Source organism: Sarcophilus harrisii, chromosome 5 (assembly GCF_902635505.1).
Source record: "Sarcophilus harrisii chromosome 5, mSarHar1.11, whole genome shotgun sequence".
Classification (NCBI taxonomy): domain Eukaryota; kingdom Metazoa; phylum Chordata; class Mammalia; order Dasyuromorphia; family Dasyuridae; genus Sarcophilus; species Sarcophilus harrisii.
In genome coordinates, this window is record NC_045430.1 from 24892143 (window position 1) to 25014038 (window position 121896).

The 121896-nt window shown below is 37.3% G+C and overlaps 1 protein-coding gene across 5 annotated transcripts; it reads right to left on the minus strand.

Annotated features, from left to right (window-relative positions):
• Positions 1–83319: 83319 nt before the first annotated feature.
• On the minus strand, positions 83320–121514 carry GAS2L3 (growth arrest specific 2 like 3). Of its 5 annotated transcripts, XM_031940912.1 has the most exons (11): positions 121404–121514; positions 114463–114547; positions 107058–107159; positions 103900–103947; positions 96509–96677; positions 95876–95994; positions 94109–94250; positions 91774–91837; positions 90653–90791; positions 88843–88950; positions 83320–87626 (listed from the first exon to the last, which is right to left on the minus strand). In XM_031940912.1, the coding sequence occupies exons 4-11, from the start codon at positions 103921–103923 to the stop codon at positions 86307–86309; spliced, it is 2085 nt and encodes a 694-aa protein (XP_031796772.1). In that variant the 5' UTR covers positions 103924–103947; positions 107058–107159; positions 114463–114547; positions 121404–121514; the 3' UTR covers positions 83320–86306. The 5 variants fall into 5 exon arrangements, with proteins under 5 accessions (XP_031796772.1, XP_031796774.1, XP_031796773.1 ...); XM_031940914.1 differs by lacking the exon at positions 114463–114547; XM_031940913.1 differs by lacking the exon at positions 107058–107159.
• Between the last annotated feature and the right edge of the window lie 382 nt (positions 121515–121896).

Consider the following 121896-nt stretch of genomic DNA (forward strand, 5'->3'; position numbering starts at 1 on the left):
TGCTTCTTGTAGATGAGATTTTTGGTCCTTGTTCTGGGCAGAAAAACTCCTAGTTATGATGGACAGTAGTGCCCTGCTGTTGTTTAAGCCATCCATGTATACCAAAGGCTTCTTTTTTGCTTTCCAGATGCTTTTCTTCCTCTTCCATTTTTATTTTGGGATAGAACCTATTGAGTATGATGTAATTCCCCTTCCTCTCCACCATTATCTTATATTCTTTTTGTATATATTTTCTAGCTATTCCTCTCATAGAATGTAAGCTCCCTGAGAAAAGGGAGTTCATTTTGTTAGCAGATTTACTAGCAGATATAGTAGATATTTAATAAATGCTTGTTGATTATCTGGTTGATCGTTATAAAAAACCATGATAAGTCCTGGGAGAGACTGAAGTCTAGGTAAAGCAGAGATCCTCCTCTCACTGATCTAGCAGGGACATAAGAAGAAATAACCATATGAAAGCATCATTTTTGCTCTTATCCTTTTCTTGTTAGGGAGAAATGGAAGCAGGGAAAAACAGAATACGAAGAATTCCTTGAGATGGAAAAATACAAAACTTCCCCACATGAAATGCCTTTATCAAGGAAAGGAAACAAAGTTAAATGAATAATGCAGATAGCTATCGGTTCAAATAATTATTTACATTTCAGATGGACTGTATTTGTATGTTTCCACAGGGTAGACGATATTAAAGAACTGAAAGATAATAAGATTCAAGAACACTACAGAAAAAAGTGTTGAATTGTGTAGGTTTCCATTTGTTTTCTTTTTTTTTTTTTCTTTAAATAAAAATATAACCCTTTAAGGAAATACTTTGAAGCACCTCACAGGAATATGAAAATGACATGCTATGTTGGAGGAAAATGCTAAGTACAGCTAATGATATATCAAATCTACTTTCCTTTTGTGATGGTGGGTGTTTTCCTTTTCAGCTCAGATGAAAAAATAACTCAAGATATTGTCCTATGGTTCTTGTACACAAAAGGTGGTAAAGTCGTGTGTGTGCGTGTGTGCGTGCAGATCATAAGCTGAGATTTTCTTTTTTAAAATTTAAATTGAGACTTTCAAAGGGGATTCTAGTTACAGCTTCCATTCTATCTGGCATTCTTAATGAGTCCCTTCCCTTGTTGAAGAAAAGAAGGGAATTTGGCTGCTACTGAGAACAGAGATGTGGCCCCAATGGACACAGCCTTAACACACCATGAATTCTCTCCACTGAACTCTATAATCAAGCAGCCAGCTGGTTCAGTGGGTAGGGTGCAAAGCTTGGAATAAGGAAGACTGAAGTTCAAATTTACCAACTGTGTGTCCCTGCGCAAACCAAGTCATTTTTGTGTAAATTTATAAAACCATGGGGTTAGACTTAACAGATTTTAAGACATCTTACGGCTCTAAATCTATAATCCTGTGAATTTAGGGCTGTTTCTCAAAGCAGAAAAGGCACAGGGTGGTCTAAATGGAACAAAAGTCTCCATAAACAAGGGGTAGAAGAGGCAAAAGTTGCAGAACACCTTGAGGATATTGGTTTATATGTAAGGCATGGAGAAGGATGAGTCAGTCTGAGGAAGACTGGGTTCAAATCCCACTTTGGACACTTATTATCTGTGCGACTCTGGAAAAGTCATTTTTTTTTGGAGCTTAAACTTTTTTCAACTATAAAATGAGGGGCTTGCATTCAGGGGCCTCTAAGAACCCTCCCAGCCCTTAATGATCCTCTTGAGAGCTCATCTGGATGAGAAACACGGCAGGTATCTTTTTTGGAATATATTTGTTCATGTTTTTTCTGTTTTTTTTTTTCTTTCACCAATATTTCTCTCTCTTTATATATGTAGCTAGATAGGTAGATAGACAGACAGATATATAGAAATTTTTTTGTTGTTTTTTGAGGCAATTGGGGTTGCTCACATAGCTAATAAGTGCTAAATGTCTGAGGCTGGATTTGAACTCAGGTCTTCTAAATCCAGGGTTATTTAGCTTGCTCTCCCATTATATTTTTAACAAAGGATAGAATAAAGAGGAAAAAACAATTCAGCAAAATTGAATCTCTAATATTATATACATTGTTCAACACCTGTAGTCCCCAATTTTTGCAAAGAAGGAAATGTGGTTAACTTTTTAACTCTTATTCTGTGACAAGCTTGGTCATTTTACTTTATTTTTCCCCCCTTTTTTAGAATTTTACTTCTCCCTAGTTACATGTAAAAATAATTTTTAACATTTGTTTTTTTAAAATTTTTAAATTTTTAAAAAATTAGTTTTTTAAAACTTTGAATTCCAGATTCTCTTTCTTCTCCCTCTCTACCCGCCTCATTCAATTGCAAGCAATTCAATATGAACTATACATGTGTAGTCATGCAAAATGGTCATTATACTTTCATAGTATTTGTTTTCACTTGTTTTGTTGTTATGGAGGCTGTTTCCATGTAGATTGTTTAGATATTCCATGAATTGTTTTCCTGATTCCGTTAAATTCATCCTACATCAGTATGGGTAAGCCTCTTGGGGCTTTTCTGTATTCATCCCACTTATCATTACTTATAATGCAATAATAATCTATTACATTCATGTAGAACAAACTATTTAGGCAGCTTCTGCTTTACGACAACATTCTTGCTAAGGAGATACTAAAACTGATGAAGGATTGGCAGATAGGTCCCTCTAAATTTTCTTTGCTCTAGGGCAAAGTGCTGATCATACCACCCTAGTTAAAGTTGTTGGGGGCTGGAGAGAGAAAGAAGAAAATTGTTCTAAAATCATTTTCATGGGCTTCCAAGTGGAAATTGGAAGATTTCCATGGAGGAAATTCGGCACTGACTTGACAAGTTCACAGTGATCTCATTTCCATTTTCATGTTCAGTTCATTTTATACTGATCACATAAATTGTTCAGTTTTCACAAAGCAAAAAATTTAGGCTATATCAAGAAATTGGAAGAATAATTTCTATCAAATAAACATACTTGATCATATAGAAGAAAAGGGAACTTTTAATACTTTGTTATATTCTCTGACTTGGGAGTGAAATACTAATTTTTTTTTTTTTTATTTAATAGCCTTTTATTTACAGGATATATGCATGGGTAACTTTACAGCATTAACAATTGCCAAACCTCTTGTTCCAATTTTTCACCTCTTACCCCCACCCCCTCCCCCAGATGACAGGATGATCAGTAGATGTTAAATACATTAAAATATAAATTAGATACACAATAAGTATACTTGACCAAAACGTTATTTTGCTGTACAAAAAGAATCAGACTCTGAAATATTGTACAATTAGCTTGTGAAGGAAATCAAAAATGCAGGTGGGCATAAATATAGGGATTGGGAATTCAATGTAATGGTTTTTAGTCATCTCCCAGAGTTCTTTCTCTGGGTGCAGCTGGTTCAGTTCATTACTGCTCCATTGGAAATGATTTGGTTGATCTCGTTGCTGAGGATGGCCAGGTCCATCAGAACTGGTCATCATATAGTATTGTTGTTGAAGTATATAATGATCTCCTGGTCCTGCTCATGAAATACTAATTTTTAAACTAATAAATAGGATACTATTATTTTACAATGTAGAATTTCAATTCAATCCAACAAATGTTTAGTGTAGGTATCAGATCAAGTAGATGCTTAATTGATGCTTAATAACTAAACTTGTGAAGTGGGAGACTTGTATTTTTGTCTCTCTTCTTTTTGCCTAGCATACTGTCTAGAATATACTTGGTCCTTAATGAATACCTGTCAATTGGCTAAGCAATTCCAGAGCTTTGTTTCAGGTACCAGAAGTGATACAAGATGATATAAGAAAGGGAGCTTCTGGACTCAAAGAGAGATAAGAAAACTCAAACAATGCTACTAGGTGATAAAGCATATTAGAAAATTCAAAGTAGTATTATGGAAGGTCAAAGGATGGGGAGGCAGGCATTCAGGAAGATACACTGAGGAGGAAGCATCTGCCTGAAGCCTTGGAAAATAAAGTGCATTCAACAGGCAAAGAGGATGAGAGAGGGTATTCAACCTACAGAGTTTCTTCCCTTCAAGGAAACACCACATTCATTTTACCTCTGACAAGCCTATAAATGATTCAGCAGGGGAAAATGTGATTTAAAAATACAGTGTTGAAATGAAAAATAAGCATCTTTATCATCTTTGACACAAGTGGTCAGACTCTCTTAAAAGAAGACGAATCCCAAGGAAGACATTTCCCAGACACCCATGGCCTTAGAGACTCCTGAACTTGGGTTGTTTCTGCCGAATCAGGGCCCAGAAGTCCCCATGGTGCACACCTTCATTCGAAGCTCCTGAGACATGGCCTATTTTATATTGCACACCTCAGGATTGCAAGAGCTATTTATATTCTAGCTAGGTCACCTGATATAGTTCAAAATCTTTCTCAAAACTTGAAATAAAATTAAATTGAGATTTTAGGGAAGCAGTCAGTTCTGTGAATTAGCAGCATCTCTTAGAATGCTTTCCTTTCCACAAACAGCTCGTGCATGCCTTTGTTCAGCCAAAAGGCAATGTTTAGTACCTACTATGTGCCATTTATTAAGTATCTATTATGTGTCTAGCCCTGTTCTAGATGTCAGGAACATGAAAATTAAATGTAAAGTAATTCCTGTCCTGTGTACACACAAATCCACACACACACCTTTTTAATGAAAAATCAAAAACATTTTCATCCTGACTACAAGTGGCCCCTCATTATGATGATACTATTACAACAAAAAAGTCCACCAGACCCCAATTAACTTGCAGCAACAATTTTTTATAATAAGAAAGAACTGGAAACAAAATGGATGCCCATCAGTTGTTGTTAAGTTGTGTCCAATTCTTCATTATCCCATTTAGGGTTTTCTTGGAAAAGAAAGAGTTTGCCATTTCCTTCCCCAGCTCATTTTACAGATGGAGAAACTGAGGCAAACAGGGTAAAGTGACTTGCCCAGGGTCATACAGCCTGTAAATGCCTGAGGCCAGATTTGAATTCAAGAAGATAAATCTTCCATCAGTTAAGTTGTGGTTACAAATGTAATGAAATCTTATTGTGCTGTAAGAAAGATCAAACATTGAATACAATGTTTGACTGGGAATATTTATGTGAACTGATACAAAGTAAAGTGAGTGAGTCAGGAAAACAACACACACAATCAATGCAATAGTGAAATTGGAAAGAACAATAAAAATCTCCACCAAATGTTGCTGAATTAAAATCAAACTTGGCACTAAAGAACTTCAAGAAGGCGCTTCAAATCTGCAGTTACAATCCTACCTGTAGCACTTAAGAGTCTGTAAGACCCTGCTTCTTCACCTACACAGATGGCCTCTGGGGTCCTAATTCGTGGATCCCTGGATCCTTATTAAGGTTGGGGCCTTTAAGATTTCTCTCTCAAATTAACACTTCTGTTAGACTTTTATTAGTTGTTAGTTGCACTGAAGTGGTCTTTTTTTTTTCTTCTTTTAAAATTCTTTCTTATAAAAGGATGCTCTCTAGAAGGAGGAAGGGGAGGGATATGCCATAAATGTAAGTTATATAAAAGTGAAAGATATAACATATATTTTTAATCTGAGTTTTATAGAAATATGCTCTTTGAGACTTCTTAAGTAACAGATCTATTTGTTTTGAGCACTAGTAGTTGAAAGTTTAATCCAGGAAAAAGCTGAACACATAGTCCCTTTGAGGTCACTTGAAACAGGTTTTTACTATGCTCTATCTCAAAGAAAAGCTAAAGGGTGGCTTAGTTGATAAAGGGGCTGGGACAAGAGGTCAGACACTGGTATTCTTGCTTGCTATTTTTGATATATGATATTTTATTTCCCAACTCAGTTCCTTTTCTCTGATTATCCCTCCTGGTTTCCCTGGGCTCCTTCAAGACTCAGCTTAAATCCCACCTGTTTCAGACCACCTTTTCCACCTCTCTAGGTTGCCCGTGCTAGTGTCTTCCTTCTGAGATTATTTTCCATTTGCATTATATATACATATGTGTATATATGAATATATATAAAAACATATATCATATATATATAGAGAGAGAGAGACACCTCATGCAATTGGATTTTTTTCGCATATTATGTCTACTATAAGAATGTAGATTCCTTGAGGGTAGGAACTGTAATTTTTTTTATCTTTTTTTGTATCTCTAGAATCTGGAATTGCATATATTAAGCCCTTTATCAAGACTTGGTCGCTGACTGAAGTTGTGATCACAGGCCAGTAAATCACTTCCAGGGGTCCTCAAACTACGGCCCGTGGGCCAGATGTGGCAGCTGAGGACATTAATCCCCCTCACCCAGGGCTATGAAGTTACTTTATTTAAAGGCCCACAAAACAAAGTTTTTGTTTTTACTGTAGTCCGGTCTTCCAACAGTCTGACAGACACTGAACTGGACCCCTATTTTAAAAGTTTAAGGACCCCTGAACTCCTCAGTGCCCCAGAGTAATGACTCTCCGAAGCTCTAAGTTACTAACTTGCATTGATGGAGGGTGTTTCCTGTTAGAATTCTTACAAGGTGCTAAATAGGTGGAATTGATAGAGACAATGGTTGTTTAGCAGGGTGCTTAACAGTTCTCTAGATGTACTTAGTACTTACTACAATTCCACAAGATTCACACCTTTAAGAGAGCATATATAAGCTAGGAGCCTCAACCAGGATTGACTCTGGGAGATTCACAAGCCAGGATTCAGTCGAGGAGATTCAGAAACCAGAGATGGCAGTCAGGCAGAACTAAGGAGGATAGAGAAGTGATGGCAGGCTGTCCTGTGGAGAACACTGAAAGCAAGTTCCAGAAGGCCTCTAAGAAAAGTAACTGGGCCCAAGGAAGGAGACAAGACTTGGTAAGAGATAAAGGACTTGGACTTTAACTCCTGGCTGCCTTTGAGGTGATTATTACACTGAACTGAAAGGAAGGCTGCCTCCAGAAGCCCCCCAAGAAACCTACTCCCAGAGAACAATACATTTTAGGGAAGAATGTTAGTTTCCCATGAAATCACAGATGCAAACCAAAAAGGACTCCTTCTGGTGGTGCTGTTTCATTCAGATTGGATTTCCATGACATATCATGACCTAAGGCAAGCACCTTGAATACACTACTTGAGATATGATTCGGAAGGCTTTCTCTATCAACTCACATCAGCCATTCCCTTGGGCAGGACATGGGAATATTTCTGCATGTTATCTCTAGTAAGGGTGGGTTGTTCTTTATATATGCATTCCCAGCTCCTAGCACAGTAATTGATATACATCAGGAGCTTAACTAATGCATCTTCAATCCATTGATGAAGTCTCCAAACATAGTAGGGCTCAAACCAATCAAAACCAAATCTCTAGCAGACATTAGAAACATGGTGATCCTTTGGAAGAAGGGGACAGGGAAAGTCAACAGAAACAAATTCCTGAAGAGAATGCTACTGTCAACACTAGGTCAGGAGATATAGAAGCCTGTTTGTAGACAGAAAGAAAACAGCCAGAAGAAAGGGAATATTGAATAGGTAAGGAAAAAAAGAATGACTAATGATAAAGTTCCTAGGGGACATAAGAGTAGGGAGTCTGAGTGGTAGAGTTAATCTTGGCAAGGAAAGTTTCTTCTTTCTCAGAGAGTTTCTTCTTTCTCAGATCTGGGAAGGAGAAGGCAAACAAAATTAGGTGAATAGTGGGTCTAGTCCTAGGGCTGGTAACTGAAAAGAACCTCAGAGGCTACCAAGTCCAACCTCCTCATTTTACAAATGGGAAAATTTAGGTCTAAAGTGATATATAGCTCTTTGGTTTCTGTCCCATTTTAAACATGGGTCGCATCTTTGTTATGCCAGCTTAACGAATGATTTATCTTGCTCAGATTGTTTTCTTGGTTATTATTAATTAACTACCATATTATGTTCTTAAGAACTTTTATTATTCTAATCTTTAATCTAGGCTAATTAAATAATTATTTAATCCCTTGGAAATTATTGTAAGAAGCTAATGCCAGGGGAAGCTAGGTGGTGCAGTGGATAGAGTACCAGCCCTTAAGTCAGGAGGACCTGAGTTCAAATCTGGCCTCAGATACTTAATACTACCTAGCTGTGTGACCCTGGGCAAGTCACTTAACCCTAATTGCCTCAACCAAAAACAAAAATGCCAATTTTATAAAAATCTCTGGAGTCCTAATATGATATGTGCATGTTTGTGTATCCATGTGTATACACATACAAACATATGTATCCCCATGCTTTCATCAAAAAGCTTTAGGAAGAATGTCAACCAATGACTGATGCTGAATCATTTTCTTTTCTCTTTATTTATTCAGGATGACTAGCATAGTCATCCTCCACTTTGAAAGTCTTATGTGCTTCTTTAAAATAGTTACTAAAGCAAAAAGAAACAAAATCAATGGTCTCTGTAAAAGGTCACATTCTTGGAGAGTCATAACTTCCTAAAAAAACAAGCATCAATGAATGGCTCTTGGGTCAGGCTGACTTTCTGATTTTAAATCCTAATGGGGAAAGAGATCTGAAGGTTCACTTTCCCAGGAGAGTTCTACTTTTGGTTTTCCTTTCTCTCCTTTAATTATCAATAAACAAGGAAACGAATAACCAAATGAATAAAATAAAAATCTCATTGGCCGAGTTTGGGACAAAATATTATCTTTTTCTTAATATCTAGCTTTGTGTTGCCACATCCTCATAATGTTCATGACTATGTTCCATACTGTATACAAAAAATCAAGGGTTTGGGTTTTTTTTTTATATTAAATATTAGATACTACATATATACAGGCTGAAGTTCTGCCTTTAACATATACTGACTTTGTGATCCTGGGTAGTTCATATAACCACCCATCTTCTGGCTTAAGACTATAAGGTGCGGAATAGATGCCAACCTGCAGTGGCAGAGAGAGTTTGCTCAGCTAAAAGTTCATTTTCTATATATGTAAAACCATTAAGTCTGGTTCGGTCCCTATTCAAATCCTAGAAAAATACTGATAACCAATCAGGATATAATAATTTGTATGAAATTTTCTTTTTTTCTTTTTAGAAAAGGAAGCCAGTTCAAAGCAATTCCTAAATTTTGATCCATCCAATTTTTGTCTGGCCAATCTGTCTCTGGAGGTTCATATCATATTCCCTCCCCACCTCCCACCATATTTTCTGTCCTTCAACTGAACTTTCCCCCACTATTTTCCATATATACTTCATGTTTTCTCAGCTCCTTGGCTAATGTTGGCCAATGTTGATTCTTATGAGTGAAGTGAGCACCTCTCTCCATTCCACTAGTTTATACCTTATCCATTTTTCCAGATCCAGTTTAAATGCTGTCCTCCTCATGAAGCCTCCCTTGCATATGTACCAAGGGGACCTTGTATAATATTCTGTATATACGTTTCATAAACTTTAATTCCATTCGGCATGCATTGTTGTTTTTCAGTCATGTCCAACTCTTCCGTGACCCCATTTAGGGTTTTTTTGACAGAAATACTGACATGGTTTGCCATTTTCTCCAGCTCATTTTACACATGAGGAAATGGAAGCAAACAGGATTAAGTGCCTTACTCAAGATTTGAAGCTAGATTTAAACTCAGGAAGATGAGTCTTTGATTCCAGGCTCAGTCCTTTTCCCACAATATCACCTAGCTGACTTTTTGCATATATTACTGGATTGTAAACATCATGAAGTTAGGTACTAGGTTATAACAATCTTTGGTTGTCCTGAAGTGCCTTGCATAGCATTCTGTACCATCTTAGTTTATTTTGTCCTGGATCTGGGATTTTAGTAGTGTAGAGAACTCCTGGTGTTCATATTCCTTTCACTGTTACAGGATAGTAACTCATTGGATTCTCCAAGTTACCTGGAACATTGCAAAGTAAGGGGATTTGCTCAAGGTCACATAGGTGGTATGTGCCAGAGGCAGGACCTGAAGCCTGGTTTTTATGATTCTACTTTTTTAATCCTTCCTATCCACTATACTATACTGTCTCTTAAATATTAAGGATCAGAGGAACACTGGAGCGTAGTTATAATCCTGGAAGTGATTTTAAACTCAAATAGTTCAACTGCTTCATTTTACAGAAGAGGAAACTGAGACTCAGAAAATTTAGTGATTTTTTCCCCCAATGTCACAAGGTTATAAGTGTCTGATACCAGGTTTTTAATCTAAGTTCCCTGGCTCCATATCTACCCTCTTTCAGAAGGGACAGAATTCACTGAATGTGCCTTTATTTTCCCCTCAGCAAACTTTAAGAGCATATGGTTAAGACTAGAAAGGTCTTAGAAATTATCTGAACCAAGCTGATCATTTTACATATAAGGAAACTGAGCTCTAGTGAAGTTAAGTGATTTGTGCAAGGTGGCAAAGATATGAAATGACAGAGAGAAAATTCAAGCCCCAGCCTTTGATCTCATAAATGAATGAAAAAGCTTAAAATAATTGTCAACTATATGCCAAATTGTGTGCTGGGCATGAATGATATCCTCTCCCCACAAAAAGCAACATGTCTCTGTCCTCAAGGAGTTTACATTAAAATGATAGCACATAAAGGGAGGATGTTTCAGTTTGATAAGTCAAAGAAATATTGGATGGAGTCGTAGGGGAATTTCAGCAAAAATGGTGGTTTCAGACCTGGAGACTCACGTGAAAAGCTCAGAGGAGAACACATAGAGTAAATTGTATGGCAAAAGAATTATCAGGTTGGGTTGTAAAGCACTGATAAAATAGGTCACATTGTATATAAACCAACAAGGACAACAAGGTCCCTAGGAGGAAATCCCCAAACAGAAAAGCTTAAGTTTTCCGAAGCACTGGACTCAAATTTCAAGAGTCTGAAGGGCCTCGTAGTAGGACTGGCTGGTAGCAAGAAGCTCCCCATATTCACAACAATCTTGCTCAGTAAAAGCCATTATTACTTTTACAGTTGAAAAAACTGAGGCAGATTGAAACAAGCAACTTGCCCAGGGTCATTCAGCTGGTATCTGAGTTAGAATTTGAACCTTTCTTATCAAGCTCAGTGAAGTTGCCCATTTTTACTAACAAGTTCTCTTACAGAAACTGTGCACATCTGTAATTTTCTGCCTTCTCATCTCAACTCTTAGCTTCTCTGGCTTCCTTCTAGAATCAGCTCAAACATCACTTTCTACAGAAGCACTTTCTTGATGCCTTCTGACTTTCTTCCCTTGGTTCCTTCCTAACTAAGATGCCATTGCCATCTATTCACTCTGTATGTTTTTTATATGTATCTAGATGTTTATATGTTGATTTCTCAATTAGAATACAAACATTTTAGGGGCAGGAACTGTATCTACAATTTGTATCTTTGTATCTTTGTATCTACAATATTTAGTATGAGGTCATATTGAGCCTCACTTCCCTCATCTATAAAATGAGAATAATAACAGCATCTACTTCTCATCTCTGTAAAAAACTTTGCACAAATAAAAATGCAATAAAATATTATATCACAGAAGAATGGGCCTGAGGTCTTGAAAACCTGGAGCTCCCATCCTGGCTCTGCACCTCACTAGTTGTGGGCTCTTGGGCAAGTTATTTCACCTCTGGGTCCAGCCACCTCATCTAAAATGAGGAAGCAGTACTCCATGACTTCGAAAGTCCCATCCATCTTGAAATCTATGACACTATAATCCTCATTAGCATCATTAATAGAGCAGTAACAGGACCTTCTATTCTCAAGACAGGAAACAGATATCATCTATTCCTCAAAGGAAGTAGACAAATATGTCATTTGAGGGAAGAGGAAACAAAGATGGCACCGTAAAACTGTTTCTGGAAAAGTGTCCACTGCTATTGCTACCATTGCAGCAACAGTCAGCAGTAATAATAGCAGCAAGAGCAGCAGTCAGCAGAATAAGTCAGTTGCAGTCAACAACAAGCAGCAAAATCAGTCAGCAACAGTCAAAACAGTCAGCATCAGTCAGCGGTAGAAGTCTCAGTGGTCAGAAGTGGTCTGGAGCAACAATAATAGCAATAGCAAGCAGTTCACAGCAATAACTAACAATAGAAGTCAGTAGCAGCATCAGTAATCTGCAGCAGCCATATTCTCATCAGCAGCATAGGAATAAATAGCAGCAATGAACTGCTTGCTATTACTGCTACTGACTACTGCTGACTGCTGTTGACTGCTGCTGATACTATTACTGCTGCTCCCTTTGGTTGATTGCTTTGGATCACTCCTAACTACTGCTGCTATTGCCACTATTACTATTGACTGCTGTTGACTGCTGCTGACTATTGTTGCTGCTGCTGACTGCTGCTGACTTGCTCTTGCTACTGCTGCTGACTTGCTCTTGCTACTGCTGCTGACTACTACTGCTCTGCTGACTGCTGCTGACTACTACTGCTGCTGTTGACTTGCTGTTGCTGCTGCTGTTGACTGCTGATGTTTGCTTTTGATTGTTGCTGTTGCTGATGGCTTCTGCTTGTTAACTACTACTAGTTGATTGCTGTTTCTGGCTATTGCTACTGCTGCTACTACTATGACTGCTGCTGACTTGCTACTGCTGACTACAGCAGCTTTTGCCTATTGCTGCTGACTACTGCTGCTATTGACTTGCTGTTGCTACTGCTGCTTACTACTGTTGCTGTTGCTACTGCTGCTTACTACTGTTGCTGTTGCTGCTGCTGCTGCTGCTGCTGGCTGTTGCTGCTGCTGCTGGCTGTTGCTGCTGCTGCTGCTGCTGGCTGTTGCTGCTGCTGACTGCTGCTGACTACTACTACTGCTGTTGCTGACTGCTGCTGACTACTACTGCTGCTGCTGCTGGCTGTTGCTACTGTTGCTGCTGACTGTTATTGCTACTGCTTCTGCTGCTGACTGTTGCTGTTGCTACTGCTGCTGACTACTACTGCTGCTGTTGACTTACTGTTGTTTCTGCTGCTGACTACTCTGCTGCTGCTGACTATTGATGCTTCTCTATTTTGTTGCTGCTGATTACTGATGCTACTACTATTACTTCTGCTGACTGTTGCTACTGCTGACTGCTACTGAGTGTTGCTACTACTTCTGACTATACTTGCTTGTATATCTTGACTATACTTACTTGACTGTTGCTGCTGTCGCTGACTATTATAGTTACTGCTGACTTGCTATTGCTGACTACACCTACCCTATTCCTGCTGCTGACTACTACTGAGTGTTGCTACTATTGCTGATTGCAACAGCTTTTGACTGCTGCTGCTACTATTGCTACTGCTGCTGCCTACTACTCCTACTCCTGACTATTGCTGTTGGTTGCTGCTGTTAATTGCTGATAACTGTTGTTGATTCTTATTGCTGTTGCTGTTGTTACTATTACTGTTGTCGACTGTTGTTGTTTCTGCTGACTATACTTGCTGTTGACTGTTGCTCCTGCTGGTGTTGCTGCTGACTGTTGCTGCTGAGCACTGCTGTTGACTTTACCACTATAACTATTGCTGCTGTTCCTGCTACTATTACTGCCATTGACTGCTGGCTACTGACCACTGCTGACTGCTGGGTAGTCCTGTTGCTACTGCTATTGCTTCTGTTCTTCCTCATGATCCTGCTGCTATCATTACTACTGCCACTGCTACTACTACTCCTCTGCCACTACCACCACCCCTCACACACAACTAGTGTTTCTAGAACTGTTGCTGTTGCTATTCCTACTATTTATAAGAATACTATCCAATTTTAGGCCCAGCTGGCTGCCACCAAGCTATCTCATTTATACGTGAGATTTATTATGGATGTAGAGTGGAAAGGAAAGAGGATTCTGTTTATTTCTCCCTATGAGTAGTTGCTTTTGTTTGCCTAATCAATTGATGAGAAATGTAACTAAGGTGTGGGAAGATAGACTGTTGAATTTAAAGGGAGAAGTTTTAAAAGAGAAGTACAGTCCTTCAGCAGCTTAGAAACAAGAGACTTTTGTGCCAAATTGGTAAGAAAAATTAGTTAAAATGGGAAGTAATGAGGTGGGAAGCTAGAGTAAGTTCCTTTCTCCTCTTTGACTATAGTTTCTGTGTGATCCTGGGCAAGTCACTTAACCTTGTTTATCTCAGTATCCTCATCTGTAAAATAAATTGAAGAAAGAAATGACAAACTACTCTAGTAACTCTGCCAAGAAAATCTCAAATGAATTCACAAAGATTGAATGTGGCTAAAATATTTGACTGAATAACAGCATGATCAGAAAATAAAAGAGAAAGTTGGGTTTCCCTCTAGTTCACTGTCTAATTTCATTGAAACCTAATATGTTTTTCTTCTTGGCTCTTTGTTCATGAATTCATGGCTCATGGTATCATTCACAAAGAGCACAAGGGATGTCCTTGTTTGGCTGATTTTTTTCTTCCCTAGATTAAGAAAAAAATATCCCAAGACAGATGTAGATTCAGGGGCTCTCCCAGAGAGTATCTCTGTCATGCAGGTCACCAGTTGTTGAAAGAACAAGGACTTTATCTTGGCCCAAGGCCCAGAGGGGCAAGGGCCAACTAGTGGTCACTTCCTTTAGCAGAATCCCATGAGAAGCAGACTTGTAGGCCTCACCCCCACCCTCACCCCAACTCCCATCCTTTACCCCTTCACAACAGGCTGAATCTGTTTGATCTCTGTAGGATTTACTTGAGATTATGGAGAATAAACTTCTCTAGGCTGCTTTGAAAAATAATTTGAAATCTTCAGAACCAAGACTAGGGTAGAGACCTTTGCCAACTTGGTGTTGCTTTTTGTTTTCCCCAAGTCAGCAGGATCCATTTCAATTTTCAGCTGACCCAATGGTACCTGGGTCCTAAGAACACAGTTGAAAGGCAGTAGACATCCGAACATCAAAAGGAAATTCACCTAGAATTTCTAGTAGCTCAGAAGAGGTAGGACTGAGGGATGGGAAGAGGAAGAAGAGAGAAGGGGACTGAAGTGAAGGTCAGATCATAGGATCATAGATTTCTCTTAAGTTGAAAAGGATGTTAGAGACCATGAAGGACAATCCCCTCATTTTGTAGAGGAAGAAACTGAGGCACAAAGAAGTTAAATGAGTGACAAAATTATAGAGGTAAGTACCAGTACTGAGATTTGAACTTAGACCATGCTGGCTTGAAACCGACCTCTGCTATGTACCCCTTCTCTAACCCTAGGCAATTTCCTTAACTCGATGGGTTTGGGTTTCTGCAAAATGGAGGATCAGCCCAGATAGTCACTAAGGTCATATGCAGTATAGTGATGAATTTGGAATCAGAAGAATGAGACATACTTAACCAAATCTCTTCCCCTCCCTGGATCTTAATTTCCCCACCTCTAAAATAAGGATCAGAAGATCCCTAATCATCTAACTATAAACCTTAGGATCTTACAAATAAAGTACAAAACTAGCTTTTCAATTAGGGGTGGCAGGGAAGAAAAACAAATGATTGTTAATTAGAGAATTAAATGAAATTAATTTTTTAAAAGAGCAAGCTAAAGGAAAAAGGAACCTATATCTATCAAAATATTTATAGCAGCTCATTCTGTGGTGACAAAGAATTGGAAATTGAGAGGATGCCCATGAATTGGGGAATGGCTGAATAAGTTATGGTATATGATTGTGATGGAATACTGTTGTGCTAGAGGAAATGATGAGTGGATTTCAAAAAAAACCTGGAAAGACTCCCATGAACTGATGCAAAGTGAAGTGAGCAGAAACAGGAGAGCATCATAAACAATAACAGCAATATTGTGTAATGACCAACTATGAGAGAGAGATTTAAGTCTTCTCAGCAATACAATGAGCCCAAACAGTTTCAAAAGACCCATCATGGAAAATGTTGGCCACATACAGGGAAAGCTCTACGGAGTCTGAATGCAGACTGAAGTTGATTACTTTCATTTTATTTCTTTTGGTCTGTTTCTTTTTTCATAGCATGACTAATATGAAGTATTTTTTTGCATGACTACATATATAACCCACATTAAGTTGCTTGCCATTTTTTTTGGGGGGGGGGAAGGTTGAGGGGAGGAGGAGAAGGAGAAAATTTAAAACTCAATTTTTTTAAAAGTGAATTTTAAAAAGTCTTTACATGTAATTGGAAAACATAAAATGATATATTTAAAAAAAAAAAAAAAAAAAGAACAATCTTGGCAATGAAATAAAATGCATGGTCCTAGGTTATAGGTTTGATCCTGATCCCTATTACCAGAGAGCACCATCTGCTGGACCTTGGTAAGGACAGGTCAAACATCAAATTAGTATCAATATACAACCAAGACCACATTGGAGCATTTGAGAGTCCTATAGTCAGAGAGGATCTCAAAGACTTCAGTTCATCTCTTTCTCCCTCTTGCCCTCAGATCTATCCCTGCACAATGTTACACTGCTTTGAGTGGAGGGTAGGAATAATAAGCATATTATCTAGTAAACTTCCTATATTAACAAATACTTTTCATTAATATTACTAACAATTACTAACAAAAATTTTGATAGAGTGAGTATAAATTCAATCATTAATTTTGAAAAATTGCATTGATGATTTACTCTACCCAAAAACCAGGCCATATAACTATTCCTCACACATGAAACTCCATCTCCCACCTCCATGTTTTTTTTACAAGATGTATCCCTTCCTACAATACACTTGCCCTCACTTCTTATAAACCCTTCCACTTACCCTCCAGCCTTAACTCAAACAGCATTCCCTTTGAGAAATGTTTCCCAGTCCCTTCAACTGAGACTTCCTTCAAAAAATCACCCAGCATGTGGTAGGTAGAGTCTGATGAATGCTTGTTGATTAATCAATTTGATTAATTGATTTAGGGATATCCCCAAGCTCTCTTCTAGATGGTTTCCTCTGTGTGGAAGTCTAAACTCTATTCCCAAGTTGCTTTGGTCTCAAATGTGTCTTGCTTTGGGCATTAATTTTTTTGTTTATTTAGTTTTACTAATTATTGCTTCAGTTTCCACATTTTTTAAATTGGCTCAAAAATGGCTGAAGAAAAAATTGAAAAAATTGAGAATAAAGCCATTTTAAATTGCATGCTAAAAACTTTCATACTTTAAATGGATCTGTGATCTCATGAAAAAGGGCACAATTGTGGATACTAACTCCATGAAATCCTCCTCTTCATTCCTCTGAACCTACATTGAATGCCTTTTGGTTCTGCTTCTTGCCCATCACTTTTGCAAGAAGACAATTCCCCCTTTCCAAAGTTGATTTACTTGTAATGCTACAACATGATTCACGGAAGAAAATGTGGGGTTGGAGTTAAAGAACTTGGGTTTGAATCACAGAAAAGACCTCAGAGGATATGGAATAATTCCTTTCATTTGGCATGTAAAAGAATGGTCCCTGGCAGATCAGCAACCAATCCTGAGAAAGAGACCAAACTGTACAAAAATTTAGCCAACCCGGTGGTCCATTCAGGGTATTCAAACAAAATCTTTGAGTGAGTTAGAAAGGGAACAAGTATATAGGATAAATACCAATTGACCTTACAAAGTTGGTTCTGACATTTTGGGTGGAAGCCAACTCAAAGGGGGAATTCAACCATGGAGAAGCTAAGCAGAAAATGAATGAGTCAGGGAGGTAAAAAAAAAAAAAAACTAATAGAATAAGGGATGTTTTGGGAGAGTATGAATGTCTTGTAGAGTGGAAGTAAGGAGGATCCAGCTGCAACAAAGAAAGGGAGCCAGGACACCAGGACACAAGAGATGTGGGGACAGGAGAGATGAGAAAGAGGGAGAAATGGAGGGAGAAATGAAGAAACAGAAGGGAGGAAAGGGTAGTAAAGAGAGGAAAGGAGGAAAGAGGAAGGAGAAAAGAGGAGGAAGGGAAAGAGAAAGGGAAGAAGAGAAACGCAAATACTGAGGTACCACTTCACAGCTCTCAGATTGGCTAAGTTGACGTAAAAAGAGACTGATAAATGTTTAAAGGATTGTGGGAAAATTAGGACACTAATACATTGTTGATGGAGCTGTGAACTGATCCCACCATTCTGGAGAACAATTTGAAAGTAGCCCAAAAGGCTATCACACTGTGACTATCTTTTGATCCAGCATTGTATCTACTAGGTCTGTATCTCAAAAAGAGCATTAAAAAAGGGAAAAAGACCCACATGGGCAAAAATGTTTATAGCAGCCCTTGTTGTAGTGGCAAGAAACTAGAAATTGAGTAGATGCCCATCAGTTGGAGAATGGCTGAATAAGTCATGGTATATGGAAGTAATGGAATATTATTGTTCTTTAAGAAATGATCAGCAGGCTAATTTCAGAAAGGCCTGGAAAGACTTATGTGACCTAATGCTGAGTGAAGTGAGCAGAAAACCAAGAGAATATTTGTATAGAGCAACAAGAAGATTATACAATGATCAGCTGTGATGGACTTGGCTCTTTTCAATAATGAGGTTGATTCAGGCCAATTCCAATAGACTTGTGTTGGAGAGAGCCATCTGCATCCAGAGAGAGGACTATGGGGACTGAATGTGGATCACAATATAGTATTTTCATCTTTTTTATTGTTCTTGTTTGCTTGCTTGTTTTTTCTTTCTCATTTTTCCCTTATCTGATTTTTCTTGTGCAGCATGATAAATATGGAAATATGTTTAGAAGAACTGCAAATGTTTAACATATATTGGATTACTTGCTCTCTAGGAGAGGAAGGAAGAAAAATTTGGAACACAAGGTTTTGCAAGGGAAAATGTTGAAAACTATCTTTGCATGTATTTTGAAAAATATAAAGCTATAATATATATATATATATATGTATGTATATATCTTATCAGTGAGTCACCAGAAGGGTTAATGAAGCAAATAGAAATAGTTGAACAACTTTGCTCACTACCTCCTTTGCTCACTACCTCCGCCCTAGCTAAGTATAAATGAGGAAATCAAGGTCCACAGAGATAAGTGATCAGCTATACATCCCACAGTCACTGAACATCAGAGATGGAGCTGATGAAGGTCTAGGGCTCTTCCCACCATGGCATGCTGCCATCTTCTAGGCTTATAGATTCCAAGCTATGAAAAGACCTCATGAGTCTCCTGGTCTATCCTCTCCACCAGGTGATGAAATGCAGCCCAGAAGGTTTAGATGACTTGCCAATGGTCATAGAGAGAGTGAGCAGAAGAGCCAGGACTGAAAATCAGGCTAAGCCCAGAGCCCTTTCCCCTGGACCAGGCTCCTCCCTGTATAATCTTTAAAAAAAATCACAAATTCTCTGGCTCAATTTCTTCAACTGTAAAAACACAGGCTTGGACCAGCTGACCTCTAGGATCCTCTTCAGGTATACATCTGGGATATTCCATAAAAGGCTCCCCTGGGTTCTGGGCTGGGCTGGCTCTCCGGTGGTACTAAATGACAGTAAGTTAAGAGTTTTACCACCACACCATTCCCAGGATTGGGGTCAGGCGCAGAGAAACCTACAAAGGAGTTGAAGTGCATTTTTATCATCTCGCTGTCTCCTTTTTGGCCTCTACCCTCCCAGAAATGCAGTTCTCTCAAATCCCCAGCTCTCCCTTAAGTTGTCGAGGACCTCACACCGTGACTCCATGTCTAGACCTGCCTGCCTAGGAGTGTCCACCTCACACTCTTTTCTATAATTCCCAGGCCCCAAATCATTAACCCATCCCATTTTTCTAATAGGTGGCTGGCACACAAAGGATGACCTAGGATAATGAATTAAGACCTGGAAAGGACCTCAAAGGACCATATAGTCCAATCTCCTAATTGACAGCTGAGGAAATGGAGAGACAAGAGGTTAAATGTCTGGACCAAAGTTACCGAGATAGGATTATATATCTAGAGATAGAAAGAACCTTAGAGATGGCCTGGTCAACTCTCTCCAGTGAAAATTGAGGAAACTATGGCGAATAGAATTTAGATGACTTTCTCAAAGTCACACAGTTTTAAAGGTAGAATTCGAATCCAGGTCCTCCAATCAAGTACAGACCTATTTTCACTGTATTTCACTGTGTCTCTGACCATCCTTCAATGACCACAAAGGTTCCTCTTCTATCTGTCATAGCATAGCCTCTCTTTGCCTTAGTAGACAGTCTTTACAATTTTACCTACTAGCTGTATAACTTTAGACAGCAAGACAATGACCTTCTTTTAACTTCAGTTTCCTTACTGATGCAACTCCTGAATTTTTTTTATGAGTGGACTATTTTCTTGAGTAGGTGATAATTTTTAAAATAAAATTTTATTGATGTCTTCCATTCTTCCCATCATCATAATTATTCCCAGTATTACTTCTTCTTCCCTTCCAAAAGAACCCTCTTCTATAACATATGATATTTTTAAAGACAAAAAAGAGAAAAAAAATCAGAACTGATTAATTTTTAATTTTTAATTCTCCAAGACTCTACTTCCTCAGCTATCCAGCATGGTTTGCCTCTGCTACAAGCTGTGTGGATTCAATCTAGCTTTACTTTTGGTTAAATATAATTTGGAGTATTAATTAGAATAGAATAGAACAGAAATTAGTTAAATAGAAACTTTCTGCAAGGAGGGATTGTTTCATTCTTTGTCTTTGAATCCCAGCACCTAGCAAAGTACCTGACGCATTAATAGGTACATAAATACAAATTAATTGACTAGGAAGGAAAGTTCCCAACTCTATTCTTCCCATACAAACACAATATCCTCAATTAAGTTAAGTACTGACTTTTTTGAGGTTATCTTCAAATATGGAACATGTTAAGCCAGATTCAATTTATTCAATTCAATAAGCATTTTTAAGGGCTTACTATGCACCAGACATTGTCCTGGGCATTGGGAGAAGTAGAAAGAAAAATTGGCCCTTGTCCCCAAGGTATTAACGTTAGCCTGAGGCAGGATGACAAGTGCTTAGACTGATAAATGCACTAGGATTCTGAAGCAGCCAAGGAGAGCAGGGACAATTTGGGGGAGTGGGTGGGGAGAATCCTGTGGGACATGGCACTGAACTGAGCATGAAACAAGCTGGGGATGCCAAGAGGCAATCATGGGGAAAGAGGAGGACATTTAGGGCACATACTTTGGCCCATTCAGAGGTACAGAATGGACAAGGAATGTGTTATGGCAACATCTGCCAGGCCAGTTTGGCTCAAATGTAGAACAGAAGAGGTAGAGTGATGTGGAACCGAGGATAGAACCAGATTATAAGGACTTTGAATGTCAAAGAGTTGAATGAATTTGAAGACACATTTTTATTCAGTCTTATTTATCTACTGGTAGGAGCCTAGTGGATAGAGCCCCAGGGCTCAAGTCAGGAAAACTTTAATCAACCCAGCCCCAGACACTAACTGTGTGAGCCCAGTCAAGTCACTTGACCCTGTTTGCCTCACTTTCCTCATCTGTAAAATGACTTGGAGAAGGAAATAGCAAACCATTGCAGTATCTCTGCCAAGAAAACCCCAAATTAAATCATAAGGAGTCAGTCAGAACTGAACAACAAGAATAATATATGTACTTGCTTGTTTCAAACATGGTTGGACAACATTATCAGCAAAAGCAACAGTATTTATCAAGTACCTAGTAGGTACCAGGCTCTGTGCTAAGCAGTAGAGAAACAAAGACTGGGGGGAATGGCCATTATCTCAAAAAGCTCTCAGAGGTAATGAGGGAGTTAGGGGAAGATGATGTGTAAACAAATATGTAAAAACAAGATATGGACGATACTCTTTGAAGTAAAACCCCTTTGAGAGAGATGCTATTTGGTGAAAAAAATGCCTTTTCAATATGATTGACAAAAGGGAAAGGAAGGAAAGGAAACAAACATATATTAGATGCTTATTATATGGCAGGCACTATACTAAATGCTTTACAAATAATATGTCTTTTGATAAAAGAGTTCCTACTTTAAAATTAACTTTTTTTTTTTTTTACAATGATGGCTATATCCACAAGACTACAATTTTTAAAAAATGGAGGGAAGGAGAAGGAATAGGAGAAAGATGAAGGAGAGGGATGAAGAAAGACAAAAAAGAAAAATGAAGAAGAAAGACAAGATGAAGAACATGAAAAATATAGAAGTAGATATATTTCCTTGTCATAACCAGTCCCAGTTAGCAGACACTATATTACTCAGTTAAAGTCCTATAATTACCTTTTGGGCCATGCTATAATTTTAGATTGTGACCTTTAGGAAGTCAATATCTGGGTCTCTGCTTCTCTATGTGCAAAACTCAGGATAAAACTCTTGCTAGCAGCATCATAATGGAATCACGGAGATGAATGAATTCATGTTTATTAAAAAAAATACCCTCTGAGTAACTATGGATTTATTAAACTATAATAAAACAATTTTCTTCTTTTCCCACTCTCTGACAAGTTCACAACCTGCCCTTGACTAACTCCATACCTCTAACCAACAGCCATTTACTGATATAAAATATATGTGCGTTTTAAATAACAAGGGTTACTACATCCTTTTTTTTTAAATCACAAGATCATTGATTCAGAGCTGCAAGGAAACTTGGAGGCCTTCTAGTCCACCACTCTTGATTTATAGTTTTGACAAATGAGGAAACTGAGTCTCCAATAGGTCCTGGGATAACACAGGAAGACACTGAATCCCAAAGTGGTCATTTGAAATGGATGAGAAAACTGAAGACCAAAGAGTATTAAGAACACAGATGGGAAACTGAGATTAAGAGAAGTTCCATGACTTGCCCAAAGTCATACAGTGATAAAGATAAAATTGGTGTCCAAATCCTCCAGCCCCAAATCTAGCATTCTTCCCACTACATCATGCTGAGCCAGATCATGCTCTCTTACATATTATAGTCATCAAGAATTAAAGGCATAGTAATGTTATCTACTCTACACTTGTTAAAATTTTATTTAAGCATTTCCCCTCTAAACACGCCCGCCTGGTTTTTAAAAATTCATTTTCATAGTGTTATGACCTTGTGCAAGGTCAGATGTAGGAATTGGAACTCGGGTCCTCTGGGACCAAACCCATATTCCTTCCATTGTACCATGTAACCTTGGGCAATCCCACTCACTTTCCCTCTCTGAGCCTCAGTAGTGGACTAGCTAGCTGCTTCTCTCCTCCAGTTCTCACACTGACTACCTGCATCGTCCTGGGCTGTAGAATCTTTCCCTATTAAAAGGAGAGGGTTAGAATGAATGGCCTGAGCAGTCCCTGCTGGAGCCAGATCCATGATCCCAGGTGAAAGGCTTCTCTCCTGTGGGTATTTTCTCAAGTTTACCTAATTAAGAATCTACTGGAGTCCTGCTGCATGCTGATAATGCTGATGCCCAGATCTCTGCCATGATAGAGCTGCCTGGCACAAAACTGCAAATGGAGCCAGAGGGTGTTTACATCATCCTCTTGTCTCTTTTTGGGCATTGTTCCAACAGGAGACCAGTTCCTTTAACCTCTAAGCAGCTCAGGTACACTGAGTGTGGCACCCCATACAGACTTGTTCTCCTAGGGATCTGTCCCCATCTTGTGCTCTCCTCCCTCCTAACAACATCATCATTCCCTCCTAACGGCATCATCATTCCCCCTGAGCACTTGGCAGAAGCAGGCAGGGATGCCCTGGAAAGAGTATTGCTGTCAAGAGCCTAGGACTGTGCAATGAGCTAGATATAGGATTACAGGCTCATGAAGGTGGAGCTGGAAGTGACCCAAGGGCCACTGAGACCGATCCCTCCTTTTACATGAGAAGGGAAGGGAAATTATTTTCCCAGCTCACACAGACAGTAAGTAGGAGAGGCAGGATAGAAAACAGGAATCAAATTCATTTTACCATTGCTACTAGAAAGGACATGACATTCAACTTCTCTATGGGAAGTTTTCTTTTCTCTGGGATTCCCCAGCCCCAAACTCTTTCCTTTTACTCTTCTGCATCTGTTCTATTTGCCCATTAGGGTGTAAGCTCTATGAAGCCATTTTTTTATTTGTGTCCAAGTACTTAGCACATACTGTGTACTAGGCAGACAAGTAGACACTTATGGGCTTTTTTCCCGTTAATTCTTCATTATTCCTTATGTGACCCCCAACTTTGATCTCTTGGGAGTGATAGTGACCTCATTTCACAATTTGCAGCTGTTGGATAGACTATACCTTGTAGCCAATTTGGTCCAGATAGACTGCAGATAGACAATGAACTGGACCCAGTCAATCAATAAGCAATTAAGCACTTACTATGTGCTGATTATAATGGTTAACCCTGGAAATGACAAAGGTGAAAAAAGTGGATCTGCCCTCAAGAAGTTTACATTCCAGTGGGTACAACAACATGGAAATAATCGTGTATATTCCTGATAGTGAACAAACAGAAAGAATAAATTGGGCTGGATTGTATCCAGGGAAATGTTTGATATTTTCAATGATTCCAAGTTTCTCCTTGAAGCACACTCAACTCAATTCAAAAAACATTTTATTAAGTGCCTCTATAATCCAATGGAGGAAACAACATGCAAATAAATACACACAAAGCAGGAAATAATAAGCAAATTAATTACACAAAAGCAGGAAACAACATGCAAATGAATATACAAAGCAAGCTATATATAGGGTAAAGGGGAAATAATTTAAAAAGAGGCACAACTGGAACTAAGAAGGGTTAGCCATGATTCATAAGGAAATATGTAAAAACAAATGAATGTACATGTATAACCAAAAAAAGTTTCTACATGTAACTAGGAAAAATAAAAAATAAAAAAGAAGGGTTAAGGAAGGATGCCTATAGAAGGTAGGCTTTTAGTTGGGACTTTTGGAAATCAGTAGTTGGAACAGAGAAAGGAGAATGCTTGGAACAGTGGACAGCACAGGAAAATACCATCTTTTTAAAAATACTACATTTTCTTCTGGGATATGGGAAGGTTGGAATCATTGAAAATATCATCTGTTCTAGATAAAAGAACTAATTTCCTCAGCAGTTTTTGAAGCTTGGAAAAGAGAAAAATGTGTTTGGTGCAGAATTTACAATCTCTAAATTGGGAACACAGCTGATTAGAGCTAAAACACAATGTGTATAACAAAGAGAAAAGTTCTCTTAATTCTTTGTTTCTCTGCTCACTTGCAGGTGAGTAATCTATTCTTGAAGGCAAACCCAGGGATGGATGGACTATATTGTGCAGCCAATTTATTTTCCCAACTTGGTCCAATTATCAAGTATTTTTATTGCTTTTGACTCCAAAACCCATCTTCAAGAAAACAAAGCAAAGGAAAAATACAGTAAATTCTGCACCAAACACATTTTTCTCTTTTCCAAGCTTCAAAAACTGCTGAGGAAATTAGTTCTTTTATCTAGAACAGATGGTGGCTTAAACCTGGATGTGACTGTAATTCAATAAGATACAATTCAACAAATAATTAGTTAAAAGTCTAGGATATGGAGGCAATGTGGTAGGGTAGAAAGTGATGGATGTGAAATTAGAGACCATGGGTTCTTTGCCCTAAGGCAGTTTTGGAGAAGTCATACAACATCCTTAGACCTCAATTATAGCATCTACTAATAAAGTAGTTGTGAGAATTAACCGAGAAAAAACATGGAAAGCACTTTGTAAATCGTAAAGCATAGCATAAAAGCTACCTATTTTTTTTCTTACAAAAGGACTAAACTAGACAATTTCAAAAGTCATCTTCTTTCAGGTCTGCTGCTGGGATCTCCAGGATTTTCCAGTCTGACACCCTGTGATTCTATATCTATGCATTTCTAACCTCTGATCTCAGTTACTCTAAAGATCATAGAGCTGAGTCTGTCGTGACCTCAGAAGTCACGTAGTTCAGGACTATCAATGAGGAAACTAAGACCCAGAAAGATCGTGACTTTTCCAAGTTTATAGCTGGTAAGTGGCACAAACTGGTTCCAAGCCTAGGCCATTTGATGCCATATCTAGCTCTCTTTCCATGTCACCATCTTGTCTTTATGCGTTAACTAAGTGCTGACTTACCCATCTTCCAGTATATTTTGTGTGTGTGTGTGTGTGTGTGTGTGTGTGTGTGTGTGTGAATGTGTGTGTTTGTATTTTTGCATGATTTTAAAAAAATTTTTCTGGCCTGGGTCTAAGTTTAATGGAGATTAAACTTGCTGTTCCTTTCTGTGAACAAGGGTGGTTTGTGGGCTAGGAGTGTACTCTCAGCACCCTTGGTGTTTCTAGAAGGTTATTTCAGATCAATGGGGAAGCTGAGGATGTTTTTTTTAGACTCCATTTCAGTTTGATGTAGGCAGCTTCACTTCAGGAAGACACCCCGCCTACCTTCCTTTTGCTTCAACAAATGACCCTGACAAATGGCCCAGATGATTCACTCTCGGATCTGTTAATAATCTCTATGGCCCAATATCTCTAGGTCACCATCTTGCAGGGCTGACTCTGGGACTTGGGCCAAAGAAATGTTTATTTTTGAAAGGAATCACATCATATTCATGTGAAGGGTCTTATAAGGGAGTTCTTAGCAACAACAACAAAAAAAGCCTAATTTTTTTTCAACTTTTATGGGATTGAAGGAAGTTCACAATACTTTGAGGATGGACTGGGAATTGTCAGTGGTTTTGGCCAAGATGTCAACCAACCCTTGTGAAATGAGTCACAAGTGCTGTTTCTCTGTCTACCCTTGACAGTGCTCTATTTTATAGATTCTGTAACTGTTGATTTCTATGGCATTTCTCATCCCCAACTGCATAATCATAAAGTTTCTGAAATGCCCTTAGACCATGTTTACATTCCTCCTCAAGAAACAGCATGCTATTCCCACATGTGATCAGCTAGAGTTTTTTCAATTTTTTTCAAGTTTGGATTTTTTTTAAGTCCAGTCCTGTGATTTTATCTAGGGATGGAATTTTCAGTGTGTAAACATCCTCTATCAATACAGATCTGGAACTCATTGGCAACTCAGAGTTAACTAGAGAGGTTAAGTCGCATAAGAAGACTATGGTTGCATTTGGATTCAAAACTCCCCCAATTTCTTTATTCTTCTACAATCACTCAGTGTCTCATATTCTCATACTTAAGAAGTTCTGTGATTTCACAGATTCTGATGCTCACTCCATCATAAGCACATAACAGAATTTCAACCATAATAACTTAGTTCCTCTTCTGATATATGCAACTCTAGGACTTTTGAGTCCAAGCCCCTCATTTTTATAGATATAGAACGTGAGGTTGGATAAAGGGACTTGTTTAGAGTCACATGGCCAATATTTGTCAGAGGCAACATTTGAACCCCAGGTCTCCCTGACTCCAGAACAGCTCTCTGTTCATTGGTCACACAGCCGGTCTAGAGTAATGAAAAGTAAAGATGCATCTCTTATTAGAGAGACAGAATAGTGGTTAACCTATCTGGGATGTGTTGAATGGATAGAATGACTTCTAAGAGTCCTTTGTCCTAGGATTCATCTGTAGGTAAATGATACCTAAAATACAGGCTGCTGAATTTTATTTTCTCACCCCCCTGCTTCCCATTGTGCATTAATTTTCAGTCTTAGCATTTTGAGATGCCATTCTTAATAATCACTTTCACACCTTTTCATCGGTATCTCAACATTTTTTATATGCAGTCTCCTTTTGTCCACATTGCAAGTACTGACTTTCCTTAAATCTTTTCTGGGAAAAAATATCTATTAATCTTTTTCATCAATTTTTCTCTAAAGTTTTGTCTCAGAGGACACCACATGCAATGTTGACTTTAAAAAATAAAAACAAAAGTATGAGTGGTGGGAAGATGATATAAACACAATGTGGGAAGAAATCAAGTTAGATTGATCTGTAATATGACTTACACTGGATGGATCAATGATGCACACAGGGAGGACACAAATGAGATTCTGGGGCTAGTCCAGCCAGAGTTCTGTATGATAAAATCAGGCAATGATCATCAGATGACAACGATAACTCTGGGTTGGGTGGGCCTTGGAAACATGAAGAGTATTACTAAATGTCAGGGTTGGAAGGTCCCCCAGTGACCCTTTAGTCCAACACAACCCGCCCCTGCATGAAGCCCTCCAAGCTGAGAGAGTCCACTGCCCCAAGAAGCAGCCCCTTCCATGAGGCAGCTTTCATTGGTTTCCTGACATCAAGATTAAACTTGCCTTTCTACAATTTCCAAGCATAATTCTTGATTCTACACACAGAGGGCTAAATGGACCAGGATAATTATTTTTCCAACTGACAACCCGTCTGATAATTGAAGACAGCTAATGTCTCCCCCCAAATCATCACTTCCCAAATCAAAACATATCCAGTTCATTCAAACAATCCCAATACAATATGTATTCAAGTTCCTTGATCATTGATTAGCCTCCTCTGCACATTCTCAATTTTATTAATGTTCTTAACTATGGTACCCAGAATTGAATCCAATATCCAGATATCTTGCAAGTTACCCCACTCTTAATGTAAGTTGGGTTGTTCCATCTCTTAATTTATTTAACATGAACAGTGTCCCTTGTCCCAAATTATCTCCTCTGGGAGTCAATTTTATTCCAAATTCTACTATTAAGGATTCATTCCTTAATCTAAAAAGTTCACTACTTTGGATTGAAAAGGATTTAAAAGATCTCCAGGAGTCCCTTGTTAAAATGCAAAATTTACATTTACATTTTAACATTGATAGTCTTTCTAGTTCTTTATAATTTAATTTTTGAAGCTTAATGTTCATTGGTATATCAGATTTTGGAGTGAATGATCTTACATGACAGAGCAAATGTATAACTAAGTTTTGATCCAGTCACAATTTTAAAAATAGATTTATAGTACCAGGTAAAATTTCAGAAAAACCAAGTTTGAATGGAGGTACCATTGGAACAACCTAGAACACCAACTTGTGTGTGCAGAAGGTTGGAGGGTAGTATGAGTATGCCAAAAGCAAATTTGTTATGAATTCACAATCTTTGCTTGAGTTATCTGCATATAATTCTGGGCTGAGAAACTAACCCTTAGAGGTACACCATTTTTATGACCATTATGAAATTTTTTCATAAATTGGTTTTATAATCCATACTAGTCAAATGAAGTGGATGAAAAATTTCTATTGTTGATATCATGACACTCATTTGGATGATCAGTTTATTGAGTACATATATCTGCTGCTAACAAATATAGATTCGATTCAGAATTGAATAGGAAGAAGAAAGAGGACTCGGTGACAAAGGGGAGATTGCATGATACTTTTCAATAATATTAAATTGCATTTTGGATTGAAACCCATCTTTTATAAAAAACCATGTTCTCCCATTCATGTTGTTTCTATGAAAAATCTATGGCATCATAATCTCCAAGAAAATGAACTTATCCATGACCCAAAGGGTTATCGATAAGCTCATAAACACAAAGAGTTGACTAGATGTTTCCAACAAAGACATGTCTAGAAAAAAAAAATAATGGGGGGTAACATCAAGGAAATAAAAGACAATGAAGGAAGATCAGTCACAGAAAATATTGCACTTTTCCCCCTAAGAAAAAAAATTCTAGAACAGGAATTTCTGTTCATGGATCCCTTTGGCAGTCTGAAGAAATATGGAGGGGGGAGGGATCTTCTCAGTATAATATTTTTAAGTGCTTAAAATATGTAAGATAACAAAGGGAATCAATTTTATTCAAATACAGATTTTTTAAAGACAAGTTTACAAATCTTGATTTAAAATAAAGAAGTTCTAACTACAAGAAGACTCCTGGAGTAAATGTGGTGCAACAGAAGGCTGGATAGAGTCAAAGGTCCTAGATTCAAATCCTAGTTCTATGATTTGTCCTCTATGACACTGAACAAATCACTTAATTTCTCCAAACTCAGATTCCTCAACTATATGGTGAAATGGTTGGACCCATTGGTTTCTCAGGTCCCTTTCAGACTTAATGACTCAATGTAGGATTGCTTCTTTGCACCAGATCAAAGGGAGAACAAGGAAAGAATATCCTCAAATGACAAATATAAACAGGATGCCATTTTTACTGATCAATAGAGTGTCCACATCAGGAAGATTTGAGCTACTGATGTCAAAGTACCCTAGACACACAGTGTTTCATATCATTTCAGGCACTTTGAGGAACTTAGAATAACCTTGCACACAAAGCACAAAAGACTCATAAAATATCTGAGCATGAACTTACACTTGACTCAAGCACAGTACACAACAAATATACTGACATTTATATAGCCAGATAAAGTTCACACAGTTCTTTGCATGAATCATTTCAATATCGTCAAACAACCAAATGCAGGGAATGTTTATATCCTTACTCTGGATCAGAGAATTAAAAATAAGAAGAGATCTGAGAGATCAACTCCTCTTTACAGAAGAGGAAACTGAGACCTACAGAGATGGTGATTTTTTTCTTGGTCATTCAGGTACAGAGTGTCAAAGGAAGGATTCAAACCCACATCCAAAAGCATACATTTGTTGATCACAGGTCTTAACAGACCACACTCCACCATGAAGAGTGCTGCAGTGTCAGAGGAGAGAGAGCACCAGAGCTGGAGTCCGGACACCTGAGTTTAGATCTGGCCTCAGACAGTTACCGGCTGTGTGATCCTGGGCAAGTCATTTAACACTACTTGCCTCAGTTTCTTTATCTGTAAAATGAGCTGGAAAAGGAAATAGCAAATCTAGCTCTTAGTATCTAGTATCTTAGTATCTCTGCCAAGAAAACTCCAAATGGAGCCACAAAGTCAGTCACAGCTGAAAAATTACTGAAAACACATTAGTAATAAATTATCCTGTGAAACTCATTCAACTCTCTTGATCTCAGTTTCTTAATATGTAAAAGAAGTTCTATTTTTTTTTTTTTTGGCAATATGGTGAAACTGATGAAGTCCTTCTTAGACTAATAACATGTAAAATAAAATATATCATATTACAAAGGAAACATATTATACTGAAATAGCTATCAAATAAACATTCCAAATACATAGATGCCTTGGGGGGGTCTAAGGATCTCAAGTTAAGAAGCCCTGGACCAGAGAATCTCTAAGATTGCTTCCCTTTTTAAGTCTGTGATTCATATGTTGAAATTTATCCCCTTATTTTCAGGATGGGGAGAGAAAGTCATCAGGAAGAAGAAAAAGCACGTGTAACTCTAAAGCCTCATCCCTAGCCTCAAAATACACACACACACACACACACACACACATACTAAACTCTATCATCTTAATATAGTAGATTGGTTAGAAAGTGAGATCCCTTAAATGTGAATTTCTAATAATTCTGTGAATTGCTGTTTGTATGTCCTTGGGCAAGTTCCAGCATTCCCTAGGTAAAGTGATGGAGCTGGACCCTGTTTCTAGCTGGATCTTTAATGGGTTTAAATTCTCCGTTGCTTTCCGAGCTCATCCTTAGATACCATCTGCCTCGGAGGCAGCTGATTGAAAGGGTATTTCTTACTGCAGAACTCCAGACTTTTTATTCAAAGCCAGGAACCTGTTTTTTTTTTTTTTTTTTTTTTTTTAGCCAAAATCAATATTTTAACTGAAATATTTTTTTCTGCCACAAGCCAGCAAAATTACTTAATTGATCTTTGTTACCCCTGTATTTGTCTTTGAGCCAGAGCGTATACATAATGTACTGTCATGCATTTGAATAGAATCCAGGGTCTGGAAATAAGGGTGAAAAACTGCTGCTTCCATTATTTCGGTTTTAAGAGGTCCAATTTCCTTGCTTATCATTTTGCTGAAGTGAAGAATAAATAATGCATTTTACCTTGGGGGGAAAATCAAAGCACTCTATGTACCACTCTATGAAGGGAATAGAGAAAAACAGAGCATTGATTGAAGTTAATTTTGCATCCTTTGGTAAAGCCATGTCCTCCTTCTGTCATTGTTAAGGATTATATACTACTACCTCCCTCCTCAAATTGCCTTCTTCATACTTATCTGTGTATGAAAAAAAGAGATGTTCTAGTCATTGCCATCAACACCAATCTCCTCAGGAGAGTGTAAGCTCCTTAAGGGCAGGAGATGTTTTCCATGTTTGTTTTTGTAGCCTCAAGATACCTTACACATATTACCATACTTAGTAAATACTTATTAAAGTCATTTGAATTTTAGGAAGTATCCCAATAAGTATAAGTTCAAATTATACTATGATTTGGGGGATACTCTGAGTATACTCATTATAGAACAACCAATTTATAACCAATTTGTAAACATTTATTAAGGTCTCCTTTGCCTACAGCACCAAATTAGTAGCTAGTAAAAAAAATGCAAAATTAGAAAGTTATAGCCTTCATGAAGTTAATATTCTTTCAAGGGAGAGAATAGGTACCCCACAGAATCAGCAATGGGAGAGACCTAAAAAATTATCTAATTTAACCCCCTCATTTTACAGATGAGGAAACTGAGTCCCAGAACTAGGTGACTTTCTCAAAGTCACAAGGCAATGGCACAAGCAAGATTTGAATCCAAGCTCCTTGGTGCACAGGTATTAGCTTAATTCATCCTCACTGCTTGCCCATGATGATACATATAAAGATGAGGGAAATTGAGTAGAAAAGAATCCTGTAAGTTAGGTCTTCCAGAACAGTTTCACTGATGTATAAATCTAATGATATTTGAAGACACAAAAGATCAGTGCTTTCATCAGGAGCACAAGGGTGGAAATCTCCTTTACCAATGTTATCCATTCTCTATCCCTCAGTAGCTAAATCCTAGGAAATTGCCCCAAGCTCAAAGGCTTTCAATGACTTTTTAAGGATCAAATAGGCCAGAGGTCAAATTTGAACCTATGTTTTTTCTGGTTCCAAATCACCAACATTGTCCTTAATATCCCCAGGACAATTTTTTTTTCTTTTCCTCCGTATTATCAAGTCTTCTTGGTACCAGATGTAGCGAGCAACGTGAACAGAGATGGTCTTGGGGGCAGAATGATGACTCAGTCAATTATTAAGAAGCATTTATTTCAGTAGCTATTGTGTGCTAGTAACCCACAATGTGTACTTTATGTGTAACTAACTTACTGCGGGTAGAGACAAAAGTAGCCTTCACAGAATTTCCATTCTACTAGGGGAGACAACAAAGGCATAAATAATTGTTTATGACATATATGCAATAAAATGTTGTTGGGGAAAGTAGAAGCTGTTGGGGAGAATCTAATATAAATAAAACTGGACTTGGAGTCAGAAGACTAGCCATATGTCTCTGGGAAAATCTCCTGCCCGTTTCCTAACCTGTAAAAGTGGGACAATAAGTCTCATACCAGTCATCTTCTTAAGGCACTATGAAGAAAGAACTTTGAATACTATGTCACTGTGAGCTATTACAGGAACACCAGTGAATATTATTGTTACGATTAATATGTAAATAGGAGCCACAGTTTCGGAACAATGTGGTTTTCTCTGGGTGTACGCTGAGGTTAATTAGTTCCTGGTGGCTCTGGCTTTTGAAAGAGTAAGGATTATATAACTCAGTTCTGCCTTTGTCATGTGGCTATTAATGTTAGATACTCCATTTCTAGGCTTGATATTATACAAAGCAATGGTCAGCAAACATTTTTGTCTTATTACTCCTTTTATTCTTTAAAATAAAGAACCCCACCCCAAAGTTTTTATTTATGTAACATGTATATTTACCATATTAGAAGTTATAATACTCTGGCATTATTGTGAAAATAGTTTTGACCTCATACTCTATCAGAGACGGCACTTTGAGACTTGCCTACCTAGAACCTGAAAGCAGATGGGAACCCATATACCTAGAATACATTCAGCTCAATAGAACAAACATTTACTGTGTGTATTCAACCATGTCCAATTTTTTGTGACTCCATTGGGGATTTTCTTGGCAAAGATAATGGAGTGGTTTGCCATTTCCTTCTCCAGCTTATTTAACAGATGAAGAAACTGAGGCACACATTGACTTCCCTAGGGTCACACGGCTAGGAAGCATCTGAGGATAACTTGAACATGATCTGAGAGACTTCAGTCATGAAGACTGTTTCTTGAACCACTGCATCAATGTGAGGAGGGACACAAAGATAAGTAAGACATGTTCCTTGCCCTCAGTGGGCTTATAATATATTAGGGATCTATTCAAAGTCAAGCAACCAATTTTTATTTATTTTTGCCTTTTTATTTTTTATATCCAGAGTTACAGCTGTAAGAGTGGGCAAGGATGTGGTTGGCCATCTAGTTCAGTCCACACACAAAAGGGATCCCTACTGTGACACACACAGCTAGCGGTCCCCAAGCCTCTGTCTGAAGCCCTCCAGGGACTGGGTTAGATAGTAGAGATGCAAAGACAAAATTAAGGAGGTGAGAGCATAGCTGAGTGAGACCATCTGTCCAGAAATAGTGAAAGGTTGCCGGATGGCATAGTCAGGAAGCCCCGGGTGCAAATTTGACCTCAAAGAGTCCTTAGTTGTATCACCCTGTGCATGTCACAGCACCTCTGCTTGTCTCAGTTTCCTCATCTGTAAAATGAAAACAATAAAACCCACTTCCCAGGGTTGTTGTGAGGATTAACTTAAATAATGTTGATAAAATTCTTTGAAAATCTTAAAACAAATACGTGCAAAATAATTTCTAGGTAACTTTGTGAAAGGGCTGCTTAATGGATAAAGTGCCCATCCTGGAATCAGAAGCTTATCTTCTTGAGTTCTGGCCTTAGACACTCACTCAGAGACTAACATGATTCCAGCTAAGTTACTTTACTCTGCCTTGGTTTCTTCCTCTGCAAAATTAGTTGGAGAAGGAATTGGCAAAGTACTCTGGCATCTTTGCCAAGAAAACTCCAAATGGGGTCATGAAGAATCAGACATCACTAAACAACAACAAAATTCTTTGAGGGAGAAGACTGGGAAGTTGGAGGGAGTGAGGAATGGAGAGAGGCTTCATGTAGAAAGAAAACAACACTTGAGATCTAATAGAAACAAACAAGAGATAGATGTGAGAAGATGTGTTCTAGACTCAGGGGACAAAAGCAAAGGGAGGGCAAAGAGTGTCTTCTGTGAGAAAGAGCAAGGATGTCAGTTTGGCTGGATAAAAAAATGTGAAAAGGGAGATAATAGATAATGAAGCGGGAAAAGCACCAGGTTAATAAAAGACCTTTAAAAGACAAATAGAAATCAACATAGCAGAAATAAAATATGAAAACTATAACAGTTTTCACTTATGACTGGGTTATAAGAAAAAGCTGGATGGAAATCATGGAGAAATTCGTGAAACTAGTGGCCTTTCAATGGTCTTTGTAGAAGAATTATAACTGATAGAGAATAGTGTTCCCAGCAGGGGGTACATCCTGGGCAAAGACATGGAGGCAGGAATGTGCAGAATGTTTGGAAGCAATAATCAACGGAGTGATTTGGCTTCTCTTCAGGAAACATGAAAGAAAGAAGCATTAAAAAAAAAGACTTCAAAGTGACACTGTCTCCCTTTGAACAAGACCTAATTTTGTGACTAAAAACAACAAAGGATGATTGGAACACAAGGAAGATAAGAAGCTGTTTTTTGACAAAGGCAGACATTTTTCACACACAGAAGTTCACTTATAAGAGTGATTTACTTCAATCTAATGAGCGTTTATTCATTGCAATTACCATTAAATTGTGAGCCCCTTTAGAGCAGGGAATATCCCCAGAACCTAGGGCAGTGCCTCACATACAGTAGATCCATAATAAATATTTGTTGATTGATCTATTAAGACACTATGACTAATTCTGAGTATATTAAGATAAGAATTAAGTAAGCCTTGCCCCTGAGCGGCTTAAAGTCTTCTGAAACAAGTAAATAGGAATAGAACCATGCTTAAGGCGTGATTTTTTTTTTTTTTAACTTTTCCTCCTCTATGGATATGATTTGTTTTTTTTTTGTTTTGTTTTTTTTGTTTTTTTGTTTTTTTTTTTTTTAGAAATGTGCTATTTTTAAGCACATTTTCCTTGAGGAAAGAATTCATAGTCATTGGGTTTGATGAACCATAAAATGAAATAGTATGTATTTTTAAGAGACTTGTTATTGATATGAAAGTCGTTGCTGTAATAGCTATCTTAATACAGTTAGACCAGAGTTTTAACCAAATTTGCTTTTTTTTAAAAATGAGAAAAATATGTGGCATACAACTGAAATGACTTAATTCTAAACTATTCAAACAAGTAACTGATGATCAGAAATAGGAAATGGATAACAGAAAAGACATCGACACTGTCCATACCATTTTAATCCTGAAGTGTAACCAATGTATACCAAGAACATAAAAAGTGTCAGGAAGGGACTTAAACAGCAGACATCTGACTTAATTGCCAACTGTTGCCAACAAAGGCAATGTTGGGTTGCAATATAAACTCATTTATAAAAATTTATGGAGAAGGATGATGGATGATTATGAGAAGTATTATATAAATTAGAAATCAAGAAGTAAGGCAAAACCAGTTTAAAGGAAGTTTCAAAAAATATCAAACTAAGGAAAGTTACCCCAAAGACATTTAAAAAGGAAAGGATTACAAGAAGAAGAAAATGGGAAAATTGCAAACATCCTTACAATAAATGCTTTCTCCATCAGGGATAGTGAAACAAACATATCTGGACTCTAGCATCACAGTGGGCTTATAGAAAAAGTACAAGTGGCACTTGTATGGAAAATATATGGAAAGCAGACAGATTGGACACCATTTATATGTAAAAGAGATCTGTTTTGTAATCTCCATAATAGTGAGTATATTGAAGGATTGATACACAAAATATCTGAAGAATGGGAAAATGCCAGTGATTTGAAAAAATTTAGACCTTAATAACATCAAAAAGGCATCTAAGAGAACATCGGTAACTGTCAGTTTTTATTCCTACTCTCCTATATATACAAAATCATTATGAAAGTCATATATGTACTAATAAAGAACATCCTCAATGAGGATATTACTGGAGAATGAACAGGCTTTCAAAAACAGTTTGCAGCAATAGACCACATCTTTACCATACTACAATTAACTGAAAGATACAGAGAATATAAGGAAACACCATGTTCATTATACATTCATTATGAAAAAACCTTTTATTCAGTAGAATAAAATCCTGTCTTACAGGCATATTTATAATATAGTATTTTCCTGGCCTGCGCCAAAATTGTTCAAAATTCCTTGAAAGATATAGTTCTTTTCAATTTGGAACTATGCCCAAAGGTCTATCAAACTATGTCTACCCTTTGATCCATCAGTATTTCTACTGGATCTATATCACCAAAAGATGATTAAAAATGGGGGAAAATTCCACATGTGCCAAAATATTTGTAGCAGCTCTTTTTGTAGTGGCAAGGAACTGGAAACTTAATGTATGCTCATCAATTAAGAAATGGCTGAATAAATTATATTAATCAGCAAGATGAATTTAGAAAGGCCTAGAAAGATTTACATGAACTGATGCTCAGCGAACTGAATAGAACAAAAAGAACATTGTAAGCAGTGACAATAAGATTTTGAGAGGACCCATTCTGATGGATGTGACTTTTTTCAACAATGAGGTGATTCAGGCCAATTCCAATAGACTTATGATGGAGAAAACCATCTGCATCCAGAGAGAAGATTATAGGGACTGAATATGTATCATCACTTAGTATTTTTGCCTTTTTTAATGTTGTTTGCCTGTTTTTTTCCTCTTTTCCCCCTTTTATTCTGGTTTTTCTTGTATACTATGATAAATATGGAAATATTCTAGAAAAATTGCGCATATTTAACCAATATCGGATCACTTGCTGTGTAGGGGAGGAATGGAGGGAAGAGAGGGAGAAAAATTTGGAACACAAAGTTTTGCAAGGGTGAATATTGAAAACTATCTTTGCATGTATTTTTAAAATAAAAAACTATTAATTTTTTTAAAAATATATAGCACTTTAAAACAATTCTCTAAACATAAACAACAGATGAAGCATAAACCAGGGAAACATATACTCAATCACCAAAGTTATTCCTCACTGTACAGAAGCCATACAGTGAAGTGTCTAGGACTTTAGGTTGAAGACGGATTCCTTGTAAATAGTAAGGTCTGCTAGATGTTCCTGGTTGTAAATAACACTGTATTGATTGCATGAAGCATCGAGAGACTCCTAAAAGTGAGAACTGTACTTTAGCCTGACTATTTAAGTCCATTTGTACATATATTTGAGAAGGCACAAGTGGATAATGAGTCAGGTTTAGAGTTGAACAGCAAAAAAGCAATCTAGTTAACTTTCAGGAAACTGTAGTTTCTTTACTAATCCCACGCTCCTTTTGAAAGCAGAGGTCCATCTTTTTAATACTAACATCCTCAATGCTAGCAATAATAGCAAGACTTAGAAATAACCATCTCCAAAGAATTAAACATTAACATCACAGAGGTCAATGGAGAGTGATATGGTAGGTGTGAACAGTCTATAATATATAATTCTTGAGGAACTCTGAAGAAGAATAAAAAATGCAATTGAGGAATCATAAGAAGAGAAGATGTGGTGATCTCTTTCATTCCAAAAGAAGGACAGCTGGCTTACTCCCCTGAAAACTTTAAATCTCTGTAGAAAGCAAGACATGTCTTTAACATTAGTTAGTAGATCCCTTACCCTCCCCACCCAATTTTGTTGACAAACACAAAGAAGGACATTAAACAAGAGAATGATGAGACTTTGACAGATTGTGATTTTGACTAGTGAATGGAACTTCCAAATAAATGAGGTCAATAACATTTGAATATTATAGCATTAAAACATGTTGGGATATTTGACTTTGTACAATTATTACTTTTTTAAAATTTTGTTCTTAATTATGGCATCTGAAAGCTTATTTTCTTCATGCACTGCAATATCATATAAGGTCTTTGACTAGTTTTAAAATGCATATAATCATCAGACACCAGATTTCTTACTTACTGACCTTGAACTAAGTATTTCTAAAAGATACAAGGAGAAAAAAATAAGAATTCCAATTCATATAGTGTTCTATTATTATACAAAATATTTCCTTCACAATTGGAGTGAAAGTATTATTATCCTCAGTTCATAGATGAAAAATTATACTCAGAGAGAATAAATAACTTTCTTAAAATCATTCAACCATGTTGAGTCCAGAATTTGAACTTGGATTTCCTACCTACAAGTATAGTCACCTTCTTATTATAACATAGTGACTCTCTCCAGATTGTTTTTTTCTACTTAGTTTGGGCCTTGACCAACAACCAACCTACCCAAAACAAAACAAAACAAAATCCTCCAAAAAACAAACAAAAAAACCTGAACTTAACAAATACAACAAAATATGCTGTGCATTTCTACAAAAAAGCATACATGAAACTGTGAATCTTTATTCAAAAACATAACCTCATTTTATTCTGCTTCACTATGTTGCACTTCTCAGACAATATATCTGTGTGTATATTACAAATTAGGGATTTGTGCCATTTTTCCAACAGTATATATTCCCATTGTGTCTCTGTGTCACATTTTGGTAATTCAAACAATATTGAAAACTTTTTCATCATAGTTATTTTATCTATTTTGGTGATCTGTTATTAGTGATCCTTAATGCTATGCTTGTAATTGTTTGAGGGCATTATGACTCACATCCATATAAGATGGTGAACTTATCACCAAATGCTATGTGAGTTTTTCCTGCCCCACCAACCAGCTGTTCCTGATTCTCTTCCTTTTGGGGGGAATTCCCTATTCTTTGAAACACAACAATATTGAAATTTGGTCAAATAATAACTCTACAACGGCCTTTAACTATTCAAGTGAAAGGAATCGATACAAAAAACTTCATTGTCTTTTTTTTTAAATTGCCACAGCTACCCACAACTTTCAGCAATTACCACCCTAGTCAGCAGCCATCAACATCAAAGTAAGACCCCTAGTCAGCAAAAAGATTATGACTCACGTAAAGGTCAGGTAATGGTTAGCCTTTATTTTTAGCAATAAATTATTTTTAATTAATGCATGTACATTTTAAAAACAGTACTATTGCACACTCGATGGACAGTATAGTGTATGACTCACTTTATTGCAATATTCTCTTTGTTGTGGTGTTATGGAACTGAATCTGCAATATCTCTGAGCTATGTTTGTATACAGTTTAATTAAGGAATTATCATCCCACCTTCACACCCTTTCTGGACACTTTCGATGTATCCTAATATGAGATTAAGTTTATTTGGCTGACAAAACGCATTGAGCTTAGGATCCAATGAAATTTTTTTTTTCAGTCGTTCAATATTTGACATTAGACATGAACTTTCAATCTTCGGCAAGAGTCATTATTCTATTTTTCTTCTGATATGAAATAAAAGACATGTGATACAGGGAATAGGGTGGTTAGTTTCATCTTGTTGAAGCAAAGACTAATGCCAGAGAAACTGAGGCAAGATAGAGATATAGAGTATTTAATAATTTATTTAAAAGGGAGAGATTTACTGGGACCACATGGATCCATGGTTTGGTCCCAGGGCTGAATGAGAATCCAGCCAACAATATGAGTTCTCAATGACATATATACAGGTGGCTCAGACTCAGGGATAGACTGAGGCAGGGGTAGAGTCAGGGTGCTGAGAGCGGGAAAAGGACTCTGACAGGGTGGGGTGAGCCACTGGAGATGGGGATGACATAATGGGGGGGAGTCACCCTAGAGATGGGAGAGGCAATTGATAAGACAGTATCTGATATTCTGATAGCTTGGGATGGGGAGAGGCATTCTGATATTCTAAGATAGAAGATCTTTTATCCTTATCAAATATTCTGATAAAGAAGGAGGTGTGGTTGAGCAGAACAATTATAAATTGAGGCAGAACAATTAGGGAAACTGAGTCAGGATAATAAAAGAGAACTATGGCATAACAGACGGAGTGATCATTTAAGAAGGCACATTCAAATACAGCTAGGGCCTCTATGGCCTCTAGTGATGCTATGAGTCTGTGGCACATTTTATATAGATGCACTTTTAATAACTTGTGTTTCTATCCTCACTCTCACCAAGTCAAAAAGCCTAGCCCAGATCTGAGGTGCTCTCAAGCAGATCTCGAGAATCCTCATCAAGGTATGGAACTCTATCAGTCTACCAAAGGCCAGTTAGAGACAGCATTTAGAGGAATAACATGTTGGAAAAAAGCAGTGGAACATCACCCCCACAGAACTGGGACACAGTCGCCCTTAAATATGCCCATCATCAGCAAGAAGAACACAGACATGTCAGAACCTCATGCAGCCAGGGTACAAGCACAAAAGGCCAACTCACACCTCGGCAGCTCCAGGGTCTCCAGGTGATATTACATGGGATATATAGCAACACAAGCTGCTTCGCTGTGCCCTTGCTGGTGACTTCCAGGCAAGGCTGCTCCATAAGGCACCTGATTGTAGAATTTCTACTTCTAAGCTTCTGGCTTCAACTGAAATCCTGGGCTGGAGTGCTAACTTTTCCTCATGAGAAGAAAGGACTCTGATGTGCTTTTTTTATTTCAAAGCTTAAAGCTTTTTCATGGCCTTTTAGCCAAAGGCTAAACCTTTTTTCCCTTTTTTCCTTGTTCCCACCTCAGTTGATGTTTTTGTCATTGACGGGGCTGTTGTTCCCGAAGAAGCAGTCTTTCTTTTCCCCATACCTTCTTACCTAGAATAGCTTTGGTGTCTAGGCAGTGATGTGTGTTTGTATATGCTTTCGTGGATGTGAGCCCCATGTGCTGCCAATCTCTTTACAATAAACAGCAGAGAAACTCCTAATTATTGCCTTCAGGTTTAAGCTTTCAGTTTCTATCTTGAACCTCTGGGTTTGGGACCTTGATCTCTCTGTCCTTCCAAGAAAGCCCTCACACTAGTTTTGTTTCCTTTTCCGTTGTCTTTCGATCTCCCACGACACAGATTATACCTGATTAGCCTCTGTCGTTTTTAGTTACCCACCTGACACAATTGTCAGAGATTGTCAGGGGTGGGTTAAAGGCAGCTCCAACTGCCTTGTGGGTATCTATTGTTAAATGAGCATTTACACCTTAGAAACCAGCAATTAGGGGCAATGACTTGGTACAATGGATTGACCATTGGTACAATGGTGTGTTACCCTGGGCAAGTTACTTACCCCCAGTGCCTACAGAAGAGAAAAAAATGCAATTGCTACTGATCCGAGCTTGAGATTCACTGTTTAGTAGATTGTCTGGACTTAACAAAGTGTTACTAATACAGATTACACTTACAAGTACATTGCATATATCTTTCCCCATTTGTTAAACATTTACCAACACACCTCTTTCCTGCTCTATAAACATTGCTCAAATTGCATATGAGTGCAGTGGAAGATCAGGAAATGCACCTCATAAGAGTGGAGACCAGGTTGAAGAAGGGACCCCAAAACTCTAAAACTCCTTGAAGGAGAAAATCTCCTTCAACTCTCCCTCAGTGAGGGACTCTGTGGAGGTAGGGGAAACAAGATAAACAGTTTCATTTTGTTATCTTTGTAGGGTTGGTTAGAATTTCAATCCTATTGAATTAAAGAAACTCATTGAATTCTATTCAAATTCCAGCTCAAGCTGAAACCCAGCTTGTAGATGAGCCAACTTGGGACTCCACCCACGAGCCCCCTTCAGCTTGTTAAAGAGCCAATCTAAAATCCTCTTTGCAGAGGTTCTAAACATGCCATGATATGCCAAGGAAGCCTCTGTCCACTGGAATAATATTCTTTTCCAGTGCTACCCTCTCTTTACCCTCATCTATTTCCCTAACGAGACTTTATGCCTCTCTGTCAGGATTTCTAACCTTACTTCCCAATCCCTATAATAAACCTTTTATCAATCTAGGTTTTCAGGTCTGTAAATTCCTTTACAGAGAATCTCTGCACAGCCAGAAGGGAGTTCCCCAAAACTCCCTATCCTTGTGCCGAATTCTAAGAGGGTATAGGGGAGCCAAACCTCTCCATTTGGTTCCCTGAACCCCAAACCTGCCACTAGACTTATCATTTAACTCCCTGACCACCAGAAACCCTAATCTCATCATTTTGGTTCCCTAAATCTAGACCTTATCATTTGGTTCCTTGCAAAAGGGAACCCCCAAACCTAAACTTCATCAAGGTCACTGGAGGCTAATAATAATAATAATGCTGGTGTTTACATAGAATTTTAAAGGTTGCAAAGTGTTTTACATCAATTATTTGTTTGAGTCTCTCAACAGCCCTAGGGCTTTCTGAACCTGGGACCTTTCAGTTTCTCCAGCTCTCCCAGATTAGTTGATGGGAGACCAAGCTAAGGGAGCGAGGTTATTATTCTCCCCACTTTGTAGCCATATTCTTGCCTTTATTATGCTCAGGTAGGCAGCAAAGCCCTTTGAAACTTCCATCACACACTTATATGTCATTTTACATTAAAAACCTAATATTTCTGGATGTGTCTAATCATAGCTATCTCCTCTCTGTAGACATCACAAAAACCAAGTGATAGTGAATGTCATTCCCTACGTCCTTCTAGAAGAACAGACAGAGACCAAGTCCTCTAGGGTAAGAGAGATAGAAAGACAATGAGAGATAGAGAGAGATGAAAAAAAAAACAACACAGAGAAACAGAGATAGACTAAGAGGGACACAGAAAGATTCAGAGAGACAGAAAGGCAAAGAGAGACAGAGAGACGGAGAGGGAAACAGAAAGGCAGAAAGAGACTGAGACAGGGAGATAGAGAGACACTGAAAGGGAGAAAGAGACAGAGAGCGAGACAGAGAGGGAGGCAGATGGAAATAGAAAGGCATAGAGAGATAGAGGGACTGAGTAGGAGATAGAAGGATTCAGAGAAGCAGAAAGTCAGAGACAGAGATACTGAGAGGAAGACAGATAGGAAGGCAGAGAGAGATAGAGAGACAAAGGGAGACCAGAAAAAAAACAAAGATAGAAAGGCAGTGAGAGACAGAGACAGAGAGGGAGACAAACAGAGACAGAGAGAGACAGAGAAAGACAGAAAGAGACAGACAGAAAGAACTGAGAGGGAGACAGACAGAAAAGCAGTGAGAAACAGAGACAAAGACTGAGAGAAAGAAAGGCAGAGAGACAGGAGACAGACTAAGAGGGAGATAGGCAGAGACAGAGAGAGACTAACCAACAGAAAGAGGTGGAGCGAGGGGGAGGATGGGAAGACAAAACAGAGGAGAGCTTGGGGGGAAGGGCAGCCTGGCTGCACCTTTAGGTAGGGAGCTTGCCTCAGTGCCCTGGAGAGGCAGTGAAGCAGGTTAGAGAGCCAAATCAGAAGGAGAGAATGAGAATGGCTTGACTGGCCCTTTGGTTTCTCATTTTAGAAGCTATAGACTCATGGATGGAAGGGACCTTCAAACTCATCTAGGTGGATGGTGGACAGAATGCCAGGCGTATTGGCCTGAAAGAATCAAGTTCAAATGTGACCTCAGATTCTTAACAGCTGCATTTGGGACAAGTCATTTACCCTTCTCTGCCTCGGTTTCTTCATCTGTAAAACAGGGATAATGATAGCATCTGCCTCCCAGGGTTATTATAAGGACCAAATAAAATAATTGTAAAGCACATAGTAGGAGCTATATAAGATATCTGCCCCAATGTTCTCATTTTACCACTAAGGAAACTGAGGCCTAGAAAGGCTAAATTACAAGGCCAAGGTCATATAAAAAGTGCCGGCAGTGGGATCTGCACTCAGGTCTTGACTCCAAATCCTGCATTTTGCCTATGGAATAGTGTTTTTGTTCAGTTGCTTCTGACTCTTGGTGATTCTATTTGGGGTTTTCTTGGCAGAGATACTGGAATGGTTTCCATTTCCTTCTTCACCTCATTCTATAGATGAGAAAACTGAGGTAAACGGGGACTTGTCCAGGGTCACACAGCTAGGAAATGTCTGAGGACAAATTTGAATTCAAATCTTCATGATCCCAGGCCTGGTACTCTGCACACTATGGCAGACCCAGCTGTCTGCCCACAAAGTACTATCACAAAATCACAAAGCCTGGAAATCAGATGAAGCCCAAACAAAGATTGCCAGTTTTTGGCTCCTTAAGTCATCTTTGGGATTGATGTTTCCCTGGGATAAATTAGGTTCACTGGAGTTCACCAGAGGTTTTTACATGGGCATTCCCATTTAGACAGTAATGTATTCTCATCTTTCTCAGCCTCAGGGAGGCTGTGTTGTCAGAAGGTTTGTATATATGGGATTGTCCCTTTTTTCTATGCCTAAAAATGCCCTATATTTAGCTAAAGACTAACAAAGTTAAAATGTGGGGGCAAGATCATTATCTTCCTCCTTTGTTATGACCATGCAGGCAACATTGGGACTGATCAGAAAATAAAATGCTGAAATTTAATCCATGATAAGTGATTCCTCTAATTCCTGGATACTAAATCTTTTCTGGAATTAATTAATTAAAAATTTCTAGACATTTCTCTTAATCTTAAACCCACCCTCTCCCGCCTTCAAAAGCAAGTATTTCTTTTCCCTTCCGTTACCTTCCATTTCTTTGGTAAAAGTTTTACATATACTTATATGTGTATATACATACATATTGTCTCATTGGATAGAATGTAAACTCCTTGAGGACAGGGACTGCTTCATTAGCACCTACTAGAGCAGTGGTTTTCAAAGTCAAGTCCAGAGATTCTCTGGTGGTCTCTGAAACCCTTTCAGAAGGTCTTCAAATTCAAATTAGTTTTTTTCTAATATGATAAATATCTATCAATATAACCACTTAAACAAAAATTCTTTAGACAGATCCTCAATAGTTTTTTAAATAGTATAAAGATAGTGAGAACAAAAGTTTGAGAACCACTGTACTAGAGTATCTGGCATGCAGTAGGTCTTTAAAAATGAATCATTGGTGATTTACTTGACTCAATCTAGTTCTTTTATTTTAAAATTTAAAAAAGAGATGGGACTAGGTGACTCTTCAGATAATACGAATTCATTCAATAACTCATTCAACATACATAGCTTAATGAACCTGTATTAATGAACACAGCAGTCATCTCAAAATTCCCCTCTTTCTCATATGAAAACACAAATGGACCACTCATCACTTCCCTTCTCTGTGGTCAAAAATTATGTCTGTAAGAGAATGTCACTAAGCTTGAGGATTCATGCTATTTATAATTTCTGTCTTGGACCAAAAAATCATTCACATCATTTACTCTAATATTGGTGATAATGAGAAAGAAAATCATTGACCTATACAAAATAAGTTTGGAAAATTCCCATAATGCCAAGGAGATTTTTTGGTTTTTTTGGTGCAAGGAGGGAAGGTGCTAAGCCACTGCTGAGCCTCTCCCTCCCTGCCTAAAATACTCAAGGTTCATTGTAAAGGATGAGGGACTTGGGGTCATAAAGATCTGACAATGAATCCAGTCTTAAACGTGTGACCCTGGACAATCATTTAACTTCAATAAGGGATGTTGGACTTAATGACCTCCAAGCTTTAATGGCCTTCCAGTTTTAAATCTATAAGCCCATGAAATGCTGGCAATGGACTTCACTACTCTGAACCCTAGCATCTTAAGGTCTTAAAAGGGGGATGGGTCACAATATCACACTAATTACATCACAGGGCTGTCATAAGAATCAAAGGGAAAGGTCTATGAAGCTGTTGGTCACTTCTAAAATACTCTATCAATTTCATAGCTCATCTAATCCGTCTTCCTCCAAAATACATAGTCAGTCAGTCTGCTAATAACATTTCTTAGGTGCTTACTTGTGCCAGGCACTGTGCTAAGCCCTGGACTTACAAACAAATGCAAAAACAGAATCTCCATCCTCAAGGAGCTCACATTCTAGAAGGAAGAGGACTGCAAATAACTGCATGCAAATAACTGGACTCATCCAAAATACACAGAGTGAAGGTACTTCCAAGGGGACAGAGAAGAGGGAAACTGGGAAAAGACTCCTGCAGAGAGGGAATTTAAGCTGAATCTTGGAAGGAAGCCTGGGAAATCAAAAGGTAGAGGGAAAGGAGGGTGGAAAATGAAAAGACAGAGAACCAAAACAGAGCATTGTTGTGAGTGAGAAACAGTAAGAAGGTCAATATCAATGGATCATAAAGTCCTTTAAAATAATGGAAATCACCAAGTTACTAAGGTTATAAAAGCCAAAGAAAGGGTTTTCTATTTGTTCCTGGAGAAAATAGGGTCAGGAGGTGACAAAGTCAAACCGTAGGTAAAGAAGATCACTTTGGCAACCCAGTGGATGATAAACAGGAGTGTAAAGAAACCAATGTGAGGAGAGCAACCAGAAGTAACTGCAATAATTCAGGTGTGAAGCATGGAAGGCCTACCCTGGGGTGGGAGCAGGATGAATTGGAAAAAGGGAATTTATACAGAACACTCTGTGAAGGTAGAAATGACAAGACTGGATGACAGACGGGATATGTAAGATGAGTACAAGGGAAGTCTGGAAAAGGGGAAGGTTTGTATAAAAAGACAAGTTCAGTTTGGGGAATGTTGAGTTTGAGATGTCTCAAAGGTAGTAAGAGATGTGAGAATGGAGTTCATCAGAGAAGTTAGGGATGGATAAAGAGATCTGAGAATGATCTGCATAGAGATAATAATTCAACTGATGGAAGTTTATGAGTAAAATAGTAGAGAGGGAAGAGAAAAAGTTCAGGACAGACCCTTGAGAGATAACAAAATGTCATGTATAAGACCTGGAGAAAGGAGACTGAGGAATGACCATCAACATTAAAAACAGCAACAAGTATTCATTAAATACCTACTGTGTACTAGACACTATGCTAATCATTGGGCAAAGAAAGGTAAGAAAGGACAAAAAAAAAAAAAAAAAGAGTAAAAATAGCCCCTGCTCTCAAAGAGCTTACAATTTAATGGGAGAGAAAACATGCAAACAATCATGTATAAAAAAGGTATATGAAGATAAAACTTGAGATAAGCTCAGAAAGAAGGTATTATTAGTATCAAGGGGAATAGGTTAGATAAAAAAAGAAAAGCAGGAGAGAACCATTTCAGGACAACTGAGAAAGGAGAGGATATTCAATATGAGAAGGTGATCAGCAGTGTCAAAAATTAAAGTGAGATCAAGAAGGATGAGGGTTGAGAAGTCATTAGATCTAGTAGTTAAGAAGTTAGTAACTTTGGATAGAGTAATTTTAGCTGAATGATGAAGTTGCAAGCCAGATTACAAAGAGTTCAGAATCAAGACAAAGGAGTGGAAATAGAGGCACCAGTTCTCATATAGAGCAAAGAGCAGAAGGGACATAGATGGAAGATGGTAGGCATGGTCAAATTAAGAGATGATTTTTTTTCTTTATGGAAGGAAGAGTCATGGACATATTTGTAGGCTATAGAGAAGGCACAGATAGGGAGAGATTGGATATTAGTGAAAGAGTGGGTATAACACTCTTCTTCTGGAGAAAACAAGACAGAATGGGACCAAGGGTATGTGTGGGGGAATTTTTTTCAAGGAGAAAGGTCATTTCTTCATGTGAGCCAAGGGTAAAGACACAATAGTGGGGGAAGCTCCCTGAGTGCCTATTTTTTTTTTAAACAAGGCATCCAAGAGCTATTAATATGATTATTAATTAGAACTGAGAAATTTGCAAGTTTTATCATCAGACTACAGCAGTGAAATAACTTGTCCCCAGTGACATCACTAATAATTAGAAGAGACAGAATTCAAGGCTAAATCTTCAGAATCCAGATTCAATGCATTTTATACTGGTTATGCTTGCCACCAACTGCTTATGATCTCAGTGCCTACTTTTTAGGGAATTTAGAGCTAAACAGGACAGCTAGGATCTAGCCCAGACCAGCCTCCATTTTGCTGGGTGCCCTTGGACAAATCACATAACCTCCATCTCCCAATTCATTAAATGGAGTCATAGAAATGGTTACAACATATGAGATACAAAGTAATGCAAAAGTAAAGATATTATATAAATTTAATGATATTTTTGTTGGTATTTTAAAAAGAAGTCTTAAAAAATCATCATCCTCCAAAGACATTTATTTTATACCTGCCCACACATAACACTAGAGTGTTATGTAGAGCAAGTTAAATGGAACACAATGCCTGACAGAGAGTAAGCATGTTCTTCTATTCATTTATTTATTCATTCATTATGTCATATCTATAGACATGAATATAGCCCTTTAGGCATTTACAGTCTGAGACAGACAAACCTATCCAAGAAGACAGTCTACAAACTATATGGCTGTGGGTAAGTCACTTCAATTCAACTGAATAAAAATTTATTTAGTGCTTACTGTATGCAGGGAATATGTGGAGACAGCATGGCATAAGGGATAGAGAGCTGCCTTAAAGCCAGTTAGACCAAAGATCAAGTTCTGCTCTACCACATACTGGCACAGTGTGACACTGGGTGAATCACTTCACAGTGTAATGTCTCCAAGTCTAAACATTTCAGAGACAATACCAACCTAAATGGGTGGAAGCTTTTTGTTCTAGAGACTCCCTGTACCATTGATGGGGAGAAGAAGATAAAGCAGATGTTGCTAGGTGCTGGGATAGTAATAGAAAAGTCCCTGTCCTCAAGAAGATCCCATTCTATGAAGGAAAGCAATGGAGAATATACAATATCTATACAAGTAAATCATTCGAAGAGGAGGCAAGTACCAGGAATTGAGAGGGGAGCAAAGGAAGGAAGGATCCTTGGAGAAAGTGATATCTGACCTTGGCCTTGAAGGGAGATAAGGAGTCTCAGAGATGGAGATGTGACAAGAGTGCCTGGGAGGCATGGAGGCGAACTGGTAAGTGCATGGAGGCAGTAGATTCTGTTTGAGGAGTAGCCAGGAATACGATTTAGCCCAAACAGATGGTGTGTGAAGAGGGGTAATGAGAAATAATTACACAATCACAGAATTGGAGAGTTAGAAGGGATCTTAGTGTCCACCTAGTCAAACCATATGCAAAAGAAATTTTCACTCTAACATCCCAAAAGTGCAGCCCTCCAGACTTTACTGAAAGATTTCCAAGGGTGGGGAGAGAGACAGACAGACAGACAGAGAAAGACAGAGAGAGAAAGTCAGAGAGAGAGAGAGACAGAGACAGAGACAGAGAGACAGAGAGAGACAGAGACACCCAGCCACCCACACAGAGAAGAGGCTAGGAGGGATGGAGAGATGGAGACATTGTCTAGAGACTAATAGAGATTAATAAGGTTTCTCTTTCACATTAGTCCAAAGGCTTCAGACTAGGGCAATTTTTAATTCTTAATATTTCTGAAAAGGGGAAGGAAGGTGTGTCCTATAGCACTTTAAATGTGAAAATCGCTTTATATACGACTGAGCTATACCACAATCCTATCTGTACCATTGGTATTATCATCCCCATTCTGTAGATGAAAACCCTGAAAATCAGAGAACTCAAGTGTCTTGCCCACAGTAACATAGCAATTATCAGAGGCATGATCTGAACTCAGTTCTTCCTGACCCCAGTCCTGACATCATCTCCTAGACCATATTTCCTCAAAGCTGCACCAGATTATGGAGAGGTAGAATGCTAGGCTAAGCAGGCAGAGTATTTTATCTTTGGATGAATCGATTAGTCTCTCTGAGCCTCAGTTTCCTTATCTGTAAAATGAAGGGGCTGGATTAAATGAGGGGTTCTTAACCTGGTGTCCATGAACTTTTCCCTGAACTTTTTCATCTTTTGCTAAATATACAGCATAATCGGTCTTTTGTCTTACATTGTATTTTTATTTTATGAATCATTTTGAGATGTCATTATGAGAAGGGACCCCTTAGTTTCATCAGCCCACCAATGGGAGCCAAAAACAAAGTAAGAGCCCCCAATTCAGTGATCCCAAAGGTCCCTGACAGCTGTGAGTCTGCTTCAGTGCAAGCTCACTGAGGTGTTTGGTAAATCATCAGACGACTCATTCTGGAATTCTTCCAGTTCAACCCATTGCATGTAAAAAGATTACATAAACCTCATGATTTCTTTTCAGCAAACTGTGCCTTTCTGAAAAAAAAAATCGCCTACTTACAGACCCAATCAATGATTACCACAAACACAAAGATGATTTTGTCCTTCCCAAGTGATTTTTCTTCTGGCTACTATTGCAGAAATAGGGCAAATGAAGGGGGTTGGGGGGGGGGGAAACTACAAATGAATGGATAGCAAATAAAACCTCCAATTGGAAGGGTTGTTTCTTCTAGCACTTGAGATTCTGACTTTAGCCTACCTCAATTTCTGCCAGCACCCTAAAATGCTGGTCCAATTGAATCCTGCTTAGCAGAACCTCTGGCTGTTCCATCACTTGGGAACAATTTTAAAAAATAAACTGACAAAGGCTGAATAGCCTCAAGATACTTATAAGGCCCCATTAGTGTTGCTGGTCTTATAGGACAAATGGAAAGACTCTTACCAAGTCTCTGACAGTGAGCAATTAGAACCACCTGACCAGATACTGTTCTCAGCAAAATTTGACTTTGTCCAAGAGGAATGAAAGAAAATTCAAGGTTAAAGAGTAAAATGTAGCTATTGTTCAGCCTCTTGGAATCCAATACAAAATCCTTTCAGGTAATCAATTAAAAGTTTTATTGGACAGAGATCTGCGCTTAAGTCAGGATGATTCAAATTCTACCACTTTTCACTTAGTAGAGATGTAACCATATCAGTTTGATTCATTTGAATTCATTTGATGAAATGTATTAAATTCATCAATGTATTAAGTGAATACTAATATTTGTTAGGCACCAAACTAGTTGCTAGAGATACAAACATAAGGATCTTGTACTCTATTTTGAGGAAACAATGTATATGTAGATAAACTGCAAATCTATATCCCCAAAACTGACATTTGGGGAGGAGAAAAGAGTATCGTTTACAATGAGGAGGATGGAAAAAGAGCTCGAGTAATAAATGACACTTGAGCTGTGGCTTGAATCAAACTAGGGAATAAGGAGATAGGGATAAAGATAGCATGTATAGCAGGCAGGTGGAACATCCTATGTCATATCTTGGAGGCTGGAATGGAACAGCACATATGGGAAATAGCAAAGAGACCAGTTTGTCTGGAGTATAAAGTGCTCAAGAGGGAATAATGTAAAATCAACGTTGAATGGCAAAATGCAGTTAGAATGTAAAGAGTTTTAAATGCCAGAAAGAAGAATTTACTTCAGGGCTAAAATGCTTTTCATTCATTCATTCATTCAATATTGTTGCCTTTAAAGGAAGTTATACTTTTCCAGTACAAGAGAAAATACCCATTTATTCTTGAAATTTGAAATTTGTTCTAGAAAAGCAATAATTAGAAGCAACAAAAAAGCAAATTTAGGCTTAATAAAAGGGGTAAATTTTCTAACATTAGAGTTATTCCAATGTGGAATGTGCTACCTTAGGAAATAAGTGATTCATCCTTGGTGAAGATCAGAGGATCATAGATTTAGACCTGGAATGAACCTCAGGAGACATTAAGTCCTGTGTTTTTCAATTTGGGGAACTGAGTTTAAGAGGGTAAGTGACTTGTCTAAAGTCACAGAGTTTTCAGAAGTGGGATTTGAAACTATGTTTTCCAGATTTGTGTGTCTAGCCTTTTTCCCACTGACCCTTTGGATTATCTAACTTGAGAGCAAATTGTTCTGAATACCAAGACATCGAGTCCAGTGGACTGCTCTTTTATTTTATGCCCTTGAATTTTCTATATTTACATTCCAAGTGCCTCTTGAAGTAAAGATAAGGGAAAGTTTTGTCAGGAGATGGTTAGTTAACTACAAACTGGTGTAGCTGGCTTTGGAAATCTCCCAGCTTTGTGATTCAGTAATCCTGTCCTAAATTACCACAGATAGGCCATTTAAACTCTGTGGACCTCAGGTTCCTCAGCTATAAAATGTAACAATACCTACCACATAGGTTCTTGTGAAACTCAAATGAATTACTATATATAAAGTGCTTTGTGGACTCTGAAGTGCTATTATCTCAGTGCAATAATGATGATGATGATGATAGCCATTACTTCTTTCATAACAAGAAAATGAAATTCATTCTTAGTAGCTCCATCCACAAAAGGTGCTCCCACCAAGCATCTTTATTAGATCTTGATGCCTTATTTTACTGTATTCTACTTTAAGACCAAAGCAACTGACAATTTTTTTTTACTTCCCCTAATGAAAATGTCATTTTTTAAAAGATGAGGGAATCAAAAAGTGGAATTGCTATTCTGGGCATGAACCTGAACCAGGAAGCAGAAACTAGTCGCTGCTGATGTGGAAAGAAGAGGGATCTTGGGGAGAAGTGAAACTGACCATAGTGTGACGTGCCCTCCCACCTAGTTCTAAATCTATGATGCTCTGAACAAAATACCCTCTACAGAATCCCAAGGATACAAATATGGAATGTTGCAAAGGGGGAGATAAAAGAGCCTGTGTCTGCACAGGGGATTGATCAGCCAACTTATATTAAAAAAAAAAAACAGGCTTAGAAGACACCTAATCATCAGGTGTCTGAGGATGGGCCCCCAAGCCCTGTGACAATAATGTGAGCAGAGCTCAAGCCTGGGAGGAACTGAGGCTTGTGATGGTTTCTCAGGGCAAAAAAGAAGTTGGTAGTTAAAGAAGATCAAGAATATTGTAGGACTGTGCTTGGGGCACCAAGATGAACTCAACTCCTGTTTGTTTATTCTCTCATCAAAGAGAATGATCTTCACCCTTGTGCACATAGAACAGAAATAGTTATCAGGAAATTCAAATACCAGCTAAGTGAGATGATTACACCGAGCTGTCCTCCACCACGGAAGCCAACAGATGCAAGGGAATTCCATCCTGAGTTCCTAAAGGAACTGGCAAATATGATTTTCATGAGTGACCTTTGAAACCTCATGTCTAATGTTTAATACAGGAGTAGAGGTAGTCAAGTGCGATCCTGACTTTTTAAAAAGTGGGAGAAGACACATTTTTCAAACCCTGGTGAGTGAACTTCAACCTTTGTTAAATTCTAGAGTGTATCATTCAAAGAAATATTGGGAGATTTTGAAGGGAAACAGATCCAGTGTGGATTCATCAAGAACACATATTAAACCAGACTAACCTCATTTCTTTTCTTGGCAGGGTTGTGGATCAAAAGATTATTATTCACACAATGTATCTGGATTTTATCAAGGTGCCTGACAATGTCTTTTATTATATCCTTCTGGGCAAAAATGAAGAGATAGGGATTGGATCATAGAATAATTCAATGAATTTAAATTGGTTGACTATGTTAAAAAAAACAAGTATCAATTAGAATTTATCTTTTACAAAAGCAATAACTGATTTAATGACTCAATGAAAAGGTTTGTGATTAATAGATTACTTAGTGGAGCACCAGAGGGCTCTCTCCTTGAGGTTTTTTTTTTTTTCTTTCTAAATACAAAATAAGAAAAAAAATATAAAAACAAAGACAGAAAAGAAAATAAAAAACTAAACAAAACATTGTCGTATGGTCAGCAGAACATTAGGGAGAATTCAAAATATGGAACAATAAATTTCTATTTCAAGATAAATTTCTATATCAAGAACATATATATCTTCAAGTTATATATACAATAACAGAAGAGCTTTTATTCATGACAATCCATCTTTGCTTCCTAGTAGGTTATTCTTTTGTTCTCTGCTGTGAACTTTTATTTTATTCTTTTTTGCCTCTTTCACTCTGCCCCCCACCAACTTCTCCCAAGCAGGCTACAGTTAAATATGAATATTTATATTTATATATATATATATATGTGTGTGTGTGTGTGTGTGTGTGTGTGTGTGTGTATTCATACCTATCCACATAGACATATCTTTATATATACATATACACATGCATATATGTGCATTTACACATATGTAAACAGGCATCTAAAACAATGAATATGACTGACATATAATGTAGATTTCTCTCTTGATTGAATTTTAAAGTCTGACTTTGTCTAAGATCAATGATTATTAACCGTACTTTTTTTCCCAATAAATTCTATTCCTGATCCTTGTTGTAGCATTTGTATATATCTCTTATTTCCTATGCCTGCTAACTCTTCTACTTTAATTTTACTCCTCAACTTACCTTCTTGAGGTTTTTATGTTCAACCTTTTTTACTAGTCATATTGATGAAAGCACAGATAATATGCATATTAAATCTTCAGATGGTGTAATTAGATAATGGATAATATACTCTGGGCCAGTTACATTCTTAGATGAACTCATTTCAATGTCATTATGCCCTCCTCTGGTACAGATTACAACCTTCCATGTCTTTTCACCTTGTATTCACATCTGTGTCTTTCCAAAAATCTTTTGTGTAAGATACCAACACCTGGTATACTGGAAGCCTTTCTGTATCTGTCTGCACAAAAAAGACTGAATTGCTCAACTCTTATTTTGCATCTTTTCTCTATTATGGATAATCAAATATACATAATATGTGTCTGTAGATATAGATTCGCAATGAAGTCACTGCTGATATGCTGCAATTCAGTTATTCAAACACTTTCATTCAATAAGAATTCACTAAGTAATTACTGTATTCCAGGCACTGGGGATTCAGAGAGAAAAATAAAACAGTCACTGATCTCAAGGTCTTTATACTTTATCAGGAGAAAACATTTATACACAGAAATAGATAGACAGATAGACAGACAGACAGAGACAGACAGATAGGCAGATAGATAGATAGACAGATATAGAGATAGATAGATGGATGGATGGATATATAGATAGACAGATAGATTGGCAGATGGATGAGCGGATAGATGCATGGATGGATGGATGGATGGATGGATGGATAATTAGATAGATAGATAAACAGACAGACAGACAGACATATACAAAATCTAGAAAAAGTAAATACAAAGTAATTACAGAGGAAGAGTCTTAGAAGTGAGGTCCATAAAGAAACTATTCATGTAAGATATGAGAGGAGTAGAACTTTGAAACAAGTTAGAGATTCTAAGATCTAGAAGCAGAAAAAGGAGTAGTTATAGGCATGGGCAACACCTGGGCAAAGGCACAGTGATGAAAGATAAGATGTCATGTGTGAAAAACAGCAAGTTTGTCTGGAACATAGAAAATGTGTAGGAAAATCCTATCTGATAAACCTGGAAAGGCAGGTTGGAGCCAGGAAGTGAAAGGCTTGCATTTTATCCATATGTTGAAATACATCTTATATAGTCTGCCCTTAGATCAGATTTTTTTCTATGCATATGTGAAAACTACAAAATATGTTGTGAAATATATGACCTCAGATGCAAAAAACACATACTCATCTAAAATGTGCAGCAACATCATGAGAGAAGTATCACAAAAAGTGTAAATATAAGAATTCTCTATCTGTGACAAAAATCTCTAGATCATTACCACAGATGATGCTTTACTTGCTGAAATTAGTCAAAGAAAACTAAAATGGTTCTTCAGTAAAATGTATAGTCTTTGAAAAATATGACTAACCATTCATCATGGAAAACAAAGTAGACAAAAAAACTTCACATTAGGAGATTACAGTTGGAGGGGGAATTCACTTCATGAAGTTCACTCTTATTCAGTTTTGGACAGGGGCTGTAGATGGCAATGAGATGCTTCAAGTTTAGATTTAGAGAGAAGAGAATGATCTGGATTACATTTAGGAAGTACAGAGCTACCCATGATTCCAAAATGCTTGCTGCTAGAAAAGCCAATTTTTTAAAAATTCCAATTGTCTTCCAAGGATATCTTTATAATTATGACTCATGGAAATGCAATTACGTCAGAGGAAATGAAAATAGAATTATATAAACCTTTGGTTTATTTTTCCTTTCAAATTTTTCATCCCTATCAAGGGTAAAAAGTCACATGCATGTCAGTGTTTCTGTTACTCATCAAGAATGTAGCCTTTTGGATGCCTGTCAATTGGGCAATGGTTGAACAATTTATGATATATAATTGTAACGGAATACTATTGTCATATAAAAAAATGATGAGCTAGATGCTCTCAGAAAAATCTGGAGGGATTTACATGAACTGATGCAAAGTGAAATGAGTAGAATCAGGAAAACATTGTACACAGTAACAGCAATGACTAACATTAGGAAATCTTATGATCTAAGATAATTCTGAAGGACTTATCATAAAAATGCTATCCATCCCCAGAGAAACAACTGATGAAATCTGACTACAGATTGAAGCCTGATTTTTTTCCTAAACTTTCTCTATTTTTACTAATTTTTTTCCTTAATTTTTCTTTCCATTTTTTATTTAGGTCTTTTTTATTTTACAACATGGAAATATGTTTTCTAAGATACACATATGTAACCCATATCAAATTACTTGCCTTCTCAATGGGGGAGGGGTGGAAGAAGAGAGAGAACTTGAAACTTAGAATTTTTTGTGATGCAATTGGAGTTAATTGACTTGCCTAGGGCCACACAGCTAGTAAGCATTAAGTGTCTAAAATCAGATTTGAACTCAGGTTCATTTAAAATGAATGCTGAAATTTGTTTTTACCTGTAATTGTGGAAAATAAAATATTATATTAAATAACAATAGTGTGGTCTTTTGAAAAGGGTTTATTTCTGCAAAATGAGTCCCAGATACACTTTGATGTTTCTTTTTTTTCTAAACTGGGAATGATAAGCCTCCTTTTCCTATTTGAAATAGAAGTGTTCTAGCCTCCTCCTCTAACCTGTCTCTTAGAATTCCCAGCTTCAAGAGTTCAAATATTACTTTCTATAAGAGAATTCCCACCTTTCTCCCCTCATCCCCTACTACTAGGGCCTTCTCTACAGAGGTTACTTTCCATCTACTCTTATTTATTTTGTATATAATTACTTTTTTGCATGTTTTCTCCCCCACTAAAATGTAATTTACTTAAAAGACAGGATTATTTTTGCCCTTCTTTGAATCCCCAGTGCTTAGCACAGTGCCTAGCAAAGAGCAAATGCTTTAAAATGCTGTTTGATTGGTTGTTTAGCTTTTAAAGAAAGTATTCATTGCAATTCATTTTAAATTCTCCCCATGTAGATTAAACCTTTTCAGTTAGTAATCAGTGAATGTTCTTGGAGTTCAAATTAATTTTGATATCAAATTAAAGAAAAGCATGTTTAGGAGGCTAAAATATGGTGAATCCCAAATGCCCTCCCTGAACAAATATCAATTATTTTCTTTGGAAAAATGAAGAACTCTGACCAATTCAATGACCAATTATGATTCCAGAGGACTGTTTGCCTTGATTGTGTATATTTGCTACAAGTGTTTTGTTCTTCTTTTATTTTTCCACTAGAGGGGGTTGTGAAGAAAATAAAATAAATATGCTTATTGATTTAAAAATAAAATTAGAAAAATTAATTCCTTTTAGATTTTCTGTGGTTTAGAATTTTTCCAATTTCCCTTATCAATGTAAAGATAATTACTTTACCACAGACCAGATAATTGAAAGTTGAAGTAAAAGTTTTCTACATATCTAGAAAAGATTCCAATTTTTTAATTGACATTCATAATCTATGATAGAATTTTCTCTTTTTTTCATTTTTATTGATGGCTTTATTTTTTACATCACCTGACCCTCATAACCACACTGAATCCTTACTTGTAACAAATACTATTATGAAAAACTAACACAAAAATACTGCATCTGACAGAATATTCCCTCTCACAGACAACTATGTAGCTACTGAAAGAAGGGAAGTATATATTTCATTGCCTATCCTCTAAGACAAAGAAAGGACATGGCATTGATAGGAGGCTGGCTGCAATGTAGTGTTATTTTCATTTACATTGTTGTATTCATTGAGCATATTGTTATCCTGCTTCTGTTCCTTTCTCTCTACATTAGAAATTATGAGTTACCATGTTTCTCTGCATTTCTCTTAGTCATCATTTCTTATATCCCATTAATATTTCAATAAAAATACATTAGGTGGCTGTTGTAAGCACATTAGTACATACCAATGTTGTGGATATTGTAAAAAGAAAGCCTATTTAGAAAGGGATTGGAATCAGTTGCTGCTGGGTCCCTTCCAACAATGAGATTCTATAAATCTGTGATTCTGTGTAACAGCTTATATCTCTAGGCAAGGAAAAAGAGGATCAGAGTATCAGAAATTTAGACCTGGAAGGGACCTTAGCAATCGAATCAAATTCTCAATTTATAGATGACAAAACTGAGCTCCACAAGATTATTAAAAGACTTGTCCAAGTCCAAGTCCAAGGTTTCTTGTTTCCATTGAACCAATGACCAATGACAATCATTTCCCAGAGTATCCACTTCAAGTTTATAAAACAAACAAGCATATATTTATTAAAAACCTACATATATATATGTGTGTGTGTGTGTGTGTGTGATATAGATATATTTGTCACTGGAGATGTAAAGGCAAAAATTAGAATCCTACATTCAAGCATCTTATATTCTGTCTTTGGTTATAACATATATACATAAAGTCTATGCAAGATATATACAAAAGAAGTACAAGGTCACTTTTGGGGGGAGGTGTTAGTCATTAAATGTTGGGGGTGAGGATCAGGAAAAATATCCTACAGAAAGTGGAGCTGGGATTGAGCTTTGGAGGAAACAAGGAATTCTAAGAAGTAATGATGAAGAAAGAATACATTCCTATGGGGGACACTCTGTGTCGGGAAAAAAAGTGTATATATATACTGTACATACATACATACATATTTATATAAACATAATATATATATAGTGTATATATGTATACATTATGTATAAATGTGTGTTTTTAATAAAATTGTGTAAATATACATTATATATACATGTATTATATATATGTATACCTTATGCTTTGTAAAACTAATATTTAGATGTATTTACTATATGTCTGTGTCAGTCTCTTGAATATCAACTCCTAGGGCAGTTAGGTAGAGCAGTGGATAGAGTGCCTGGCCTGAAGTCAGGAAGACTCATCTCTCTCTCTGAGTTCAAAGCTGACCTCAGTTTCTTCATTTGTACAGTGAGTTAGAGAAGGAAAAGGCATGATGGTATCTTCACCAAGAAAACCCTCTATATTATCAGGAAGAGTAGGACACGACTGAAAACAACTGAGTAACAACCACAGGCATCCCACAAAGCCTGTGATAGCCTTAATAAATATAGAAAAAGAATATTGAGGAAATCTTCTGCTATAAAACAGGTGTTAGCATGTGTATTAACACCTGTGCCACAAGGCAGCATATGATGAAAAAGATATAATAGACGTTACCCTGAAGTCTGCCATTTTTCCAAAGGCTTAAAGACTCCCATAAAAGTGAGTTACTCTATTTTTCTAAGACTTGTATATTGTGAACAATCAATCAATAAGTATTTATTAGCCCTACTATGTGTCTGATACTGTGCTGAGTGCTACAAATATAGGGGCAAAAAAAAAAAAATAAAATAGTCCCTCTTCTCAAGGAGTTTGCTTCTATAAGCATACAGATCAATCAAAAAGTATTTATCAACATCTATTTGAAAGGCATCGTGCCAAATGATGGAAATGCAAAAACTGAAACAATCCCTACTCTCAAGGAAATTATATTCTATTGTGGGCTGGACTCCCTAAGACTCTCTTTCACAAAAATCACTTTGGCAGGAGTAGGGCTGGGAGTGGAAAGGTAGAGCTGTCATCCTCATCGCTATGGAACTGCTGTTACCAAAACTTTCCAGGATTATAAACCCAAACCAGGTGAGTCTTTTACACACGAGGTGGGCTCTATTACAAGAGCTGATTTGGAAAGACTGACCATCCTACTCAGGGACATATATTTAAGGGAAGGATAGAAGTTATAGGACCAGAGATCAAGGTATATTCACTACAGTGCAGAGGGCATTCTCTCATAGAAACCATTTGCATCCACTACTCTCCCTATAGCAAACAGTCTAGCATTCTGTTACTCCCCTGGTGCCTGAAATACTCAGTGATAGACTATTAGTGAGTCGACCTAGAAATTCATTAAATTTAGAGGAAGTGTAGTTTAGTGGAAGGAAAACCAGCTTTCGCATCAGGTACCACGACTTTGAAAGGACATTGATAAGGTGAAGAGCATCCTCAGGATGGCGAAGGGAATGTGTGTGTGCATGTGTGTATAGGTATATATTACGTGTATATGTGTGTATATGTATATACACATATGAATGTACCTCTATGTATATAGATTTTTTAATTTATCAATTATTTTATATATATAGTTTATCAAACTTTTTATATATGTTATTTTATACATATTTATATATACATAATATAAATATACATATATATAATTTTATATATATAGTTTATCAAAAGATTAAAGCTGTCCCATAGTGGAATGGGCTGTCTTGTGGTTGGACAGGTGTGTTGTAGTGTTAGTAGGCAGGCTTACTGATTCTAAAAGCATTGTGGATTCTGATTCTAAAACTTGGGGATTCTGCAAAGTCACTTAGCCTCAGTTTCAACCAGGCTATTAGAGAAGATGATCTCTGAGGTCTCCTCTATCTCTGCATCCCCCAATTTCCCATTTGTCATCCACTCCAAAAGGCTTGAGCTGTGGTTAGAGGTTAATTCGGTTTTCTGCTCTATTGATTGCCCTCCAAAGTGAATGCTTTGAATTTTTAAAAAATTCCTGCAACATCAGTGAAATAGTGAAGTTAATATACTTTCCAGCTCTACAAACTAATATGATCATATCTCTCAATACTGCCTCTGAAGTCACTTCCATTAATTTTTGTTTCCAGATCCCAATAAAAGACAAATACTTATCATATTTATAGATCCCCCACCAAAAAAATCCCAAATAATCCCAGTTGAATTAGAAAGTACATTCAAGTGACACGTCTTGGTTTTTTAGCCTTGAGGAGCTGTTTTTAGATTTGCTCCCAAAATCATTTCATTGTTCTATCTTCTGTTTGCTCATTAAACCTCTCGGGGAGCTGGAGACTCTCAGGAGATTTTCCATCCTTTTCTCCGTCTCATACTTATAAAGCTGACTTTTCACACACTGAGTCACTGCTTTTGTTTCCAGCATCCACTAGACCAAGGCAGAATTTTGAGATGCTTTCACCACAGACTCCACAATGCCTTGAATATCTTAATTCTTCTTCCTAATTAATCATTCTAATAAGTAGATACACAAATTGAAGCTCAATGTAGTCAGCAGATTTACACAAGGGACACTTAGGAAGTCAGTGGGAATAGCAAGTTTAGAAACCAGAGCTTTGGGGCAGCCAGATATGACTTGTGCAGAATCACATGACCTCCCAAGTCCTTGTGAATTACTTTCTTTGTTTCTCATACTTCATATGAAAAATTGATACCAAACATGGGTTAATGTGTTTTTTAGAACATCATCCATCCCTACCAGCTTTGTGTCATCCACAAATTAGATAGCCATGTTATCTGTATCTTCCCAGGAGAATGTAAGCTATTTGAGGGCAGAGAATTTTTTTTATCTTTGTAAGGTAAATCCCAAAGACTTGGGAGGTGGTCATGTGTTTCTGCACAAGTCACAGCTCGATGACCCAAAGCTCTGGCATTCCCACCGTGTCTCTTAGTTAAGTCTGCTGATTATACTGGGATTCAGTTTGCACATCTATTGATTAGAAAAATATCACAGAACCTAGCACAAGATTCTTCATAATGTTTATTAACTGAGCTCATCTCTTTATGGTATAATAAAAAGAGCACTGACTCTGGAATCTAAGGATTTAGTTTCAAATTATGCCCTGGATACTTTACTGCATGACCTTAGACAAGTCATTAGACTTCCCTAACCCTCAGAATTTTTATCTGTAGAACACAGGGATTGAATAAAATGGATATCAAGGTCTCTCCCAGTTCCAGCCCTATGATCTTATGATACTGTCACTTAATATTGGGCAGTTTGGAACCATCGGCAGCACTTCACAGCATAACTCTGGGAATCTCTTCCATGTAGATAGTTAGATATATATCTACATGGACAGACAGACAGATAGAGATTCTTTACAGAAAAATTTCTTTGGCTTTCCCTATAGCCAAAACTTAAGAGTAACCCAACAACACAGCTTGCACTAGAGACTCCATAATCATAATGCCTCCAATAAGAGATGAAAAAGAGATTAAAGGAATTAGAGTAGGTAATGAGGAAATCAAATTATCACTCTTTGCAGATGATATGATGGTATACTTAGAGGACCCCAGAGAATCAATTAAAAAAACTATTAGAAATAATCCACAACTTTAGCAAAGTTTCAGGATACAAAATAAATCCACATAAATCATTAGCATTTTTATATATCACTAACAAAATCCAACAGCAAGAGATACAAAGAAAATTAATTCCATTTAAAATAACTGTTGATAGTATAAAATATTTGGGAATCTATCTGGCAAAGGAAAGTCAGGAACTATATGAGCAAAACTACAAAACACTTTCCACACAAATAAAGTCAGATCTAAACAATTGGGAAAATATCAAATGCTCTTGGATAGGTCAAGTGAATATAATAAAGATGATAATACTACCTAAACCAATCTATTTATTTAGTGCTATATCAATTAAACTCCCAAGAAACTATTTTGCTGACCTAGAAAAATTAACAACAAAATTCATCTGGAAGAAAAAAAAGGTCAAGAATTTCAAGGGAACTAATGAAAAATAAATCAAATGAAGGTGGCCTAGTTGTACCAGATCTAAAATTATATTATGAAGCAGTGATAATCAAAACCATTTGGTATTGGCTAAGACAAAGACTAGTTGATCAGTGGAATAGATTAGGTTCACAGGACAAAATAATCAATAACTATAGCAATCTAATGTTTGACAAATCCAAAGACTACAGCTTTGGGGATAAGGATTCACTATTTGACAAAAATTGCTGAGAAAATTGGAAACTAGTATGGCAGAAACTAGGCATTGACCCACACTTAACACCATATACCAAGATTAGGTCAAAATGGGTTCATGATCTAACATAAAGAATGATATCATAAATAAATTAGAAGAACTGGGAAAACATTTTTACATTCAAAGTTTCTGATAAAGACCTCATTTCCAAAATATATAGAGAATTGACTCAAATTTATAAGAAGTCAAGCCATTCTCCAACTAATAAATGATTAAAGGATATGAACACACAATTTTCAGATAAAGAAATTGAAACTATTTCTGTCATATGAAAAGGTGCATCAAATTACCATTGATCAAAGATATTCAAATTAAGACAACTCTGAGATACACTACACCCCTGTCAGATTAGCTAAGATAATAGAAAAAGATAATGACAAATGTTGGAAGGGATGTGGGAAAACTGGGACACTGATACATTGTTGGTGGAACTGCGAATGGATCCAACCATTCTGGAGAGCTGTTTGGAACTATGCTCAAAAACTTATCAAACTGTGCATACCCTTTGATCCAGCAGTGTTTCTATTGGCCTTATATCCCAAAGAGATATTAAAGAAGGGAAAGGGACCCACATGTGCAGAAATGTTTTTGGCAGGTCTCTTTGTAGTGGCCAGAAACTGGAAACTGAGTGGATGCCCATCAATTGGAGAATGGCTGGATAAATTGTGGTATATGAATGTTATGGAATATTATTGTTCTTTAAGAACAATTTCTTAAAGAAATGACCAGCAAGATGATTTCAGAGAGGCCTGGAGAGACTTACCTGAACTGATGCTGAGTGAAACAAGCAGAACCAGGAGATCATTGTACATGGCAACAAGAAGACTATATGATGATTAATTCTGATGGACATGGCTCTCTTCAACAATGAGATGATTCTGGCTAGTTCCAATTGTTCAGTGATGAAGAGACCCATCTGCACCCAGAGAGAGAACTGTGGGAACTGAGTGTGGACCACAACATATCATTTTAACTCTTTCTGTTGTTGTTTGCTTGCATGTTTGTTTTCCTTCTCAGGTTTTTTTTTTCTTTCCAGATCCCATTTTTCTTGTGCAGCAAATGTATGTGTATATGTGTGTGTGTGTATATATATATATATATATATATATATGATTTAACATATATTTTAATATGTATTGCAATACCTGCCATCTAGGGGAGGGGGTGGAGAGAAGGAAGGGAAAAATTGGAACAGAAGGTTTTACAAGGTTAGTGTTGAAAAATTACCCATGCACATATGTTTTGTAAATAAAAAGCTATAATTTTTAAAAAATCATAATGCCTCCATAATGGGGCAATGGGTTAGTAACTGAGTGTTCCTGTCTAAGGATGAACCTTCCTATCTATTCTATTCTGTCATTCTTTGGAACTTCAGTTGATCTTTCATGTGTCTTTCATTGTCCTTCATTCACAAGCCAAATGGATTAACTCTGTCCCTTCATTTGGTATGCCTCCATGCTCTTTCTTCAGACTGTTCCTTAGGCTTAAAATGCTATCCCTTCCTATTTCACCCTATTGTTCCCATCTTTTAAAGCCTTACTCCAATGCTATCTCTCCCAGAAGACTCCCTGATTCCCCAGTCAGAAACAACTTTCCCCTCCAGATGCCATATAGCACTTCATTTTGTACTCTCTCATGAAAGATGTACTCCCAAAAGACCAGATGATATTGTGTAATACAGCTATCTATGTTGGTTTCTTACTCAGTTGTTGTACTGTAAGCTCCTTGAGGGTGGAGATTTTTTTTCACATCTAAATTTTTTTCTTCCCTCAGACACTAGTTCTGCATACAGTAGCAGAGAGATATGGATTAGAGCTGTGATTTCACTGGTATAAGGAATTTCCAGATAAAGAAATTCCCATTATCAATACATATGAGAAGATTTATAATCTTAGAGAGTTATTTAGGGCCTTTAACTATTAAGTGACTTGTCCAAGATCACACAGTCAGTAAGATGTATCATATTTGGAGGGACTAGAATGGAGCTCTAAGACCAGCTCCATATTTAGTTTGCACTATGCAACGTGGACATTATTATATTCAATTTACAGATGAGAAGAGTAAGGCTTTGAAAGACTGAATGAAAATTATTAAGCATAGCAAGTATTTAATTAATGTAATGTAGGTATTGATTAGCAATAAGTTGTTAATTTATTAATTGTACTCATACTTAGCTACTTTCAAGCCTAAATTGTAAGAACTCAATAGGCCCCACTGAGTGAAAGCAAGGACCATCTTTAATGACTAGATTAAGAATGAAATTGTATCATACTACTTCCATGCACAGAATATAGAGGGGCATTAATTACCTGTTGCCCACAGCTGAAAAAATTTCATATATAGACACACAGACAGCTATTAGACCCAGATTAATTTCCCTTTCCTTTACAAAATGGTTTTTTAAATTAAGGCTTTTTATTTTAAAAACATATGCACAGATAATTTTCAGCATTCACTCTTTTTTTTTTAATGTTGAAAACTATCTTTACATTTATTTGGCAAAACAAAATACTATTCAAAAAAATATATATATATAGCTAGTTGAGTTCCAGTAAGTCATCTATTTTAACCCCTACCTGAAAAAATATTTACACTAAGACATACTGACAAATGGTTAATTAGCCTTTCTTTGTTTGAAGATATCCAAAGAACCCAGCCTCTCTTCAAGCAGCCCATTCCACTTTTGGACAGATCTACTTGTTAGGAAATTTTTCCTGACAACTTCAAATTGGCCTACCTAAAATGTTCTCTCTTCAGCATTCACTCTTGCAAAACCTTGTGTTCCAAATTTTTACTCTCCCTTCTTCCCACCCTCTCTTAGATGGCAAGTAATCCAATATATGTTAAACATGTAAACTTCTTCTTTATATATTTTCCCAATTTTCATGCCTCACAAGAAAAATCAGATCAAAAAGGGAAAATATGAGAAAGAAAACAAAATGTAAGCAAACAACAACAAAAAAGGCAAAAATACTATGTTGTGATCCCTAAGAGTTCTCACAGTCTTCTCTCTAGGTATAAGTGGGTCTCTTCATCACAAGATCATTGGAACTGGCATCAATTATCTCATTGTTGAGAAGAGCCACATCCATCACAATCGATCATTTTATAATCTTGTTTTTGCCGTGTATAATGATCTCCTGGTTCTGCTCATTTCACTCAGCATCAGTTCATATAAGTCTCTCCAGGTTTCTCTGAAATCATTCTGCTAGTTGTTTCTTACAGAACAATAATATTCCATAACATTCATATACCACAATTTATTCAGCCATTCTCCAATTAATGGGCATCCACTCAGTTTCCAGTTCCTTGCCACTACAAAAAGGGCTGCCACAAACATTTTGGCATATATGGTGCTCTTTCTCTCCTTTATAATTTCTTTGGGATATAGATCCAGTAGAGATGCTGCTGGGTCAAAGAGTGTGCACAGTTTGATAGCCCTCTGGGCATAATTCCAGTTGCTCTCCAAAATGGTGGGATCAGTTCACAACTCCACCAACAATATATCAGTGTCCCAGTTTTCCCACATCCCCTCCAACATTTATCATTATCTTTTCCTGTCATTTTAGCCATTCTGAAAGTTTGTAGTAGTACCTCAGTTATCTTAATTTGCATTTTTCTGATCCATAGTGATTTAGAGCATTTTTTCATATGACTAGAAATGGTTTCAGACTTAATCTGAAAATTATCTGTTCATATCCTTTGACCATTTATCAATTGGAGAATGGTTTGAATTAAGAAAACATTTTTTTATAGTTGCTGGAAGTGGCCTGTGCCTAAGATCCATTTCTTCTAGCATGGCAGACAGCTCACTAGATTTGGGGAGCCTTTGAAGTCAGATTCTGACTCTCTGACTTACTCCCTTTTGAGGGTAACATAAATTCCCTAGACCTCAGTTTCCTCTTTGGTAAAGTGGACAGAATAATGTTTGCACAGAGACTAAGCTTCATAGATGATAGAAGGCCAGTCTCAGAGGTGAAGGTCTGGGTTCAAGTGTTGCTTCTGGTTCTGATTGTGTGACCTTGATCATGTCATACCCTCTCAGAGCATCAGCCAATGCACTGTCTAATAAGTTTCAGAGCAATTGCATATGTACAATGGTAAAAATAATAAAAAAAAAATCCTTTTGAAAGCTCTTTACCCTGATAAAATCGTAGGTCCAAAGGAGGAGGGGAAGATGTTCTTACTAACTACTTTATAGGGTTGTTGTGAGGATGTTTTCCATGCAAATTAAATATCTTATCAAGAGTTGTTTTATAGTGTTGTATATGGAAGCTGAGGATCTAGGTTCTTATACTAGCTGTGTGCTTGACTTTCAGGGAACTCTGAAGGAAAGTGTTAGGGTATCATGGATCCCTCTGGCAGTCAGCCTGGTGAAACCTATGGATCCCTTCTCAGAACTATGTTTTTAAATACATAAAATTTAATGTGCATGTTTAACCTTGCTGTCTAGGGGAGAGGAGATTTGAGGAAGGAAGAAAAAAATTTGGAACACAAGGTTTTAGAAGAGTGAATGTTAAAAACTATCTTTGAATACATTTTGAAAATAAAAAATTATTTTAAAAAAGAAAAACTATTATTATTTTTAAAAGAGAATAAAAAGTAAAATGTGCATAGGACAAAGAAAACCAATTATATTAAAGTTACCAAAATATTAGTGGAAAAAACTAAATCAATGGACTCCAATTTGAGAATCCCTGCTTAAGACATATTTGTTTAGTTTTATGTGGCTTTCTATCTGTTTTCAAATCTGCCAATGAAATCACAGATGCTTGGTGTGTTACTGTCAATAATTTTTTTGGACTGTGTTTTAATTGGTGTAGGAAGTTCCTAGTGAGGAAACTTCCTCTGGCAATACAGATTGGCATCTACTTTGCAGCTGGCAGTTTTAAAGGGTTTGTGGAAATCATGTAACATAGAGAGCTAAACTTGTATTCAGGAAGACCTGGATTCTAATGTTGCCGCTGCCACATACTGGCTGTGTGATTCCAGACACTCTTCAGTGATCGGAAAACTTGATTAAAAATGATTAACATGAAAAAGTATTTATTAAGAACTTTGCTAAAGAACCAAGAGATCACTGTACATGGCAACATGAAAATTACACGATGATCAACTCTGATGGACGTGGCTCTCTTCAACAGTGAGATGATTCAAGCCAGTTCCAAAGATCTTGTGATGAAGAGAGCCATTTGCATCCAGAGAGAGGACTGTGGGGACTGAGTGTGGATCACAACATAGCATTCTCACTCTTTTTCTTGTAGTTCATTTGCATTTTATTTTCTTTCTCATTTTTTCCTTTTTTGATCTGATTTTTCTTATGCAGCAAGATAATTGTATGAATATGTATGTCTATATTGGATTTAACATATATTTTCACCATGTTTAACATATATTGGATTATTTGCCATCTGGGAAGAGGGTGGAGGGAAGAAGGGGGAAAATGGAACACAAGGTTTTACAAGAGTCAATGTTGAGGTGGCACAGAGGACCTGAGTTCAAATCTGACCTCAGACACTTAACATTTCCTAGCTGTGTGACCCTAGGCAAGTCACTTAATCCCAATTGCCTCAGCAAAACAACAACAACAAACAATCAATGTTGAAAAATTGTCCATGCATATGTTTTGAAAATAAAAAGCTTTAATAAAAAAAGAATTTGTGAAAGAACATTTAGGGGGAAAAAAGAACTTTGCTAAGAATAAAACGACCTCTAAGACCTTTGCTAAGAATAAAAAACTCTCAAAGAACTTACATTCTAATGGGGGAAGACAGCACGTAAGAGAGAGCAGAATCAGGGATGAGGGCATGAACTGGGAATGGCAATTGGGAAGCGAACAAGACCTGATTTTAAGAAAGATAAAAACTCACCTATTGCAGACCAAATTCCAAAGACAGAGTCCAAGTTTCAGGTGGAGGAGATGGGGATGATTCTTGAGCGCCACCATGAATAGGGAATGGAGTCAAAAAAGACCTTTTGGTCTCTGACATATACTTGCTGCATAACCCACTGCATGTCTCATACCCTCTCAATGTCTCAGATAACTTATAAGTTACAGGAAAACTGGCTACTGCATCAGTAGATGAAATCTCAGGTCTATACTTTGCCATTCTCCCAAACAACTACAACAATCAAATGTTTGTAGACAAAGAAGGATTATTTACATATCAGATAAACACTTTGCAGCATATAATTTAATTATATAATTAAAATTCTTTCCTCCTAAATTTTTTGCACTTAAAAATCTCTTTGCTGAAAAATTCCTCTAGGTAAAAATTGTAGGGAACACTTTGCAAGTGAGACAGATGACAAATACTTTTAGAGAAGGTAGGACATTAGCAGGTAGATCAAGAGGTATTTGAGGCTAAAATTTCACATTATGAGAAATAAGTCCACATGACTTTGGTACCCTCAATATAGTCATCAAATCTCTAGAAGTGGCAGCTCTTCCCATTTCCTTAAATTCACCATTGACCACCTTAACCCAGGAAATTCATCTCTTCTCTCGACCTCTAGAAATCAACTGAAAATAAATGATTGCCATTCCAGTGCCCCTAAAGCCCAGAACAGATTCATGTTCAGTTTGGCAAGTTATTCTAAAACTTCTCTTCTCTCCAGAAACTGGAAAAAATAAAAAGTGGATCAGAGGGATGGCCACTGCTTTGTTTCCTGAATGGAGCTAATTCTGGGGCCATTCTGAGGGTTAGGAAGGCGGTCTGACAGCAGGCGGGAACAATCAGTGCTGCTTTTGAAATGGGAGTCATTTCTATAAAAAGGATGGAGCTTCAAATTTTAATTGCCATCAAAGGAAACGTTCTGTTAAGCAGGCCCCGAACAATTTTTTCTTCTTCTATTTCAGTTAAACGAACACTGCACATCTCTGTTGTGAGGATTTTCTAAATTTAACCTATCTGCAGATGGTTAGAGTTTTTTCTTCCTTCTCTCTCACTAAGATTATTTTAATCCCACACAGCAGTCATTTTCAAAGAATTTGCATAAAATTAAAATATGCTAATATTTTATTGTGTCCTGCTTAAATGGTGCAAGAATTTGGAAGTTTAGTTTGTCCACAAGCATCAGTTGAGCACCTGGATACTAGCAGTAAGCCAAAAAAACTGATTTGCTCCAAGTTATCAGAGTAATGACAGAGACACAGTTTGAAGTCAGCACCCCTGCCTTCTAAATCTAATGTTATTTTTCACTGCATTGAGCATTGACCACAACTCTGGGTTGATCATACAGCTTACAACTCACTTATGGAGCTAAAAATAATAGAAAAGAAAAAAAAAACAGGTCAAGAAATAATACAAGACCATGTGTGGGAAGTCTTATGGTTTGACCAGAGCTGTAACTTGAGTTAGAGAAATGACTTTCAGAGTTAGGAGATCTGGGTTTAACTATAGTCTCAGATGTATATTAGCTATATAATCCTTGGCCAGTCACTTAAATTCTTTGGACTCCAGCTTCTTCATCTGTAAAATGGGGTTACTATTTGTACTATCCGCTTTCTAGGATTGTTGTAAAGAAAGCACTTTTTCAGCCTGCAAGCCCACCATTGTAAGCATGACAGATGGGGATGACAATGTTGATGATGATTAGAGAAGGTAGAACATTAGCCTTGTATGGTTACAGTGATGTAAATGTAGTCATGGTGTGCATCATTATGTAAATATGAATGGTGACGATGATGATGATGATAGTGATGGTGATGGTGATGATAGGTCTAGCTATGATATCCAGGATGGGTTGGAGGAGAGAAAGACTGGAGTTAGGGAGACTCCCAGGAAGTGCTCAAGGACATTGGGCCATAATGGAAATGACAATGATATTGGAAAGAACAGCATGATTTAAGCTAGAAAACTTGGCTTTGACTCTTTGGTCTGCTTTTAAAAACCATGAAACCTTGAACCTTCACTTGCCCTCCTCAGACCCTTTCCTCATTTGTAAAAACACAAAGGTCCGACTAGCCCAGAGGTTCTTAATTTGAGATTCATGAAATACAAAAAGACAAAAAAGGGACATTTTCATTTACACACCACAACATAAAAAATATTCAATAGAAAACCATGAATTTCCATTTCATAAAAAAGGAATATTTTCATATACACAACACAAAAAAAACATTCACTAGAAAACCATGAATTTCCATTTCATACAAAAAGACAAAAAAAGGAACATTTTCATATATACAGCACAACATAAAAAACATTCAATAGAATACCATGAATTTTCCATTCAATTACTGTTTTTGGAAAAACTATGTAATAAATACTATACATCATTTTCAAAGCTACCCTGCTTTTCTGTATTCCCTTCTAAGTTTTCTTTTGTTCTCTGCTTCACACTTCATTTTTTTTCTCCCTCTCTCCCCTAACCCTAGAAAAGGCTGTCATCAGACACAAATATGCCTATATGTAAAGCCATACTATACATACTTCTATTTATCACTTCTTTCTCTGGAAGTATATAGCTTCTTCCTTCATAGGTCCTTTGTAGTTGATTTGAGGATTTATAATATTAAAAATAACTTAGTTGTTCAAAATTGTTCTAAGAATATTGCAGTTATTGTGTACAGTGTTCTCTCGGTTCTGTTTATTTCACTTTTCATTATTTCATGCACGTCTTTCCATGGTTTTCTAAAATCAACCAGCTCATCATTTCTTATAGCACAGTAGTTTTCCATTACAATCTTATACCAAAGCTTGTTCAGCCATTCCCCAACTGATGGGCATCCCCTCAATTACCAGGTCTTTGCCACCACAAAGAGAACTGCTATAAATATTTTAGGACACATTAAGTTCTTTTCCTTTTTCCCTAATAACCTTGGGAAACAAATCTAAAATTAGTATTGCTAAACCAAAAGGTATACACAGTTTTAGTCCATGAACTTTTAAAAAATACTTTTGTACCTCCATTTCAATAGAATGGATAATTTCTTCATTATCTGATGTATTTTATTTTGTGCATTTAAAAACATCATTCAGAGAAGGAAGTCCTATGCTTCATCAGTTTGCCAAAAGGTTCCAAGATACAAAAAAGGTGTTAGCTCCCTGTACTAGACAATTGCTAAAGTCCTTTTAAATTTGAGATATTGATCTTACACAGTAAGGCTGAAATAAAGCTGATCAGGTTGCAGTGAGAAGATCAGCACAGATACAAGAGATCTTTGGAAGGAGGCAGGTTTTATCTCTGAAAGTTTTTAGAAGATGTGTTCTATCAGGCATCTGTCCTCTGCAGAGAGAGTGACAGGTGCAATCCCAGAAAACTACTCCTGGGAATGAATAATCCTGTGCCAGTTTCCAGACAGAAATGCTTTGTCTTGGTCCCAATTTCAGTGATTTTTTTTCTCCCAATTGCTGCTCACCTCTCAGGCAACCAGTCCATCATCAAAATCAAGGCTGGAGAAGGAGCTTTTTCTGATGCATCACCCATTCTGCCAGAGAAGCAATGAGAATTGGGCAAAGCGGGTATGGAGACAGGAAATCCCCGAGTTCAAATTCTCCCTTAGAAATTCACTCGCTATTTGACCCTGGACAAGTAACTCTACCTCCTTCAGATTAACTCCCTCATTTATAAAATGACAATAATATTAAAAGTATCTATATTCTAGGATAGCTATAAGGACCAAATGATATAACAACACTTTACAAAGCTAAAACCATTATATACATGCTAGTTATTATAATCGCCTTCCCCCTCCAATATATAGAATCATTAAATTTCAGATTTAGAAGGGACTTTAGAGATCAGTCTTGGTACAATTTGAACTCAAAACATAAACTCTTCCTTTAGTCAGAAGTTAATGAATTCATTTCTTACAAACCAGGCCTTGTGTCAAGCACTGAGAATACAAAGAAAACCAAAAACAGCTTGCTTTTAAGGAATTTATATTCTGAATGGGGTAGATGACATGGAAATGATTGTTATGTACAAAATACATACAGTGTAATTGGAAAGTTATCTCAGATGGAAGGCACTATCTTCCCATTTGAGGGGGCAAGGGGAGCAGACCTTTCACAGAAGGTGAGATTTGAGCTGGAGGCTCCTGCCCTGGAAGGCAGGAGATTGGCTCATTACAAACCACTCTATTACTCTAATTAAAGATATTTCTTATTATACTATACTTAAAAGAAACAGAGAGATGGAAAAGACCTAAGGATTTATTTCATCCAAACTCTGATATTTACAGTTGAGGAAACTGAAGTTCACAGAGTGACTTGCTCAACATCTGGTTGGTATATATAGGATCCTAGATTTAAAGTTAGAAGGGACCTTTAAAATAATCTAGTTCAACCCCCTCATTTTGTAGATGAGGAAACTGAAGTTCAGAGAGGTTTAATTGCTTCCCAAAGGTCATGAATTGACCCTGAGTCTTTCTGATGCTGAATCCAGCATTTTTTTCACCATGATCAGACTGATCACTCCCCTGGTATTTTGTGTTCAAGGTCACTTCCATCAAGAGAAAGTTTTTTTTGGAATATTCAGATGTTTTAAGCTAGAGAAAATTGTGAGAAAATGCAGAGACTGCTCTATACACAGCTGAGTGGTATAGCCTGACAGTCAATAAATTTATTTATTGTCTACCTGCATCATAGTGGTTATTGATGAGGGAAAAAATCCATCTCAATCTGTCACGAGCTATTTTTCTTTCAACTAACAGGAATTTCTTAAGGAAAATAAACTTAAATAACAGCATGGATATACACGGAAAGAAATATGAGGGCATAAATAAAAGTCTTAAGATTATTCAGGTGGTAAAAGTTTTTATACCAATTCACTAGGTTGAAGAATAGAATTTAAAATTTTTATAATTTTGAAATTGAAACTAAACTAGTTTTTGAAGTTAAGCAGTTTTGGTTCTTCAACTAATAACGTTTTTATTTTCTACTGACTGCTTTTGGGGAAAGCACTGGGATAATAGATAGAGGAATGTTCTCTATTCACTCCATGCTTTTTTGAAATCCTCCTGTCATTAGAGGTCTGGGAATAAGAGATATCTACTTTTTATGAAAGCCTCAAGGACCTAGTGACTCATTTGATGGTGCAATCGATTCCTTGATTCTAAAAGGCAAAATGATGGAGTGGGTAACATGACGGTCTCGTATCCCTTTACTTGCATGCATCCACATCTAAATTTCTTAACTTCTATGGCACTGGGCAATTTGTGTGTCATCTACATGTATTCTTAGAGAGGCACATTATGATGTACCAGAGATTTCAAAGTCAGCTGTACTTGAATGTTATAAATCAGCTTCAATAGGAGCTTAAGAACCTTTTTTTGATTTACTTCCATCTAGATTACATCTTTACATTATTTATTCCTATTTAAATTCTAAACCAAGAATCAAAGTATCATTTCCATGGCATTTTAAGATTTACAAAGCATTTTTCTCAGTACAATTAAAATGTAAAGATCCTTGAGAGAAGAAACTGTTTTTGCTTTTTAATTAATTTTTATTATTTATTTTTAATACACATTGCTTTATGAATCATGTTGGGAGAGAAAAATCTGAGCAAAAGGGAAAAACCATGGGACAGGTGAAAAAAAAAAAAAAACAGAAAAAAAGTGAACATAGTATGCGTTGATTTGCATTCAATCTCCATGGTTCTTTTTCTGGATACAGAGGGCATTTTCTGTCCAAAGTCTATTGGGATTGCTTTAAATCACTGAACCACTGAGAAGAATCAAATCTTTCATAGCTGATCATCGCACATTCTTGCTGTTATTGTGTACAATGTATTCCTGGTTCACCTTGTTTGCTCAGCATCAGTTTGTATAAATCTTTCCAGGTCTAAAATCAGCTTGTTCATCATTTTTTATAGAACATTCATCTTGGAAGGGATGTGGGAAAACTGGGGCACTGATACACTGTTTGTGGAGCTGTGAATGGATCCAACCATTCTGGAGAGCAATTTAAAATTATACTCAAAAAGTTATAAAACTGCATATTCTTTGACCCAGCAGTGTTTCTACTCGACTTGTATCCCAAAAGATCTTAAAGAAGGGAAAGGGACCCACATGTGCAAAAATGTTTGTGGTAGCTCTCTTTGTAGTGGCTAGAAAATGGAAACTGAGTGGATGCCCATCAATTGGAGAATGGTTGCATAAATTATGGTATATGAATGTTATGGAATATTATTTTTCTGTAAGAAATGACCAGCAAGATGATTTCAGAAAGGCCTGGAGAGACTTACACGAACTGATGCTGAGTGAAATGAGCAGAACCAGGAGATCATTGTACATGGCAACAAGAAGATTATACAATGATCAATTCTGATGGGTGTGGCTCTTTTCAACAATGATTCAAACTCCTCTTGTGCAGTGATGAAAAGAGCCATCTACACCCAGAGAGAGAACCATGGGTACAGAGTATGGAACAAAACATAGCATTCTCACTCTCTCTGTTGTTATTTGCTTGCATTTTGTTTTCTTTCTCAGTTTTTCTTTTTCTTCCTTCTTGATCTGATTTTTCTTGTGCAACAAGATAACTGTATAAATATGTATATATACATTGGATCTAACATTTATTTCAACAATATTTAACATGTATTGGACTACCTGCCAGCTAAGAGAGGGGATGGGGGGAAGGAGAGGAAAATTTGGAACAAAAGGTTTTGCAAGAGTCAGTGTTGGAAAAATTACCCATGCATATGCTTTGTAAATAAAAAGCTTTAATAAAAAAATTCCATTACCTTCATATGCCACAACTTGTTCAACCATTCCCTCACTGATGGGCATCCACAAAATTCTTTGCTGCCACAAAAAGAGCTGCCACAAACATTTTTGCACATGTGGGTCCTTTTCCTTCCTTTATGATTTCCTTGGGATACAGACCCAGTAATGGCACTGCTGGATCAAAGGGTATACACAATTTTAGAGCCCTTTGGGCATATTTCCAGATTGCTCTCCCAAATGGTTGGATCAGTTCACAACTTCCCAATAATGCATTAAGTGCATTGCAGTGCATTGCAACAATGCAAAGTGGACGATGACTAGTGCTATAATGATGAATAGGAGGATAAAGTGGAATGCGAAGAATCGGGTAAGGGTGGCTTTGTCAACTGAAAATCCTCCTCAGATTCATTCTACCAGGGTAGTGCCAATGTTTCTTTAATCAATAATGATTTAGATTTGCTTTTTAATTGTATCCTGAGTGTATTGTATCAATTGTATCAGTTCTGGGAGAGAGCAACCATTTATTACTTATTTACAGATTGAATGATAAAATTGAATAATAAAAGTACCATGTAAATGTTAGCTCTTATTATCAATGTCTTATTAACATATGGGGGTCAGCAACATGTGCAGAGTACCTCTGATGCCATGCCCTATGTTGGTTAGGCAACTGGAGCTAGTTACAGAATATCTGCTTCTGCTCAAATATCACTTAGTTCTTCTAATGCTCATCCTCACAGCTATCCTGAAAGCAGACCCCTCAGCCTCTTCATATAGGGAGATATTATTAGAAGCTCCCTGTTCACATACCAGATCCTGGAGCTCTGGCTTTAGGGTTTTTAAATTGCTTTGTAAACGAGAGAGAGAGAGAGAGAGAGAGAGAGAGAGAGAGAGAGAGAGAGAGAGAGAGAGAGAGAGAGAGAGAGAGAGAGAGAGAGAGAGAGAGAGAGAGAGAGAGAGAGAGAGAATGAGAAAGAGAATGAGAATGAGAGAGAGAATGAGAATGAGCTAAGTAGTGCACGTATTAGCATCTCTGTTTGAGGAATTTAGTAATTATCTTTGATAAGGAATAGAGACTTGGAGAAGTTAAGAGATTTGGCCAAAGTTAAATTAGTGTGGGGAATAATAATAATAGCTATCTCCCAGTATTATTTTGAAGATCAAATGAGAATATTTGTGAAGTTCTTTGCAAAACTTAAACCACTTTATATTACAGTAGTTGTATCATTATTAATTATCTGTACATTAGGAAAATTTATTTAGCAGAAGATTAGTAGAGAAAGAAACTGGAAGGCTCTAGCAAAAGTCCAGAGGAAAGAGGACAAGAGTCTAAAAAATAAATGGACCTGGAACATAGAATGAATTTGACAGATATATATTGATGGGTGATGAAACTGGGTGGTGGAAAATGAAAGGGAGAACAAAGAAAATTCTTGACTTAAGAGAATAATGGTCCTGTAAACCATTAGGCAATTAGAAATATAGGATTATGAAAGCACAGATTTAGAGTTGGATGGACCTTGGATACCATATGGATTTGGAGCTCTGGAGGAAAATCACCACTGCAGTTTAGATTTGGGAGTCCCTCAAAAGGAGAGGACATTTAAAGGTACAGGTTGGTTAAGATAACTACAGAGGAAAGTAGAAGGGAGAGAAGGAGGCCACTCACAGAATTTTGGAAAAATGCCCATATTTAGAGATGGAAGGAAAAAAAAATGAATCCAAGGAGGACAGCTGCAGAAATAACCAGGACAGTACCAGGGAACCAAGGAGACCATGAAGGACAGGCTGGTTTTATCTACATTGGTGTTATATGGAAGCCAAGGAAGATGAAGGTGAGAAAATGATCACTGACTTAGCAAACCAAGTTCAATCTAGAATAGGAAAGGTATCTGCAAAATAGGGGAATGGAAAAGAAACTGAGAAAAGTTCAAGAGACAAGTATTGATTCATCTCTTGAAGAAACTGGAGAGTGGTCATAATAATTATTTTCTTGGGAAACTGGGAGCTAGATCTATATATTGCTTGTTGATTAACATTACCGGGTCAGGGAACTCTATTAATATAGATCAGCACCTGTTCTACAGAAGTCTGGAACACTGAGGAGCACCAAAGCATATGACTTTTTCAGAATCATAAAAACAGGTCACAGAAAGGATTTACTCCAGAAATGCCCAACTCTAAATACAACACCAGCTTATTCTACCACCTTCCTCTCACTTAGTCTTAAGAGTTATTAGAGATACCGAAAGGCTATGAAAGGTAACTACGGTCACAGTACAATGCCAATAATATCTGAACCTAGATTTTCCTGACTCCCAGGCTCCCACACTGTATAATAATTGTAGGTAGAGAAGCAAAATTGGTGTCTCACTACCAGATTCTGACCACTAGAGGTCTCTATAATACACAATCCTATCAGCCTTTTATTTCTAGGAATTGTCCTTTTCATTCATAGGATCACAGATTCAGAACTTGATAGGATATTAGGAGTTATTTAATACTCCTAATTTTCCTACTGTACAGATGAGGAAACTGAGACCCAGATGGAATTAAGAATTGTGGCAGTCTACCTCCTATACCCAGGTGACACAATATAGTTTTTAAATAATTAAAATGAAATTTAAATAAAGCAAGTCAAAGAGGAAAACATTTTCTAACATAAGAAAAAAAAAAGTCTGAGGTAGGGAAAGTTGAGTTGGATGATCTCCCAGAAGCCTGGAATGCCCAAATTGGAAGGGAATTGCAGAAGTCATTTAGTCCAACCCATACATGAACTTTCATCTCCATCATTAATCCTTCTAAGAATCTAGAGTTCTGTGAAATGGTAAAGATTATTTTTCATTTCAAGCCCCAAGAAAACACAGCAAATCAAATCAAACATGTCTCTGAAGAAGATTCATTTGACTTAAGCTTGCTAAGGTATTTGTTCATATCAAATATGATGCTTCAATACAGTGACAAAGTTTTCCAATTTTTTTCTTAGCTAAATAACTGGATCATGGCCTCTTTGCCCAGAATCATTCCCCCTGCAGCGATGATCAGTATGGTTCATCCCCGTTGACTGGATAGCAATAATCAATCTCACTAATGACACTGGCTGACATAGCCATTCCAGACATCTGTAACCTCTGTTACTGAATCCAGGACATAATGTAAATACACAAAGTATTTTAAGTAGCTCATTAGGAAATCTGATTACTGCTAAAGTTGACTTATCCAGCCTGTTGGGAATACTTGTTGGGCTACCGATTATTCTAAAATCCAGCTTCTTAAACTGGTTTGCGACCCCAGATGGAGTCTCATAGCTTAATGTAATGATTGTGAAATTATGATTTAGTATCAGTAAATGTTTGATTTGTATATCTTTTGTATACTGATATACTCAGGGCCATGTAAAAATTTCTCAGATGAAAGGGGTCCCAAGTGGAAAAAGTTTAAGTCCTGCTCCAACATACTAATATCCACAGAATAAAAGAATTGCAAAGTAAGATAAGACCTCACAAATCATACAGTCCAGACCAAACAAGAAGTTATTTAATCTCTACAGGAAGACCTAAGGTAAATGAGAAAGCAAGGGATTATGGAATAAATTTCATATGTAGAAGGGCTAGAAGGGTCAGATATGAAATAGCATTTAATCTAAAAATATCTATTGCCTTCTAAAGTAGCTCATCTTTTTTAATAAAGTTCTACTAATAGAAATTTTTTTTCCTTATAAGCCTAAATTAGCTTCTTCGCACTTCAGAAAACTCAGATTTTAGATTTGGAAGGAATCTCAACTTTCTGCCTTATTCAGATATAAAGGAATCCTGGCTATAACATATTCAATGTTCAGAGTCTACTAAAAGATTTCCAGAGATGGGGAACTCACCACCTCTCAAGGCAGCTGATTCCACTTTAACTGATAGTCTTTATGATCATGATCATATCAAGTTTGCCTCTTTGGTACTTCCAGTCTTTTTTCTGGGTCCTGCCCCATGAGGTCAAATAAAACAAATGAAACACTTCTTGAAGATGACAGCCCTTCTGTGCTGCCCTCCCTTCCAATCCCCTTAAACCAGTCATCATAGGGAATAAACTCAAGATTCACTGACCCTGATCACTAAAGTCACTAAACTTAGGAAAGACCTCTGGAGACTGCCATGCAAGTCGAGAAGAGTCTTGTGAACTGATTGACATGTTATCCAGAGGTTTCCCCTTGGAGCTGAGATGCTGAGCTTTAATCATGGTCATGGAGATAGAACCCTTTCCTAGCAAATAAAATTAGTAATCGTTTCTGTGTGTGTGTGTGTGTGTGTGTGTGTGTGTGTGTGTTTGCAAATACAGTAAGATGCTAAATAGTGATTTCCTCTTATTGTTCATGTCAACAGGTTAAGATATTTGTTTTATTCTTCACGTAAAGAAAATCTGGGCTTTAGATTTGGCCATTTGACTGATGATCTCTATGGTGGGAATCCCAAGCATTTATCATAAACTAAAATCTATACAGTCACTGGAAGGAATCCAGAATGGGACCAATGCAAAGAATGGAATTGTGTAAATGATACTGGTTCTGAAGATATCACTAGATATATCCATCTTCCTGATATACGCTGTGCTAATAATGGAGCTATCAGTGACAAAGGTATTAAGCTAACTTCAATTAAGCTTCCATTTATTGAGACTCTAGGCAAATCTTTTTTCATCCCTGAGCAAAAAGGACAAGTTAATCTTGAATAAGCATCTCCCAAGATTTTTTCAATTCGTTAGATCCTATGATTTAAATTCCAATTACCAAATGAAGATATAGGAGTAGCTGAATGTTAGTTTACAAAACTTTCTGGGGATTAATATTTTTTCAGTTCCTCCTATGCATAGTCTAAGGGATCCTGACTGACTCAGTTGCTCTCCTCTGGGTAAGTTTCAGTGTCTGAGACCCAGACTGAAGACAACACTCCAGATGTCATCTGCACCAGGGAGAGAACACTTGACACATCACTGGTTTTTATTAATGCTAAGACCAAAGTTAAGTTTTTGGCTATTTAAATGGTGACAAATAAGAGCATGAAGTCATTCCATTAAAGCACCCCTACTCTTTCTAGTAGAGATTCTTATCTAATCATACCAACCCCAATGTGTCTTTAAGGAGCTTTGGTGCATTTTATCATCCTAGTACAACTCTTCCTAGATTTGGTGCATCCCACATGTAGAGGGGCACAGATAGTGGGGGATCTTTGGGTGAGGTATAAGACCCTTCAGCCCAGAGGAACCTGCTGACAATGTCTGGTTCAGCTCCCCATCTCTCCTTGGGGCATCTTAGCCTTTCAAAAAGTCAGGGGGCAAGGGGGGAAAATATGACTGCATGTGTTCTATTTGAAGCAAGGGACACTTAGAGAGGCATTTACATATCAATGGCAGTGTGCTGTGGTGATGTAATGGTTCCACAGTTGGCACATGCTCAGTGTGCTGTAGTGATGTAATCATACTAAGGTATTTAAGGGCTGAGAGAACTTGAAATAAGGACTCCATCTTTGACCGTCCTCGTGGGTCTCCTGCCTCCTTCACTCCCCCACTAAGACCAAGGACTCAGGCTGTCCCGAGATCCTCCAGAGAGCCAGTCCAGACGGTATATTTTGGCGCCCCAGCGTGGGAGATCTAGGAAGCACACTACATCCCCCAAGAGGGAAGAGAGAGCTCAGTATGAACTGAAGTAGTTAAGACTTTGGCGACATGGATCTTGAGATGGATGTTGAAAGGTGGAATTTGGAAAGATGGAGAGGAGGCCGAGAGGATTTATGATTGGAAAAAGCATAACTAAAACATGGAAATGTAGCCTGGCATTTTCAAAGGCCTGTAAAGAAACAAGCCCAGCCAAGTAGAATTGAGGAAGAATTCAATCTTAAGATTAAGTAGGGGGTTCTACTGGCAACCCCCTACTATGGACAGTCCTCCAACTTACTTGATAACTAATAAGCAAGGTCATAAATACAAATGACATTCAGTTGTAGCTTATTTGAAAGGAATTGTTGTTTTGTGTCCTTTGTTCTCAAAGAGAACCAAGACATGGGGGGGGAGGGGGAAGGGGGGGAAAGACACCATAACATGCAAGTGAATTGGATTTAAGTGAGGGAGGGCTAGGCAAGATCACCTGATTCACTTCTCCCTCCAGAGCCATTGGGGTCCAGTGGCCCACATACAGATCAGTATGACTGGAGATGGTCCTGGATGCAATGGGAGGCCTTGGCCTTTTTAAGCTAACACGTCTAGGTTTGACTGGGGCAGCGCCCATTCAATGATTAAGACTAACAATCAAGGCAAAAAATCTCCTCTTTCACCTAATCAAAAAAAAAAAAAAAACTAAATAAATAAGTAAATCTGGGAGGGGAAGACTGTCAAGGTTTCTGGCCAAAGAAAAATGATTTACATTCAAACTGAGTCAGGACCAAAAAATGACCAAATGGGGCTTGGCCTGAGTCAATGAAAATCAGATTAATTTTGATTTAAGGCATGGTCCTTAAGAAAGCTAGCCAGTAAACCCCAAGTTCAGATATCTCAAAAGGAAAAAAAAATGTTTTTAAGAGCATCTGTAGGTGCTCTGTAGAACAGAGAGAGGGAAGGGAAGGAAAGAAAGGCAGCCTCTGGAGTGATCACCATGATAAATAGACATAGTACAAAATGAAGCACAGGACTTATAAAATAAATATTATGTGTAAGGAAGACTCATCCCTAAAATCATTCAATCTAAAATTATCCTCATGTTGTCATGACTTTGGGAATATATGTTAAAGGGAGGGGAAATCTCCATGTGTTTCTGAAACCAGAAAGTGAATCATTTAGCTAAACACACATTTTAAAAAAAGACATTAAAACTTGGCATGAGTTTTTATATTTTAATACTTGAATATTTAATACTTAAAGTAAGTTGTGAATTCAGAATCAAGTATTGAGTCTTCATAAAATTAGATATTAAGAATTTCAGACTTTTTTGGTAATGCAGAATACTTTTTTTAGTCACTAGCACATACATGATTGTATTATAGACAATTAACACTGTCCTTTTTGATCTATGCCCATATTACTTTCAGCAGCTTATTCAAGACCAAATAATCTAAAAAGGATCAGTGTTGTGATTTCTTTAGAAGTTTGCCCTAACACATTCATTACATTAATAAAAGTGTGGCAAAGTAATTAAAAACTTATTGCACTGTTTTTTTTTTTTTTGTAATCAATTGAACATGATTGCTTCCTCTAAGAGCTTTGGTAATTTGATTTGTACACTCAAACTTTGTCAAATAACAAAACACAATTCTGAAAATAATATTCTCTCCTTGGTCTAACATCAAAATGTTACATTTTAAATACTGAAAACTATAACAAAATGGTAGCTATCTGGGACACATTTCAATGGCATTTAGGAAAATTAACTGGCTTAGGTGGTTAAGCTCTTGGGACAGGATAAAACAATGACTAATTGAATAGATGAGTGCCACAAGAATGGCTGAAGAGGGACGTCTCAGGACTAACAGGCCACACTACAGAAATGTTGTTTTTGTTGGGAGCCATGGTTGGAGCCATGGTTTGGTTGGTGTGTGTTTTTGCAGTGACACATATCACAACTCATCTATGTCACACAGCAGATTGTCTCCAAGAGCTTGGCACAGCCAAGTAATTAACGGTACCCAACGGTGAGCCTGGTAAAGTTTGTGACACGTTCTCAGATGATAAACACAAAGACTGTTTGTGTGCCAGGCCCAGCCTGGAGATAGGATCTGACTAAGTTTGTGCTCTGATCCAGCTTTTGAGAGATGCAGGGGATCTCTATATGCTGATGAGGCAGCAGTGGACTCTAGGACAATCCTGTTCCAAATCAGAGAATCACAAATCTAGAGCAGAAAGGAGACCAGAGGTCTTCCAGTCCAACTCCTTCAATTTACAAATGTTAGATGCCAAGAGAAATTTTTAATTCTCTACAGTTTAGTATACAGAACTGTGTATATATTAGATAAGCTTTTAAAAAATAGACTAGCTTCCTCAAATATCAAAAATATAAAAATATTAAAATTCTAGAAGGCCACCAGTTAAGAAAGGTTATCCTTGGTCTTTTTTAAATGCAAGTTGCTCATCTCTTGAAAGTGCATTAATTTTTAATTCACTAATAGGAATGGAGATTAGCCTGTGATTTCATTGGCATGGGGAGGTCCCAGAACTTCCCACTGCAGGCTGGCATTTTCATGGTTAAAGGACTTATCTACGATCATACTGCTAGTATGTTTCAACAGTGAACATTTCTCCATATATTATGTTATGTTAGTTCTTAGTTTGCTAATGAGAGCAATAATTTATGAACCTTTTATTGAGAAAGTGAATTGTTTTTGAAAAGATGGGTGGATTCTTCTCAAACTGCCTGAATACAGTAGGCCAACTATGTGGGGAACATTCCTTTTAAACCAGCAATTTTTTGTACCTTTGTAGTTTCCAGCACTTAACAATGTCTCGTACACAGGAGACATTTAACAAATGTTTTTTGAATTGAATATATGAAACCACATTTGTAGCATTATGGTCATTCCAAAAACTGACCTACATAGCCCTGTATATTAAGAGCATCTAAGAGACAAGGCATTTATATTTTATAGAAGGCTTTCCTATTTTCTAGACTGCAGAATATTAACAATCAATTTAAGCCATTGAAAATAAGATTCTAAAAATGTATGCTGTTTTGTTTTTTTTAAAAAGGAAACTGTGACTTTCTTTATCAAAAGCACAAAAGCCATGATTCACTGTAAAAACCTGCAGGAAAGTATACAACGACATTACAAAATACCCTAAAGGCATAATGTCCTAAATTTTAGAGCTGAAAAATGTAACACTTTAAAATATTTACAAGTTTCACATCCTTCTAGTATATTATCATTACATGACTTAGTTCCACTACCATACTACAGGGCTATGTTTATGAAACCAAATATTTCTCACTGATTATCTAAATTATCTGAATTTTAAAGAAACTTTGTTCCAGGTTTAAAAAAAAAAATGAATAACTTTGAGAAAGTGATTAAAATTGCCAAAGCTACACTCTCAAAGGAAAAGAGAAAAATATTTTCTGAAAGCCAATTTTTATAGCACTACTCAAAATATATTTCTTGTCTTAAAAGATTTTAATCCAAAAGAATTCTGACATTCACCTTTATAAATGTCAACTCTTCTTATGTACAGTGTTAAAAAACAATTGCTAGGAAATGTTTTTCTAAGCGCTACTGAATCCATTTCTGCAGAAACTGTGCACACCATATCCCTTTCTTAGATACAAAATATCTGCATGTTTTCAGATAGCAGACAGAACCAGATTTAGTTTTTATCTATAGTACAGTATTAGTAAATCAATAAATTAGGCCTACGGAGTAAAATGTTATTCATGACAACAACAGGTATTTGTTAAGTCAGTCCAGAATCCATCTGGAGGCACCGATCAAGAAAATTAAAATAGTTTTTAAAAATCTACAGTAATTCAGAGTAATCATTAGCAACCAGTGATAGTTGGCTTTATGCATCAATGGCAGTGCTGAACAGGAAAGGTAGGTGCATGATGACTTTGCCATATACAAATGCCAAAGCTACAATCAAGAGTTTAGTATTGCTTTAAGCAATAAATAAAATAATAAAGGACATATATCACAACCTTAGAGCTGACATTTTCCTAGACTGGCACTGGATGTAGCCATAATATCAGTAGTGTTCTTGAACATTTCAGCTTTTCTTGCACACAAAGACATGAGCATAATGGGAAGCCATTCACACGAGGGACACTGTCACAGTGAGCCCCCAGCTCAAAGCTCCTAGATGCCATCTTTTGATGAATATGTCCAATTATTCAGAGCTGGATATAACCTTTAAGATCCACTCACATGCCCTCATTTTAGAGATGAGGGAACTAAGGCTTACCCAAGGGGATGCCCACAGATAACGGAAAGAATTCAAACCCGGGTCTTCTTACTCAAATCCAGTGTTCTCTGCCGTGTTTGGTGTTTTGTGTTTGATCTCAGTACAGCTAACTGCTGCACATTCAGACACAACAAATTAAAAAGATCTCACTGAAGATCTTGAACACATAAATTAGATCCTTTTCTTCTTACTTCCTGCGCTCACTCCTTTTTATTTACTTTCTAGCTTTCTTATTTCCAGTCATAACAAAATAATGATCATCCTCCTTTTTCTTCAGAGAGGGTATGTCGTTGTCACTGACCGTTTCCTTCCCAGACAAGAGCAATTTCTTGGTTGACAGAGCTACGGTTTTGCCACACTTTGGTGGGGTTTTCACCAAAGGCTGACCCTTTGGGGTAGGCAGAGCAGCCTTTACTAAAGTCTGTGTTTTGGTGGAAGACTGGGAAAGCTTGACAACTGACAATGGGGTACGTGCAGAAGACTCAGAGAGACCAGACCCTACCGGGATGCCTTTACTCTTATTCTGGGACTGTTTTTTTGTCTCAGAAGCTACATTCTTACCATTCGGTCCCAACAAGGTGGCCACACAGGCTGTTTTTGCAGGAAAACCTGAGGCTGCAGAAACTGGCTGCTTTAAATTCTGGACTGATTTGAACTTCTGGGGCTGGGCTCTCGCCGTCTGCGGCCTTCTGCTGGGTGGCTGAGAGTGTGCTGCTGCTGGTCTTTCTGTTGTGCTTTTAGTGCTGGGTTTTGCTAGTTTTGCAGGGGACTGAAGAGACGGAGAAGGATTAGATCCTAGCTGGCCATTTGCTGTGGGAAGCTTGGGGGGCTTTGGTGAGGCTGAGTGAGATGCTGCATTGTGCTTGGAAGAAACTGAATTGTGCTTTAACTGCCCAGAAGACTTCTGGGAAAGATGAGCAGCAGGAGGCCTGCTCCCTGAATTCTGCACTGGTGGACACCTGACTTTGGAGTGGTCAGGGGACAAGACCCGTTTGCGTAGAGACTCAGAGACACTCGATGCAGTCCTCAACGAACCAGGGGAAGAAGTGCTTTTACTGACTGGATGGGCAAGAGCCAGTGGTTTCTTTGGTGCTCCTTTTGAACCCATGAGATGTTGAGGAGAAGCTGTTGTTGATGAATTTGGTGCTTTAGAACGCCCAGAGTTTGAGTGACCAGCTTTTAGTGAGCTGGGCAGAGGCAGTGTAGGTGTGGCACATGCCTGAGCAGGAAACTGAGGGCGTTTGCTAATGGTCTGCTTCTCCCTGGCTCTCAGTACAGAAACTGGTGTGCCAGGTCTCGAATTCTGCTTCTGAATCATGTTGACAGCTGACATTGGATCCATTAAAGGTGGTGGTGGGGTTCTGGCAGGTGAATCGGGAATGCTCTCATTAGAAATGCCTTTTTGAAACGCGAGGATTTTTTGCTCCAGAGTTGCAAATTGCAACACTCGACAGGGGTCATATTTAAGCAGAAAACCTTGAAGGGTATCCCAACCTCCACCAACACGAACCATCACATGTTTGCCATGAAGCATCTGTCCAAGTGAAAAAAGGGGAAAGAAAATCTTGAGGTTTACATCTCATCTTGAATGAGTTCTATGGGACGCAGAGGCATAGGAATAGATAGTGATCTATATTCTGTATTCTATAGAATGGTCGCCTACTGGTAAGCTATGTCAAATCAAACTGTGAATTTTAAAATGCCAGGCATATTCCAGCTATCTGTCGTGAAGCAGCTATGAGAAATTGTACCCTTCACAAAACTCATCTCCACATATGACTAGAGATTTGAAAAGTCATTCAGCTAATAGAGAGCTATTTGTTGGAATAGTGAGTAAGCTGAAGGGAATATTAGTAAGCTAAGGAGAAAGGCTATATAGATAGAATTAACGAAAGGAAAAAAATACAGAAATTAGACAAAAGCTTGACAATAAAGATTAAGCTTGAAATGGAAGAGACCATAGTTTCATCCATAGGAACCTATTCCCACTACCTTCTCAAGTTAGGAACAGAGCAAACAATGATACAAGCAGCTGTTATATTACCTTATAAAAGAGCAAAATCTTGGCTTTTTATCTTCTTATGATGACAAAAATAAGAACCCAAAGCAAAGACAAAGCTGGAGATCAAGCATGTGGTATAGCCACCAGAGTGCTTAGATGTTATTTCATTGATAATTTAAATTAACAGTCTTTTCTTTAGGGTCCACAGGCTTTGATGCTTCCTGTTTCCTTTTTATTTTCACTAATTCCAATTTATTTTTACATATGTTCTTTCCCTTTTCTTCTTGCAAGTTAAGACAAAAATGTCCTATTCTATTCATCTCTATACCTCAGAAAACTATGCATATAATCCACTAGAAATAAAAATCATGGTGACTGCCGCAAAAATTCCATTTTTTAATGCCAAATCCCCCACCCTCCAAAGAAACACTCTTTTTCTTCTAAACATACCTTGCTACTTCAGAAATAATCAAATACAGGTCAAATTCTAAGGCAGGGGTCCTCAAACTTTTTAAATAGGGGGCCAGTTCACTGTCCCTCCGACTGTTGGAGGGCCGGACTATAGTAAAAACAAAAACTTTGTTTTGTGGGCCTTTAAAAATAAAGAAACTTCATAGCACTGGGTGAGGGGGACAAACATCCTCAGCTGCCGCATCTGGCCCGCGGGCCATAGTTTGAGAACCCCTGTTCTAAAGTAAAGTATATACAACAATAGCAACACACACACTCATACACAGAATATACTTACTCTTATGAAAAGTATTTTGTCTCCTAATCTGTAGCGTCCCTCAGACAGATACTCAATGGAAAATCGATGAGAACAACTGCATGGAGGATCTTCGGCGATGTGCTTAACCTAAATTTTCAACCGAAATTTAGGACTCAGTATAACCACTGAATTGAAAGTGAAGTTAACTTATGAAATGTCATGAATAGTTGGTGAAATCAAATTGAAGGATGAAGACTCAAAAACTGTTTTTAAGAACCATTTTACTCCTAAGGAAGCTGGTAAGGATGGATGTCCAGACCAAAATGAAAACACTGGATAGTTATTTTTAAGGGTTCTGGGAACTGGTCCCAAACAACAAACCAAAAGGAAATTCCTAAAGAAATAAGCCATATTTTTTGGATTTGTCCTTTTGGGGCAGACACCTATGTAGATGGTAAACTCATAAAGAAATAATATTGATATCTAGTAGTTACATATGCCTATAAATTCAGATCTACTCTTACATAGCTAAAGAAAAACTTGAGATGTCTACAGATACCATATAAAACTCATTAGAGTAACATTTCCTTTAGTTAACAAAAGGCATCTGTCATTTGTCTGAACTGCAATTTCCTTGGTTTATTTTATTTATTGCCACCTGTCACTATGAGACAAGATGCTTAGATCTCAGAAATTCTATAAAATACAATTGTGTTTCCTGGGGAGAGTGTGGGGGTTCCCAACCTCAAACAATGTTTTATAGAATAGTTCTCAGGAAGGTACAGGATATAACAAGTTATTACATGACACATATAACTTAAGTTTAAAAATACAACTAAAAAAAGGCTGAAAAATGAATTTGCTAATAACAATTCTCTATTCACATCAACATTAGCCTAATTTCTATCTTTAGCTATGACACATAAGATACTACAATGTCTCTAGATAAATGTGTAAATCAAAAACATTTTGAAAAAAAATGTGTTTTGCATTTTTTTTTTTTGTATTCTAAGCAGAATGATTCATTCCCTTCAGGAAGGAAATCGCTTCCATTTCCTGAAAGAATATTAGTTTAGACTGAGTAGATGAATGCTGGGGCAGCAGGTGGTAGGGATGGAGAGCTATCCTACAGGCCAAAAAATTACAGGTTCAAGTCACTTGACTGTGTGACACTGGGAAAAGTCACTTAATCCCTTAGTTCTCCAGGCAGTTCTCCAAGTCTAAAAGTGGCACAGCAAGGGCTGATCTGTGTTGGTACCTGAGAATTTTTGATATTAATGAGATCAATGATCCAATCCCTATCTCTATCTGAATACTTCTCTATCTGAATACTATTAATGTCTAACCATCATAGCTTTAGGCCATAATCTAAAACAAAGTAGAGTGACTCTAAAAGAAGTAATTTTAATTTTTGTCCATGATGATAGTCATTAGCATATCACCATTGCACATTCTAACACTGCTATTATTAGTTTTATTATGTTGATGAACTATATCAGTATAGGTGAATATTTTATATTCTGGTAAGGAATTTTTTAGAGCAGATTTAAAAAAAAAACTGTAGACAACTTAAATGTGTCTATTGCATTTAAAATGACCACTTTCCAAAAATATAGGTAGGACAAGTGAATAAGCAGTCATTCCTCTCATGTTATCTTGTGAATCAAGTACTAAGAGAGAATATAAAAATCCAAGAAATAATGGCCTAAGAACTACTTGATATTTATAACTTATAGTGGCCTTTCTTCATCTGCAATCAAAGCATACCCCTTTACTCACTACTGCAGTGAAGCCAAGGATCAAGGGAAGAAAAAATCATATAAAGTTGGCCAGTATGACTGGTACTTACAGCTTCATCGAGCTCTCCATGATGACAGCAGGTCTTTGGTGGGCTTTCTGGTAGGAGAGACCCAGAAGTATTTAGCAAGGTTTCTTCTAGTTCGATCTCTTTCTCAAGTTTTATTAATACAGGTGGTTCAACCCCATATCTGGTAGAGGAAAAGGAAGATAGTGTTGAGGGAAGAAAAGAACAGAAGGTTGTTAAGGTAAAATCTGGTGCAAGTGATGTAAAGATAATGCTGGTCCCTGCAATAAACACATCTCATCAAATTTACACTAAGGGTGTTAATGGCCCAATAACATGTCATAAAAGCATTTTATTGGGACTGATGAGAGTGTCTTAATTCCTGAGATTATGAGGCTTCCTCCACCTATTAATCCTCACTCTCTACATTTACCAGATGACATCTTAAGAGAACACTTCTTCAAAGTGTTTCACTGGTTATATGTTGTTTGTAACCAACCATAGCCACCTTGTGTCTCTCCATTGTCTTCTGTGTGATATTCATGTTTAATTCTTTAGACACTCTTGTATTCCAAGTCTCATTGTCATCTATTAATCTGCTATCTACTGGGCCACTTGGGGAACACCATGAGAGTATAGGTTGGGAAACAGGAGAGTCCAGGTGGTTTCATTTTAAAGTCACTCTGAATGACCCCCTTTCATATTTAAAGAAGACTTACTTCTCTTTAGACAGCTATAGCTTTTGTCTTTTCTCAATTTGTACATAAACTGTTTTATAAATATAAACATGTCATTCCAAAACACAAAAGTCTGTCATTCCAAAATTAACATCAAAGTTCTTTTGAGAAGAAAAAAATACCTTAGGAGCTGATTAAAGATCAACACAATTATAGAGTATAACCATTTTGGGGGAAAAAGAATGACATACCTCAGGTCATCCATTTAGATAACACCTTTCTACTAACTTATTATGACACAGTGCACTAGATGGAAAGATATTTTTTATTCTATTAAGTGACAAAAGAAAAAGAAATGTGTGAAGTAAGTTCAGTTCCTTTGTTCTAATGATTATATTTGCTGGTAAGGCATTCCTTTGCCCTAAAGTAAAATGGCTAATTATTTTTTAAAAATTAAGGCATCAAAAGTCTGCAATTTTACTGACATACCTTGATACAATTCTCCCAATTTCCAGAAGGCAAAGATAAACCTGTCTTGGATCTTTGTGTAAAACTGGAAAATAAAAAGTTATATTTTATTGTTCAAAATTAAACAAGTAAATTTTTCTTTTGGCATGAAAGAAGCTGTGAAAAAAAGCCAAGGGTTTAAGTGTAAGCCCTCTGACAACATAGTTTCATTTCTGCCGTTGTATAAATTTTTGTTGAACTGTTTCGCTGAATTGTTGAACAAAGTAAGAGACTATCAATCTGACCATTATCTAAGAAAAGTAACAAGAACCTCTGAAAGGCAAGATATTCTAACACCCACATTTTTATACCGAAATTTTTATGTTCTTTAAATATTTCTCTATCACAAATATAAAACATTTCTAATAAGGAAAGGTTGAAGAAGACTGAACTATGTAAACTATGTCCTGCTACTTATAAAATTTCTCACTTACAAAATAAATCAAGATTTGAAACCATAACTTTTTATATTTCCCCAGGGTTAATGCTATCATGGAACAAACCTGAAGAGCTAAGACCTAATCTGGTTTTAGCCAGAACTACATTCTAGTGTTGTGTGCCATCAATTACCTTTCTTTTACTTGGCAAGTTACTGGGTTCCTCTGACTCATTTTCACCTTCTGGAACATCCCTACTATCTACTTCAAAAGGATAGCAACAGAAGGTACAGAAGAACCTCAAAAATAAAGAGCATTCTCCAAATGTGATGTGTGAGAGTAAGAAGACAACCCTTGTTTCTGGCTTAAGTAATAGTGACTATGGGAATTCATGTTAGTTGTACTGATAATGGAAATTGACCAGCCTAAATTTAAAACTCTTCCTTCCCTGTGTTTTAGCTTTTCTCTTCTGTTTATTTTTATCTTTTTCTCACTTTGTACTAAAAAGTAATGGAAAGTTTTAAAATATTAATCCAATAAAGCCATAGTAGCTGGCTTGCTGGCATACTTTCCCATATGAGAGGTAGGATGGTCTGTGACTTGGACTTCTTTATATTTTCCAGACAGAAGTTATTGTTCTAAAGTAGTCAGCATAAGCCTAACTCCTGGAGAATGGAAAGCAATTTTAAATAGCTTAGCCACTGGGGCATTTCTCCTGGAAATATGTTACATGGTCTGCTTCTTCTCTCTGGCTGCAAGAATACCCTGGGGATTACTTCAGAATTCTATTCCTCTACTGCAGCACTGCTTGCAAAATCCTGGCAAAAAGAGGCAGAGGTCCAAACAAAGGCCAAACATCTCAAGAGTTCCTCAGAACACAGGGATAAATAAGTGTTTAACTTAGAAACTGCATTTCATGATTTGGTTCCTCCTGGATAGCTCTGGCATCAAGTACATCCATGGTGAAATACTTTCTCACCAAGAAGGCAAAGTGAAAAGTTCCTTCTTGCTTTCTCCCAGAGAAAGGAAAATAGACAGAACCAGCTCCTACTGAGGACTTCTGGAAACAAGGCCTGTCATAAAGATGACAAAAAGGATCAGCAACCCTGATTTGATAAAAACTCAAAGACTTTTTGTGTTTCATTTATGTCTTTCTCAGAAGGAAACCATATTTGGGCAAAATGTTCTCTAAGAGCCTGTATCAGATTATCATATCACTTTAGCCTTCATATAGATGTTTGTGTTAATTTAAAGTTAATGCAAAGACCAATAATCCTTGAATGGTAATAAATCTCTAGCAACTAGGGCATGTCACAGTACACTGGGTCTGGCTGGAGTCAGGAAGACTCGAGTTCAAATCTTACCTCAGACAATTATTAACTAGGTGACTTGCCCAAGCAAGTAATTTAATGTTTGCCTCAGTTTCCGCATCAATAAAATGTGGATATCAATGGATCTTACCTCCCAGGGTTGCTGTGAGGATCAAATGAAATAGGAGGCATAATGCATTTAATACACTTGGTTCATAGTAAATGGGGTGGCAGTGGTGGTCGAAAAGTATGACCATTTCATCTGGACAATGAGCAGAATATCTGCTGCTTTTTATGTTCAATTTAAAGAGAAATAAGTAGCAATTCATCTTTCTACAGCACCACTTAATGTAAATGTTAACTGCTAACACAGGGTTGCAAGTTCAGTTAAGAACATCTCTGAAATCAGTTCATTTAAGTATATCAACTAAGTTCTGTGTGGGAAGTTTTCCAGGTGAAGATTGTCATCAATGGATACTAGTGACTCAGAATATGTGTGATTTCCCAATTGGGTCAAGTTTTTCAGGAGATTCAAAGTCTGCCATTTGAGTATGTTAGGTAGAGAATTAAAAGGAAAGTAAATGATACAAATATGATTTATCAAACATTTAAAAATAATGAAATAATCACCTAAACCTTCAGATTCAAAGAGGTAAGTCTCATCAACACCAACACGCCTGCACCAGTGAAGGAAGTTGGCAGTATTGTCTCTAGCAAAGAATGAGCCTGATGGGGCATCTTTTTTACAAGGAATTTTTCTCATTGGAAAATCCTAGAAATTAAAAATATAAAGAAATCAAAAAAGGGTAAAACAGAAATATACTTTTATAAGCTAAAAAAGAAACTTCAATGCATTAACCATGGCTATATAATAGTTACAGAATAAAATTGGTTTGGGGAAAAAAACCCAAACAATTGTTATATTTCATTTTCCTTTGATTATAGTCTAGCTTCCTTTCAATTCTATTCATTTCGGTACTGTTTTCTTAGGAAAATAGCCCAGTTAAAATTAGCATGAAAAGACCTGGTTTTCAAGTAGCTCACAATCTATTAAGAGAGTTAAGATCCTAGTACCAAGCAACCTGAAGAACAGGTAGAGAGTACCAAGGAAGAGGCTGCTAAGTTCTCCCATTGACATCTCCAAGATGCTCACATTCACTCCATCTGCCCTGACACCATGTTCGGGTCTCCATTACCTCCTCTCAGGACTTCTGCCACAGCTTCCTCACTGTTCTCTCTGCCTCCAAGGTCTCCCTTCTCTAACTCCCTCTGATCACTTCCACCCCCTGCTCAAAAGTGCTCCACGGCAACTCATCATTTATAGGATGAACACCAGCTCCTAATCCAGGTATTTACAGCCCTCTGTAATTTGGTCCAATGATCATCGACTTCTTATTCTTTGTTTTCATACTCTCATTCCACCTTCCAAGCATTGGCCCTCCAGTCTGACCAGAGTGAGCCTCTCTTTTCCTAGGACGGCCTCATCATGTCACCACATATTAAGCCTTCCTTGAAGGCCTACTTTCTTTCCTACATTCACCATGACATATCTCCCCAAACACACTCCCAAGAGAAACCTCCTACTCCAGATCTCTCATGGCTCCTGACTCCTCTAAAGCACTAGTACATTCTGACCTATCCTAACACTTAATTTAAACACATGTCTAATCTTCCAATAAAATTGTAAATCCTTTGAGGGCAGGGCTTGAACTATTTCTTCACTGAATTTTCAGGGTTTTGCATACTGAAGCTTAATCAATGTTTGTTCAGAGAGAAAGATCACTTCTGGAAGCCTTCATATTAAAAATGGCATTTGAGGGCTGTGTTAAAAAATTAATGAATGAAGACTATAAACTGAGAGGGCAGTTTAAACACAGGGAATGATACGAGCAAATCTGAAGAAATTATACTTTTTTTTTTTTTTGCAATTCAAAAGTGACCTGATTTTTTCATATAAGAAAAAAATACAGGAATGAAGTTTATTTTATTAAAATGGAAGATGCACATATACCATAAATCAAAAGGGATTATGAAAATGAATTATGGAGATGGTGGGGCTGGGCTTTGTTTTCCAGAGAGACACAGCCTACATTTACATGGTGATCATCTTGTAATTATTTTTAACCTGGGAATAAGTTTTAACTTGGGGAATAGGGAATGGTCCAGATTGGCTAGAATAAAGGATATACAATAGAAAAGAAAATGTGAAGAGGTAAGGATGAAAAGAGAAACTAGAGATCAACTGTAGAGAGCTTTAAACATTAGACTAAGGAATTGGTGGAGGATAAACCATCTCTGCTAATGTGAAATCTTAGATAAACATTAAAATAAGTTAATGAAAAGAAGCTAATTTTAGATTATAACACTATTACAAATTTTTTTTTAAAGGTGACTCACTTCTAGTTCCTCAGAATCACAACATGTTTTAATTGTGTTTTGCAATACATTGATCAGCTGGCACAGAAGGACACCATTATCAAGTTCTTCTAATAATCTTTCTGCCTTGACATCAACACCTAAAAAAAGAATTAAAAATGACCATTCTTCCAAAGACACCAAATTCAAGCAAAAAAAAACAAAAAAACCCACCATTATTTTACTAGTAAAATCATTTTGGCAGTTGAGGGGAGGAAGGACTGAAGTAGGGAGAATGGAGGCTAGAAGATAAATTGAAAAATATTACAGTGGTCCAGGCAAGAGATAATGGGGACCTGAACTAAGAGAGTGGCCATGTGAACAGAGAGAATAATAAAAGCATGATATTTAAAAAGTCATACATCTGCCACTGTTTAAGTACTTAAAATTTTTAAATTAGCTTGAGCATGGTGATCAAATCAGTCATAACAATTTTCTCAGTATTCAATCCTAACATTTGTGTGCAAATCTTGCCCAAGTTTGAATATACACATGGGGAGGCACACGCACGTGCATGTGTGCGTACACACACACACACACACACACACACATATAATGGCAATCCAAATCATATTTCTCTTAGAATTCACTCCAGAGTAGATCTCAAAGCCTTACCCAATAAACCATTTAGCCAGATTGTCAAATCTTCCTGCATAGGTACCAAAGTAGCTTCATGGCGTACTGCTATCCATTCATCATACTGGCAAACATCTGCCAAACCTGGCCCATGACGGGGAGTCAGGGGACTTCGGGGACTTAGAGGAAGATCTTCTCCAAACCATACCTTAAAAAAATAAAGTTATTTGAATCAATATAACAGAATAACAGAAAAAGCCACAACAAACATTGAAAGGCCTTCCTATGCTTTAAAAAAATAATAATAGCTCAAATTTATTTTGAGCTTTAAGATTTGCAAACACCCAGTGACGCCCAATTAAATCAAAGAGCAATAAACTGGCAGAAATAAACACAGAACAAAACCAAAAAAAAAAAAAAAAAAAAAAAAGATTAAAAATCCTCTCAAGGAAGCAAAGAAGGTCTTTGAAATGAAAAAGTAATAAAAACCAGAGATATTCATTTATAATGTTTGATTTTTGAATTAGTTACTAAATAAGAATTTATTTATCATGCACTTAGTATCAAATGCTCGGGATATTATCCCTTCCCTTGAATGCCTTCCAGTCTAACAAACAACAGAAAGAAAAATAAAGATCTAGCCCCCAAAACAGGCAGGGAAAGCCACAGATCCAAATAATCTCTGAAAATAATAAATTCTTGGACATCATCCATTCAATCAGAATAGGAATCTTGGTAAGAAAACCTTACCAAGTGATCCTTCAATCTCTGAAACTGTCACCAGCAAGAGGGAAATCGAGATCTATGGGGCAGCCCATTATCCCTTTGGACAGCTCACAATGCTAGGAAATTATAACTCATTATACATTTTGAATATTCCACAAAATCCTATCCTTTGGCCACACTGCCCCAATGAAACATAAGCCCTGGAAGATTATACTATGATAGAAAGGTTTCACATGACCTTGGCAGGAGGTGGGAACTGATTTCCCAGGACCAGTTAGGCTAAATACAGAGAGACATTATCAATAGGCAGGCCACTTATTGATGACATTTCAGTTATGGTGGTCCATGAATCAAAGAAAAAATATAAAATGATCCTCATATTTTCATGGCAGCCCTCTATTTTTGCAGTAAAGGGAGCAAAATAGAAGAAAAGGAAGCAAAGAGTATTAAGAATCACAATCATTAGACTGATTAACTTTTAACCATTGAAATGAAAGACCCTTGCCCAATAATGACAAAGTAGACATAATGCTAAAGGATCTGAATTCTTTCTATCTTAACATTCCTGCTGTAAATGATACCAGAAGAAAGAAGTTATGGCTTAATGGAAGGATGGCTCACAAAAAATCCACAGGACTTGGGGCAGTGGATTTTATCAAAAATCCAAAGGTAACAAAAAATATTCTTTAATGGGTTATTTGGTCATCACATATTGCAGTATTAATTATAAATATGTTTTTTTTTTTTTTAAAAAGAACATCATGAAAGTAATTGCAGCTTTAGCAACAACAATGGTTGCTGAGGACAAAGAAGTTTAATGTGATGAAATCCTCCTATTTAAAACAATATTCACTTTGATACATGAGGATCTCAAAGGAAAGATGGGAAATGATGAAGATGGTGAGAGCTACATGAGAAGTCATGGCTTATGAAAAGAATGAGAGAGGCTTAAAGACTTAGAAGAGGACACAAGACTATCTTTGTAACATAAATATTTTCTTCTAGAAAAAAAAAATTTTAATGTTGGCCATGGAAAGAATAAAAAAGTATTGCAAGAAAGAAAAAAGGGGAAAAAACAGGAATGTTTGGAAATGATACTGGAAATGAAGCCTTATTACCACCTGTTTTGCTTCCCCCACAGGGCCATGGAACCTTTTCCTAGGAGTTGCAGCTGAAATTTTCCATATGTGCCAATTTCCCCAATAGAGTATGAACTTCTTGAGAGCAGGGACTGTCTTGCTTTCCTATTTGTAACTTCAGTGCTTTACACAAAATTCTAAAGAAATGCTTCATTCAGATAAGAAAAGATCCTAAAGTTATCCCTAAAACAGATATCTGGATACCATCAGACCACCATTTTGTCAGGGTAAAGATCAGAATTCAAAACAAGCCAAAAGAAAGGATAATAATAAGAAAAAGGGGATATAACTGGGAAAAACTCAAATCTAATCAATGTTTCACATGATAAATAACTTTTTAAAAATGAAGACAGATATTGTGCCCTCCCCTCCCCCCATTAAATCTTATCTTCCAAACTAAATGCTCACTGGTTCCTTCAAAAGATATTTCTATGGCACAGTATTTACTTCCACCACACAGCTAGCTGCTCTCCTCTAGAAGGTCAGACTGCCAAAATCCAGATGTGGTTTGACCAGTGCAAAGTATAAAAGGTCTTTTACTTCACTCGATGCTAAGTATAAACAAGGAAAATAACAGCATTTTTGGTTGTCACATCAAATTATTGACTTGTTTTGAGCTTATCATCTATTAAAAAGTCCAGAATCTAAAACCTACAGTCTAGTTCTACCTTTTGTTTCGACTTATGAAATTGATTTTTTTTAACCCAGCCTCTAAGTTGATATTTATGAGTGAGATATAAGATTTATAATCTTGTTCAATTCAGCCAATTAGCCACCCTGCTAAAATTCTTTTGTATCATGATATCATCTATACATTAGCAAGTTCTCCAAACCTCACTTCATTGGAAATTTAGTAAGTAGGCCATTTTTCCTTTCATCTAAGTCCATTTAATTCACCAGTATACAAGGGAAGATTAGCTCCTAATCTGCCTTATAGTTGAAACAGTAACCTGTTCAGATGATTCTTAGGTGTGATCCAACTAGTACTGAATCCATCCAATATCAGTACTCCTCAGCCCACATATTTCTGTGTTGTCCAAAAAGATGGCATAGAGACTCCATCAAAAGTTTTCCAAAAATTATAATCAGATTATATCCATATCATTTCCTTTTATCTATATAGTATAGTGATAGCCATCCTGTCTACAAGAGGAAAGAAAGGATAGTCTGGCTTGACTTGAAACATTCTTTTTTGTTATGAATTCTAAAATCATCAACAAACACGAATATTTCAAAATTTATTCAATTCAAAGAAAATCATGTATGTAACCTTAGGTGTTACCATGAAAACCAGAGAATATGTCTGTAGGCAAATAAATTACAAAGAATTCCTTACAATGAGATATTGCCCTCAATTTTGAACCTAATAGAGTTTGGAGAAGAAACCATCCCTCTTTCCCAAAGAAGAAGCTACAGAAACAATGGCAAGAGAATCAGAGGAGTGAAAAGTTCAAAGAGCCTAGGGAGAACACCCTCTAGGAAATATTTGCTCAAGAGCTGGAGATCAGGAATAATGGTTGCTAAGCAGAGATGTGGGAGGCTTGATCAGTTTGAGGTAAGGAATAGCAGTCCCTTGGTCAGCCTTGGTTAACATCACAACTTTTTCTCCATCCAGAAACAGAAGGCCACTGCCTAGTACCCACTTCCTGGTTATTCTTTCTTGACAATCAGGCAAAGATTACTAGCACAGGCAGCTTCTGGGGTTTGTCTCTCTTTTCATTTTCAGTATCTGTGGTATTTAAGCCTGTGATACAAAACTTGATGGCCATCAACCTGAGCTGAATGCATCAGTTATTGCATGTGGAGAGTGGGACTGAGATTCTGTTCATTTTCCTTGGCCTTTAACAGATGTGGTGGCAGGTCCAATGAGAAGATTTTTTAAAATTAGTAATCTTCCAGAACATATATGCCTGAGTATATGTTCACATCTGCATAATCCTGAATCTTTTCCCCTTTGAACCAAGTAAGAAAAAAGCTAAAAAAGAAAAATGATCCAATCAGGGACAGAAAATGAAGGAAGGATAAGTAAGCACTTGCATATTGCTGGGGCTGCTCCAAGCCTTGGCAGGCTTCGGCTTCTCTGCCACAATCATCCCCCCTCAAAAAACCTTATTCCCATGGATTATACCACCATCCCTGGTCTTTTACATAAATGAAACTAGGAAATACTGTCATATACAGCTAGTTGGTTGTTTCTTTATTTAAACACAGTTAAAATATCTCCCTTTGGATGGGACCCAGTCCAGGTAAACCCAGACACTTTGAGAATTCCAGAGCTATAGATTATACATGTATAAAATTTAACATGCTATTATATACTTTTGAATGAACAAAATGGTTTATAAAAGTACAAAACTGTTAATATTCTAAAAGAGGCAGTCATGTTTATAATTGTAAATAACAACTAATCTAAAAAAGGCTTTAAAACATCACTCTCTTATATATACATATGCATAATTATCTATGTGTATGAATATATATATGACAATGTATTTTGAGATACTTTTATGTCAATGACTACTACATCAAACTGGCAGATCCAGCACCAACACAGTTAATATAAAACACAGTTAAAAAAATATCAGCTTGTGGCATTCTCTAAGAAACGGGAGAAACCTCAGAGGAAGAGAGGAGGGAAACAAACACAACAAAAGACAAGAAGGAAATAGGAAAGTCAAAAGGGGGGGCGGGGAATAAACAAAAGCAGACACATATAGTAAATTCTGTCATTCAGGAACATAAATAAAATTAATTGTTCATAGGGGATCTAAAATAGATTTAGGCTAAGCCCAAAGCTTGTCTTCTCTTCAATGCTGTATAATTATCTGTACAAAAAAAAAGCATTTTGAATACAGCAAAGATACACACATGGCCAAACTGTGACCAAACTGTGACAGCACATATAATGTTTTAGAGCCAGAACACGGCTTAAATAGCCATGGCCATAGGCTTATTCCTGGTCCTTCCCCTCTTCCTCCTCCCCACCCCCTGACCAAGGCTAGATCCTCACTCAGTTCCCTCACCAAGGCTAGGTCCTGACTCAATTCCCTCCAGCTTCCCAGCTTGAATATCCTGTGGCTAGTACCTGTTTTGGCAGAATGTGAAGACCAGTATTGTTCTTATTAACCACATGAATGAATAAGTAGAAAGGAGTTAGTTGAGCTAACCAGAAAATTAATGTGCATGAAAAGGAGGTATACATGAGTCAAAGGGGTGAACTTACCTAAAATTACAAGTTAAAAATAGTGTGAAATAAGAGGGTAAAGGGCCAGACTCAGAAAGATCTTCTTGGGATCAAGTCTCACCTCTAACACTAGTGATATGTCGGTGGACAAAATTCTTTAATTCCTGGAGCCACAGGCAACTCTCTCTAGCTGTAAATTTTTAAAAGGGTTGTAATCTGCTTTGATGAAGTATTCACAACTATGAAACCCCAGGTTGTTATCATCACTGACATCAGAAATGCATTTGTAAAAATGAAAAGATAGACTAAACTTCAGCAAAGTAAATTTCTAGTTTTCACCTTATTACAGAATGTCATCTCAAGTCAATCCTAGGACTACAAGCAAAATACAAAGTCCTGTCTTTAGAATTAGCTAGATGATGTAAGATGCTAATACTTCTAAAACATATAATATTACCCATGAAAAATGAATGTCTAAAGGTTATATGTATTGTCTAGCTCTCAAACTTTTATAGATTATCACAAAGACAGCAGAAGTAAAAGAAAAGTCAAAAGAATAATCTTAAATAATTTCATGGTTGAAAAATCAACCACAAAAATTGATTGGCATGCCTAGAAAAATTCATAAGAAGATAAAGTAATCAAATACACCTAGTAGAGAAAGGGACAAATCAAAAAAAAGAAGAAAACCCTAAGGAAAATGCACTCCCTGAAGGTTCTTCCAAGGGACACAACTAAGAAGCATCGCAAAGAAGTCATCTGTGGAAATGAAGATCAGGGAGAAAGGAAAAGCATAAGTCTGTAAAAAAAAAAAAGCAAGAGAGAAAACTGAATTTTAAGAAAGGATCATTAAATCTGAATGAGAAGTGACTGGAGTTATAAATAAGAACAATTTCAATGAAGTGATAAAGGAGCTGAGCCTCTGGTGCTAGAGCCCGTGAGTAGTGATAAAACAATCAAATAAAAACAGAGTTGAGAATTAACTAAAATGGCAAATTCCTGCAACTTGAACATGAAAAGAAAAAACTTGATGGAGTAGGGCTTAGATGTTTTGATCAGGTCAATTATAGATTTAAGAATAAATAAGATCTAGAAGATGTAAGCATGACAGCGGAAGGTAGATAACAAAGGAAAGAACAAGACTAATGTCTCTGAAAGATTGTTATGAATTTCCAAGCACTGACTGGAAAACAAGACCATGGGATCTTTTACCTATTAAAGAAGGAGCAGCTCAAAATGACAGAGGAGGGGAAAAAAAAGAACAAAAGCCAGTTAACCAGCTTGTACAGAACTTGCACTTAAGGATCAAACAATTGTTGCAAATATAAATTTTTCTTAAAAAAACAAAAAACTTGTTTTTCTTGTCATGACTGTCTTCTTAAAATAAAATAAAAGCTTTATTTATACAAGACAAATCTCAACTTTCAGGACAGCATACACATAAAGTGTCCTGCAAATCTTAAAACAGTCAATAAATACTAGGAGTTACTGTTGTTATTATGGCCATCAAAGAGGAGAGACTTAACTCCACCCTGGGAATGGTTAAGCTTTAATAGCAGCTAACACTTATCTGATAGTTCTAAGAGGAGCTTTGAAGTGTTTTTATCTAAGATCTAATATTTTTCTATGGTGCTTACACCATGGGAAAGAATATGTCTTGTTTGGATTTTAAAATAACTATAGAAACCCCAACTCTGAATGCCAACCAAATTGGACTTTTTTCATCATCCCCTCCCCCCCCCCCCTCAACTAATTCTATTTATGGAGGTATTTTCAATATTTCTGATTTTTTTTTTCAAAAAAGTATTTTTCTCTACTAGAAATTTGTGTGGTTGTATGATATGGCTGAATGAGTACTGACTCTCAAGTCCAGACTTAAGATCAAATGCTACTTCTGACACCCATCATCTGTGTGATCCTGGTCACTTGATCACGTCTCCTCTGTCTTGCCTTTTCTGCAATAAGTGGCTAAGAGGTTCCTTCCAGTTCAAAATCCTAATATTTGTTTTTATTTCTCACAAAATGAAAAATCCATTCAATTTTTAATGTATGAGTATAGTGAAAAAAAAAAAAGATGAAGAAGAGTATCAATTTTTTGTTGAGGTGATTTAAATGAGCTAATTCTATTAACCTTGGGCTATTTTTTGAACCTTGCAGAAACTATTTTTGGCAGAAAATTCAAAACAAAATTTAAAAATCACCCACAAGACAAATCCAGAAAACCACAGAATACCACTAGTATTAAAACCCAACTTTAAAAAAGTTACCAAAACTGAAGAATTTCAGAAATTACTTAAAAGCAACTTAATCTTACAATTGCATTTCCATTATGTCCAGAATTTAGCTGCAATTTTGTCTTTGAATAAATATATATTACTTACTTGAACTGCATGCTGCATGGCCATCTATAACGAAATTAAATTCTTTTCCTGAAGGAAGACAAAAAAAGTGATGTACAAAGGTAGTAGCTTTCCTCCCATTTTACCCAAACAAAATTAATATGAGACTATAGATAAGGAACCTGCTCCAGTGAATTGATTGGCCAAATAAAACTTTTCTTCCCCTTGATGGAATTAGTTATTCATAAAAGGAATCCAAAATCACAGTAAGTGAAAAGGATATTAAAAGATCACCTACTCCAGGTCGCTCACTTAAAAATGAAGAAACTGTCAATTAACTAAAATGAGGTAAGGTGAGTTAATCTCAGGTCACACTACTTACTAGTAAAAATTCACACTCAAATCTTTCTGCTTTCAAATAAAGAATCCCCTTTCCAGGGGACATAACGCTAATCTGATCTTGCTTGTTTATAGTTTCTAAAAGATGGGAAATAAAAAAGTGCTTGTATGATAAATGACTTTTGCCATCAGGTTCAGAGAAGCTCTGGTAGTATTTGGTTAAAATATAATAATGGCATTCTTTTCAAAAATTCCCTTATATTTATGTTTCTTCAAAGAAATTATATTAAACTATAGCAATTACTTCTGAAACTGTTTTATCTTTATCTGGCCTATGTCATATTTTAGAAATTTGCAAGTTATATGCCATAGCAAAATCTAGCATCACAATCTTCCTCTGCCCAAGAGCGACATAGCAAAATGAAAAATCTTCCATCTTTTGCCATTAAACCAAAATTTTACTCATGCAAAATAGATTTTTATAATATAACTAACTTCTTTGACTAGCTAAAGATTTAATAAGCAAACTATTACAGTGAAAAATACAATTCAACAGATTTTAAACAGGTACATATTTAATTCAACAATTAGGTACTTAATGTCCACAAACAAGTCATCTAGATATATTTGTGTTAAGTAGGACCCAAGCAGAAATTTTAGCCATAACAATAGTTTCCTTTTCCTTAAAAATATCTTGGTAAAATTCCAAAGATGATTTCTCAAGTTAATATTATAAAATTCCTTAGTGTTTTAAGTTCAGGAAAAAAAAAATCTATTTTTTTCACATTCAAAACCCCTTTGCATACTTACTTCTGTGTTGTTGTTGATCCAGGAGGTAACTAGAATCTTTGACTGATTCTCAGCAGTCTAATCATCTAGTCCATATTCAGGATTCCGTTAAAAAAGCTCTTTGTACCCCAAACCAACAAAATACTTCACACTGAGAGGTACAGAGTAATTATGATAAATCAATAATGATGATGTCACTTTCAAGAGTAAAGATGTATTTTCTACTCTCACAGCTTCCAGGAACAAAAGACATACCTTACGTATCTTGTACTTTACATATGCTTTACTTCCAAAATAAATTATTCTCTTATGGTACCAAAGAGATTCATAAAAGTCAGCTAAATTACTGAACCTCAGTTGAACCTAACTGAAGAGATCCAAGATGCATGACATTCTCCTTGCATGAAATGCCAACAACAGCAGAACATCCCTTTTTGATGTCATCTTTGCTACTTTCTACTATAAGCAAGATCAGGGTACAAACTGAGCATAACTAATGAGCTTGTTATGCTTCCCACGAGCTCATTCAAAGGGGAATACATTTTTCTTTAGCATAAATAACGCTTTGTCCCCAACAAAGATCCCCAGTAAGAGGCTTCCTTCCATATAAAAAAAAAAAGGAGGCAGCAAAGAAGCTGCTTCCATTAAATGAAGGCGTCCCACATAATCAGACAAGGGCTGGAACAGTTGCTACTGTCAAGCAGAAACAAAAGAAGGCCTAAATGGCAAGGCAAGTGGAAATTGGAGACAGTGATGCATTCACTAAGAAGCTATTGCAAGAATGTTTACTGGTTGCACTTTATGGAAAATTCAACATTAATATGCTTTTATGAAATGAAGAATTTGCGAACAAGATAGTGACACTTGAACTTTGTATTTACCTAAATAGTTTTATAACTATGCTTTTGGTGGCAAAGAAGAGAGTGATTACTGAGAAAGAACTAGCAAATAAGTACCTGGATATGCTTATGGGGGAAAAACATCTACATGAATGATAATACAATTGTATGTCTGAAAACATAGTGTGACTTGGGAATTTCATGGTTTTAATTTATGTAGAAACCAACTGAGATAAATAAATGAAAGCCCCTTATGGGCAACCTTAAGAGTATTCAGGTGATACTCCTGAAATACTTGCTTCATCCTAATATAAGCTTAAGGATGATGAGCTCTTTTAAGCCTGGATTTCTAGTCTCTCATCCCCAGTTCCCCAGTTATTTACCCATTCAGTTTCTGTCATTTCATTCCTATCTCTACCTTAATTTCTACTTCTGTCATCACACACTTCCTGTTTTCTATCCTTTCTCTTCCTAAAACCAAGCCACCATTAACCCTATTTAAATAATCCTTTTAAAGTGAGAACAAGAAAATTGTTCATTGGGTAAGAAGGCCAACCCAAAGGAAACAAAGCATTCTCACACGAGCTAAATCCAATGTCTCTCTAACCACAGTGTGTGTGCCAGCTGGTATGTTCTTCATTCTTAGACCACCACATTCAGATCTCTGTGTTCTGATCACTGAATATCTAAAGACCATGTGTTCCATTTCCTTTGTACCAATTCATCAATCGAAGTTTATAAACACTTGATTTAACCATGGCACTGTGCTGCACAGTGAAAAGGGAATATAAAAGAAGTCAAAAATGAAATAGCCCTTGACCTTCAGAAGCTGACATTCTATAGGAGGAGATGTATGTACATATACAAATCTATATTACATCAGTATAAACAAATACACAATAACAGGGGTGAGATGAAGCAAAGCAGCCTTGAGTGGGATCAGGAAACAAGACTTCATGGAAGACATGACATCTAAATTAAGCTTTGAAGGAATTAAAATCTAAAAGGCATCACCCTAAATATATACCTCTAAGATCAAGAACTCTGAACAGCACTTATCTAAGCATAATCAAATCCCCTAATCCAACCATAACCTACTCCACCTTTCCTTTTGTTTTTCCTTGCTTACCTAACTCTACTCTTTGTCCACACCTTGATCTCCAGTCCCTCAACCCTTAAGTTCTCTCCCCTTCCTTCTTTTCCCCTCTCTTGATCCCTTGTAAGCCTATTCACCTTTACGGTGTCTTCTTGAATCTCTGGCCTTCTTTTCATTTCATCAATTGTACCTTGCCAAGCTTCAGCTTTGGTTCATTCCTACCATCCTTAGGCTTCATTCTACATGTGACAATGAAAAAAGATGGAGAAAATCATGTTACTATTCTGACTGAATCCACTACAAATTTATGTTAGACCCTACTAACAGTCAATCCCTCCCTTTTCAACTCACTATCTCATTCTCCTTAGCTGCCCTTCCAAACCTCTTCATCCCTCCCTAAACTTCCCATAGCTCACCCTTCTGCTGAGAACCTTGCCTTTTATTTCTAAAAATGAATTTTAAAAATGAATCCATTTGCCATGAGTTCCCTCTTTTGGCCTCTTCCTGTTTTCATACTACTCATATAATCTCTGCCATTATCTCCTTTTTTATCTCTGTCTTACAGGAGGGGTAGTTTGATTCCTTACTCTCTACCTGCTCAAGTAATCCCATTCCATCCTATCCCCCTTCAATTCACTTTCCCCCATGTTATCCTCAATCCCTGTCTCTTGGCCCCTTCCCTATTGCTTATAAACATGACCATATCTCACTTATTCTCAAAAACTCCTCCCTTAAACTTTCCAGCACTGGGGATACAAAGGGGCAAAGGATAATCCCTGTCCTCAAAAAGCTCACAATCTAAAGAAGGACATAAGCGAGTAAATATGTACAAAGAAAGCAACATATAAGATAAATAGGAAATAAGAGAGGGATGGAACAAGAATGAAGTAAAAGACTTAATGTAGAAGATAGGATTTTAGTTGAGAGTTAAAGGAAACAAATAAGACAAGAACATTCAAGGGATGGGAGACAACTGAAGAGAATTCACAGAGGTGAGAGAATGTCTTGTTCATGTAAAAGCATCAAGGCCAGTGTTGCTGGATTAAAGAATGTGTGGAAGGGAGTAAGAAGAAGACCAGAAAGATAGGAAGGGATTAGGTCTTTGGATACCTAGCCAAGAATTTTATATTTGATCTTAGAGGCAGTAGGGAGTCAGTAGAATTTTTTTGAATAGGTTGACTTCTGTTTTAGGAAAATCACTTCTAATGGCTGAATGAAGTATTGATTAGAATGAAGAGAGACTTAAAGTAGGAAGACCTACCTAGCAGGTTATTGCTATATAGTCCAGGTATAAAATGATGAGTGCCTGTACCAGAATGGTAGCAGTGTCCAAGGAGAGAAGGGACATATTCTGGATATGCTGCAAAAAAATGAAATTGATGGGCTTTGACAACGAATTGAAAATGGATAATGTACCTGGAAAAAGCCTAGAAGTCTAAAGTTTTGTATGTTTCCTTTCTCCTTCAGATGTTCTGCTAACCCCATACTCCAGGCCAATGCATCCACCGAGGTGTTCATGAAATGTTGGAGATCAATTATCAAAAAGGGAAAAGATAAGGTGCCCACTGCTTCACTAAACTGCCAAAGAGCTCATGATATAGAAAGAATTAGAACCCCTGTTATAGTGCATCCCTCCCTATTTCTATCCAAAAAAATCCTCTGCAAATTAAAACAATTCTGAGATACCACTACACCCCTCTCAGATTGGCTAAGATGACAGAAAAAGATAATGATAAATGTTGGAAGGAATGTGGGAAAATCGAGACACTAATACATTGTTGGTGAAATTGTGAACTGATCCAACCATTCTGGAGAGCCATTTGAAACTCTGCCCAACGGGCTGGGCTGTCAAACTGTGCATCCCCTTTGATCCAACAGTGTCTCTACTGGGCCTATATCCCAAACAGATAACAAAAAAAGAGAAAAAGGATTTATATGTGCAAAAATGTTTATAGTGGCAAGGAACTGGAAGCTGAGTGGATGGGCATCCATTCACACACAAATACAAATACACAAATGTACACTTAAGCTTAGGAAGCCACTATGGTAACTTTTATGAAAAGTTTTTTCAATACCTGGAAGCACCCTGCTTTTGCTTATTTCATAAAAGCTAATGCAAAGTGTTCCATCAATTGCAAAACACTGGTGTGTAACTAGGATTTATCAAAACAGGCAGATCCTAATAGACAGTACAAGAAGCTTCCTTCCTGGAATGCCACCTGGTTCCATATGCTTGAACAAACTTAGTATTTATCTTCGGTACATCTGATCCAAAAATGAACCTCTCAAATCATACCTGAGACCAATTAAAGGTACATTTTTTTTTCCATCTTACGGGATAAAATATCATTCCACAACTAAGTTCCTAACTTTCTTACTCAGGAGATTATGTTCCTACATATAAGGCAAAGATGTTAAGATGCTATCCTAGTAAATAAACTACAATACATCCATCAGGTCTACAGGACCATCAGTTATGAAGCTGTCAAATGTTGTTGAGAACATGGCCAGCCCAGGGGGTTTCAAGTGGTATTTGTTATGTTCAAATTGTACCTGAAAGCTATCTTCTATTCATCTCTGGTTCAAATTGTAACAAGATTGTAAGGGTCCTTTAAATCCACTTTACTATAAATGTGGGGCCTTGTACTCTCCCTAAAGCAGAAGAGAGAAACAGCAGCAGGAACAGTTACAGATCATTATTTCATTGAGCCCCCGGAGGTAAATACATGGCTGCAGCTGCCAACTGCACCAAAGAAACAGAATACCTCCACTTAATCAAAATAGTCAAATAAGTGCTCTTATACTGTTTGTCTCTATCTCTCTGGCTCTGTGTGTCTCTTTCCCTCTTTCTCTCCCCCTTCCTATAACTCTGGTCTATCTCTGTCTCTCTCTGTATTGTGTGTGTGTGTGTGTGTGTGTGTGTGTGTGCCTTTATAGGTCTTCTCTCTCAAATACGCTCATATTGCTTATCACTTTTGTGTATTCTGAGCAGAAATCTACCCATTAGTCTACATTCTGGAGAGAAAAGTATATGGGGCAATTAAAGTCTTATTGGAATAGCAAATGGCACTCTTCATCTTTATTAAATACATCTAACAAGCCTGGATATTCTGAAAGGACCTCCATCCTGGCCTTTAACTGTAGCAAGTGTCTATAAAGGTGATTCCCAGCAAGTTTCCCAGTGGTCATTTGGAGGAGCAGGGCTTCCTAATTAGAACATATTTCTTAATTTTTCATCAAACAGGGCTGTGCTGCTGAAACAATGACAAGCTTTATAGTTCCATCCCCAGCTACTTCCTATCAATGACTTTAAAAACTACTGTTCCCCGATTGTCCCATGCTTGTCAAATAGAAGAATTGGTTCTATGACTCTAATCCTGTCTAAACCTGCCATCTTACACAGTTACCACCCAATCCAGTGGTCAGTGAGTAACAGAATACCTCTTTTGGATGTTAACTTATGAACACCAGTGAGATATATGTGTAAATCTGAATTAAATTTAAATTAAACTTTACCCTATCATTTTTCAGCAAAGAAGCACTTGTTATCTTTTCACCAAGTTCTAGGCAACATTATGTTATGTTATGTTATGTTCTTATGTTATATGATATGATGTTGGCACCTCCCGGCTTTTACTCTATCTTACGGCTCCAAAATCTTTCCATTGTGGAGATAAGCATAGTGAGAAATTTCCTTGATCCTAGAATTTTCCCCTTTTTTATCTTGAGTATGCTATGCCCTATTTGAAAAGAATGTGTGCCTCATTCATACCTGGATTCATCCATTCAGTCTGACTTCATACTAAATGCATATAGTCTCTACCCATAACACTAAGGCAAGAGATTTGGCTGTCTACATATAAAACAAAGGTAGTTCTTGGGTTGTTATTCCAGTACCCAGATCCCTGGATCCTTCTACTGTTCATGGGCGGTATCAACTTTAGACTTTCTCCACTCTTTGGATTTTTCTGGCAAAGCTGCCATCCCCTTCCTCTATTTCTTCAACTTGCCTCAAACTGTCATTGGATAATAACACTGCTTAATCCTGCTAAATTTAGTCCTATGTCCCCTGTCACTTGATATTGGAGTTCCTTGTTTAGCTCCTTCTTGAATAAACATCAACTCTTTTAACCTGGATTTACTAGAAGCCTCCAAGATTCACTTAGATATATTTATTGGAAGATCTAGTCCTCCACCTTAAGTCCAACACTATAATGACATTATTCTTCCACCTAAGATTATAAATAACTCAGCCTTGAAGATAGTTCACCAATAAGTCTTCCATCCCCCACCTGCAACACTATGCAATCTACATCACCTCCTGTTAATAATTACAGAAAAAGTCAACACCCACTAGGCAATATCTTCTTCTATCACACACCACCTCAGAAAATAGATGGGGTCATTAGTGTGATCTCTGGCGGAAGAGCAATCCTCAATAAGATGAAGGGAACTAGCTTTTACCATTTGAAAGACTGCTTTGATGGGCTAAGAAGATGTCCCCTCACTGACAACTAAGAGGTGTGGTCATTTATCAAAAACATGGGAAAAAGGAAACAGAAGAGTAAGACTTTTAGGAGAAATGAGAATGACTCAAACTGGCAGCTCACAGGAATGAAAAGGAGCAGAGCTACTTCAGAAAATTCAAAAGAGCGAGCAAGAAGACTAATGAGACACTCAGAGTCCAGTAGGATTTCTGTTACAGCTACTATTTTCATCACAGACACACTACACGTTTATTTAGCTAAAATTCTATTAATACTATCAGCCATTACTTCAGTATATATTCAAATATATAACTGGTTTTCAAAACAATAAGCCCAAGACATTACAAAATCCTAAAGGTTAAAATATAGCTTCTTTCATTTTAATGGTAAAAGCATTTTTTTAATATTCCAGACTTTAATAATTAATAATCTATATATTTGTTAAAAACCAGGTAAGCAAAGCCCATCCTCTTTTGTGATAGTCACAAAACAATGAAGTTATAAATAGAAGCGCTCTCCAAGTTGTTATTTTGTTGCTCCCTGCTATTTATGTCCTCATGGACCATATTCTCCATGGGATTTTCTTGGCAAAGAAAGAATGCTTTGCCATTTCCTTCTCCAGGGGAGTAAGTCAGACAGGTTAAATGGCTTGCCCAGGATCACACAGCTATTAAGTGTCTGGTTGGTTGGTTGTTGAACTGCCTTCTCAAAGATGACCAATTAACATCATATGCTAGAGTCGAGCTCCAGTATGCGAGGCTGTGACTGAAGAAACCAATGGGAGCGTAAAAGGCTAGGCCACAAATGGGCACAAATGGTCCATGCGAACGCTGATGTCTGAGGCTGGATTTGAACTCCAGGCCCAGGGTTCTATCCATTGAGCCATCTAGATGCCTCCTACTGTGTCAGTACAAGATACTATATAAGAATACATTGTGAACCTTTATTTCTCAGGAGGTATTTCAATATTGTTATAAACACAATAGAGGCTCAACAAGGCCAAGTGAAAATGACAGAGAGAACACTAACAGCTGTTTGTCCCAAACTTAATCTTGTTCCTGTTGTACTAAATCACATAGCTCAACATGAAATAAAACTCCATCTACTCTCCACTGGTGGATAGGGAAACAAATAATCTTCAAGGCTGATCAAGCAAGTAAGCTGCCCTAAGGCTGCAATAACTTTCCTAGTCAGCAGAGAACTATAATACTTGGGCTGAATAACCTTCTTTGCACATAAACTTACAGAGATGTCATAGGTTGACACCCCAGTGAAGCATTCTCCTGCCATTCATTTTTATGCAAAATTTAATATAATATCACAATCTCTGATTAGATTCAATTAAGGTTTAATAATTTAATTGAATGATATGAGTAAATTTGGTAGTGAAATGCCTCAACTGTGACACAGAGAACAAAAAACAATTAAGTGAATAAATAATAATTAAGAACAATTGCTCTTAGGTTGAGTAATTCTGCACTAAAAAAGAAATAATAACACTATCATTACTATTTTATTTTTAGTATGTAGCTTTTGTTTATTACTGAATATCATTCTTTTTATAGGAAATTTAGACCACTAAAGAGTGTTTCCTGGTACCTTGTCCTTACCTTGTAATTCATTAAACTTTCATAAATAAATCTACACCCCAAGTGAATACACACACATCTTTTTAGTCAGCAACCTTAGATTAACTATGTATAAAACAAACCATTAAGGGCTGAGGCAGATACAAAAATAATTGAGTCCTCAAAGCGATTACAATCTAGCAAAGACAAAGATAGGTTCATGAATGTAGAATAACTACATAATAACTATAATACAAAATGGAATAAGTATCTAAGAAAGATACAAAATGTTATTCAAAGTCTGGGGAAAGATGAGTTCCCTTTGATTAGGAGACTACAGGAAGACATCCCGGAGGGAGCATCCTCTGAGCTGGGCCTGGAAAGACAAGAAGTTACAACAAGGGAAAAGGTTCGGGGAGAAGGAGAGAAGTAAAGACTGCCTTGAGAAAGGCTAAAAGGCACAAGGGGCTGCAGGGTCACAGCCTCATTTGGCTGGAGACCATGCCCAGGGCACTACTCACAGGCAAGTCCCTGAAGTCACAAATATTTACTGAAGATCAAAAATATTGTCCAAATCCTATCTGTCAGCATACATGTGACAGCCATCAGTAATGGTTATTAGACAAGAACAGCTTTTTAACTATACAAAATTATATGATTGTTGGAAATGCCTGCTGAAATAATTTCATTCTATTCTCAGTGGATAGAGCTTCATGCCAGGAGTCAGGAAGGCCTGCATTCAAATCCAGCCTTGGACACGTGCCAGCTGTGTAACTCTGGGTAAGTCACTTTATCCCTGTCTGCCTCAATCCCCTGGAGAAGGAATTGGTAAATCATTTCCCAGCATCCATGCCAAGAACACCACAGGGACATACTGGCATGCTATGGTCGATGGGATCAAGAAGAGTCGGATGTTTTGAACAATAACAATTCATTAATTTACCTTTGTTCTCTGTCAAATGGATACAATAGGATGTCCACCCAAGCAAACTCCCAAGTAGAATACTGGTGAAACAGTCCAGATCCCACTGTGGGCAAGCTGAATTGCTTCAGTCACTAAATGATCTCTGCCAGAGGGGTCATGGCACCTGTCTCAGAGCCTTCCTTTCCATACCAATCTGTGTCTGCCCTGATTCTTGAGGGCCAAACTATGGTCCTCAAGAACAGCCTGGCCTCAGTCCTTACACCTGAATTCCCATGGCCACATCTCTGCCACCAACAGCACTAGTCCCAGCTTAGAACTCCCATCCCCTGTAAATGGAAACCTAAGGGATTCCTTTCTTTAATTATGAACTCCTGTACTTCCTTCTCCCCTGACCTCATGGCTCATAAAGCCTCTTCTTCAGCATCACTGTCTCCTCCAGCCTTTCTATCCTAACCCATCCTCTCAGTGCATCCACCCTCCTCTGTCATCATTAGGCCTTTCATAGTCTTGACCCTGTAATTACCAACTCCACTATATACTCTTTTCCACCCTTGACTCTCACCTCCTCATGAAGCTATTGCCAGTTCTTCACCCTGGGGCATCCTCACCATCCACCTTCTCAGATCCTACTCCAGGGTATTCAGTTCCTATGGGTGAGAAATCATACAACTGAGCCAACCAGGCCATTACAAATCTGTGTTATTTAATTTCACCCCCTTATTGTGCCCTGGTACATCATTTTCTAGGCAGTGGTTCTAAAGCTTCCCTTCTAGTCTCAGGCTGTATACATTTCTATAGAAACCCATCTCTTCCAATAGAATGGACAGACAAAAAGAGATAAAGATAATCTTTGTGGGGAAGGAGAAGGAAGGCTTGCAAGGCAATTGGATTAAGAGATTTATGCAGGGTCATACAGTTAATAAACATCAAATACCTGAGACTGGATTTGAATTCAGGTCCTCCTGCCTTAAGGAATGTTGTTCTGATGACCAGAGAGGTAATCTTCTTAAGTCCTTACTAAGTCTAGATATTGTACTCAACTTGGGATCACAAAGCCTATATTCTAAAGGGGAAGACAACACAAAAGAGGTAGGTAGAAAGTGGACAAATGACTGGAGATGTCAGAGAAGTGTTTTGGAGGCCTGGAACCCAGCAGGATAAGGCCAAAGCTTGCCTCCCAAAGCACAGAATTGTTTTGGATATAGTCCAATTTTTCTGTTAAGAAAGAAGCAGAGACAATAACCCTATCATCAAGGAAGGCAGCATGGCCAGAGATGTCTAAAAAAATGAATGGAAGAATGGAAGCTCCTAGAGGGTAGGGATTGTTTCCCTCTTTATACTTGTATTCCCTCATAACTAGAACAGCACTCGGCATTTAATGGGCACCTAAAAAAAAATTTGCTTGATTGGTGAGCATCCATAGGTTTAAATATCATCTAAGTTACACAAATGACAGTGAAATCTCTATTTCCAGTCCTGATCTCCTCCTTCTCCCCAGTCCTGGAAAACCAGCTACCTGCTAGATAATGTCCCCAAATGTACCATTGGCATCTGAAAGTCAGCTTGTCCAAAGCAGAAATTACCTCCTCTCTTCAAAGTGCCTTATTTCTGTGGAGGGAAACACAATTCTCCTACTCAATGATTCTCTCTTCTACCTTCACATTTGAGTAACTAGTTAAGTCTTGGGGATTCTACCTCCACAATATCTTGTCTCTTATCACCTTCCTCCCCACTTACACAACTGCCCCTCTAGTACAGGCCCCACAAAACTCTTTAACTTAATCCTAAATCTAAAGGTGGAAGGGACCTTGAAGTCATAATCTGACCACCTTTTACAGACAGGAAACAGACTTTTATTCACAGCTATAAAATGCAAGAAGCAACATGATTCCAAGCTCAGCCCTCTTTCAAATATGGAATTCTGTGACTGTAAACACAACTGGCTTCTCTATTTCAAAGCTCTAGTGTATCTTCCAAAGAGCTTCCAAAATAATCTTCCTAAAGCACAGATATGAGTCCTTCACTACCACATTTAAATCCTCTACAGCCTCTGAGATAACATACACAGACTCCTCAAAGTGGTATATAAGGTCCCTCTCATTCTGACAAAACCTCTTCCCTGACATTATCTACCAGTAATCCTCTCCAAGAACAATCTTCCAAACAAATACACAACTAGGTAACAGTTCCCCCCTCACCTTTGCAGACATTTTCCATGCCTGAGATTCATCCCCTCTCATCTTCACCTTTCATAATCCTCTTTATTCAAAGCTCAGCTCCAGAGTCACTTCTGCAAAGTCTTCCCTGGTATCTCAATCCTTACTGCTCTCTCCTTCCTCAAGTCATCTTCTATTTCCATACATGTTTCAAGATTCTATCTGCCTGCCTCCCGTCCTCATCCCAAGACAACATAAGTACCATGAAATCTCTTCTCTTGCTTTTGTGTCTCTATCCCCATGGCTACTTACTGCCTTATAGATAACACATACTTGACAGGTATTTGTAAGATTTGCAAGATTTGAGCCCCTTGCACCCACAATTCTAAGATTTTTGCAACTATAATCATTATTAATATTGAGTGCTCCTTTTCACATACTGATGTATCCTCCAAACCAAATACAAAATGAGCCATAAGAAAGACAAAACTTTACAGTACGCAAATTTAGTCACTAAATAATAAGGGAATGTGCAGATGATCCCAGTAAGCTAATAAGCCCCTGCTGACTTTGGAACATATTATCATTATCAGGAAACATTAGTACGTACAATGATGCCTTATTTTGTTTACCTCCTCAGAGGTCAACATTAGACAATTAGATAGCATCAATAAATGCTACTTGGTTTTGCCGAGTTCACAATTTAACTCTGAAGTTAGAATGTAGTTAATATGGAGGTTGGTGGAGAAATGTAAACAAATGTACAAGTTTCCTCAACTTCCAAAATGATTTTTTTTTAAGAATTAATCATTTCAAACTTATGTGTAACTAAATCTCAGTCCTCCTGGGACAACAGGACACACATTTATATAAGACTTTAAAGTTTACCATTTGTTTTCTTTTACAATACAGTTAAAGGTTATCCCCACACACACACCTATTCTTATAGATGGGGAAGGAGAAAACTCCTATGACAATGAAGTTTAAAGTGAAAACTTTAAGAAGAATTTTAAGAAGTTTAGAACCATCCAGGATTGTTTCATGATTCTATGATTGCTTCATCATGTCAACTCATAAGATGGATGACTAGGTTTTGGGTTGGGCTTTTTGAATTTTTTTTTACATTTAGTAGATATTAAGTCATAATCCAAGCAAGAGATATTACTGTTTTATATGAAATAGAATCAGGAACAGACTTTATAATTCTGATTATGAAATAACAGAAGCTTTTTATATACAAACATGTCCACATTTCTTAAATTGTCATCAAAAAGTAGTCAAAATCAATACTCAAAAATATATATACACCAAGAGAGAGAGAAACTATTTTGTGCCAGTTAGAAGACTGTATCTCATCTCCCTCTACTCTCTGTGCTGTTGAAAGGCTTTTCAAAAATGTCTGGTCAGATAAAGTGAATATTAGGGGAGCAGATTAGAAGAGTTGCATTCCTTCCCATGGAATGATCTCCTTCTATAGGCTAACTTATAACCTTCCAATTCTCTTGCTTCTTCCTTTCATTTTCAATAAATAGCCATCATCACTGGAAGAGATTTCCTTTTAGAACTGCCTTTCCAGCAGAATGACAACATATAGCTTTTCATCTGAGAAAAAAGAAAATTGATTCTAACTCAATAGGCTCAAAATAATGAAAAGAGAAACAGTGACTACTGCTTGATTTCAGCTGGCTTGTGAATGGAGTGCATGAAATAGATGACTCAACCAACGGTCATGTCTCAGGAAGTTCAGCAGTTGATTTTCCATTAAGATTTCTATTTCAGTTCATTTAAACTCCAGAAGAGGTGTGGCCAAAAAGTAACACTCAGAATCATATATCTTTGAGAGCTGAGTTTTAGAACAGTCCACACCCTCAAGTGAAGTCATACCTGAATTAAAAGTTAGAAGCGGGAATCTTTTGAAATTGTCCATTCCCATGATGAAAGTATGGGCCGCCAAATGTGTCAGTTAGACGGCTTAGATTGCTCCAGTTTCATTCTTTTCCATTTGAACAGAATGACAAGGAGCCAATGTGGAGGAGAAAAGAAAGCTTTTCTAGAAAATGTATAGGTTATCCACAGGTACTGAATCTAGGCAGCATGGCATAGTGGATAGAATGATAGATTTGGCAAGCTAAGATCTGAATTTTAATATTGTCTCAGGCACCTGGGCTAGCTACGCAGTTCAGGATAGAGCACTGTGCTTGAAATCAAGAAGACTCATCTTCATGAGTTCAAATACAGCCTCAGACACTTCCAAGTTATATGACCCTGGGCAAGGTATTTAATCCTATTTGCCCGAGTTCCTCATGGATAAAATAAGCTGCAGAAGGAAATGGTACGTCTACCAAGAAAACTCAAAATGAGATCAGAGAGTTGAACACAACTGAAATGAATGAACAACCCAGACACTTACTGGTTATATAATCCTAGGCAAGTCTCTTAGCCGGAAATTCAGTTCCCTTATTTGTAAAATGGAAATATTAACAGTACCCACCTCTCAAGGTAATTGGAGGGATAAAATGATATAATGTACACAAAACAATTAGCAAACTCTAAAATAATATATAAATTATCTAATAATTATCTATTTTTGTTTAAAAAAAAAAAAGTAGCCTGTAAACAGGCAAAGAACTGTTTGAAAAAGCAACTATTCTACAGACCCAGTTCAGACCTATAAGACTAAGAGTACTCTACTGTCTCCTTTAGTAGAATGTACACACTTTGAGGGCAGAGGCTGTTTTAGTTTTGTATTTATTATCTTTAAAACCTAGCACTTTGACAGGTGTTCTGGAGACACTTAAAATACTTGTTAATTGCTTGATTTATCTCTATCACTGTCTAAATGTAAGATTTCCAGTTTAGTAAACCTCACTCAGAAAATGGATAGAGAAAAAGATAAAGAAGAAAATAAATCCTGCCTTAGTTTGTGCAATTCTTCAAGGACAAAATATTGTGTAGAAGTAATTTTCTTAGTACTCTTTTCAGCCCCATTATAAATATGGATGACACAAAGGCAAAGAACTGTGGTCTTGGATTCCAAAAGTCCCGATTCTAGTTCCATTTCTAATACTTCCTAGCTTATAATTTAGTCTTAATGGATCTAGTTTCCTCACTTGTAAAATAACAGTTAACAGTCATGCTCCCCACTTCAAAGGGTAATTCTAACCTAAAAGTAGGTTGTAAAGCTTTATACAAGTAAAGCTTTTACTTTAAAGTTTTGATTTTAACCTGTGATTTCATTGGTTCAGAGAGAAAACTCCTATCATGGAAATGCCTTCTACCAATGCTGACCAACAAGATTTCTATAATTTAAAAGTTTTCTGACTCACTGAGAGATTTTAGAACTCAAGATCAGACAGCCAGTATGTGTCACAGACAAGACTTTGAATCCTGCTGTCCAGAAAGCTTCCCAACAATTAGAGTTACTATTAAGCAGAATGGGCTGTCAGCTGTAGTGAGTTCCTCCTTACTGAAGGTATTAAAGCAGAAACTGAATTACAACTTGTGGGGCTGCTGGGACAGGAATCAATTTCAGAATATGAGTGGAACTAGAAGGCTGTGGAGGTTCCTTCTAAAATTTTGTGATTCTGACTTTAACTCTCTTCAAGGCCACTCCTCTCTCTGTTCTCTCTACTCGAGAGGTGTCACTTTTAAGTGTGCCCCAAACGAGTTAAAATGAAGCTCCTGATTTTATGCAGTAACTAAAAATAAACACACATATATGAGTATATATGTGTATATATATGCATGTTTGTGTGTATAATATACACATATATACACATGCATATAATAATCATGTTTATGTAGTATGTGTATGTTGTACATCTACTCACGTGTGCACATATGCTATACATATATACATGCATGATATACATGTGTGTATGATACGCACAGTGTGGGTGTGTATGTGTATAACGTACATATATTCATGCATAGTATATATATATATATATATATATATATATATATATATATATATATATATATATACATATACACACACACATATATATACTCACACATGGATTCCAATGTGTGTGTGACTATCTAAATCAATGTGTGATTCTCCAAGTCAACATGTTCTCTAAGTTCTCTAAGTCAATATGAGACCTGTAGGGCTCCTGAGTTTAAGCTTAATATTACTGCTCTATACCACTCTGAATCTGAGATGTTATCATTCACAATTAAACTTTTCTGATGATGTTGATGAGAAATTTAGAAAGAACATTTTCACTTGAAGATGGCCAAAGGAAAAAAAGCCTCAGAATGCAAGATAATGGTCCCATTTTGCCCCACCTGAATGTGTGGTCTTGAGAAAATTAAATCAGTAATGAGTAAAATTATAATAAAATAATAAAATTATTAACATTATTAATAGTAAAATTATAATAAAATCATTATCAACCACCCAATGAAATTCCATTTATTAATGGCCAGGCACTATGCCATGGTTCTGTGAACCACAGATTTAGAGTTGGACTAGACCTCAAAGATGAGGGAAATAAAACCCAAAGTAATTACCTGATAAGCTCAGGGTCACACAGATAAAAAACAGTAAATTGGAAACCAGGGAATCTCACTCCCAATTCAGCCTCTGTCCCCCACTACAGAGTTAATTTTGACCCAGGTGAGAAAGCCCCAATACTTTTTATAAATTCTTATAGAACTGAAACAAGCGGCCCTGTCACATGCCTGTGGACAAGTCTTTCTGGACAATATCTCTGGGATATTCTCCCCGTAAGGTGGACAGCTGGACCCATCTGGGATTTCAAAATCCATTCTACCTAATTTAGGATTCTGCGACTTTCACCTGAGTCTCAGTATTTCCCCCCTGTAAAATGGGACAAATGACCACTAAGGTCCCTTTCAGGCTCTAGATTTATTAGTTTATACTATGGTAGATATGGGTGACTTTGGGCAGGTGATGTCACCATCCTGTTTCTCAGTTTCCTTATTTGTAAAATGGGGGAAGAGGGGACTAAGTGACTTCTAAAGTCATTATGATCTTACGATGCTGCGATAGACCTGTGCAACCCGAGGCAGGTAAAGTCACCCTTCTTTGCCTCAGTTTCCTCAGCTGTAAAGTGGGATCTTTTCCCGCAGCCGGACAGCTCCCCCCGCAGGGGGCCGGGGCAGTGAGGGGGCAGAAAGGCGTCGTCACGGACCAACCAGAATGAATGAGTCCCCCCAGCAGGACCAATGGCGGCCAGGCATGGGCGGGACTTATCCCGGGGACTCCCCTCCTCATTCAGGGACCCCCGGCCCACAGCTCCCAGCCGAGCCCAACAAAGACGCGCGTCTGTCCGGGACCCGGCAAAGAGAGTTCACAAGGCGGCGGCGAGCTACTCACCGGCTCCGGCACCAGAGGCTCAGCTCCTTTCCCGCATCCCCATCCCCAGGCTGCGGCGCGGTCTAATCCCTGAACAAACCGTCTCCGCCCCAGGCTCGGTCTCCCGGCCGCCGCCGCCGCCTCTTTCGAAAGGACCAATCGGAAGCAGTGAGGGGCGTTGCCCGGAGGAAGGGCGAGGCCCCGCCCACCGGCATTGCCCAGGAGGAGCGCGAGACCAGCGCGAGGCGCTGACTCATCGCCGGGGGCCCCGCCTTCTCCTCTTTCTGGGCGGGCCGGCGGGAGTCACGTGGGTGCGCATCCGCGGGCCCGCGGCTTAGGTGCGCTCTCTGCCCTGCCCCGGCGGCGGGAGAAGGGGCGGGGCGGGGGCGGGAGAATGGGCGGGACAGGGGGCGGGGCGCAGGTGCCAGCCCGCGGCTTAGGTGCGCTCTCTGCCCTGCCCCGGCGGCGGGAGAAGGGGCGGGGCGGGGGCGGGACAGGGGGCGGGGCGCAGGTG

What these genes read in the sequence shown, in the direction of transcription:
- GAS2L3 (XM_031940911.1), bottom strand. Translation starts at nt 103,923, where the DNA reads ATGGCCATGCAGCATGCAGTTCAA. An exon ending in CCATGCAGCATGCAGTTCAA is followed by an intron (nt 96,678 to 103,899) that starts GTAAGTAATATA and finishes TATTTTTTTAAG; the next exon opens with GTATGGTTTGGAGAAGATCT. An exon ending in ATGGAGAGCTCGATGAAGCT is followed by an intron (nt 88,951 to 90,652) that starts GTAAGTACCAGT and finishes TTGAAAATTTAG; the next exon opens with GTTAAGCACATCGCCGAAGA.